General features: G+C 31.3%; 14 protein-coding genes, 3 long non-coding RNA genes and 1 pseudogene across 17 annotated transcripts; 7 read left to right on the top strand and 11 right to left on the bottom strand.

Annotated features, from left to right (window-relative positions):
* The first annotated feature begins 3,600 nt into the window (after positions 1-3,600).
* On the top strand, positions 3,601-4,438 carry LOC148198921 (auxin-responsive protein SAUR72-like). Its single transcript, XM_088114281.1, has one exon. It carries the CDS (start codon positions 3,703-3,705, stop codon positions 4,219-4,221), a length of 519 nt encoding a protein of 172 aa, XP_087970407.1. The 5' UTR covers positions 3,601-3,702; the 3' UTR covers positions 4,222-4,438.
* Positions 4,439-7,359: 2,921 nt separating this feature from the next.
* LOC148198922 (uncharacterized) lies at positions 7,360-9,724 on the bottom strand. The gene is made up of 3 exons (XR_015786306.1): positions 9,533-9,724; positions 9,316-9,453; positions 7,360-7,378 (listed from the first exon to the last, which is right to left on the bottom strand). It is a non-coding gene; the product is annotated as an uncharacterized LOC148198922 (long non-coding RNA).
* A 4,607-nt stretch (positions 9,725-14,331) lies between these two features.
* LOC148198923 (oleosin Ara h 15.0101-like) lies at positions 14,332-15,280 on the top strand. The gene has a single exon (XM_088113842.1). It carries the CDS (start codon positions 14,407-14,409, stop codon positions 14,911-14,913), a length of 507 nt encoding a protein of 168 aa, XP_087969968.1. The 5' UTR covers positions 14,332-14,406; the 3' UTR covers positions 14,914-15,280.
* Positions 15,281-15,846: 566 nt separating this feature from the next.
* Positions 15,847-18,542, bottom strand: LOC148198924 (AIG2-like protein D). The gene is made up of 5 exons (XM_088111829.1): positions 18,310-18,542; positions 18,130-18,202; positions 17,450-17,542; positions 17,213-17,296; positions 15,847-16,162 (listed from the first exon to the last, which is right to left on the bottom strand). Exons 1-5 carry the CDS (start codon positions 18,441-18,443, stop codon positions 16,019-16,021), a joined length of 528 nt encoding a protein of 175 aa, XP_087967955.1. The 5' UTR covers positions 18,444-18,542; the 3' UTR covers positions 15,847-16,018.
* A 2,957-nt stretch (positions 18,543-21,499) lies between these two features.
* Positions 21,500-25,315, bottom strand: LOC148198925 (proteasome subunit beta type-6). The gene is made up of 8 exons (XM_088114711.1): positions 25,082-25,315; positions 24,827-24,903; positions 24,224-24,279; positions 24,023-24,095; positions 22,802-22,913; positions 22,324-22,397; positions 22,029-22,103; positions 21,500-21,810 (listed from the first exon to the last, which is right to left on the bottom strand). Exons 1-8 carry the CDS (start codon positions 25,188-25,190, stop codon positions 21,685-21,687), a joined length of 702 nt encoding a protein of 233 aa, XP_087970837.1. The 5' UTR covers positions 25,191-25,315; the 3' UTR covers positions 21,500-21,684.
* Positions 25,316-37,068: 11,753 nt separating this feature from the next.
* LOC124846568 (gamma-glutamylcyclotransferase 2-1-like) lies at positions 37,069-39,413 on the bottom strand. Its single transcript, XM_088111385.1, has 9 exons — positions 39,151-39,413; positions 38,799-38,912; positions 38,625-38,701; positions 38,487-38,543; positions 38,195-38,251; positions 38,056-38,096; positions 37,755-37,826; positions 37,571-37,650; positions 37,069-37,476 (listed from the first exon to the last, which is right to left on the bottom strand). Exons 2-9 carry the CDS (start codon positions 38,905-38,907, stop codon positions 37,307-37,309), a joined length of 663 nt encoding a protein of 220 aa, XP_087967511.1. The 5' UTR covers positions 38,908-38,912; positions 39,151-39,413; the 3' UTR covers positions 37,069-37,306.
* A 1,878-nt stretch (positions 39,414-41,291) lies between these two features.
* Positions 41,292-42,042, top strand: LOC148198926 (uncharacterized). Its single transcript, XR_015785499.1, has 2 exons — positions 41,292-41,524; positions 41,598-42,042. It is a non-coding gene; the product is annotated as an uncharacterized LOC148198926 (long non-coding RNA).
* Positions 42,043-54,888: 12,846 nt separating this feature from the next.
* LOC148198927 (calmodulin-like protein 2) lies at positions 54,889-55,509 on the top strand (annotated as a pseudogene).
* Positions 55,510-58,215: 2,706 nt separating this feature from the next.
* Positions 58,216-63,052, bottom strand: LOC148198928 (basic leucine zipper 9-like). Its single transcript, XM_088114185.1, has 6 exons — positions 62,806-63,052; positions 59,804-59,930; positions 59,363-59,504; positions 59,083-59,158; positions 58,878-59,003; positions 58,216-58,775 (listed from the first exon to the last, which is right to left on the bottom strand). The coding sequence occupies exons 1-6, from the start codon at positions 62,914-62,916 to the stop codon at positions 58,476-58,478; spliced, it is 882 nt and encodes a 293-aa protein (XP_087970311.1). The 5' UTR covers positions 62,917-63,052; the 3' UTR covers positions 58,216-58,475.
* A 7,448-nt stretch (positions 63,053-70,500) lies between these two features.
* Positions 70,501-73,560, bottom strand: LOC124848917 (26S proteasome non-ATPase regulatory subunit 11 homolog). The gene is made up of 2 exons (XM_047326742.2): positions 73,380-73,560; positions 70,501-71,980 (listed from the first exon to the last, which is right to left on the bottom strand). Exon 2 carries the CDS (start codon positions 71,973-71,975, stop codon positions 70,707-70,709), a length of 1,269 nt encoding a protein of 422 aa, XP_047182698.1. The 5' UTR covers positions 71,976-71,980; positions 73,380-73,560; the 3' UTR covers positions 70,501-70,706.
* A 2,152-nt stretch (positions 73,561-75,712) lies between these two features.
* LOC148198929 (uncharacterized) lies at positions 75,713-77,831 on the bottom strand. The gene is made up of 2 exons (XM_088113917.1): positions 77,502-77,831; positions 75,713-76,372 (listed from the first exon to the last, which is right to left on the bottom strand). Exons 1-2 carry the CDS (start codon positions 77,667-77,669, stop codon positions 75,845-75,847), a joined length of 696 nt encoding a protein of 231 aa, XP_087970043.1. The 5' UTR covers positions 77,670-77,831; the 3' UTR covers positions 75,713-75,844.
* Positions 77,832-89,213: 11,382 nt separating this feature from the next.
* Positions 89,214-90,112, top strand: LOC148198930 (auxin-responsive protein SAUR72-like). Its single transcript, XM_088114311.1, has one exon. It carries the CDS (start codon positions 89,316-89,318, stop codon positions 89,832-89,834), a length of 519 nt encoding a protein of 172 aa, XP_087970437.1. The 5' UTR covers positions 89,214-89,315; the 3' UTR covers positions 89,835-90,112.
* A 4,306-nt stretch (positions 90,113-94,418) lies between these two features.
* On the bottom strand, positions 94,419-95,263 carry LOC148198931 (uncharacterized). Its single transcript, XM_088114422.1, has 3 exons — positions 95,102-95,263; positions 94,885-95,022; positions 94,419-94,781 (listed from the first exon to the last, which is right to left on the bottom strand). Exons 1-3 carry the CDS (start codon positions 95,228-95,230, stop codon positions 94,704-94,706), a joined length of 345 nt encoding a protein of 114 aa, XP_087970548.1. The 5' UTR covers positions 95,231-95,263; the 3' UTR covers positions 94,419-94,703.
* A 4,973-nt stretch (positions 95,264-100,236) lies between these two features.
* LOC148198932 (oleosin Ara h 15.0101-like) lies at positions 100,237-101,094 on the top strand. Its single transcript, XM_088112016.1, has one exon. The coding sequence runs from the start codon at positions 100,311-100,313 to the stop codon at positions 100,815-100,817; it is 507 nt and encodes a 168-aa protein (XP_087968142.1). The 5' UTR covers positions 100,237-100,310; the 3' UTR covers positions 100,818-101,094.
* A 656-nt stretch (positions 101,095-101,750) lies between these two features.
* Positions 101,751-104,446, bottom strand: LOC148198933 (AIG2-like protein D). The gene is made up of 5 exons (XM_088111914.1): positions 104,214-104,446; positions 104,034-104,106; positions 103,354-103,446; positions 103,117-103,200; positions 101,751-102,066 (listed from the first exon to the last, which is right to left on the bottom strand). Exons 1-5 carry the CDS (start codon positions 104,345-104,347, stop codon positions 101,923-101,925), a joined length of 528 nt encoding a protein of 175 aa, XP_087968040.1. The 5' UTR covers positions 104,348-104,446; the 3' UTR covers positions 101,751-101,922.
* Positions 104,447-107,421: 2,975 nt separating this feature from the next.
* On the bottom strand, positions 107,422-111,243 carry LOC148198934 (proteasome subunit beta type-6). The gene is made up of 8 exons (XM_088114704.1): positions 111,010-111,243; positions 110,755-110,831; positions 110,152-110,207; positions 109,951-110,023; positions 108,726-108,837; positions 108,246-108,319; positions 107,951-108,025; positions 107,422-107,732 (listed from the first exon to the last, which is right to left on the bottom strand). The coding sequence occupies exons 1-8, from the start codon at positions 111,116-111,118 to the stop codon at positions 107,607-107,609; spliced, it is 702 nt and encodes a 233-aa protein (XP_087970830.1). The 5' UTR covers positions 111,119-111,243; the 3' UTR covers positions 107,422-107,606.
* Positions 111,244-122,998: 11,755 nt separating this feature from the next.
* LOC148198935 (gamma-glutamylcyclotransferase 2-1-like) lies at positions 122,999-125,355 on the bottom strand. The gene is made up of 9 exons (XM_088111376.1): positions 125,082-125,355; positions 124,729-124,842; positions 124,555-124,631; positions 124,417-124,473; positions 124,125-124,181; positions 123,986-124,026; positions 123,685-123,756; positions 123,501-123,580; positions 122,999-123,406 (listed from the first exon to the last, which is right to left on the bottom strand). The coding sequence occupies exons 2-9, from the start codon at positions 124,835-124,837 to the stop codon at positions 123,237-123,239; spliced, it is 663 nt and encodes a 220-aa protein (XP_087967502.1). The 5' UTR covers positions 124,838-124,842; positions 125,082-125,355; the 3' UTR covers positions 122,999-123,236.
* Positions 125,356-127,224: 1,869 nt separating this feature from the next.
* On the top strand, positions 127,225-127,975 carry LOC148198936 (uncharacterized). The gene is made up of 2 exons (XR_015785498.1): positions 127,225-127,457; positions 127,531-127,975. It is a non-coding gene; the product is annotated as an uncharacterized LOC148198936 (long non-coding RNA).
* The last annotated feature ends 4,908 nt before the right edge of the window (positions 127,976-132,883 follow it).

Here is a 132,883-nt window from a genome sequence, read left to right on the forward strand (position 1 = left end):
TATCACGATAACTCGTGTAGTTTTATATATCATGAAAAAAAAATGGATGGAGGAACTCTGGAAAAGAAGAACAAAGGAATAAAAAGATAGATAAATCAAAGTTTCTTCAATTTTTCTTCTTGAACTTAGGATTTCAGTGGCTACCATGAGTGATTAATCTTTTATCTAAGGATTGAATGTAATCGATTCAAACTTGGATGTAATATGATGATATTTATATATAACTATGATATTTTTACTCAATATTTGTATTCTTGTTCTATTCTTAATGTTTGATTCTATCTAATCAATAGATTCTTCATTGTGATTTTTGGATTTGACAAAGAAATATTTCTGAAATTTGATTTGAATAAAAATACTTGATATATAAGGATTCTAGGAATAGATTTCAGTATATCAGTTCCTTATAACACTTTAACATAAAGCTGAATAATTTTGTTGGATATGTGAGGAATCAATATTCACGAAACTCATATTTTAAATTTTATAGGTGATGAATCAATATAAATGATTATTGTGTGTTGCATCAATATTGATATTTCTAAATAATATATGTCGATATTCATTCAAATCACAAGAGAGATGAATGAAATTCAATTTCAAATTCTCTTATTAAAACTTTCTTTAAGTGTTGTGGTGATATTAATTGTATCAAACTTAGCATAATTTTATAGAAATCAATTATGAACCAACTTTTACTTCTGAACATATATTGATTGAAATAAACTTATTTTAATTGAATTCATTTATCGTGAAACGACACTCTCACTTAAAATTCATTATACTACATTAAGTAATGATAAGCTGGTAAAGAATAAACATGGATAAAAAGTTAACCTCTAAAGTAATATTGATTAGATGAAATATAAGAGTGTTTTTATAAACCTTTTAAGTCTATAAATAGAGAAGATAACTAATAAATAGTTACAATATAATATTTTTATAATATTTCAGGATATATAGGCCGGATATATAGTTTGTTAAAAAAATGTTTTACCTTACTTTAATAAAACGTCCAAGATGAAATATATAGAAACAAAATAAAACTTTGAAAATCAGATTTAATCCAAAGAATAATGAGAGGTTGTTCAGTGATACGTATTTGCTCTTCTCTTCAATATCAGCATGCAAATGCAACGCATTGTTAAGCTATCTCAAATGGCGCATGAGAACGCGGATCAAGGTCGGAGATAACTATACTTAAAAGTCAATCAGCCTTTACATTTTTCTAACAAATCATAATATTTTATAAATTTTCTTCAGAAATACAAATTGTTCACCTCCATTTACGTAACTGTTCGAGTACGTCACGTAATCAACCTTCTTTTCTTTTGCAAATCATTTTCGCCTCTTTTAAATTAGGTTCCTATTATAGGCCAAAGTTTTCCATTAGGGTTAGTGATATATTTTTTTTGCTAATTAATTTTTTAAGTCAGTTTCAAAGGTCTTAATTTTAATTTTAGTTTTGTTATTTATTTTAAACAAACTTGTTCCAAATTCTGTCACCCCTTAACTTTTTCTCCTTTCAAGTTTATTATAATCTATCTTCTAGCCATTATTGAGATACTTCTTGAATAGTTGAACATAGTTAAATGGTAATTTCGTTGTTAGCCACGTAAGATGAAACAAATAAATCCAGCAATAAACCTATATATAACTTTCAGTCTTTGTGGTTCTGGATAGAGATGTTTTTTATTTATTTATTATTCTACTCTTTCTTATAAAAAAACCCAAAGAATATAGTAGTTACCTTTCCTTTTCTTCTGCTTCACCAACAGCTATTTAGTGCATTGAACCTGTAATATGATGAATTTAACCGACAGCTATTTCTAATAATGCCGTATATCATGGGTACTTCATTTTTTACAACATTATATTGTCTTGTTATAATCTTCAATTCAAAAGAAAAATTATTTGCGAAAATTCCTTGACATTTAAAGATATATTCAATTTCTCCTTTAAATTTAAATTTGTGGAAAATGTACTTAAAATATAAAGACATTTCCGTAATTTTTTGTGGAGACTTTTCTGTGGAAGAAGTTGCAACAAATTTCTGCCGAAGTAATCAAGAGAAAACTCAATTTTCTACTATATGCTCTGACTAATATTTAGTGGTGAAGAAAATTAATGATAATATATATATATATATATGAGCATTGTAAACACTTTAGCTACTGTTCATCAGATAATTTAGCAATTACTAATAGAGATTGTAAGTAAATAGCATAATTTTAATTTTTTAAAATAAAATAAAATAAGTAATATATTAACTTTTTCCTTGACTTCCAGTTTGGTCTTGTTCAATCAATTGATGTTAGCCCATCACAAAATCATTATAAATAAAACAAAAGGAAATAAAACGTGATTGGAGAAGTGAACTTGTTTCAGGTTTTGGTTGTTCAAACTGAGCATGCGCAGCAGATAGACATAAACAACGAAAAAAAAATGCAACATAGAACTGCATGCATTTTCAAAATTGACAACACAGGAAATAAAAAAATATTATGAATTAAGCTTTTAATTGTTTGGATAGAATCAACATTCTAGCTGAGTGATTAAAATATATATATTAAAAAATATATTTTAAAATTTTATTTCTGCATATTAATAAATGATCCAATAAAATACGTTGTATCTCTCGTTATCTAATTTTTTGAGATAAATTTTAAACTTAATTCAGTTTTAAAAATAATTTATATAACAAGATTGTATCTATTTAATGGTTTATGGGATCGATGTTAATTCTTCTCTTCAAAAGGATTTTTTAAATTCTAAACTTATATTAAAGTTTTACTTTTAGTTTTCTCTTGTCAAATTACATGGAGAAAATACTTTTGATGCTAAAGTTTGAATACTCTAACTATAAATATGTAATAAAAAAATAATTAATTACTTGAATATCAAACTTGTATTTATTAATTTTGAAATAATTTGTAGTGACCTAACTACAATAATGATTAAGATTTTCAATTATAAGAAGTAACTTATAGTTAGAATAGAAAATATTTCAGCAGAGAAACAAACACAGGAGAGAATGAAAAACACTATAAGGAGATTACTGAAATCCTTATAAACTAAAACTATTATGAGTTTAATGTTGAATAGTAGGTACACATGTACCATTGCATTGTACGAGGCGACCTTTGACTGTTTACATATCGGTTTGCCTTGGAAATCAAATCAGAAAATAACTACCTTTCAAGCTTCCATTAAGTGTAATGGCAGAACATAAATAATAATTTTTATAGTGAATCTCTGAGACCTAGTCATCGGTGATTTAAAATAATGAAAACCACGGTGGATTTAGCTTCCAAAACAAAGAATGGTGAGGTAGAAGGAAAGCTCTGACTTGCACTAATCACTCACATGCAAGCATGGGAAACGCAACTTGACGTTTAACTCATCCTAACCTGGACAAAAGTTTTTGTTCGTTTTCTCATGCATGCATGTGACATAGAAAACCAAACACTCATTACAAATATAATATTCCTTCTTGTCACAATTTAATAACCTTTTAATATTAAGACTTACCAAAGCACGAGTTCTATAAATTGGAGCCATATCATTAGCCAAACTCAACCTATTTCAACCATAGAGAAAACCAGGTTCAGTTCTGTTGTCCCATAATAACCCTAACCCAACCCTTCTCATGATATAGCCAAACTGAAATAACCCAAAACCCTTAACAAGGGTTCAAACAACATGTCCATGGATCCTGCCAAGAAGCCTAACAAGATCAGAGACATAGTGAGGCTTCAACAGATTCTTAAGAAATGGAGAAGGGTTGCAAACTCTTCAAAAACAAGCAGAAGTAACAGTAACAACAGCAACAACACCGGCAGAAGCATCAAATTTCTCAAAAGAACACTTTCTCTGTCTGAACGTGAGGGAGGAGGATCGAGCAGTGTTGTTCCCAAGGGCTACGTTGCTGTTTGTGTTGGCGTGGACCTTAGCAGGTTCGTTATACCAACCGAGTATTTGGGTCACCAAGCCTTTCACATGTTACTCAGAGAAGCTGAGGAAGAGTTTGGGTTTGAACAGACTGGGGTTCTCAGAATCCCTTGTGAAGTGTCTGTGTTCGAGAGTATCTTGAAGATTGTGGAGAGAAAGGACAAGTTTTTCACTCAGAAATGCAGGTTTAGCATTGAGAAAATGATGGGATATTGTTCCTCCAACAACCTTGCTTATTCTCATCACCCTCCAAGTCCAATGTGCAGATAGTTTAGGATTTTGACAATTTTATACATTTTTTCTTTTCTTTTCTTCTTTGTGGAAGCTCATCCATGTAAGAGAGGGTTAGAGTGAATTCCAACAAATTCATCAGTTACAACTGAGATAACCCTCTAAGCAAAGAATACAACTTTCATTGTCCAAATCATGTATCTCAAGAAATTTTGGACTCGTGATGATAAGACAAAAAGCTTTCACAGATGACAAATCTGAGTACTACTTACTAATTTTTTTTATGGAATAGAAAGTTTTGTTATTTTACATTTCAGTTCATGAATTTATTTTACCCTTTTGTGTTCTTTCTTTTATAAATAATATAACATGATAAATTTTAGGCCTTGTATATTGCACCTGTTAGGAATTGGGAAACTTGTGATCACGCACGCACAGAAGTTTCTTATCAGCAACACCTTAGAAGTTATTGACTTTATAAATTTAGTGAATGAAGAAGTATTATTTAATTGGAAAGAATCAATTCAAATCTTTCAGCCAAGCCAAAGGTATAGTCTAATCACACAGAAGAGAAATGGTTATTTTCTTTTTTTTATTTTATTTTATTTTACTTCTTTAATCTTATATATTTGATTCTGTTGACTGTTTATATGCATGATAATAATTTTTATTAATTTATATTATTTGAAAAGTAAATTGCTCTCACCGAATCTGAGGTTCACCACTGCTAAAAGGTTAAGAAAGGAACTGCGCTTTTCATTCTGAAAACACCTCAGTTTACAGACAAACTTTAACTATGAAAAAAAGACATATATGACACAAAATCGAGAGGATGTGTTCAAACAACTTTGAATTTAACCCAATTAGTCTAGTTAAGACTGAAGTTTTTGGATAGTTTTACACGAGGTTCAATCTTTGCTGTCATGTTAAAAAAGTATCAGCTATCAATATGTTAACAGAAAATACTAGGAATACCTACTATGATTAGTGTGTTTAGTTTGATAAGTTGTTTAGATAATGGAAAGTCAAATATGAAAGTTTTCAATAAATCTTTCCCACAACATAAAATGTATAATTAATACCAATTCATTCCTTTAAACATGGTTTTCATAGTGTGTAAACATGGATATGTTTATAAGTATTATGCTTTTGAAGTTAAATCTTTGATATCTGGTATGTTAGATCTTATCGAGATAACCGAAATGGAAATTAATATACGGATAATCTACGGAAATTTCCCATCTTAGAAGCCATGTTACTGTTTCTCTTTATTTGAATTCCCTTCCCATGTGCCTTTAGTAAAATCATTGAGATTACAAGTTGTAATGCCACTGTATATGCATCAACACATGTTTCAATGGTGCATTACGTACGCTCAGAAATATTAAATCCTACTCACTTGCCTTCAAGTATTGCTCATTGAGAATTTATAGATGGCATGATGTGTTTAACTTTGATGTTATTTATGTAGTGTATTTCTTTTTGTATGTTATCATCATTTAATGATATTTTGTTAACAATTCTTAAGTAATAGATTTGACTAATTCAATTTTAATAGATTATAACATAAGATTTTAATGAGTTATATATAAAATTGAGCTTATATGCAAGATTTTAACTACTACTGTCTGAATGAATTTAACAACACGTCTGCAGAAGAAGTCTACTGACAGAAATCAAATCTTCAAACTTGTACTGCATAATTCACATGTCTGCATTCATAATTCAGAAGGGAAAACATGTGTAACGGTGAAAGTTGAGAAATTCACCCTCGTTATCTGTGGTATGTGACAGGACTAGACTTAAATTACAAGCTTCTGCAGCATATGGAATCTTCCACTAAGTTCATGAGGACTTGTGTTAAATACTATATAATGTAGCACATGGCCAAATAATTTAGTGGCCTACATTGATATATGTGCTGCCTTCATCAATTTAACAGAAAAACATATATTGTTTTAAAATCTACGTGTAACATTCTCTTAATAATAATCCTTGTAGCACTAAAGAAAAAGATCAGGATAACTATTTAGATCTTGAGTCAAGAATGCGATATCTTTACTGGTGTCATGTGTGATCAGCTTAAAAAAATGCAGAAGCAACTCTAGTCAGATTTCCCAGGATACCACGTGTTGACTCCTTAACTAAATCTCATGATCATTAGAATATGTCTGCGTAATTGCAACTTGAGAGGAGATTCTGATTCATATACGAGCCTTCACTCACCTTGTTATGATAAGATGTTTCAAAGAAATGTAACTTGTTTCGTTGTCCAATTAACGGAGGAGAGAACATGCACTCAAAATATTTGATAGTACTATCTCTGACACTTTATTTCGGTTTCTTCATTTAGTGATTGAAATTCACATGAATTTCACTACGTAGAAAGATAAAATGATAAATTATATGGTTCTGGACTGCATAATCTCAGCCAAATCTAGCCTAAGTATTATTTTCTGTTAATTGAAAATGTCTGTTATGTAGATATTGACTGAGACCATGAACAGATAGATGACTGAGCATGATCACAGAAGACTGAGACTATGTTCTAGTATTTCTCACTCTTCTAATAAGAGAAATTATTTAAGTGATTTTGATTCATATAGGTATATTAATTTTCACAAGAAACCTTAAGAGTAACCCATCAAACAGACATCCATTGTTTTTCTAAGGTTGCCCTGATAACTTTTCCTAGGATAACTCTTGTTTTTAACAGTCCCTGTTCCTTTTCAAACTATCAATCTTTCAATTTTCATGTGATCAACTAGTATGCTACAGCCTGCAACTCTGACGCCAAAACATTGTTAACCAGCTGCAAAGAATTTCTCAAAAGGAATCTATAAACCGTTAACCAAAGCATCATTTTGAAAAACAAAAAAAGTTACAAAATACAATAGCTTAAACTTGATTAGTTTTTTCCTAAATATGCAATTTATTCGGTTTCTTTTGAAGATGATTCTATTTGAACTGTGTTGGTCGATTAAAATAATTATTATTAGCTTTTCCTGCTTACAGATTTTTCCATACTTCAAAGGATTATCAGATTTTGAACAGTTCCATGCAGACAAACAGTTAGCGTCAACCCCAATTTTCAAATTGGATACATCTTTTTGCCTCACCATAATGTGAAGATTAATGATCTTGACAACCCAGTAAATTTACACAAGTGATTGTTGGTTGTTGAAATATCCTTTTCCTGATGTAAAATATAGACAATGAAAAGTAAAAAAAAAGGTTAGAAAGAATAAACAAACTTATATAATTAGAGCTTTGGGCTGTTAAACGTATTTTGCAACTAAATGTAACTTAACGCAGTGAAATTACATGAATTTCACTGCCAAAAGTGTAATTTATATAAACCTGAAAAATATGTTCAGATGCTGAAGAACAAGTAGGGAAAATGGAAAAGTTCAAAGAATAGTGCAGTAAGATAAAGCTCGGATAACAATTAGAAGTTCGATGAATTAGAAAATAAAAAGGACTGAACTTAAAAGGACAAATCAGTTGCAAAAGGTAAAAGCAATCAGCAGACGTTGTTCATGCAACATTAACTTTGATACAAAGAATATTTATCACCTTCCATCATTAGCTCTGCATTTGGTTTCAAATTTGGTTTCCATTTGTTATTGAATAATGGTATAAAAAACGAGTCAATTGAACAAGAACAAGAACAAGTATACAACCCTTGCTAAGAGTTCCCTCAACTTTCCAACTATGATCAATATATTGTTTCTAAATTTGTGAAACTGTGGAAAAAATATTAGCCACATACTAGAAGTTTGACTGTTACGAAAACTGCAAAACTGTTCAGAATTATTCATCAAACACCACATGTAGAAGGAGTAACATTGTTTTCTTGAAAACATTGAATTAAATATTGAAAACATAATTTGCTACCTTTCTTTTATATTAATCATTAATCAAATGACTGACTTAGCTGTATTGAAACGAATGAAAGACTTGGATGATGTAGAAAAGACTGTTTTCTTGTTGTTTCTTATTGATAGTCGCGTCGTAGCAGAGGCTGAGATTAGTCTGTAATAGTGCAGAATCTTATGTATAATTTATCAGTTTTCGGGTGACTTCATAACAATTACTACTGGTCACCACTTGCAATATAAAACTTAAATTAAGAAAAGATGAAACAAAAATGAAAACTGAAGTTAAAATTGAACACTACAGTATGCATCGAGATGCATGAAAAGCTGTTAGTGTACAACCTTTTTTAATAGCATCATGCATCAGTTGCAGTCTATCCAAAAGAAATACAAAAAAAAAAGATGACAGTGAAACATTGAATCATACAAAAAATATGACAGGGAAACAGTTTTCCAACACTTAATCTCTTAAACCTTTTGACAAGTATAATGGATTTGATTCCTTTAAAAGTAGAAAAATTGTAAACTAATTTATTTCAAATGCAATTGTGTTGGTCACTCATAGTCTTTAGACAAAAACAGCACACAACAACAACATGAATGAGAGCAAATATGATCAAAAGAAAAACTCTAATCACTCCCATTTTTTTTCAAATCATCAGCCTCTAACAATGCAGAATCTTTTCCTTAATTGATTATATCATGCTTAAAAATGAATAGGGTGATTCTGTAACACAATACTCTGGCCCCCACTTCCAATATAAAAATCTAAATCGAGAAAAAAAAATGTAATGAGCATCAAGAACGCATAACATTATCAAGCTTCAAGATTTACAATTCTTTGAATCACATCACTTACAGTAATCCATGAGATACAAAACAGAGATGACAGTGAAACACTGTATCATCTCTTTCTTTAACTTTTTGACCAGTAAATAAAATTGATTCATCTGAAAGAAGTAAAATTGTATAGGAGATCGACAAGAGCAGGTGTGAAGAATGAAAATAAACAAGAGAATCGATCCTTGTTGCTGACTAGCGTAATCACTATGGCAAAAACGAAAGCTGTTGGTCAATTCAGTTCTGAGAATCTTCGAAATTAGGAAAAGTGACGCATTTGAAGACCTTGCAGTTAGAACACACATACCCAACCTGAAGTTTTTTTTTCCAAAAAATACAAAAGCAAAGCACAGAGCTTTAATATCTATAATGACATTGACAGGTGAATAACATTGCAAAATAGTGTATGACTCACGGCTTTGCAAGAGGGACATCTTCGATAGATACGTTTGTTTTCGGCTTTGATGTTGGTCTTTTGGCCTTTACAAAAGTCACAGACTAACCAACCTTTTCCATTGCAGGGCTCACACATGATAGCTGCATCTGCATCAACCTTGATCAAGAACAAACATATGAGGTGGATAGCTTTTGAGCTTAATGAATTCAATAATGGCGAAGAAAAGAAGAAGTACGTGTTGTTGGTGAATGGGAGTGCAGTGGAGGGGCTTGATGTGAAGAACACGGTCATGGAGTTTGGTGAGAGAGGGAGTTGAAGGAAAGGAAAGAGAAGGTGCTGCAACTGTAAGGGACATGGTTGCCATTTCCCTGTCCTGTGTGAGAAGTGGATATTGTTCCACATCGTCTATTCTTGATATCTAATTTTTCAACTTTCCATTTCTAACCTTGTTTCTTTCTTAAAATAACATGTCTGTCATTCAGATTGTTATAAAGCTCTCTTCTTCCTTTAGCCACTTGCATCTAAGTTAAAGAATTTATTTGATAAGGTAAATTCACTACTAATTTATTTCACTTATAAGTCATCTAATGAAAAGTGGTCAATAAATACTCTTAAAATATCTTATTTTTAAAAATTTTAACCCTCAATACTTCATCTAACTTATTTAATTTTTTTTATCATCTATATTATTTCTCATTTCAAATTTATATAAAATAATAATTATTAATACTATTTTTAATATGTGCTTGTTTTATATAATTTAAATTAAAAATTTAACATTACAAATTATATTAAGTAATATATCAATACAAAATATTGTATAAACATTACATGAAGAAAAAATTGAAAAAGAAATTAACGTAGTGCTAATTTCAATTGAAAAAAAAACCTTTTCAAAACTAAATAAAAACTAAATTTGATAAATAATTATTAGATCCACTTATTTAAATAAAATTTTATCTTCAAATACAAAACATATGCAACTTTTAAAAAAATAAGAATGTAAAAAATTATTATTAGAATTTAACTAATAAATAATTAGATAATAGTATATTTTAATCTATAAAACAAATTTCATTCATATAAAAAAATTGTGTAGAATGATGAGTTAAAAAAAATTGTAACAATATTAATGAAAAAACCTTAATTTAAACCAATTAAAAATAGTTTACTCATTATTTTGAAATCTGATTTACATAGATAAAAAATAACTGTCAACTTAAAAAATAAAACAAAAAAACTGAGTACCATTAATTGAAAATTAATCCTAAATTACATTGATAACAAATGATTATCATCCATGATAAAAAGTAATTTATTTAAAAAAAACTATAATGGATATTAACTTAAAAAAGAAAAAACACTTTCAGATTTTTTTTTTCTAACAAAGAAGGGTATCTGAAGGATTGGATTCATGAATATATGATCAAGCACCTTCAAATTATTGTCCGTTCTAGTCAAACTCTCAAGGATTTATTTTTGATACAACTTCAAAGGATTTTTTATCAATGGAGGCATCTTATCTTTAGTACATAAACTCATATTCATGTCTTGTTTCTATTTGATGTGAGACTTTATTTATATCCTAACAATTTTTCTCTCAAACAAAGGACTATGGTTCTTCACCTCTCCTATCGTCGAAGTATTCTTTTTATTCTTGAGTACACCATGAGACTCATGGTCACACCACTGAGCATCTCCTGCTCTCCGCCTCCCATGATTCATCTGACTGTTTGTCACTGTTCGCCTGCTAGGGTTTCACCTTACCTTGGAGGGACGTACTCGTTTGAGCTTGGTCACCAAACTCGAACCATCGACTTTGATACCAATTGTAAAAGAAGAACAATACAAATATATATCTCAATATCCACTTCAAACATTTCTAATGCTCCTTTCTGGGATTTGATAGAAACCTACTCACAACTCTCACTCCATGTGCTATGTCAGGTCTGATGCAAGTCATAACATACATCAAGCTCCCTGCTGTAGAGGCATATGACACTTTAGACATGTAAGATTCTTCTTCATCTGTCTGAGGATATTATCCTTTTAAAAACTTTAAGTGAGTTCCCAAAGGTGTATTCTTGATTTTGGTATTTCCAACATTTAATCTACTAAGCAATTTTTATATATATATTTTTCCTAAATATTCTCGTACCAGGATTCACACTTTTATTAATACTTTATTCGACTTATATTCGAGTTTCTATAAAACATAGGTCGATGTTGTCACTTTGAACTCTCTTATATTTACTCTTGTTTAATTATTTATGCATATTTGATTATTATTTTGAATATATATGACTAATTTGACTTTTGTTATCTAGTTTACTAAAGATAATAAGGATATTATGTTGTCAAAAGGGAAAAAAATAAAAGGTTAGAAGATTACACATATGTTAAACAAGAATGTTATTTATAATTATTTTTAAAACAAATAAGAAAGTTCTTAAAGTTTATTAATATAGTAAGGGAGAGAACAATTTATAATTCAAATTATTTTTTCTATTATTTCTCTCCTTAAGGTCATTGTCTAAAAAAGAGAAAAACGTAAATATCTAAGAAGGTTTTGATGACACCGACAAAAGACAGTAAAGATTGATCAAGCTTAAATAATGAAGGACCAAGAAATTCAATCACTATTGAAAAAGATTCATTATATAAGTAAAAAAATTCATTTAGTATATCTACCAAAAGAATTTATATTTTTGTTTAAGTATTCGATTTAAAAATAAAATTACATGAAATTATTTTTCTAAAAATAATCAATTTTTGAATTAGTAATAAGTTATCAAGAGAATGTAATCAATAAGTTAGGTGAGAAATGATGTTCAAAATTTTGAACTAGTAATCCATTGCTGTTAAGTTGTAATATATTACTATAATTATTTACAAGAAGTTTCTAACACTTAAAATTAAAATTTTGAACCAATATGATGAACGGTATAAATGTAATATATTACTATTAATGTGTAATAATTATCAATGTTCAAATATTTATGAAATCTTACAACTCTTTTGAGAAACTTATGACTCTTCCAAAGAGACATAAAGATTCAAAATTTCATTATAAATGAGTTTTCACTTAAAAAAATATAAGGTTTTCATATTATGAAACTCACAACGGCCAAACACTTACAAAATTATTGAGTATTTTTACCTGTTTTCTTCAACTTGTAATCTACTCTTGAACTTGTGTAATTTATGTGAAAGTTATTTGATTATAATTAAAAGAGATTCTTTCTGTGATAAAAGAAACTCAAACACAAGGAAATGATTCCCAGATATAATTGGATGTTCATTATTTGTAAATGATTTACAAAAGATAGTCAAAATATCAAGTGACTTAGGATTGGGTGTTGAGGACCAAACCAATATAAATTGAATTGACACTTTTTCACTAACTTTTTATATGTTTATTTTTTAAATTACTTGTTAATAATTATATTTCATAATTTATCTTAATACGAAGTTTAACTAAGTTATTTTTTATATATAGAAATTAAATAATAAAATTAGAAAGGTAGAAAATTTTGCTAACTTAATTTATCCCCTCTTAGTTTAACGGAGGCCATTTGTTCATCAGATAAAAATCAATTTTAACTAAAACAACTCTAGTTGATATTAACTTCAAAAAAAGAAAAACAATTTTAACTTCAGTCAATTTGTTTTTCTCTTCTCATCAAATGTGTATCGAAGCATGATAATATTAAATGTCCAGGACGAACAAACCAGCTCTGTTACAAAATAGTTTTTTATAAACAAAATCAGAATTCTAAATAATGGATAAAATTGTATATATAGCATAAAAGTAATTACTGTAATATCTTGTAATACTAGTGATTTACAATTTTAAAATATCTTTTATTGTTAATATAAATGGTTCTGTCTATGAAAAAATAGGCGCAAGAAGGACATAATTTACTACAATCCAACAGAATAAAACACACAAACCCGAAAAAATTAGAATAAAGATGCTTTGGTGTGTCTTATCTAAAGAAAAATTGATAAAGAAAAACATTATTGATTCAGTACAGGTTACTCCTACACTAATGTATATAATGAACAAGAAACTCAAAAAAATAACATGAATAGTTTTCTTTATTTAGTAAAAAAAAGTCAGGTTAATTAAAACAATTAATAATTAAATTAAAATTTGTAATTGTTTTATCAGTGTATCTTTTTCACTTCTCTTATTATTTATTTTTCTTATATTTACTAACTAAATTTTTAGTTTTTCTTATCTAAAGAAATATTCATATAAATTCATAATAGTTTTATTATATAACTGCCATTATGATTTTTTAAATAAAAATTAAAATATTTTATAATTATCTTGATATACTTTATTATAGTTTTTCTTTTAATGAAAATTTACTAATGTTTCTATTATATACTTATACCATTATAAAAATTAATAAAAAAAAATTTAAATAATGTCTGTATATAATTTTTATAACTTTAATAATATTTTTTATTTTAAGAAAAGTGCACAGAAGTATAAGACGTAATATTTTAAGAATTTGAATTTTAATATTCTGATAGGATAAAAATATTGCTTTTATATTTTTAAAAGAAACCTAGGAATTATAGAAAGAACAATCCTGCAATCTCATAGATTTTATATAAAATGTCATTAACTTGCTCTATGCAGTAAAATTTCACATGAGTATGAATGGCAGCATTCCTCTGGATTATATTATTTCCTTTTTACATATTTTAGTATATTTTCCTTTTGAACAAAACAGATAGCAAATTATTAATAACTTTTTTTCTGAATATTAGTAAAAACAATATTATAAAGAGAACGTCAGAGAGTATCTCTGGTATGATTAAGTATTAAAAGGAGGTGCAGAAGTTCCAAGTTTTCCATGATTTCATAATAACTTATTAGGGTTGTTTAAGAGGGGTCAGTGCAGGAGAGGACAGGTGTTACCTCATTTTCATGCAAAGCCGCCACGACATGCAATGCACCCTCCTAACTTGCCGCGTAACCCCTCACCACCTCCTCCTACACTGTTATATACCACTTTCCTTCTCTCAGACTCTACTCTCATCAGCACACTACTATTCTATCTGAATTCAGTTTAATCTTGAAAACACAAAATCATGGCTGACCAACCAAGAACTGCAGGTCCCTACTATGGTTCCTCCCATGGAACCTCCTATGGACCACCCTATGGAAGTACCAATGAGTCCAACACCAGCAGCTACAGCAACTCTATTTCACGTCAAACAGTCAAGTTTATAACTGCTGTTACTATTGGCATCTCACTCTTGCTCTTGGCTGGGTTGATCTTCACAGGTACTGTCATAGGGTTGATAGTTGCAACTCCTCTTCTTGTGATCTTCAGCCCCATCCTTGTCCCAGCAGCTTTTGTGTTGTTTCTAGTTACTTCCGGATTTTTGTTCTCTGGCAGCTGTGGTGTGGCTGCCATTGCTGTTTTGTCTTGGATTTACAACTACGTGTCTGGAAACCAGCCTGCAGGTTCTGACACCCTTGACTATGCAAAAGGGTATCTTGCTGATAAGGCTAGGGATGTGAAGGAGAGGGCAAAAGATTATGGAAGCTATGCTCAGGGTAAAATTCAGGAGGCTACACAGGGAGCTTATTAATCATGCATGCCTATGCATGTTTGTATGAGGCTGAACTGAATGGAGGGAAGGGGTGTCCTTGTGGATGTGCAATGCTTATGTATTATAAGGCTTAATTGAAGGGAGTTATCATCCCCTTGTGAATGTGCATGTTCAAGTTCTACTATATTAATTTGAATTTTGTTTGGAGCGTTCAATGTTGTTCTGCTTTTGTTGTTTTGTTGTTTTGCTGTTTTGCTTTTGTTGTTTTGCTTTTGTATGTCGTATCTTTCCCCTTATTCTAGTTATATTTCCCTTATTTTAGTTCTTCTGCAACTATATAAGTAGTTCCTCCTCTTAAAATGTCGGGGTTGCTTCCTGGTTTAATGTTGTAATTCTTTTTCCTATATTTTGGTTCTTTTTTTAATTTATTGCAAGGCAAACTGTGTTGTAGAAGATATGTAAGATCCAAGTTAGTTTATTCTCAGTTTGAGAAGATGAGAGGGAATAAGGAGATCCAAGTTAGTTTATTCTCAGTTTGAGAAGATGAGAGGGAATAAGGAGATCCAAGTTAGTTTATTCTCAGTTTGAGAAGATGAGATCGAGGCAAAGCTTCTCTTGAATCCATTATTGTTTCCACCACAATGGACTAAATTTAATGGCTCTGAAGACCGATCTTAATGACATATGCAAACTATTAAAAGAGAACAGTTCAGTTAAACTTCTGTAACTTCTATATTTTAAAAGCACTTCAAAATTTAGATTCTTACCGAAATTTATCCTAATTCACCCAACAATACAGTTTATTAGAAAGAAAGGCCTCCCAGCTAACACTCTACTACGAAAATACTAGGGATTAAAAAATCACTTTTTTAACTTAAAAAGTTGAAATATATGTTCTATGTATGTATATATGGACATCTATTTTGGAGAAAGGGTGATAAAATATTTCTATTGAATTCTAGAAGATAATAATGAAACAAAAGATAATAATGAAACAATATAGCATAAACTTGTCATTGTTTGGTTATCAAAATATGATTCGGAAAGGAACTTACAATTATTAAACAGTGAACAGTATGATTCTTAATTGAACCATACAGCTCAGCTCAGTGCACAAAATGCATAATTTTACAAACTGTAAACATCAAGGTTGAAGTGGCTTATCCTTTTCTTCCTTGTAGAAGGCTTCATAAGTCTGCACCCTTGGCTTGGATTCTGGCGATTCCAATTCTTCCATAAAGCTATTGGTCATCTTAACGAAATCATTCATGTGAATTTGTTTCCATTCCTTCCAAATACAAAAATCAGAATTATGAGAGAGGAAAATGGAAAAAATAAAACGAATTTCAGCATAGGGGATGCATGAAAAGGTACTTAATTTGAAATAGAACTGGAAACCAAGAAATTTAACGTTACGACATGTAAAATCTAACGACATTGACACGAACTATGTATATCAGACAAAATGACCATATACTCATTATTCAATGTATATTAAGTTATCATAAAGTGAGTGAGGCCTTTAAGATTTTAAACCTTAAAAGGAATGTTTTTAACTAATATCAAGAAAGCTCTCCCAACAAGTTAATTCCCTCCTTAATCACAAGTCTACAAGATCAAACTTATGCTGCAAACTACAGATGAACCAAAATGCTTGAAGAACTGGACGAACTCCTTTTGTCAATCCTTTAAAACCAATCATAAACATGAGGGAAGCAAGAAGGAAAGCATAAAGAGAGGTGGTCAACTATCTCGCAGTCACCTAACTCTAACTACTATAATGCCATCTGCCTTTAATTTGTATGCACAAAAACAAGTAGCCATAGCTTGATCATCAAGGAAATTGAATTATATGTTGCCAATTACTCATGTTACACAAGGTTTAAGGCATAACATTCTCATATGATCTGGAAATCCTGTCTTCCCCAAGCTACACGGCGGCAAAATTTCTTTTATTTAGTCTTAGAGCGTAATCAAGGTTTTTTAAAAATAAAGTCGCAACTGCAATTGTGGCCACATTGTCAAGATACTTAGGGCCTTCGTGACCATGAAATTGAGGCTACATTGGCTGCATGTGTTTGTACACTCATCAGAGATTGAAACAAAATTGCAACCATGAATATAACTGCAATTTAAAACATTGAATGCAACCACAAGCAGTCAAGGCTCCTCGGTCACAAATAAGCCTCATTAACTAATTTTTCCATAATATAAAGAAAACAGAAGAATAAATTTGTTTGAAATTTAAAGATCATTTCATGCTTTTCTTTTGTCCCCAAAACTTTCTTATATTGATTCTGGGTGGAGGAAATGAGAATAAGAAAGACGGCATGCTCACCTCAAAGTCCCACTCTGAATATAAGTTGGGGTCATTTCTATTGTCCCAAACATATGCGTAAACTTGCATCTTTTCAGACTTGTCCTGTTACAATATATACTATCAATTCTTCTGAGACTAGAAAGCAATCAGTGAGATCATAAGTATATTTTTGAGAAACGTAACGTTTGCATCATTTGTTATAATAATTAGCAATAGGTTAAAGGATTAATAGAAAGTGAAATAAACCAGACTTACCTCCAAGAAAACCTCAACATCAGTTCTAGTATATTCATCATCCTCGAACTCATCTAAAATATGCAGTTCAACTCCCGATAAACCAAGAAGCACCTGATCAAATAAAACAAGAGTAAATTACACCGATAACGAAGTTCCATAAATTAGACGCGATACTTCTTACTTTCTAATTTTTACAATAATTCCTCTTAATTGTATGAAGAAAAAGAAACCATAATGAAATTCTTTAATTATTTGAGAAGCATAACACCGTATACCTGATAAGAGAGACAGCCGTAATCATTTAAAGAAAATGCAGAGGTTATGTACAACCTCAAAAAGACGAAAGATGAAGAAGAAGTAAAAGCAATATAAAAGCAAAGCCAGAATTAAAAAAGTAGTAAATTAGAAACCATCAAACTTAAGTATATACAAAAAAGAAAGAAAGAAGACAAATTCATCTCTTAAATATTCTAATTTGCATTCGGTGTTTGCACACATCATTAACCTACAAATAGAACTTGGGTTTTTTTGGAGGCATAAAAACATTAAACCAAAAAAGGAAAATAAAAAATTGCAGAGACATAAAATAAAAATCACAACAAGAGTCAGGAAAAATGTGAATGGGCATGATTTTGCTTTAGAGAGAGAGAAATAGACGGATGAATAATTAGGAGGGATGTCCAGAAAGAGAGACATACCCTGCCATTAACTTTGTCATTGTGGACGGGGAGAATAGCGGGATAAACGCGACCTTTGATCTTAAATCTGTGACTGCAAATCAAATACCAATTCAAAGAAAGGGGAAAATCATTGGTTATGAAAATGAAAGGTATAAAATGTGATTTGAAGGAGTTGCAGAGAGAGAGAGAGAGAGTAACTGGTCGTGAAGGATGGCAGGTGTGGTCGGAGGAAGGCGCTTCAAGAGCGTATGGACAACCTCATCGGCCAGAAGGCTACCATAGACGAAGACGTTGTGCGTATCGCCACCCACGCAATTCACGTTTACGCTCATTTTTTTTTTCTCTTCTTCCTCTTCACTCTCTTCTCCTCTCTTCTCTACTACTACTCCCTCTATTATTTCAAAACTATCTTCCCATCTGTATGATTGTTGATAACTGTTTTTTATATATATATATATATATATATATATAATATAATATATAATATATATATATATATATATATATATATATATAATATATATATATATATATATATATATATATTTCACAGCTAATTTTATTTTTATTGATATAATTTATTTATTTTTTAATTTTACAGCTGTTTTTATAATTATTTTTAAAATTATACTTTAATAAATTTAATAATGTTTTTATTTTTTATTATAATAACAGTCGGATACGCTAAACCCACGTGTTTCATAATAATACCAATAGTCTACTGAAGAAAAATTCTCAACACCTGTCTCTAATTTAAAAATCCCAGGCGTACAACTTTTTTCCTCCGGGGAGACGATGATAAAGCGCGGTGAAATTTTCACACCATAGGAAGAAATTCCATTTACAATTTAAAATAATAATATTGTAATTATATTTAATTTATTTCTTAATTTAAAATGTTTAAAACATTATTATATTATTAAAACGGATTGTGAAATAAGTGTATTTTCTTTGAAGGAGTAAAAGGATTATTTACTTTAAATAAAATTGAAACTAAATTAATACTATAGTACCATTAAATTGATCCATATTGACCAGGTGCAACAAAATTAGGCAAGGCTGACTGGTTTACTGTAATTAAGTGGGCTGAATACTGTGATTCATCAGCTTACCAAATTTTTTTACAATTTTTTGTTCTATAATATTATTATTTGGTTAACTAACATCTTGAATAAAATAAATTAAAATAATTATTATACTATTTTATCATAATCAATAATTAAAACTAATTTATTATAATTAATAGATAAAATTAGTTTTCAAATAATATAATGAAAGAAGTTAATCATTTTATGTTAATCTGAAAAAATGAACCAATTAATAGGCTAGGAAATCCGATTCACTTTATCCTCCTATTTAAAAAAAGTCGACTAAATGGACAGTTGAAAACCCTTGTCAGAAGCCATTCAATAACTTAGTAAAAGTTTGAAGAGTTATTCAATCTTGTTCTTCATCAAATAAATTCGTATAATTCATCTAAACTTCAAAATAAATCTAATAGATATAAAAAAAAGTTTAATACCTATTTTCCTCCTTGGATTTGTAAGGTGTGTTTAAAATTGTCCTCTTTTTTTTCAAAAGTTCATTAACGTTCTATATTTTGCAAAAACGGTTTATGTTAATCCTTTTTGCTTACGGCGTTAAAAAGGTTAACGGCAGACTTGCTCCGGTGACAAAAACTTGATAACATGTATAATTATTGTTGACGTGGCATTGTGAGGCCATTTGAGGCCAATGAGAAGATGCATGGCAGATCCCTTTCCACCCAAATTTAGGGTTTCACAATTGCATAATGGGCAAGGGCTTTCTCTGCAACTCGAGGTTCTACCACGAATTGTCGTGGAAGCACGATTCAGGTATTCACAACGGCGGTGTGATTATTGTGCAAAGGAGAACGCCATGGCACTACGATTCAGTCATCGCGATGTAAATGAGTTTTTGGTTCTATTTTGTGCAAGAGCGATGAACTCGTGAGGAAGAAGATGCAATTTAGGGTTTCTGTTTCTGGATTTTTGTGTTTAATTTTGCTCACACTTTTTAACAGAGCAAGGAAAGAGAGTCTTATGTTATTAGATAATGCAATTAAAGTATAAAGTCTCTCGGTGAAAATTAAACATGTTTATTTTAGTTGGGGCAGTAGTTCTTTGTAGGAGCTTGGCGATTGGTTGCTGTAGAAGAGTTTCTCCACTATAATTTTGTTCTTTACAAAAACAATACCACCATTTTCTTTATTTCGTTTAATGATTTTCGTGTTATTACCTATAACACTTCTTGATTGCATCAAACTTTTCTCATCTCCTGGATTTGTTGAGAGGGGAAGTTTGGAGGAAAGGGATCAGAATTTTAGGAAAGGAGTAGATGAATGTCGCATTAAAGAATGGATGCTAAGATTGCCATTATGGAGAATGAAATAACAAACCTCAAGACAACTTTAGCAACAATGTTGTTAATGGTGGAAGAACATCAAAAGAAATTGGTGTCAATGCTGGAGAGGAAGAAAATGGATGTTGCAATTGTGAAACCCTAATTTTGGGTGGAAAGGAATCTGTCACGTGACATCTTTTCATTGGCATCAAATGACCTCACAATGCCACGTCAATAATAATTGTACACGTCATCAAGTTTTTGCTAGCAAAACAAGTCTGTCGTTAGCCTTTTTAACGTCGTAAACAAAATTGACTAGCGTGAATCGTTTTTGCAAAGTATAAGACATTAGTGAACTTTTGAAAAAAAAAAGAATAACTTTGAATACACCTACTGAAGGACCAAAATAGGTATTAAACCTAAATAGTTTAATAATTAAGGAATAACAACTCAATTATATGTTTTAAAAATATATGGACAAAATTCATCTCAAACCAATAAAATTTTCGTTAAATTACACAAAATTAAGAACAGTTGATCCTTTTTTACAACTTAAATAACCCAAGTTTTTACTTAATTTAATTATACATACACAAATTAACCAGTAAAAACTATCATTAGAAGCTTTCAAACCAGTAAAAAATTCGTTACGTTCCACAAAATTAACAGTTCATCCTTTTTTACAACTTACATAACCAAAGTTTTTACTTAATTTAATTATACATTCACAAATTAACCAGTAAAAACTATCAGAATAATGAAATCAACCTTTCACATGCTTTGACACGACAATAACACTTGATTTTAAGCTGTGCTACAATAAAAAAAAGTGCCGTTTCACGAACTTCACAGAAAAAAAAATCTAGTCTCAAGGTTAGCCTAATATTCAAGAGTCCATTTTTAATTTGATGCTAGATCTTGAGATCTCTCCCATTTTATACTACTAACTACCAGGACCAAAATCAAAATTTTAAAAACATTGAGTTGATAATTGTTTTGTTTGCAATATCAATTTAAGAAAGTATGCATGTAACTTGGGAGCTATATAATGAAACAAAGGTTAATCATAGTACATAACTCAAGGATAAAACCCGACTAAAAACAATATCCAACCAAAGTAAGCAACTACACAAATCGTTAAGCAGTTCATAAAAGAGAGATGGCAAGATATAATCTATCCGGGATCCATTCAGAAACACAGCAACTTCTTCACATGCTCATCGGCTCTGGGGCACCAAGAATGTCAAGCAAAGAGTTATGGGGCTCCAGTTCCTCATGCCATAATGGAAGTTGGTCGCCAGGGTAGAAATTCCTGGTCACTCCCTCTGAGTTTATCTACAAGGATTGCAAAAGCTAAAATCAGGTGGCTTCAAATCATTGTGCATGTATATAGTATGAACCTTATTTCTAAAATACAAATTATCCTTTCGAGTCAATTCAGTACATAAGGTTCAATTTCCCGCAATGAATTATGCCTCTTGCTCATTCCCCTACCCCTCCTTATAAAGCCTACTATAATTCAAGAAACACAAAACACTGGTCAGATGTCTTACTATGACGGTTCGGACCACCCCACCACTGGCACCATCACGAGCAATAGCCAGTGAAACTGCCTTTTTAACTAAATCCTGCCACACAACATCATGTAGACAGTCAGCAAACATCAACAGGGATAACAATTTCATCCTAATCATTTCTAGTTATTTTCCATTGTTCGTATCTGAAGCATGTTGTTGCAATGACAGGAAAATCAGATTAGGTCTCCAAAAACTAACATCTACAATAGTTCTTGGTCCTGAGTTCACTGTTTAACTTAGAAATAGCAACAGGAGGAATCAAAACGCATACCTCAGCTTCCTCCTTGCTCATTCCCTCTTTCCAGGCTTGATCAAAGAAACCATACAAGTAACTAGAGCCAGATCCTGCAGAAAGACACATCGAGTAAACCATAAGCTTAACAAACAAAAGTCAGCAACCCAAGGAAAAATCTAACAGGCTAGCAGTGAAAAATTTAGAAATAAAAATAAGCTCCACACAAAAACCCATAAACCCATTTGCAGCAAACAATGGTCCAGGCGTATTCCAAATTGACATCTAAAATCATGTATACACCACAGACAGATACAAGAAAAAAATAGGAATGCGAAAAAAAATTATAATTATAGGACATGATAGGGTGGGAAATTGATAATAAGACATCCAATTAATATTATGGGCAATTGATAGAAGCAATATATGTATATAGGGATATTCACATTAATGGCAGGACATGAATACAGAAATCATAACAACAAGATTGTCATAAACACATTTTAAAATTAAATACCTCCAATAGCAAAAGGTTGCTGTACTATTGTTCCACCCAGAGGGACGCCAAAAATTTGTCCACCTTCATATTTATCCCAACCTCCAACAATTAACCCAGTCTCTAAGAAATTCTGCCAGTGAAAGTTAATTTACAATAAAGTTAAATATCAGTTATACCCCACTCTCCAATATTAAATAAATGGAGAGAGAGAGAGAGAGAGAGAGAGAGAGAGAGAGAGAGAGAGAGAGAGACAGAGAGAGAGAGAGAGAGAGTACTAGGAGAATCCATCAGGTTAACACAATAATGGAACATTTGATAATCTTTGGAATAAGAATACTAAATTTCCTTTATGGTTTGAATGTGAAAATTCTTATCTAGAATTGAAAATGGTTAGCATAAATGACAGTTATGTCAGAAAATTGCAGTACATCGTTCCCAGTTGATTCTCGTTCTCCCACTCAACCAATATAAAAGGTCTTTGCAACTTAAAAAATGTCCCCTAAAACCCCTTCCAAAGTTACACTAATACTAACGGAAACTTTTCCACAATCACGATTACCTAAACTTAAAATATTTCACTATTCTGATCTTAACAGTCCAAAGTGATGTTGAGTTGCTCAGTGAGATCTATGATTAAATATTAGAGATGATTCGTTAAATTGGCATTGTGTAATATTCCTTTAATGAGAAAATTCTAATAATCGAATTTGACTCATCCACTTCATTGATCAATTAATCCAGTTCAAAAGTGATGACCAAAATTTCAAGTACAGGAGTAAAGGTGTTGAGTTGGGCAAGTTTTGAAAACTCTTCTTCCAAAGTAATCACTATGATTTTGGTCTATACATTTCTCACAACTCTCATTTTGTAGTATATATTGGTCTCTTCCTCGTTGAAATTGGATATAAATGCTATGATTACAGCTCAACTGCTCTAGAATAAAAATAATACAATGAAACAGCTAGTTTTAATAAACAATGTGAAATTAATTTAACATTTATTTAGCCCAAAGTCTCAACTTTATCAATTTACAGGTGTAACGTAAGGTCTAGATGAACCTGATAATGTATCACCAAGGTGAACAAGAAAACATTGGATAATTCAAGCTTAAGCAGAACAAGCCTTAAAGCCAAATCTTGTGGAAAGAGAGTAATGCATAGAGCTCAGAATTCATACTATCACTAATGGTGAAACTCAACCATGCAAGTGAATTACAAAGAGCAGGGCTTAAGGTCAAACCTTGTTGTTGTATGAGAGAAGCCGGACAAGGTTTGCAGCAACTTTAACTGTTGCAGGTTGTCCAAGTTGTATCCTATAGAAAAAGAAAAGTCTCAATGAGGTATATATCACTGTAAACACACACTGAATCATAGTCCAAAACTTCAGCCTCCAGCGGAGTATATCCAATTAGTATAAAATGAGGGAAATAAAGTCACTTACGTGTGTTGATGGAGGAAGTAACGCACATAGTCAGATACAATCTGAGAATCTGCAGCCTGAAAAATAATGCACATTATAATTTGTTCATAAAACTATAACAGTGGATGAGAGATTCCGTAATCATCTTTCTTCCAGATTAGAATCCAAACATGTTCAGCATCACACGAGGCTAGCACGAAGCAAAATAATTAATTACGTTATTAATTTCAAAAGTCCAAACAGAACTTCCAACTAAACTCCATCCACTCACATTGACAAAATTTTAGCGACAGACAAACAATTGAAAGTGAGCAACATATATAATGTAAGAAATCCAGGGGAACTTTGATAATAACATACCAAACAACTAAAAGCCCCATTCTCCGCCAATACATTCAACTAATAAACTGTGTATGAAATCGCATAATTTTAAACCTTAACAAAAATGTTCAACACAATACATTGTGAGGAGTGAAAAGGCATATATATATAGACACAGCAAGCAAGTGAATATCCATATTAACATAAGCACGAAGCAAATCCAGGGTAATTATAGGCACAGATCACCATGAATAACAACAGTTTGGCATCTGAAAAAGAGTCATAGGATGGAAAGATAAATACCGATCCAGAACGACAGACATAGACATTATCAGTGAGCTGTGTAATTTTGTCTGATGCCCGGTTGGCAACATACACTCCTGCAAGTTGAAAAAGGACCCATTATTACTCCCCAAATTAACAGCAATAATCCAATCTCGATTCTCAAAAATGAAGCAAGGAATTAATCACCCAGAGGAAGAAGCTGTTTAAAACACTGAAAACGAAAAACCCTAAATTAATTTGGGTTTGGATTTGAGCTGGAGAAAGAGAGTGTACCGGTGCTGGTTCGAGAATCGGCTCCTAAGACGACACCGTCTTTGTAAGTAACGCCGATGATAGTGGTTCCCATGGAATGGGGAGCGCTGAAATCGACTTTTTGATCCATGATTCAACAGCGAAGCAGCAAGAACAAGAAGAACGAAAGAGTGAAAATGTTGAGAGTGCCCTAATAAAGCATAAGAAGAAATCAAGAAAACAGGTCCTGCTTTACATATTCTTCTTTAGACTTGTTGCATAAGTTTTTTATTTATCTTTTTTTAAAGAAGACGAAAAGCATTTATTAATTTATTATGTTATTATATAATATAACCAGATATTATATACAGGAGAAAAAAAATACATGACAAGACAAGATAGTATACCCGTATATTATCATCTTTACTGTATACTCATATATAAAAAATGACCTTCTATAATTTTTTATATTAATTTGATAAAAGTAAGGCTTAATTGGTTTTTTTCTTGTATTTGTTGGTATCTTTCAATTTGGTCACATAATTCTTTTGGTTTAATTTAATGTCATGTTGTATTTTTAAAAGTAATTTTTAGGTCATTTTCATTAGATTTTGTGTTTATAAATTTGTAATATTTTCATTTTTTATATTTTTTTTAAAATTTATTTTAAAAAATTTGTCATTAATACGTCATTCACGTATATTAGGTCTTAGTAACAATGTTTTATTTTCAATTTAGTTTTTATATTTAAAAATTTAATTCAATATAATCTTTATTTTTTAAATGATAAAATATCATTTCTTTTCAAAATAATTAACTATAAGTAAAACTTATATATACATGTTAAATTATTTTTTTGAAAAAAAATATTTGTTTTAAACTTATAATTTTTTTAAATATTAAAATGTAAATGTAAAATGACATTGCTATTTTTTAAATTTTAATAATTAAAATAATTTAAAAACGTATTTTCCTTGTTTAGCTTCTTTATAAATTTAATGTCACATATATAAAATTTAAATATTTCAAGTATCACTTAACTTTTTCATTTTAAATATTTATTGAAAAATTAATTTGAATATTTTGGTGGTGTGAAAAATTAATTTGAATATTTTGACGGTGTGATTTAATGTATAAGTTATTGAAAAATATTTTAATTATATATATATATAGTAACTAAGTTTAATTATTTTTATTTCATTTTAGACGGAGAAGGACAATCTTACTCCATTAAAAAATGAGAATTAAATTGAATCAAAATTTTAAATATAAGAATTAAATTGAATGCTAGACATTATCATGTGTCAAGTAGTCGAAAACATCACTAATTTAAGCTTTAACCCAAGTATGATAAGTACTTGGAATCCCGAGTGAATGAGCAAGGACTACTTTGCAAGGTTAAATACTCTCAAGTGACTGGCAATGAAAGAAGGGTGAAAAGAACCCCATCAGAAAGTAAAATAGAACATGAAATTGTAAGCTCCCAAACAGTGAGAGGAAGTTAGACTCAATCCAAGACTCTGACTATGCCCGTCTTGAAGAATAAGTCAGCAACTCATAGGTAGTAGCATTTGACACATTAAAAAATTTAACGTAATTGGGTTAAAAGAACTAGGGTTAAATATGTTTTTAGTCCCTGAACTATCAGACGATTTTGTTTTTAGTCCCTGCTCAGAACTTTGATGGTTTTTAGTCCTTATAGTTTTGAAACTCTGAGTATTAGTCCTTAAAAATGGACGGTGTTAAGTTTTTGTGGATGTGGCAAACGGCGATGCCACGTGATCACTGATCTCTGCCTTCACTCTCTGCCACGTGGGATGTTTAACTGTTGAACTGAGATTAAGTCAGTTAATTACGTTGTTGATTGAAATTAGATATAGGGTTCAGAATTTGTCAAAAGTAAATATTTGAATTGGGGGGAAAACGTAGTTTTAGTGGAAGCATTGTAGTGGAAACCTTTGACAGGAAGCATTGTATCTTGGTTGTCCTTGCGGTGGTGGTTGCGGTGGTCGTTCCGGTGGTCGTCAAAGACAAGCGTAAAGACAAGCGTAAAGGTAAGTTAAGCTATTGTTTTTGTGTTTCGGTTATGGTTGTTCCAATTTGTGCGTAAAGCGTTGATGTGTGAATGTAGGTCTAGAAATGGTTTTCGACATTTGTTTGCATCACATGGGGAAGTTTGTTAGTAACAAGGGGCTACAGTATGTTGGAGGAGAGATACACGTGATCAAAGGAGTTGATCCGGATCGTTGGTCATATTTTGAAGCGGTTGGAATAGTTAAAGAATTTAAGTATGATGCAGACTTCAAACTTTGGTGGAAGGGGTCCAAACAAAGGCTGATGAATAATGTTAGATTATTGAGTGATGACAGTGAAGCACTGTACTTGGCTAATTATGCAGAGGAGAATAACGAAGAGGTAGAAATTTATGTTCAACATGTTCCTAGTGAGGCAGTGGAAGTTCACTTTCTTAGTTGTGGTGAAGTGGCTGAGGAAGTGGAAGAGGGTGATGTTGAAAAAGGAAACATAGACACGGAGGAAGTGGTTTCCAAAGTGGATGAGATTGTACAAGAGGGTGGAATGGGTCTAGAAGAGGGTGAGGAAGACTGTGATGGTGGTCATGAACAACAGGAGGTTGATAAGGGTGAGGAGGAAGAGTGTGATGGTGGTGAGGAACAGCAAGAGGTTCAAATGGGTGAGGAAGAAGAAGAGTTTGGTGGTGGTCATGAACAACAAGAGGTTCAAATGAGTGAGGAAGAAGAGTGTGATGGTGATGATGAGCATGAAGAGGTTGAAATGGGTGAGGAAGAAGAAGAGTGTGATGGTCATGATGAACATGAAGATGTTCAAATGGGTCAGGAAGAACAAGAGTTTGTTGGTGGTGATGAATATGATTATCTTGGGGAAGAAGAGGAAGGGGGGAATGTTGTTGAGGGGGAAGTAGAAGCTTCAGCTGAAGAATGTATGGATGACAGTGAAGAAGACAGAATGGCTAATGAAGATGATGGGTTTGATGTTCAGAATGATAGGGTGGACCAATTTCGAAGAAACATTAATCCAGTTTTGGATAGGTGGAATAGAATGAAAAAGAAGAAGAAATGTGTGCGTAGAAGAGGCAATGTTGGGGAAGGTTCATTTTTACTGAATGAAGAAGTTGGAGATCATGAGATCAATGAAGAATACAACAGTGATGAATTGGATTCAAATGTAGATAGTGATGAGGATGTGAGGTTATCAAAGGGGAAATTTAAAAAGTTTAGAAAAGATGATATGAACAAGAACTTCAGATTTGAATTGGGGATGGAGTTCTGTTCTTTAAAGGAATTCAAAAATGCACTATTGGAGCATAGTGTATTAAATGGAAAAGAGGTTAAGTTTGTGAAGAATGACCTGAACAGAGTAAGGGCAGTTTGTAAAAACAAATGTGGTTTTCTGATTATGGCTAGCAAGGTAGGAGGGAAGCAAACATTTAGGGTGAAAACCTTGGTTGGACGACACAGTTGTGGAAGGACCTTTGGAAACAAAAGTGCAAATGTGAACTGGATTGCACAAGTATTAGTAGATAGGTTTGTAAATGTGGCTAACATGACTGTCAACCAAATAATTGATGACATTAAGAAGTCATTCAGTGTTGGAATCACTGCTTGGAAAGCTGGAAAGGCAAAGCAAATTGCCTTGGATTCTTTGGTTGGTGATGGAGAGCGACAATACGGTCGTGTATATGATTATGTGGGTGAATTGCTAAGAGTGAAGGCTGGAACATTTAAAATTAAAGACAATCAACCCCAACCAAGTTTGCCTCCAAGATTTGGCTCATTCTATATGTGTTTAGAGGGTTGTAAGCAAGGCTTCTTAGGAAGTTGCAGGCCCTTCATAGGGGTAGATGGTTGTCATCTGAAGACAACATATGGGGGTCAGCTGTTGGTGGCAGTGGGCAGAGACCCGAATGACCAATACTTCCCACTAGCTTTTGTTGTGGTTGAAAATGAATGCAAAGAGAGTTGGAGATGGTTTTTGACACTACTACTGGAAGATATTGGAGGAATTGATTGTCAACGTTGGGTTTTCATCTCTGATCAACAAAAGGTATCTTCATTTTAATATTTCCCTATTTTTATACAGTAGCAATTGGAATACTTACTATTGAGCAAGACCTTTTCTGAATTGCAGGGACTAATGACAAACTTTTATGATTTGCAGGGACTAATGACAGTTTTTGATGAGATCTTGGAAGGAGTGGAACATAGATTGTGCTTAAGGCACTTGTATAACAATTACAAGAAGAAGTTTGGTGGAGGAGTGCTTATTAGAGATCTTATGATGGGGGCTGCAAAGGCCACATTCAAACAGGATTGGGAAAAGAAAATGGGTGAGTTGTCCAATGTTAACATTGATGCTTACAATTGGTTGCTATCTATTCCAACTAATCGTTGGTGTAAACATGCATTTAGTAGTTATCCTAGATGCGATGTCTTGTTAAATAATTTGTCTGAGTCATTTAATAGTACAATTTTACTAGCTAGAGACAAACCTATCATAACTATGATGGAATGGATTAGAACTTACATTATGAGGAGGTTTGCAACACTTAGAGAAAAAGCAAAGACATATACAGGAGTTGTGATGCCTAAACCACGAAATAGGCTTGCTGGGGAAGTTGAGAAGAGTGGAAATTGGATTCCAACTTGGGCAGGGGGAGCAAAATTTGAAATCACTCACGGGTTTACTGTGGATAAATTTGTAGTTGACCTTAGTAACCATTCATGTAGTTGTTACTTTTGGGATTTGGTAGGAATTCCTTGTAGGCACGATGTGGCTGCCATCAATTACAAATAAGAAAACCCTGAAGACTATGTACATCCTTATTACAAGAGAGAGGCTTATGACACTTGTTATGGCCCTGAGATTGTTCCAATCAATGGACAACAATTGTGGTCTACTTCTGAATTTGGTTCCCTACTGCCTCCAATTTATAAAACACCCCCTGGGAGGCCTAAAAAACTAAGAAGAAGGGAGGCTGATGAATATGTCACTCATACAAAATTATCAAAGACGAATCTTCTTATGAAGTTGAGCAGCTGCAATGAATTTGGTCATAATGTAAGAACATGTAAAAGGGCAAACAAAAAGGTACAAAATCAATCTTTTACAACTTCACTTATTTACACATTCAAACTTATTTACAATCTTACAATTGCAATGTTGCTTACTTCCATTTACAGAACACAAGGGCCACTTCCAGTTCAAGAGGATTTGGCAGCACAAGGGCCACTTCCAGTGCAGGAGGTTCTCAACCACAAGCACCTCCATCAACGTCAGAAGGAGGACCAACATCAACAAGGGGAAGAACAACTGGCAGTGAAGCAGGAGCTGCATCAAGTCACCAAGGAGGAGGAACATCAAAACGGGGAAGAAGTGCCAGTGGAGCAGGACCTGCATCAAGGCACGAAGGTGGAAGAAGAACATCCTCAAGACTAGCTGCACAACATCTAGGGTCCCAAGCTAGTACCAATTGAAGAATTATTGTAGCCAACCCTTTATTGTATTGAATTTTGTAATTCACAGTGACCCACTAAGGGAACAATTATAGTACTGGCTACAGTGGTTGGTGTGGTTGCTTTTAATATTTTTTGTAGTGGAAAGGGACCACTAAACTTATGTTATTTAATAGTATGTGACCACTTCATTTTCAAAGGGACCACTAAACTTCCAGTTGTATTCCATCTTTGCATAATGGCAAGTTAACTTTATTTATTCCAAGTCCACATTTACAGATACTCTGCCTGTGCTTTCTTATGCTGTGAACTGTTTTCTTTATTAACATAAATGAATATACCAGTAACAGTGGAATGTGTAAGGGAAAACAAACAACAACATAAACAATTTCCAGACAATCCTCATTTTATTCAACCATAATTCTTAGTTACAATTCATCTTTAACAAAAACATAATACAAAAGAAAATTGTTAACGCCCATGACAAGATAAACAACAACAACATCATTTTTCCAACTTTCTTCTCTTCTTCTAATTTCCTTTTCAACTTGTCGTTCTTCTTCCTTAGATCCAATACAAGTTTTTCATTTTCCAAACACATTTGAAGTTCTTCACGTTTTCTTTCAAAGCTTCCTTCAGTTTCAGAAACTCCTTCATCATGCCATTCAAAGTAATTACAACTTGAATTACTCTGCAATCAAAACAACACAGGATTAATTCAAAATTCAGCAAATGAAATGAAATATTTAATCACTTACTGCCCAATTTCTACATCTATAAAACAATCTTCCTTTGTTCTTCACAGTAGTTGCCTTCAAAACCAACAATGTTTCACCACAACCACACAATTTAGAAGGTAACCGTGAAGATGATCCACAGCTTTGCGACTTAGACGAACCAATTGACCTTCGCGTCCAACCATTTCCTCCACTGTCACCTTTCATTTCACTACAAGAAAACAATCCCTTCATCAGCTTTGGTGCCCACAAAAACCCTATATCCCAAATCGTCATATTCACACGAAGAACAGAAGAAGACCAAAACCAAAACATACAAACTTACCTCAACAATACCAACTCCAACCTTCAGATGTACCCAAGTTCTTTCTCTTCAGTTGCAGCCACGAAGAACAACCAAACTTCTTCAAATCTCATTTGTAAAAGATCACGAAGTGCTTAACTGACTTAATCTCAGTTCAACAGTTAAACATCCCACGTGGCAGAGAGTGAAGGCAGAGATCAGTGATCACGTGGCATCGCCGTTTGCCACATCCACAAAAACTTAACACCGTCCATTTTTAAGGACTAATACTCAGAGTTTCAAAACTATAAGGACTAAAAACCATCAAAGTTCTGAGCAGGGACTAAAAACAAAATCGTCTGATAGTTCAGGGACTAAAAATATATTTAACCCAAAGAACTATATTCATTAATTTTTAAAGTTTGTAAACCAAAATGTATTAAAGTGTCATATAAAGACGAATTTTAATTTTTCATCAAAGTTCAAAGACTAAAAACATACTTACATAATGATGATAAGGTTGTGATAATTGTTTAAGATATTGAACTTTGTATAGTAATTGTTTATGTTGTGATTGAACTGTTTTTGGAAGAATCGGGACTTGGTAAAAGACTTAATATGAGTATAGTGTATCAAATTGAATTAGATTGGATATATATGTTTTGTGTGGATGTTGTGAATATAGTGACTCCTAAGGAGGGAGTATTGCATTGAGATGATGATAGGTGGTGTATTGAAAAGGATTTCATATAAAAATTGTCCTGACTCTATTAGTATTGGACTCGAGTAAAGGAAGATGTTGGTTGTGAAAATTGAAGAAGGTTCATACTATAATTTGGAGTTTTTATATGGAAAAAGAAATCAAACGTCATAGACATAAGGAATTTACCTAGTCCTACTCGAGATAGATTATGGTTCCTAATATATGAATCTATAGCTATAGTTTCTAAGAGGTGAAAGTGAATTATGAGAAATGTGGAGTCTCTGTCGTTCAATACATTAATTTTCTAAAAGTAAAATCAAATGCATATGTTATTATATAGCCATGAGGGTTGTGTTATTTGATAGACATTTGATTTTTTATGAATGTTGTTATTTTGAGTTGATGATCAATTGTTATATGTAGTATTGTTTAACTTTTCACTAGCTTGCCCATTTTTCACTACCTTATATATGTAGGTAAAATTAACTAAATTGCACTGAATTGTTAAAACTTGTAATGAACCAAAAACTATTTTATCTAAACTGAACTAAAAATTAATTCAGACGAATTGAATTAACTATTTTTTATTATATCGATTTGCATTCCACTCAACTACACTAAATTGCAATGTGAACTAAAATACTATGTACCTTAACATGTTTCCGAACTATACTAATTTTGAACCGAATTACACTAATTTTGAACATAACTACACAAATTTTGAACCAAACGACACTAATGTTAAACCAAACTACACAAATTTTAAACTGAACTATAATATTTTTGAATTAAAAAACTAGAAAAATAGTATTTATCCATTTCATACATAGTATAGGTTCCTCATAAAAAAATACACAAAACTAAGTAGATAGGAAAGATTTTCCCTTACTCAAGAACATAGGTTCTTCTATAAACAACAAAATTCAAAAAAATCAATACATCTTCAATCATCCAAATTACTAGCACTTGAAGGTCTTACATCATCTTGAGAGGTTATCTCTACAAAAATAAAATAAAATATTTCATCATTTTTTAATACTTAAAATATAAAGTAATATATATATATATATATATATATATATAAATTGTTAGAATTATGCAGCGAAATAATTGCATTTGGAGTGAATTGGTTTCTTTAATAAAACAGTACTTTACAAAAAAACCCTTTTCATAAATTGACTTTACAATTAAAATTGATTTCTTTTAAATAATAATAGGAAAAATAAAGAGTATTGGAAAAAAAGATGTTTGCACAAATAATTTTATACTTATTCAAATAAAAAAACCTTACATCCAGTTGTTAATGCCTCTAAAGAGGGATTAATCAATCACTAAAATATTCTAGAACTTACAATCACAAAGAAGATAGCTTAGGTTTAGAAAACATCTCTCTTGAAGTCACAAGAGATGAAAGACACCTCTCTAGACACCTCTTTTGAAATCTACACAGAATTATCACCTCCTTTTCATCCTATAAAGGATGAAGACATGAAGAAACACATTCCTTAAATCCACAAGGAATGAACATCTCTGAATTACACAAAGGATGCACAATTTCTCTTAGTAACAACAACAACACTCAATCACCTAAGAACCTACTCGGTGAAAGTTATTGTTTTATCTACACTAGCTTTTTCAACACAAACACATAGAGTTTCTTTAGTAATCACGACTCTAAACTTTTAAGTGAAAATTTGTTTTAAAAACTAGGTTTAGCCAAAATATAGAGTATGTGAACCATATTTATAAAAAAGGTTGGTTGAGGATCTTTAGAGTTAGAACCTTGAAAGAAATTTAGTAAAAATGGGAAACAAAATTTTCAAAACGTCAATATCTTGAGCTACAGAACTCTGATTGGGTGATTTCAAAATGGTGTGAAAGATCACATTCTAAGCTACAAATTAGGCTTAAGAAACACTCAATTTGGATGTGTAGAAAGAAAGTTATAAATATGAGATAAAAGTGGACAAAAATTGAGATTCTATAAATCGAGAAGAAAAAAAATATAAAGAGACAAAGATAAACAGAATGAAAGAATCACTTTTTCATAGGAGGCAACACACGAAGATGGAAAGTCCTTTGATACAACAAAAGATTCTTGAATCACTCAAGAACTTAAAAGACTCACTCTCACTAAGATAAAAGGGATACAACCCTAATTTATCTGAATAAAAACTTGACTTGTGCATTTTAATGAAAATAGTTAAGCTTATAAGGAATAATGTCTAAGTTTCCAAATTGGTTCTTATTACAACTTAAAAATAAAGTCAAACTAAAGCCCACTAATTAATTGACCCAAAGACATAATTTGGTTAGCCAATTTTACAAAGATTGGACTATTTTAAAAACAAACTAATAACTTGTAAAATAAAATAGCAGCAAAATGGTGTTTTATTTCTCTTCCATTTGGGCCATAATGCAATTCACCATCTTGGTCTTTTGTCCTTGAAAATTGGGTTTATATTCAATTAATATGGACAACACTTGTTGAACAACTTCATTTGCTTTCCTTGCTAGCCCTTGTCATAGGTCGTCCAGGTCTTTCAAGTGGATCCTTATTGTTACTCATGGTCACGTCCAATCATTGGTTGGATTCACATCATGTCCTCCTTCTTTGAGAAGATTTGTCCCGAATTTTAAGGCTTTATTCTTCTACTATAGGAGTTTGTTATGTCCTTGTAAAGGATTTTATTTTCAACAACATGAAACAACTTCTCGTCCTCCAGGATCATATACAACTTGAATAAATGTATATTTGTTCCTTTCCAATGGTGGCAATATGTGGAGCAACTCTTTTGCCAACACACCCTCGCCTTCATATGTTACAACAAATTACTCTATGTGTTGTGTTTCATTATCTCCAAGACTTTGTTTTTCATCAACAAACTGGATGCATAATAAAGCATTACAAACAAACATCATTTTCAAAAATGGGAGTTAATGTATTTCATTCACATGCCCATCATTTTGTTCCTGTAAAATGAAATCACAAACAGTACAAGAAAAATCATTAACAAATAAATTTTCCATGCTTTATTTCTCTAGTTCTTTCTCTTTATCTTCATTTTCTCATTCGTTTTCTCTCATTCTTTCTTCTCTCTCTATTGCTTTTTTTTCTATTCTTTCTTTTTCTATTTTCTCCTTCAACATAAGTTGATCCTTCATGACTTGTTTTGATGTCATAAACTTCCACTTCATTTCATGTCCCTCATGCCTTAAATGAAGTGAGCATTCATCGAGATTGAATGTTTTAAAATGAAGTCATGATCGTCCTAAAATAAAATGACAAGAGTCCATGGGAGCAATATTACATAATACTTCTTGTACACATTGTTAGTAGTGAATCTGATTCATGCTTGATTCGGATACGAGCTTGTTGGTAAGTGAAGTTTCCCATCAATCTTTGGCTCACAACATTGTTGGTGTTTCCATAATTATATGTAATTAAACAAGGGTGACCTTCGATTAAACACTTTGTATAGAAAATTTCCATCACCAATTGAAGTTTGCATCTAAGTATCATTCATTTCTATCGTGATTAACAAACAAATCAAAGTAAGAAGAACAAAAGTGAATTATAGTGGTTAAAATTCAAAAACCAAATTAGGATAGAGTAGATAAAAAGATTGCCTTTAACCTTCAATAATGATTTCGACAAAAAAAATTCTATCTCTATAACAATAGTGATTGAAAAGAAATGGAACAACAATAAAACATTGAACAAAAAGATAAAAGTAATGACATAATTCAAGCAAGGAATTAATTGAACGACAAATATAAAAGCAATTAATTTTTCTAATATAATAGTTTATCTATAGTTTAATACATTCCATTAATTATGCCCAACATTATATGTGTGGGTGTAAAAAAAATCAATTATTTTTCCCTTACTTTTAAATCTCTCATGATTAAGTAAAAAGACACATGTAATTAAAAAAATTTTAATGTGAAATTAGAATTTATTTATGTCAAACTTTATTGTAAGTTGAAATTTTATAAATAATTAATATAACTTTAAAAATAAATAAATATAGATAGTATTAATGTTCAAACTTTATTATACGTTGAAATTTTAAAAATAAATAAATATAATTAATATTTGTGTCCAATTATTATACATTCAAATTTAAAAATAAATTAATATGATTTTAGTAATAAATACAGGTTAAGAAAATTTACATATTAAACAAAGTTTCAATTTTAACCTTTAAACTTATAATTAAATTATGTAGTTTGTAGCATTAATTGAAAAAGTTTTGTTATTACAAGCAGAAATGATTGAGGACTTGGAATGAAGACTATGAAGGGTTGGAGTTCATGAAGAATCGGAGAAAAATCATCTAGCAAATGTATTTAACTTATGCAACATGAAGTTTGATCAGGAAATTTTTAATCTAATATTTGAATATACGTTAAATGTATTTAATCCACTAAGTAAATTTACTGAAAAGTGACTTCATGATGGAGGAGGTTGGAGAAGAGCTAAAAGAAAAAGGTAAACCCCGTAAAAAAGTTCGACCCACCCGCCCTAAAGATTAAGGCGAGTGCCTTCAAAATCCTGTTCTGCAAGGTGCGGTTGCGTCATTATGGATATAATTGTAACTCAATTGTAGATTGTTATGGTTTAATTAACTACTAGCCAACATACATGATCAAATCTTCAATGTTTTACACATGCAAGATTATACTGCACATGAATCCACAGCCATTCGTTCGATCAAGAAATAGACGAAACACAAAGGTAAAAACTTGCTCAAAACATAAGTATCATTAATTTCGGAATAGCTATTAACTTGGTAATTTTTGGATTGGTGTGAACGAAATAAATATAAAGATTAACCATTCTCAAAATTATAACAGTGTAAATGTCAAAAGTCTCCGAACATTCCAATTCAAAATATTGCCCTCCTGAATTTAAAATGGCCGTAAAAGAGGGGATTAACTATATGATGTTACTTGAAAATTGAATGAGGGTTAGCAGGGTCCGCTAAATCAGTGTAGTTGTCGAACTCATCGTCAGTTTTCTCCGGTCATCTCCAGCCCCCTCAAAACTCACCCATCCAAAACAATAGGTTCTGGCAGTGGCTGCAGTTGACGTGTAGGTATGGATACATGAGGAGGGTGTGGAAGTTGAGCTGTTGCAACATTTGTTAGCATGTTTCCCACTCCAAGTACTTTCCTCACTTCATTCGCAAGCTCTATCACTAAGTTGTCCTCATGGCCTGAACACCGGAACGAGTATAAATAAGAGTGCTGGGTCACACAGACAGAATAGTTTTTACTAACTGCATCTGTATGTGTCAGGAAATAACTCACCAATATCATGCATAGCCTTTTCTAGAAGGAAAAGATAGTCCCTGTTGTTTCCGCAAGGACCATACGCAGTTGCTATTTGCCTGAATGGATTGCCAAAATAATTAGTGAAACCAAAGAACAGGTTACCACTTCACCAAATAAAAGCCAGGAGAAAAATGTATGCAATATACACACACACACATACCTAGCCATGTCTTCCAGTGGGGCAGGTCCCAGGTAGTATTTGTTGTTCACTTTGTCTGGAGTTGATGTAAATCTGTAGATTGACATTATATCTATTAGCAAACTTGACCTAGTCTTCGTGAGCATGAACAAAGCAATTGAAACTCTGCATTTTTTATTACTTATTTTGAAAAAACTTATTGCTTATTATATGCCCTTTCCGATTGACCTTTTGGAAAAACAAATATTTCCCCAGAAGACAGTTACATATACTGATATCTAAAAGCTAAAGAAAATCATAAGGAATGTCAAAAATGACATACACTATTACGTCAGTCAAAGCAGGGTGCTGTGAATCTCCTTCCTGAAGAAAAAGATATTAAATTAGTGTTGATGGCAACCAAATACTACAAATGACGACGATCATTTGGGTGGAAAATATTCCAAGATTGCGTCACTCACCTTGAAGAAGGTTACAATAGTTTTTCTGTCATATTCACATTCCCGTCGCTCCAAATACTACACAACAAAGAAACAAACAATTGAAGCCCGAACGTACATAAATTCGCTAAAAAGGTTTAAAAAGTTTAGGATGGTTATTGACACATTTAATCTGAAATCACTAATGAAATACCACAACCCAGAAGTCCGTTTACTTTTAAAGGGACTCTATTACGACCCTTGAAATTCTTCCAAGTTACATTAAGGTTAAAAAGCTAGTTTGATAACAGCCAAAGGTGAAATTTTCTTTTACCTGCATGGCCAATTTTTCCCTTTCAGGGCCTCCTCGAACACAATAAGCAGTTCCCCACTGCAGAAAGACGGAAGAATTATACGAAAATAAATAGAAAGATAACAATTAAGTACAGAAACGACATAACAAGGAACTTACGCAAATAGCTCCTTCTTTCTCCTCCAACGTGCAAGTTCTTGCTGGGCTTTCTGGGGTTCCCCTGTGATCAATGCACGCTGCAAATGCACAATGACATGTCTAAGCAACTGCGGAAGCTGTTTAAATTCAAAAAGACAGGCACAAAAACTAACGGAGCGTGATAAAGGGCCTCACCTAAATCGAACACGCGTCTGTAATCCTTAATGAAACCAACAATCTTCTCATCGTAATCAAACCCCGGGTTCCACACCAGTGAACCGTAGCCAAACACCCAGAAAACCATGATTTCTGAGGAAAAAAAATCAAACATCAGTGTTTAACATAAATATTTCAAATCTGTTGCCGTGGACTATAGCAACAGATATCTGAGATCGGAGCGTTTTGTTGTGGAATTAAAACATTGCACACACAAATTATACGGTTGATAAACAGTGAACGATAATGTTAATAAAGTAGGGCATTGAAGAGGTGATACGAAAGAGAAAACGAAAATGAAGAAAAATAAAAAGCAGAAAAAGGTACCCACATTTGGATCTGGAAGGTTTGGCGAGGAGAACGAGAGAGGATTAACGAGGGGGAAGAAGAGAGGGAAAAAGAGAGGAAAAGCTAAACGATTAGGGTTTAGTCGTTTAGCTAAATGTTAGGGTTGCAATGGCTCCTCTCTTTCTCTCTTCTCCTTCTTCTTCCCCTTCTCTTCTTTCTTGGATGGACAAGGCTTGAGACATGCCACACACGATAGATTGGTATTTATGGTGTGGGGGTCGCACGCCACGCAACGCGGATTCAACGCCTTCGCTGGCCCCGGAACAACCTCTCTGTCACGTGCTTCTTCTCCAACGCCTTAAAAATTTCTTTACTTTACGTAAAAAAAAAAAAATCAACACACACTGTTCTCAAAAAATATAACCTTTTTTCTTTTCTTTTCTTTTACCTAGATGTTAATAGTACCTGGAAGTATTAAGAAATCGTGTTTCCGATTTAAAGAGGAAGAAGATACATACATTGAACCTAGACGGATATGAAAAAGTGAAAAATTGAATTTTTGTAGTGATTGAATCTGGACGGTTTTTTGATAGAAGGAGGGAATTTAATGGTTGAGAAGTTGTGGTTGGTGATTAGGTTTAAGTTAGGTAACATTAGAATTTAGAAGAATTTTCTAGCACATTTGGAAAATTGAGACGATCTGCGCGAATTTTATAGCTGGCTTTTCCCGTCATTGTAATAACATCACTGCGACTGTAGCAGCGCTCAGTAGATATAGATTCTAATCAGCAATAAATGTACAACTATATCATTAATGTTTATTACTGCTATTTTTGTAGAGAAATTAATTATTAACCGACACTTTTTCCCTTAAAATTTAATTGATGTTAATGTTTTTATGGAAAAAAATAATTATTTTTCTTTTGAATGGACAGGTAACAAGCATAACGAATCAATGAAGTGTTTATTTTTGAATTAAATATAGATTTAGGTAATAAAGTTAAATGTAAAAGTAGAAATTAATTTTATTTCAAATTTAATGAATTTCATGATGAATCAATTTGTACTTTTGAGTTGAATATGCTTTTAATGGTTAAATTTTTTATATAGAAAGAGAGACAAATGGGACGGTGGATTGAGAGCCACTATTCCAGACAGCCAATGGTGATAAAGGAATGACAGAAAGATGAGAAACAGACAAGAAAATCAAAAGGAGGACAAATGAAGAAAGCACGAGGAGCATCACAATCTTAGCCACTTGCTTCGATTTTTTTTTAATTTAATTTTTATTCAGACAAATTATACTCAATTTACTTCGGTGGTGTATGATTTATTTATTTATATCTATCAATCTAAGGTTGGATAATTTTAAGATAATAATATTCATTATTAAAATAAGTATTTTATATGTTTTTTATTAATCATAACTATAATAAGTTAGCAATCGAGTAAACTAATATATGGAGTTGGTTTTGTTTTTCCTCGTGCTATTGAGTCAAAAACATGTTTAACAAAAACAAATGATTTTACTCCATAAAACCCATTAAAACAACATGGTCTGCAATCAACTTGGATGGATAAAATAGATAAGATTCATAAACGAATCACATTTCAAGTTGATAAAACGCATTTTTTTAGTTTTTAAAGATTTTGTACAAAATAATATTTATCCCTTCACGAAAGATAAAATTAATTTATAATTTATAAATAAGAACAATTTTTACTTTTTTATTTCCATACACTTAGAATTATTCTTATATTAATATTTAACACTCGAAATTTGAAACTATTTTATATTTTTTATTAAAAAAGTGGAATAGAAAATAAGACCTTGTTTTACTGGAGTCGTGCTGTAACCCCACCAAGTCAAGTAAGAGGAAGCGAATCAGTTGGAATCCACATGTAGAAATTATATTTTTTTCATACACAAATTTTTTATATTTATTTAATATTATCTTTTATTTTTTAAATACAAAGATTTACCTTTTTATAATCATTTTATTTTTATAATATGTATTAAATAAACATAAATGTGTGTGACTTACCATTATTTTTCATTTAAACTTTCGTCATATAGTCAAAGAAAGAAATGTGTGTCACTTATGGTTATTTTTTATTTTAACTTTCGTCAGTATAGTCAAAGAAAGAAAAGTAGTCAATAAGTTTATAGTGGTGACGTGATTCTGGAAATGGGTATGCAACGTGTTCTTAAATTATAATTTTATAATATATCTTTTCAAGGTCTCGATTCCATGGTCTTGCTATACTGTATTTTGGCTGATCTCCAAATAACAAACATTTTTCAATAAGCAGAAAGTCAAGGATGGAACGTAATTAGGTCAAAAGTGTCAGGTACAGCCAAAAACTGTGTTTTTCTCCCGGTCGTGGTGTGCAGCTAAGTGTCTACTCATCGAAAAGTAAAATTTCAATTTTGTGTTATTTACAGTAACTTTGAGGAATCTTATTGACTAATTGAATGATGTGGTACAGAAAACGATCGCCGCCGGCGAGTCTGGTGGATGACGAGTCTGATCGAATGGAGAAGGGGTCATGGTCGATGATGGTTTGGTTTGAAGGTGGATATGAGTTAGGGTTAGTTGTTTTGAAGAAAGGAAAAACACAGAGTGACCGTTGAAGAGGACGCCGAAGATGACCGCCGCCGGCACCGGTGATTGAAGCTGTAGCCGTCGTGGTTTGGGCGAGGCAGCGCCATGGTGTGATTGTGGATGTTGCTGATGCGGTGTACGTTATGCAGCAAGGAGGAGAAGCTTATCTGTTAGTAATTAAAAAAGAAAAAATATAATAATTAAAAACATAATAATAATTAAAAAACCTGAGTATGGCCTCTACCCAGTTTATTCTTCTTTTTTAGACTCCTCTGTTTGCTGTTTTTATCCTTTTGTTTTATTTTAAGGTCGGATTTGCTGTTTATACCCTTGTATTCAAAAATTACATTTTTAACCTTTTAACATCTCGTCATTCATTTTTTACTTTTTTTAAACTTTCAATTTAATTTTAATAAATATTTTTCCATTTTTCTCTTTCTTATTAAAAACACTATTCACCACCTTAATAATAATTTAATTTAATTTAAAATTTAAATATTATTAATATAATTTTATATTTTAATAATTATTAAAATATGATTTATATTATAATAATAATTATATTAAAAACATAAAAATAAAATAATAAAAACAAAATTAATGATAATAATAATAATAAATAAAAATAATAATAATAAATTTGATTTAATATATTTAAAATATATTAAATTATATTAAAATAAATTAAAGGGTTAAATATGTTTTTAGTCCCTAAACTATTGACCGTTTCTGGTTTTCGTCCCTCTTCCAAAGTAAGGTACAATTTAGTCCTCAATCTTTAAAAAACGTTCGTTTTAGTCGAAAAAACGAACGTTTTGAGGACTAAAACGAGGACTAAAAACAAAATTTTGAGGACTAAAACGAACGTTTTTCTAAAGAATGAGGACCAAATTGTACCTTACTTTGGAAGAGGGACGAAAACCAGAAACGGCCAATAGTTTAGGGACTAAAAACATATTTAACCCTAAATTAAATAATTATTAAATTTTAAATAAAAACCAAATTTTAAAAACTTGTTTAAAATACGTAAAATATATTAACTGTAACATCCCAAATTATATATAAATATATAATATAGCAGTCCACATTTTTAATATAAGAGAACATTTAGAATAAGACTGTAAATAAAGTATTAAAGTTACAGTTATCCCAAAACAGAAGTCATACTTTAAAACTTAAACACATTAGAGTATTTCAAAATGATAGTACTTAATCTAGAAACTCCTAAACAAATTAAGCTGCAGCATCACCACCATCCAGGGCCTTCTCCAGGGGTACCTCATCCACCTTTGCTCACATCCAAGTGGATGATCATTGCAACAGAAACACAACACAAACAACAGATAAACACAAGCAGAAGGGTGAGCTAGATATACAAAAATCATGTTATAACAATCACACACAACTTGCAAGTTTAATTCAAAGTTAATGAACCATACAACACCAATTGTTACACTTTACACTTGACTCGTCTGGACTTAGAATGATTGTCGAGCTATGGCGGGTCATGCACTCGTGGTGGCCTCTACTTCTTTGCAAAGCCATTGCTTGCCAACGGGTATCACCCTCCACACTCACGAGATTAGTCCATTATCACTCACCTTGGGCCATACTGGAAGCACCCAAGACTAAGACCTCCTGCTACTACTCACGACATGATTCAATCCTCTCTACTTGAGAATGATTGACCATTGTAGTTTCAGGATAACCCCCAAGACTAGCTACCATGCAAATCATTCTAAAACATACCAAGGGCACCACCATGAATCCTCTCCTTGAGGAGCATGGAATCACGTCCAATAACCACACTTTGTTACATTCAACCACCAAACATGTCTCATACATTCACATACTTTCAGTATAATAATATTACCACCAACATACTATGCATTCTAATCATTCCACACACTTAATTCAACCAAAGCAAGAGCAAAAGAGAAATCTGGACTCAAAGGATTCGCAGAGCGCATCCTACTCGCAAGGCGGGACAAGAGAGTCTCGCACAGCGCACCCCTTAATTCGCTATGCGAATTGACTCGTAGCATACACCAGAATTCAAACCTCTCGCATAGCGCACCCAGGTTGATATGCGAGAGCCTAGACAGAGACTACCCCTCCCAAAGACTCGTTATGCGCCCAAACTCGCCCTTCAAATTAAAATCTTAGTAGTTCCAGACCATCACCAGTTACATAGCGACAGGATTCGCTATGCGAATCACCAGACAGAGAGCAGCACCTTCCAGTCATTCGCACAACGCATCAGCTTGCACAACGAATGACTCAAACAGAGAGCACCCTCTGCATGGACTCGCTATGCGGGATCATTCGCATAGCGAGTCTGCATAATTTGCAGAACGCAAATGCTGCAGAATTGTGCAATCCCCACACCCCTTACAATTTATAGTCTTTGCCCCTAACTTCTAACACCCCTACTTCATGTTTTATGCTTAGTTAAACTTGTCTAGATGTTCATAAACGTTCCTACTACAATTCTAAAGTGGTTTAGGCTCAAATTCTACTATAGAACACCAAACTCAACAACCTAAGGACCCAAATCCAATTCTACTACTTGTAACTCGTTTTAGACCAGTTTGAGGTTCCTAACAAGTCAAAATTAACCTATCTGAGCTATCCAAACAGCACAAGAACACACAAGACCTCCAGTGCCCAAAATCACTACCTCACTTCCTGTCAAGATGACCTAAAACCCTATTAATTCACTCAACACCGTGTATAATTCCCTTACCTTCCATCTGAACACTCATTTAACTGAACCCATACCTTAAACATCTCAAATTTCAAATATCACCTCAGCCCAACCAAATCCACAGTCACAAATTTCCAGCATACAATTCAGTTCATACGAAAAATCTCAAAAACATAATTTCAACCCAAACAACATGGTCACACAAAGATCAACATATTTACACATTTCATAAAAATAAATTTTAAGAAAACCTAGCTCCTCTTACCTTGGAGTTGAACATCATAGCTCACTAGAATGCCCTAACAATACCTCGAGTTGTGAGAACTCAACAAAATCCTACAAAACACCACATTGGTGATAGAAACGGCTCTTAGAACTAGAATGGTGTGGAAAAATGAAAAAGATGAAAGCACAAGACACATGCAACCAACAAAGATTTCACGTGCTAGGTTCAAGAACAGATAAGAGGCTGCATGCAGGAACTTACCAGCCTAAGACCCGAAATGAATTGGTCAGTTTCGAAGCCCTCTACGTTGCGGACGTTTTGGTGCCACCTGATCGAAANCCTCAATAAGCTTTTTGGTGTTTTGCTTCATCTCTCTTTAACCTTAATGTATGAAACATTTTCTTATATTTAAGTTAACCAAATGAACGACCAATGAACTATTTTATTATGTGTGAATTTTCTTTATCAACAAAAAATATTATAAAAATATATATATAGTAGAGTAGCATGTGAATCACCAGTTGATATAAATATTTTTATTAATTATACCTTAATAGGAGCAATGGTGGTGATAATAACTGATGGAAATATTGTTTGTGGTTGGCGAAATGATGGAAGTAGCTGAGTTACTTAAATGCCAACGCTAACCTCAATTTTTGTTTCTAATTTGGTTGGTTCACAAATTCATTACGGAGAGGCCAATACATTTATGCCTCTTATTGCTTCTATACTTTTATTTTTTATTTTTTTTACTTTTTAGTATTATGAAGAATTACTCGAAAACACTTTTGATATGTTTCTGTTATTTTAACTTTATTAGAAACTATCATTTTTTGTATTTTACACAGTACATGCAACAGATGAAATATTAATTAGTATTCCCGTACAACAACTTTAACCTTTAACCTATGGTTCATATAAATGACAACTTTAATATTTTATTAATGATAATTTTATACTGGGTATACCTTTTTTTGTTAGTCCAGTAATTAAATCATACAATTTAACATTCATGTATCCTTTAAATTTAAAATAATGGTGTAAAAGTGAATTTTTGTAAATTTAAATTTGAGTTTTAGGATACGTACAGTTTCAGCCTGTAGAGCACGGGCCCCATATTTTAGTAATTAAAAAAATATCATGGAGAAGTTAATTTCACCAAACATAGCTGATAAAAACATTGAATTCTCGGTTGAACAAGTCATTAACCGAAACATAATTAAATATTTAAAGTTTCATTAAATATTTGTTTTAAAGAATATTTAAATATTACAGAATTTTTCAAGGAATTCATATAACTTATCAATTATTTTTTAGAACTAAATCAATTGGGCAAAATTAATTAAATATCCTAAAACATGTGAATAATATGTCTTAAATTTGATTTTTAAATACTTTTTTACTATAATGTGTTATAACATAGCATTAATGATAAAAAAAATTAAAAATAATTACAAACGAAAAATATTAAGTCTAAAATACTTAATATCTTTTTTTTTCAAATTATAAAATAGTGAATTAGGGGCAGAACACGATTTAACCTACTAGGTTGATAGCTTGGGTAAGTGGATTAAGTCACCAAAATTTGTCTAAATAATTATTATATTTAATCATTTCACCTATACAGTCCAACTCATAATAATGATAATCTCAAGATAGTCCCATGATTAACTAAATATTATTTTCTTCAAACATTTCAACATATCATCTTTATTATTTTTTTAATCTTTACACTTGATTTTCTTAATAGTCTATGCTTTTCTATTTACGAGTAACTTTGTTAGAAACACGATTTAATTATTAAAAGAGTTTATTATAAATCTAAAATAAATATTTATAAAGTATAGAGTATAAACCAAAACCATTAGTCATGTTACCGAAACAAGTTGTTATCTTAATGTATTGGAAATAAAAACGGTTAGACTTAACTCGTTCAGTTAAATTTAAAGGGTGGTACTCTCTTCACCACCACACTATCTCCTTATTCCTTTATCTCCTTATTCCTTTTTTATCCTTGAATAACTCTTCATTCCCTTTTTATCCTTGAGTAACGGATGTCAATATTTATAAACGAATATCCGTTAAAAGACAAATGAATCTCGATATTCGTGTTCAAATGTTTGACCTTTGTTTAAGAATCAAGACGTGACTGATGTTGACGTACGTTTAAGAAGAGGGAGGTGGAAGAGTTGTTTTGTTGTGTTAAGAAAAAACAAAGTAGCTATATGTTTTCTGTCAGCACTTGTACTCTTCCCTCCCATTTCCCTCCACCCTACCCATGTCGTCGCCTCTGCCGACTCACCGTCGTCTATTCCTCCTTCCGCTGCCACAGCCGCAGACGCCATTTCCTCCCCGCCACCACCTCCACCTCTTCCTCATCCGAACACAAGTTCGAAGCTGTCATCGACCTCACTCCTCTGACCGCTTTCCAATCTAACATTCGCTGATTCATACTTTCCGGAAGAGACGCTTACCTCGATTTGCAAACCCTCCTTACTCTCGACCACAACCGCAGACTCGTAGTTTCTGTTTAAATTCCAGATGAAGAAGATCACAAAAATCTTGATGACAGAATAGAGAGAGAGTTTAACTGTCTTCTTATTTTTCTAAATGCTAAACAATACAATATTTAAATATAAATGAAACTTGACTAACACTCTCCACTAACCACGTCTAACAATCCTACGTTAGTGGTGTTAAACATAACTTAAAAACAGAAACTAAAATTGCTCCTAACAACTAGCCGAAAAACCAGCAACAGTAACGAAGTCTTCCAACACAGTAAGCTAATTTTCTCTGATATTTATTCAGCTACTTACGTGCACAAATGAGCTTGAATTATGTTGCAACACCTCCCCTTAATTCAAACTCATACATACCAATTTTCTCCATAAAGAACTGATGTTTGGCTTGAGCTAAAGCCTTGGTAAACAGATCTGCATTTTGGACGTTCGTGCTGCAGAATCTTAGAGCAATTGTTTCCTCTGACGTAAGCTTCCTTATGAAGTGATGTTGTACTTCAATATGCTTGGTTCTTGCGTGAAACGCTGGGTTTCTTGTCATAGCAATTGCAGACCTGTTATCACACCATATCTCAGTTGCTCCTTCCTGCTCACAACATAAATCTTTTAACAACTTTCTAAGCCAAACAGCTTGTCTTGCTGCTGCACCAGCAGCTACATATTCTGCTTCAGATGATGACAAAGCCACAGTATCCTGCTTCTTTGAGCTCCAAGTAATAGCTCCTGAGCCAAAACTGAAAACTGACCCAGATGTACTTTTCCTGTCATCCAAACTGCCTGCCCAGTCACTATCTGTGTAGCCAACTAACTTGAACTCACTGACATGTTCATACAAGATTCCATAACAAGTTGATCCTGCAACATACTTCAGAATCCTTTTTGCTGCACCTAATTGTTGCTTTGTTGGAGAATGCATGTATCTTGATACCACACTTACACTTTGAGCAATGTCAGGACGTGTGTGAGTGAGATAATTCAGACCTCCTACAAGACTTCTGAACAGCTTTTCATCGGCTTTTCCTGTGCCATCCTCTTTTTGCAGCTTCTCATTAGAATTCATAGGAGTTTTGACAGTTTCACATTTTTCCATTGAAAATTTCTTTAGCAAATCCTCTGCATACTTCCTCTGACATAGAAATATTCCATCTTCTCCTTGCTTTACTTCTAGTCCCAAGAAATACTGAAGTAGTCCCAAGTCTGTCATCTCAAATTGCTTCATCATTGATGCTTTAAACTCATTTAGCAGCTTCTGAGAGGAGCTAAAGTAGATGATGTCGTCCACATAAAGACAGACAACAATGAATCCATTCAAGCCTTCCTTTTTTACATATAGAGTTGGCTCATTCTCACTTCTCTCAAACTGATTTTGACGAAAGAATGAGTCAATCTTGGTGTACCAGGCTCTTGGAGCCTGTTTCAGTCCATAAAGTGCCTTTTGCAGCTTGTAAACCTTGCCTTCTTCACCATCTTTGACAAAGCCGAGTGGTTGCTCAACAAAAACTTCTTCTTGTAAGTCTCCATTGAGAAATGCAGATTTTACATCCAGTTGAAACACATCTAATTTCCATTGGGCAGCCAAAGCTAACATCACTCTTATAGTTTCAAATCTTGCCACTGGTGAAAATGTCTCCTCAAAATCAATTCCTTCTTGTTGTGCATATCCTTTTGCCACCAACCTGGCTTTGTGCTTCTGAATACTCCCATCTGAATTTAACTTAGTTCTGAATACCCATTTAAGTCCAATAACATTCTTCTCTTCAGGAAGATAAACCAATTTCCAAGTCTCATTCTTTTGAATGGACTTGATTTCCTCCTTCATTGCATCTTGCCATTCAACATCATCTTTAGCTTCATCAAAACTGGTTGGATCTGCTGCCATCAGTGCAAAGTCGCAGTTTTCATACAAGTCAACAAGAGTCCTGTATCTTCTTGGTGTAGAATTATTCGATGAACTTGATGATGAAGAACGTGAAGAAGATGATGAGTTGTGATTTGAAGATGATGGTGTTGTAGGAGGACTTGGAGACTGCTGATCATTTGTTGGCACAATTAAGTCCACCCCTGAACCATCAGTCCCTACTGTTTTCTGCTGAGTACTGTCACAACTTTCTCTTTGCTCCCAATTCCAGCCTGCATTCTCATTAAACACAACGTTCCTACTGACCATAACCTTGCTAGTAAGAGGGTTATACAGTCTATATGCTTTGGATTGAGTAGAATAGCCAATGAATACACATTTCAAAGATTTATCATCTAGTTTAGATCTCAAATCAACCAAAGCATAAGCTGTACAACCGAAAACTTTTAAATGACTTACAGATGGTTTTTTTCCTCTCCATGCTTCAAATGGTGTCATATTCATGACTGCCTTTGTAGGAGAGATATTGAGGATGTACACTGCAGTAGCTACAGCTTCACACCACAAGTTGTTTGGTACACCTTTAGCTTTGAGCATGCTTCTTGCCATCTCTACTACTGTCCTGTTCTTTCTCTCAACTACTCCGTTTTGCTCTGAAGTATATGGTGCAGTCAATTCTCTTCTTATTCCTTGCTCCTCACAAAATGTGATGAATTCATTTGACAAAAATTCACCTCCACGATCTGTTCTTAAGGCTTTCACACATAAACCAGATTGTTTCTCAACCATAGCCTTAAAAATTTTAAATTTTTCAAAGGCTTCAGACTTAGCCTTTAGAAAGTAGACCCAACTCATTCTACTGTAGTCATCAGTTATAAGCAAGAAATACTTACTTCCACCAAGAGAAACTGTCTGCATTGGTCCACAGAGATCAGCATGCAGTAGCTCCAAATTTTCACTTGCTCTCCAAGCTCTGCCACTAGGAAATGGTCCTTTTGACTGCTTTCCATATAAGCATCCTTCACACAACTCAAGCTCACCAATTTTAGGCAGTCCATGCACCATGTCTTTGGAACTCAGAAGCTTCAGTCCTTGCACATTCAAATGACCATACCTCAAATGCCACAGCTTGGCATCATTATCTTCTTTAACTGTCAATGCTTTGCTCACATTTCTAGATAAATCAAGAGGAAACATTCTATTTCTCCCCATAATAATTTTTACTACAACTTCTTTGGATTTCTTATCACAGATCAAACAGAAATCATTATCAAACAGTACTGAATGTCCAGAATTGAGTAATTGACCCACACTCAGCAAATTGTGAGCCAAATTTGGCACATACTGCACATCATATAAGAGCTTAGTGTTTCCTTGCTCAGTTTTGATTTTAATCGTGCCTCTTCCTTCCACTTCAAGTTGTTTTCCATCTCCAAGCCTCACCTTGCTCTTTAAAGATTCATTCAGCTCTCTGAACATAGACTTGGCACTTGACATATGGTTGGAGCACCCACTGTCAACATACCACACGCCACCTCCTGCATCATTTCCAGCTGCACTTTGTGCTAAGAACAACTTTTGCTCATTCTCCACAAAATTGGATTTTTGATCACCCTTTTGTTCCTTTTGTTCATCCTCCTCCTTCTTCCAACAGCTAGCTTCTTTGTGGCCTGGCTTCTTGCAATAGTAACATTTAAGTGGACCCTTATATGATTGTTCTTTTCCTTCCTTATTCTGTCCTCTTCCACGGCCCCTTCCTCTTGAGCCAGCTCTTCCTCTACCTCTTCCACTGAATTGCCCTGTTTTTTCCTTGTTTAAGGATTCTCCTTTCACATGGAATGCCTTCTCTTCCTTCTTCTCACCATTTCTATTGAGCCTCTCCTCATGAGCTTGCAAGGATCCCATGAGTTCATCAAAGGTGTAATCAGCCATGTCCTTTGACTCTTCAATAGCCGCTACAACATGATCATATTTGCTTGTAAGACTTCTTAGAACTTTTCCAACCACATGCTCATTGGTCATTGTTTCTCCATATGACCGCATTTGTTGTACCACAGTGGATACACGTGACAAGTATTCTTGGACAGATTCTTTGTCCGTCATTAGAGCTGTTTCAAACTCTCTCCTTAGTGATTGCAGCCTCACTGTAATCACCTTCTTATCACCTAGATACTCTTGCTTTAGAGTATCCCACGCCATCTTAGATGTGGTTGCTGAGGCAATTCTGGGAAAGATTTCATCATCCAAGGCCTGTTGTATCATAAACAATGCCTTGGAATCTTTCTTTCTCTTCTCTCTCAACTGCTGATCAGGTTCTGGAGGTTGAGCATCTTCAAATCCTTCTTCAACTAAACCCCACAGTTCTTGAGACTTGAATAATGTTTTCATTTTCAAGCTCCAGAACTGATAATTTATGCCTTTAAAAATAGGCAATTGTGAACTGGCGATTCCTGATCCGTTGTTCTGCATTATGAACAACCTTTTCACGCTCTAACCCGTGTTTACCCTCACCCAACAATTCCCTGGATATGAACCCGGATATAGTAGCTCTGAAACCAAATGTTTAAATTCCAGATGAAGAAGATCACAAAAATCTTGATGACAGAATAGAGAGAGAGTTTAACTGTCTTCTTATTTTTCTAAATGCTAAACAATACAATATTTAAATATAAATGAAACTTGACTAACACTCTCCACTAACCACGTCTAACAATCCTACGTTAGTGGTGTTAAACATAACTTAAAAACAGAAACTAAAATTGCTCCTAACAACTAGCCGAAAAACCAGCAACAGTAACGAAGTCTTCCAACACAGTAAGCTAATTTTCTCTGATATTTATTCAGCTACTTACGTGCACAAATGAGCTTGAATTATGTTGCAACAGTTTCCTGCCGCCGTTCCACCTTGCATTTCCTTGAAACTTCGGCGGCTTTGACCTTGCTCACGTTTTCCGTTTTCAGCGTTTTGGCTCGATTGATTTCTAGGTTTTCGTCGTGGTGTCATAACGTGTCTAACAACAGGCCTCTTTCGTGTTTGGCTATGGCGTTCGACTCAATTCTTTGCAAGTCAAGTTCTTTTGTGAGGGCCCTTGCGGTGGCGGGTCAATTGACGAAGAATAACCACCTGGGTTACCGCACCTTAATTTTCTCTGCCATCAACCACCACAAGGATTCGTTTGTTCCAAAGTTTCACTTTTCTTCTACAGCTGCCCGGAAGAAACCAACCTCCGATGAGAACCTTCTCCGAGTCATCGAATCTGAAATCGAATGCGGCCAGGAAACTGACGATCACAACGCAAAGGAAGGGGTTCCGAGTAATTTTCCCTTTAAAATAATTGATAGTCCCGGACATCAAACTATAGCGCTCGAGAGAACGTACCAAGATGAGGAAATAAAGATAGAATTGGAATTAAAAAAATTTGGGGAGGTGGAGGAAGCATGGTGTGTGGTGGTGGAAGGAATAAAACCCAAATTTAAAACATAGTATATGTTCACATTGGCCCATTCTACTTTGGATATGCTGCCAAAAATACTATATACACCATCTGTTTAATTTTTGGACCTCATCTTATTCTTTTAATTCTGTTTTTACAAAAATTACATTGAAAGAAACTAGTTCTGGTAACCTGAATGTTTTTCTTTTCAGGAAAGCTTTCATAAGATTGGTCAAAATTAATCTAATTATATTAAACCATAGTTAACTATATTATATAATATTATAAAAAATTTAACTATTATAATAAAAATTGAATTGTATTATCTTATAGTATAATTTTTAAAAAACGGAACTTTTATAAGTTAATTACAACCGTAACTTTTATGTTTTTTCTTTCTCTTCAATAGCATCATATCCTAAATAAGTTAACTCATGGATCTAGTTTCTTTGTAGCTTTTAGATTGATTGGTAGATGTGATTTCATGAAAGCTTTTAGCACTAATAGTATTTTCATTAAAGAATTTATTATACCTATTTGCATTTTTTTATATTTTACTATTCATTTCACATTTTCATTCCTTTTGTTATAAAACTTGTTGTATTGATTTTAGGTAGTACTCCTTATAGCAATTTTAGCTATACAACACCCAATGATAGAAAATTAAGCTTCTTATAAAATAATTGAAAAAAAAATTTGATAAAACAAAAAATAGTTGAGTGTAATTTAATGTAGTTTTATCAAATAAAAAATAGTTTTTGTCTGAATTAATTTTTAATTCAGTTTACTTTAGTCTAACTATTTTTTATTAGTTTTTAACATTGTAATTCAGTTAATTTAGTTTACCATTAATAAGAAGCATACAAAGGATAGTAAAAAAAAATCAAAATGACTTGAGATGATTTAAGGTTATATTTGGCAATATATTATTTATTTATTTTTTTAACAGTTAAAAACCTTGTTCGAACTTATAAATAATACCTAAAGAAGTTATAACGTTTATTTGAGACATTATTTGAAATGTTAGTTTGTAATTTGTTTTTATCTTCATTCCTCTTTTGTTTTTATAATACTAATTAAATTATAATTTTACGACTTTTAAATAAGTTAGGTTTCGTTATAGTTTATCTTTGGCACAACAGTAGTTAATTATGCCTAATGCATTTCGGAACCGAACATCACATTATTAAGCTAACAAGCATTTTTTTAAGTACCAAATATTGAAACAAGAATGGTGAACAAAATAAAAATAGTCCACGTGACAGGGTTACACAATTCATGAAGGAAGAGGGCAACATACATATATTGAAAATTAAATTTAAAATTAATCTGTACAGCAACAAAACGCGGTTTCGGCACATAATTACATTAAGTATACCAAAGTATCTTTTTCAAAAGTTTGGTTCGATCTTGACTTAATATTATAAATTATATTACGGAGAATTGCAAAACATTAATTAATCCGAGTGTTTCTTCAAGGAAGGTACTGTCTAACGGGACGGAAGCTTAACCAATCAAGTGGATTTTGTATTAAGATTTATTTTTTCTACTACTGTTTCACATGACAACAAGAACTACTCATTTTTCGAGAAAAAAAAATATAATATTTAATTAGCCACTGTAAAAAATAATTAATTTGATTTGTGGCAATATATATATTTTAAATTTACACTTTTTTTTCTTCTAAATTATCGTTGTGGTTAACATTTTTCTACCTCTTTTAATTGTTTATCATTATTACATCTCTCTTTTTAATCATGCATATTAGTCTAAAACTAGTTATAACTCCATGCATTAAAAAAGTAGGTCAATTAATTAATAAACTCAAGTGAACGTGAAGCAAATGGTATATATTAAAGGAAAATGCGTTATCTTTATCAATTAGGTAGAAGAAAATCACACCAATTAACTTATAGCTTTGTGGAAAGTGTGTCTCCAAGAAGCTTACCTATATATAAGTGGAGTAAGAAATATAACAACACTATAAAACTAAGTTAACTTAAGACGCATACAAAATATATCTTAGTTTCAACTACTGTTTTCATATATTCTAAATTTTGGTTCACTGTATCGAAGACATGAAAAGTTTACTGATGATATATATATATAATATATATATATATATATATATATATATATATATATATATATATATATATATATATATATATATTATCCCCTTGGTGCAATCAATTTGCATGCCAGCTGCATCGGAACTCTATAATGGCATTGAATGATTAGTGTTATAATATAATAGATGATTTGCAGCATACAATGGCATTTGAGTGATTTGGTATTGAAAGAAGGGTGTAATGTGATGGGTGTAACTATAAAAGAGGGTGATAAGAAAAGGTTAAGGTATGTGGCAAACTTGAAAAATCATAACGTAGTGTAAAATAGTGTGTTGGTGGTAAGTGTATTGAGTGAAATGGGGATAGCAGAAGTGTGCTCCAGGTTCATTGGGGACTTTTTACAAACATTTAAAAGCTCCCAGAGAGGTCGGTGAGTGAGCATGCATGCAAAGGTGAGAGGATGGTGAAGCTTGATGAGAAGATGGTGGGTGCCCTTGTAACAGTTTTTGGCATGGAAAGCAATGGAAGGATAAAGAAGGAGAGTGCAAGGGAAGTTGTGGAGAAGCTTGGTTTGGGTTCGACGACAGGGTTTGAGCTGGGTGAGTTGATGGACGATGAAGTGCCTGTGGAAGAGGTTCTTGGTGAGTTGGAAGACATGTCAAAGCGCAGTGAGTTGCTGCATGAAGCTTTCAAAATCTTTGATGAAGACGGAGATGGGTACATAGATGCAATGGAGTTGAAGAGGGTGCTTCATTGCTTGGGTTTGGATAAGGGTTGGGATATGAATGCCATTGAAAAGATGGTCAAGGTTGCAGATTTGAACTTCGATGGCAAGGTTGATTTTGCTGAGTTTGAATTCATGATGATGGGGTAGCAGTTAATCACAAAAAAAAAAAAAATCATTAATTTTTGGAATAATTATTCAGCACCCAATTGTATATTAATTAATTGATTTATTTCAGCTTTTGTTTAATCTATCTTTCGATTCTATAATACATTCACTTCTGTTTCTTCTATTTTACTATATATATGCATACAACATTAACATTTTCGTTTGCTTAATCCCATGATGCCAGGTGTTTTGCACATGAATCACTGCTACATTGGATTGGATCTAACACAATAATAAAAATGAGAAAAATAATAGTATATACTTCATTGAATATTGTTGTATATGTTCCATTTTGTTTCGATTACTATTAGTGATCTAAATGTTATAATATTAGGCCGATTCAAAACTGCCAAGAAACAAATTTTAAATATAATTTAGACTTATTGGTGCTTTCATAGCTATTTTATTTAGAATTAATTTTTCCCGATTTGTCTAATACAAATTTTAATATACATGTTAGGAAGTTGAAACTCTGATGTTCTAACATCAAGTATGGTATTTTTGTATGGTACAATTTATTTGGCTTGGTATCGTCAATGACCTATTCACCAGTCATAACGCGTTCATAACACCATTTCCTACACGCTTAGTTATGAGTAATAGCTTTCTAATTGTTATTATAAAGTGCTCATATATACATCACATAGTTATTTTTATCTCTTTTTTTTTAACTTTAAAATATTTTTGCGGCTTTATATCGAGGCTTATATATATAAAAGTAAATATAAAAGTAATATTTTTCTCACAAATGAGGTGTCGGATAAAAACTCTTCGTTACTTTCTTCGTGATATAAGGGATGAGGTGCGTTAAAACTTTTTGTTTAAGTCTTATTCGACATTGGTTGCCAACAACGGATTGAATTAGACAGGTTTGTCAATTAGAAACAAGTTGAATTTTATAACCCGATTTAGTATGTTGTTGTCCACCTATTTTTTTCTATCATCGAAAGTCTAATATCATATGAAAACAAGTTAAATTTTTTGATAGTTTACATGGGCTGATGACAAATTGTCATGCGGGCTATTTCAGATCTTAGTCGAGTTGTATTAAGCCTTGGTTGAACTATTAAACTGTGTTAATATGAAGTTTTGTGACATGAGTTTTATTTTTTTTTTAATGAAGCCGGACTAACAAGCTTACCAACTAACCCCTAGGACTAGCCTCTCAAACTATCAGGTTTGGTGGGCCAGATTGATTTGAGCTCTTATGTTGAAAATGTTGTCCCCGTTCACTTTTTTGGCCGAGCTAAGAGGTTGGTCCACCGAACATGATCCTATTTGTCATCCCAAATCTAAACACTAATATAATATAGAGGTATTTTATATAAGATATTTAAAACTATTTATGTTTAGTAAAAGTAGAAATTAAGACACAAATTTACCTCAAATTTGATAAAATATGCTACACAAGCTTTTGGTGTTTTTTTTTAAATTTAATAAATTTTAAAATAGCCAAAAATATATATTAAGATGATGTTGTTTTTCCATGTAGATGATAACATTATACAAAATGACAATCATAAAGTGAAATTTTTTTATCTAGAAAATATGAAATATCTAGTATATAAAGGTTTTAATAAATTATATAAAAAATATTACAAAATATTTTAAAATTTTGTAAAAAGTATAGCTATGTAAACCAAATGCATAAAATTACAAATACAGAAAAAAAATTATACTAATTATAAAAGACTTTTTATAACAATTATAATTAGAATAAATATAAAAAGTTTTTTTATTTATTATAAAATTTTCAGTGTCTCCACTTTTTATATTAATTATAATTAAAACTGATATGAATAATTTTCTTACCTATTACAAAAATATTATCGCATTAACTTTTAAAAAAATGTTATTTTATTTACAGTTAAGTTGTTGTATTACTTTTTATACATCATGAAATATAACCCGTATAAATAACTGTTATAAAAAATATTTTTTCACTAGTGAATATAAAATATGCCTACAAAATACAAAAACAAATAAAAAAACCTTCTAAATAGACGAATTTTTGATATTTTGGTTCTCTAATCCTCTTCACCTATTGGCCAAATTATTCCTCTCCTCATTCCAATCAACTTCATTTCTACTGTATTTAGATCTAAGCTCTTCAATCAACTTTCATTATAGAAGTTACGAGTGTTCAAATTTTTTCTTTATCATGAATTGTTATATCAAAATCTATCACTATTTTTGTCAAATATAATGTCTCTACTATCAAATAAACACTAAAAAAAGTTACCAAGAAAAAAATTGGATAAAAAATCAACTTCTAACAATTTTTAATATTTTTTACAGAATTGGATGAATAGTAAAATATAAAAACACATTAAAATAGATACAAGAAAATCAAGATATGTAGAGTGAATATGAAAAGCAAAATGTAACCACGTTTTCAATTTCAATAATACAGCGGATATATAAAACACTTATTCAATGATATATATAGACTCACTTGGACGTACTAAAACTTTAATCTGGTTGAGGAAAAACATCACGCATCACGAAACAATCAGCCCCCAACTTAGACTACAAAAACGGCCTCCAAAATGTCCAAAAACACCACCCAGTTGCAGAAAAATAAAGAAAATAAGAAAGAAAAATCATGATCAAGAAAAAAGGTAAAATTATAATTTAAACAGTTTTACAGAAAATTCCAAAACCATTTGAATAGAATGACCAAGCCCATTGAAAAGATCATTGCGGTTGTCTTTTACATTTAGAGGTTAGAGATAGAAAGGAATTTTCCATCATGTGGTGTTGCCAAGGAACATATTCCTTCCTTATCAGATGGGATTAATATGTGGTCTATTGGATGACAGCAAAGTGAGATATTTGTTTTTATACAATTACAACAAGAGAAAATGGATAAAGCAACCAAATCCTTTTATACAAAACTAGATACAACAACAGGAAAAAGAAAGAAAGACACCATTTTAAACAGGCATCATTGGACAGAAACAAAGCAAAGACACAATAACATACCCTACTAATCTAACAAGACAAGACGCAAATCATAGAGGTGAATCTACTCGGAGGATACTAAAGAGTCTAAAAAGGTGGCCAAATACTCCCACAACTCATGCCATCGCTCATAACTCCGTTCACATTGTTCATGTCGTTGAAATTCATGTCCAAGTTTCCAAGGTCTGAATTCTGTACACAAACTGTGGCATCGTTGTATGAGCCATCATTTCCATGCACAGTGATGGTTGGCGAAACATGCGCCATGCGGCGGAGATTGGTCGTATTCAGTGGCGGGGGTGTGTTCACTTGACACTGTGTGGGAAGAAGCTGATTGTTTAACGTAGTGAAAGAGCCTCTAGTCACCATGTCCTCTGCTAACTTCACCTACAAGTGTACAAAGATGTCAGATTCTATTAGCATATTTTCCTTCAACCTTGAATGAAAAAACTATAGGTTATTATTAAGCTTTCGTCAACCTAATAATACCTTAGCTCTCAAAGCTTCTACGTCTGATTTCAGCACCCGGTTATCCGTGTCAGCCTCATGAAAATGTTGACTGGCATCATTGAACTGCTTGTATAGGGTTGCGTTTTCCACTTTCAGTTTTTCAACCTGTCAAAACAAAATTAATATTGATATGGGAATTTTCACATCATTACTACTTTTCCCTTGTTAAAGACTTATCAAATACCTGCAACTCTAGGTCAGCCAACTGCGCCTGTTTTCTTCTTCTTGACCTTCTGGCAGAATTGCGATTAGAAACCTTCCTAAAATTACAACGAAATTTAGAATCTCAGTGAGGCTTAAAATCATCGAAGATACTATTTAAGATGATTTTTTCCATTGACACTTAGAATGGAGGGGAAAAAGTATGATCGGTTATACTTTTTAAATAAAATTCCATTTATTTATTTTCTTCTCTGGTGAGGACTTTCATCTAAATAAAGTGTAGTTTTCATAATTTGACTTACCTTCTAAGACGTTTCAATTCAACTGAATTTGTGCTCTGTTCACAAGGACCATCTTCATCAGATGGCTCAGAAGAACCACTTGTGGCTCCTTTCGTATGATTCTTCCAGCCCTCTGGTTTATTAGCTGACACTGGACTACCAACTGCCCAGTTTTTAATTCAATCCAAAATGTTAAATTCCATAATTAAATGATAATTTGGTGAGGAATAAGAGACATAGAATAATGAATGCAATAATTTATACAACATTTTTTTTGTGTGCAGTTCTGCCTATAATTATGATATCTGATGAATGATATACAATAGAGATAAACAACAAAATGTTGTAAACATAATATTACTATAATATTGAGTTAAGGATTAACAATATATATATATATATATATATATATATATATATATATATATATATATATATATATATATATTATAGTGCTCATACCATTAGCAGTGCCACAAATGGAAGACCGAGAATCGATTGTAGCAGTGATGGTGGAATGCTTGGGAGTGAGGTTTTGGGAAGAAAAAGGATCTGTCAGTCCACAAGTTGAAAATGAAGTCATGGCATCCTGCAATATTACAGACGAGTATGGTTAAGCTAGCTGAATTTTCGTACATCATTTTAGCCACTAAAACTATCTTTTTCCCTTTTTTATCACAATGTCCTTGCAGACTCTTTTTTTTTTATTCTTTTTCTTCTTTACATGCAAAACAGCAATGGAGCACATGCACCAAAAATAAGCCACAGGGAAATAACAAAGCAATATTCCAATAATTCACAAGCTTCAAACCGGGTCCACTGAGATAGAGGCAATAATATCAAAGCTTTATAAAAAAAATCATTGTACTCGTGTTTTTGAAGAAAATAGTGACGCCATTCTATTAATAAAAAGGAGAAAGTGTTTCATTTAATTATTAGTGATTTTTTTAGTTTAATGCTTTTGGAATTTGTAAACAGGTTTAATTGATTAAATTTAAATTAATTTTCTTTCCTCAGGATAAATTTCATAAGAATTGAAAAAAATAATTCAAACATAATTTTTTCAATGCATTTATTTAAAATTGACAATTTCCACTATATAAGAACAGCAATTAAATATTCAACCTTGAAATTCTGTTCCTAACCTTTAGATCTAATATAGACTCTAAAATATAGGGTTAGTTTTTCAAATTAGGTCGACACAACACTTTAACTTTTGTACTTGCTACTCAACTTAGTTGGGTTTTAATCGAACAAAACTTGACGAATTCCTCCAATTGCTCCATGAACCAAGGATCATTATAGACTTAATTGAGTTTTACTCCGACAAATCTGAAAATTTTGTTAAAACTTAAAATAATTAAATTTAGCTGAATTAGGTTAATGGGTCGTTGACTAAACCCAACTTCCTAAACATTTTTTAATTAATTTTTATGCAAAGTTACGGTAACTGTTTATTTTTATGTATAGCATATTTTTGTATATATTAATTTCTTGTTTAATGGTTCTATTTATGTTATCAATTTAAAATCATTACATAATAAAATAATGTATTCATACCAGGGTCAAACATTTTTACTTAACATATTTCTTTAAGTACATATATTGAAATGTAGAATTTTTTTTTTTGCAAGTATATATCCATCAAAATAGAAACATATGAAGGCTTATACACCAACCAAACATAGAGTAATTGATCGTGTTATTCCTATTTGCTACTTTCACAAAAAATAACTATTTACCACTGACTCGTAACCCGAGGATTTAAATTCTTTAGAATTTAGTGATTGTGAAATACTTCATGGCGCGATGCGCAAATTTAGGCCAATGGTAGAAGCTTTTAATCATAGAATAAGTTGATATCATCGTATTGATATTAAATAATGAAAAAAAGTTTCCAGAAAAAAAGAGAGTTGAGAAGCTATTGCAAACATCTAAAAGGTTTAGCATATAATTTTAATGTAATATTTGTACATATATACGCAACGCATAATGAAGAAACAAAAAGTTAAGAAAGAAAAGCAAGGGTTTTTCTTTACGTAATTGTAAAACATTATTCATCAACCGAACAATTTTCCTGACAGTCCACTTGAATAGACAACAAATATTTAAAAAACTAGGCATATATTAATTTTAAACCATGAAAACTACCTACCGCATTTGGATTAAAAACAGTTTCGTGTTATTGCTGTTGTTTGCTTTCTCACTTTTATGGTACATTTGTTTTTGGTAATTGCCTCGTCACTTTATAGAAAGCTTTTCCACAGTGTTTTTTGTTAATCTGCTGGCGGAGGTAAAACTACTAGAAAAAACAACAGAACTACATTATCTTATAATAAATAATACTTTCAATAATTTTCATACAGTAATTGTTTATTCTTAGTTACACTCTCTTAAGTAAAAACTATTATACAAATACAATCACGCACGAAACAATATTACCCAATAATAATAGAATTTTTTTATTGATGCATTGAGGAAAGTCGTGGCCGCTATTGTAACACTAATCATTGAAGTGAGCTACAACTCTATATAATAGGTTACAACATACAACTTTTCAATCATTTCTGCTATTTTTTTAAAATGTTCATGAAAATATAATTGACAAGCAAAAGAAGATACATAATTATTTTTCAAAATTCTAATTACTCAATTAAAATTTGCCTCATATGATACACGATTAGACAGGTGAAATTATTGTACAAAATAAATTTATAATGACCAGTGGCAAAGACACACGATTGGCTTGCGAAACTGTGGACGCACACAGCGCAGTTGCAAATAGAAAGAACACCATGGGATGGGACCCATTCCATAGGAAGAAAGACAAAAAACAATATTAAAAAAGGAAGCGCACTATCGTAGATTTCTCAAAGTCCTGCGTTCACACAAGTTCTCAACAAAACCCAAGAACGAAGCAGTCCACATCACCATGTCTTCTCCACGAACACCTTCACTCCTCCACCTTCACTCACGCACTCATACCTCTCACGGTTTTTTTTTTCTTTTCTTTTTTGGAGAAAGTAACTTTCCTTTCACCTTCAAAAATCACTTCACAATAATTAGTGCCAGCCACAACAGTATTTCTCTAAACATCTTTAGAAATATTTCTCTTATTATATATCTTCTTTCTATAAGTATAGCATTTTGTTCATACTAAATCACTCTTCTCCTCAAGATTTCTACGCTGACAAACTATAATGAATTGAACTACAAGACAAATTTAATTAAACAAATCTCGATCACAATACAAGTCTTGCCTAAAACAGAAACGCATAATTATTATTATTTTGTTTTTATGGAATCGTTTACTCTTTCTGTTATTACTGTTAAGGAAGCGTTAGGCGCACGCGGATTACGTTCTAGGGAGAACCGTAATAGGTTTTCAGTTTGCCACGGCAAAAGATGGCTCGAAGGCGTTTTCAGTTTCAGAATTGAGTGTGAAAGAGAAAGAGAAGACTGACCGGTAATAGATTTTGGAAAGCGGCGAAGACATCGGTTCCGGCGAGGTTCAGATACCGGAGCTCGTCGAGATTAGAAAAGTCGTTATCGAGATCGGACTCCGTGGTCGTCATCCGCTTGAAGCAGCCGTGGCCGGAGAAAACCGACGACGGCGTGAGAGATTGTTGAGACGCAGCCAGAACGTGGCCGGAGAGAGAGCGTTAACAGTAGGAGAGAGAATTAGGAGGGAAAAGGGAATGAGAGTAGCAGCTTCAGGGGTATAAATAGAAAACCAATGCGCATAAACAAATAAACTTTTATTAAAAAAATAAGAAAGAAAGAAAGATCGGGCGGCACTTGACATTGAAACAAACCAGAAAGTTTTTTTGGTCATTGAAATCACGAAAGTGACCTGATCCGTCACGTATAATTACGTGTTCCGACCGTGACTGGGATTTTTCTAGAATCAAATCTGAACCGACTATCTTGAATCAAGAAGCCCTCATATTGACACGTGGCAAAGTGAAAATTACACGTGGGACTAACTTCTATTTCTCCTTTGTACAATGCATTTAGAATTGGGTCCCCCTTCAGGATTATAATATTATGTTATAAAACAATTAAAATATGATTGATAAATTCATTAATTTTGTCGTCGTATACTTTTCTCTTGCAATATTAATATTATAAATATTATTTTCAACTGTTTAAAGAAATCATGGTATTTATAAAACTATTATATATTCCATTTTTATAAAATTAATTAAAATACATGCTGAAAATAGTTTTGAACAGAGGTGGAATAAAGGGCATAGGGTAGAGTAGGGTAGGGGAGGAATAGTTTTGTAAAGAATAATAATGGCACGCTTTGGATGTTGTTCTGTTTCACATTATATATAAGTAAGAAATTCTTAAATAAATTAATGGTTACGTCATATCTTTTGATAAAGTATTTTCATAATAATATATAGAAATAAGTGTAGTTTTTTATTTTATTTTAAAAATAAATAATATAAAATAAGAATAATTTATTTTGGATGTTTGATTAAGTAATAATGAAAAGTTTGTAGTTTTGTAGAATTATGGATAACTTGTTGAGGGCGGTTTGACTTTGATGAGCAACAAGTGGCGAGGGAATTTCATTCTGTGAAAATGGCGAAAGGAGAAATGTTATGTTATTTGCACCTACTCTTGTCCAAAACAGAGAGTAGAAAGGGAAATGCACACACACCCAATATTCTTTATATATATATATATATATATATATATATATATATATATATATATATATATATATATATATATATATATATATATATATATATATATATATATGAAGTATGAAAAGTTAAATATGTGGTAAACCAACTTTTCTAAAGTTAATATGCATATTGTAAAACCTTATTTTCAATTGTTATGAAATAATAATTTTGTTTACGTTAGGATGAAATAGTAAAGTCAATACGAAAACTTTCATATATATATATATATATATATATATATATATATATATAATAAAGATGAAATCGCAATCTGTAAAAGCACGCGCATCATAAGTTTTGTTTTTTTGTTTCTTGAATGTGAAAATAATTTATAAAACGGGTCTATTCATAAAGCACATAATAATGAAGGAGTTGGTGTGATCTATTACGGAATGAGAACATCTAAACAATATTTACCACAGTTGGCAGTCACAATCTTAACCAAAAAAAGTTCACATTCTCGTGTGCAAAAGTACAAATCAAACCAAAGCAGAAACCCAAAATATCCTTTCAAAATTCTAACATTTTTGTATGGTTAATTTTTATATACACAATTGGATTTAGAGAAGAGAAGGTTAATTCGAAAGATACAACACCATTAGACATGAATTAATATTTAAATTTTTAACCAATTAGACATAAATTTATATACATATAAAATACTTTCTTCCTAAAAGGTTTTTTTGAGATAGTATTAATAATAAATTCGTAAACCTTAATCTAGAATAAATAATATCTCATGTGCAAGCAAATTCATGTGTTTTGAACTTTAAGACATAGATAAAATGTGAGTGGGAGTAAAAGAATTGAAGGAGGCAATGGAATTGCGGTGGAAAACGAAGAAGAAAAGGCAGTGCGACTTTACTTTTGGAAAAGCATTAAAGACAGTTGTGTTGTGTGGGTTGACGTGACTCAGGCAATAAGTAGAAAGGAAAATGGCATTGGCAAATAGAAAGTAGTAAAAAAAGGAAGGGGGTGCGTTAAGTAATTTAAAAAGTGGGTTTCTTAAGTGTGAAGGTGTTGTTAAAGTAATGGAGTTTGATTGGGACAAGCACCGACCCAAAGCAAAAAGTTAGGAAGATAGTAACATAGATGCTTTATGGATGGTGTTAGAAAAGTAGGTTAAGTTAACCCTCACTTCAAAGGAAACCTTACAGCTACCTATTTATTTTTTTTATTTCTTACTTACTTTTTTATGCATTATTATTTAATTCAAAAAATGGATCACCCACTCACCTTGTTCACACGTTAAAACCAAATCATCTCCGAATACTTTGTTTGTGCAATGTTGTTGTTGTATGTGATGGAGACAAATGAGAGAGTAATGAGATTGCATTTTGCACTTGTTGCTTTTTCCTTGTCATGTTCATATTTTTACGTTTATAACAATTATTCTTAGCATCTTCGACCATGCTTCTTTGTTCTGTCTCTTCTTCAGATATGGCACCTCATACCTCTGCTGTGTAACTTCTGCTTTCCATTGGCCCAGCTTTAATCACACCACCATTGCATTCGTTTTCTTTTTTGTTCCAGATCATGGATACTTTTCTAACAATATATTTATAGACTTTATTAATTACTAATATTTGTTAAATTATTCTAAAACATATTATTTTTTATAGATATTAAAGTTAATATATTTTAAAAACTAAAAACATAAAAATTTCAATAGAGAAGTGTAAGTTAAATATATTTTTAATCTTAAATTTTTATATAAAATCAAAGTTTATATATGTCTTAAATTTTAACATGATTTCAAACTTTAATGAATAAATATACTTTTTATAATTTAATTGAATTAATTTTTTTATGTATTTATAATTTAATCGAGTTAAATTATTTTTTACATATCAGGTGTTTTAAATTTACGTTTGAATTCTGTATATCTATTATTAAATTTTAACTTAAATATCATGGTGTAACACATTTAACAAATAAAAATAATTAACAGTTAAATTAAAATATTATATTTATTTATTTTAAATGTTTGAAAACTAAAATATATTAAAGTTTAAAATATAAACAAATTTTAATTTTTGAATTAACTACGATTAATAAAAAAGAATATTAACTCAGTACTTTTTCATATCTATTTGTCGAAAAAGTTTATATGTTTTACGGATTTTTGGTGCCAAGAAAGAAACTCATCTTTCTTGTGCGCTTATTGGTATTGTTAATCTATTATTTATCTCTCAACAACAGTTATTTCAATGGATACAATGTGCAAAAGAAATTATGATGCAAAAAATTATTTATATAAATATTAATTAAATATTTATTAGCACATTCATCTTTCAAGGAATGTTTAAAATTATATTTGATAAATACCATTAAGTTAATCCAGCTACTTATTCTAACTAGTACTCATAATTGGAACACATAACCTTACCTAATGACAATAAAAAAATATAATTAAAAATAATTAAATATTATAATGTTTGTTAAAATAAAAATATTAGTAAAATCTACATTAAATAAAAAAAAAACTAAGTGATTAAAAACGTGCATGTGGAAAAAGTCGTCAATTTTTTTATTGTTAATAGCTATATTTTTTTTATAAATAAAAAGTAAATAAAATGAATCATATTGATAAGAATAAAACGGTATATATATATATATATATATATATATATATATATATATTAAAAAAGCAGCTGCACGAAGAAAGGTCTGCAAAATCATTATTTAACAATTGTTGAATCAGTAATAGGAAAAAGTATAAAACAATGAATTTAATGAGAAATTTATGTGAAATGTTTAAAAAAGATTAATTACTTTTAGTTATTATTTTTTTATGTAAGTTGGTGAGAGAAAATGACTGATAAAGCTGAAATATCTTAGAAGCTTCTGGACCTTCGTATGTGCACGTTATGGGTTTGGTGGAACACATACTTGTTCCACTCACAAAGATTTAAAAGCCCGATTATTTTATTCTCTTTTTTTTTCATAAAAATATCGCCTTTTGTAAAATTGTTTTAAAACTTTATGGGCTTTTTCAACTTTTAAGAAAAAAAATAAATATTTCAAATAATTTTTTAAATTTTCTTCAAAATAAATTTTAAGGTACCAGAACAATCTGTGTATCTTTTAAAATGCAATCTATATTTTTATAATTATAATAATTGTGTTTTCTTAAGAGCTTAAGATAACTGTTTTTTTAATGGTGCTGGTTCACTGTGTTTTGGACTTTATAGTTCATGAAATAATGATTCAAGTCAATGGAAGTTGTTGAAACCAAATCTTTTTACTTCTAAAATTAATGATATTTAGTTCAACACTTAATTTACTATTAAATTTTTAACAGCTTTGAAGAGACATGAGTTTTATTGATGTATCAATTATAAATTTCTCTATCTACCAAATTGTTATTATTAATTTTGTATGTTAGCTGGTTCAATAAATAAGATTCAAATATGAGATTTGGATGATACTTTAACCACCTTGAAATAAGAAAATATAAGATTTGAACCAATATATAATTTATAAATAGAAACATAATCTATTAACGTTTATATGTTGATATGTACTTGATATTTATAAGCTTGAAAGGGTTATAAATATATATCTACATAATAGGAAGTATAATATATCCTATTATTACTTTTATTCACAATTTACTAGAACGTGGGAGACTCTTTACATATGGACTTTATTTTTATATGATTTGAAGTTTCTTCTTTCAAATCAAACCTAGAGACTCACAATAGATAAACTCTTAAATCATTTGAAATATGTATAATAAGTTTATTTATAGAGACACAAGCTAACAAAATCTTAATATTGTAATTATAAGATAATCTAAAGATAAAATATTATAAATTGTATACCTATTAAAAAATATAATGTATAGTGCATTTTTATCTTTGATTTTTCAGAGGCTATAATATTATCGCTCAACCATAACATTATCTTTCGCATGAAAAAAAGACCTTATCCTCAATTGTTGTCTTAGTATAAAGGTTAAATAAAAGATTTCTTAACTCCTAATTAACCTCTACGTCTAGGTTGTCAGTCAACTCAATCAAATTTTATATGAATTTTTATATAGATTTTAAGATAATGATACTTTAACAACATTTTTTCTATAACATTTTAATATCATTTACGTGTCATTGTGTGATTGGTCCAAAATTACTCCACAATCAATAATAATAATCATAAACACCAACATGGACCAATCACAGAATGACACGTAGATTATGTTAAAATGTTGTCAAAAAAATATTGTCAAAGTATCATTATCCTAAATTTTAGTCACCAAAATTAATTTCTTGTTTTTTTGAAAGCGTGAGTCTAACTTGTAGTGGTTTGAAATTTTCCTCCAAAGTAATTGGATGTGATTTATACCAAGAAGGTGGCAAACCCTTAAGCTCTTAAAAATCCATAATATACTCTCTCAACAAGTCTTAGACCACTGGTGTGCTTGTTGTCTGGTTTGCAGCAAGAAGCTGTGGGATTACCATGGAGGACTCACTGCGGCTCTTATTGAAAGAAGAAGTGCGAAATGTACTGGATGCAAAATGATGTAAGAGAGACATGAGGGTGTTGCTCCCTCCACCACCATACCTTTCTCTCTCCACCTCCCATTTACTATTTTGCCCCTAAGTAAAATTTTATTTTTAGGGTTATTTTTTAATTTTACCCATTCACAACCTATTCTACTATAAGTAAAATATTTTTCTTTCATTTTAACATTATATTTCTTCCTCTCTTTCTTTTACAAGTTGCAAAGGTTGGTGGTGGTGGAAAAAATTATCAAGCAGTCTCCCTCTTGTGGTGCAGTGTCGCTCTCGTAGTGCAGTGTGTGGAGTGGTGCAGTGTGTGTTGCTTCCTCAAGGTGTGTATTCAAATAAACCTTCAAATAAAACCCTAAAATAAAAAACGTAACCTTTAAGACATCCTTCAACGGATGTCAAAATCCTTCAACGGATGTCACCTCCGTTTAAAAGTTACGTTTTTTATTTTAGGGTTTCTTTTATTAGTTTATTCTTTATTTTGGAAATATTTTAATAATTTAATTTAAACGTTTTGATTTATTATTTTTGAATATATTTTTAATGTATTTTAATAATGTAAGGAAAATGAAGAAGAAAGAAATGGAGGAGGAGAAGTGAAACGAAGAAGACAAATTGGATTGCAGAGTAAAATGAAAGACAAATTATTAAACGAAAATGAGAGATGGAAAAATTGGGTGCAGGAGTAAAGTAGGAGAACTAGGTTTGAAATAAATTAAAATAGTAAAAATAAAAAATTTTAATCTAAGGATATAATTGGAATTAAAATAAATTGGGGAGGTGGAGGGAGAAAGGTGTGGTGGTGGAGGAAGCAACACCCGAGACATGATTCATTTGGATTTTCACGGGCTTTGAAAACTGGAGATTTGTCCTTCAATATGAGACAATGCACTCTTAATTTTGTTAAGTCTTGTTTTGTCATGGAATGAAACAATAAAAGCATTATTTTGAATCAAACCTACAAATTTAACAAGAGATTATAGCATAAATCAATTTCTACTTTATATTTTGAAATTACATAATAAGTTTATTTATAAGGACACAAACTAAAAAAATTCTTAATCATATAACTCTAAAATAATATAAAAATAAAATATTTAAAAGATTGATTTTAAGTTAATGTAAAGATAAAATATTTAAATAGTTGATTCTAAAATAATCTAAAGACAAAATATCATAACTAAATAAACTGCATATCTATTAAATAATATAGTTATTTTTCTGATTTGTAGATTTTTGTTACCACTACCCCACTTTTATTGGATGTATTATATTCTGAGTTATGTTAGATTGAAAATTTGAGTTGATATGCACTCATTTTGTGATTTGAAAAATTTATTGGTAAATTATTTTTTATATTTCTACTCATTATAGGACGATAATGCAATGGAAAATATTAAAGAAAACATACGAAATGTTTTGAAATTGTTCTGTAAAATTTAATCGGTAGTTTAGAAAAAGTTTGATTGGGAAATTGGGGGCTAGAAACATAATTGGATAATTTTAAAAATTTTGGAAGGTAAAAGACAAATAATTTGACAAAGAGCTGAATTATACATTTTACTTACAAAAAACTTGACTATTTCTTGTAATTTCACCTTAGAAATAAAATATAATAGAGAAGAAGATAAAGAAAGCATAAGGAGATAAAGGTGGTCCGAGTCCTAAAAAATATTGAAACCCACTTTATAGAATAGCTTTAGAAGTTAAAAAATGTAACAAATAATAGAAATTTTATAGCAAACTATAATTTTATAATGGTATAGGAGCATATAGACAACAATCGATAATTTCCTCTTTTCTTTCATGCTGTCGAACCCACCACGGAAATTGCTCGTATTGTATATGCATGAAACTAACACAAGTCATGTGAGCATAGCATACCAATACCTAATGATTCTAACAATCATCCCAGTTCATGCTGGTTAAAGACTCAATAATCTAGCAGCACACATGTATTTTTATGATGACAAAGGTTAGGCAAGTGGCAATGACCACCAAAGCCCTTTAAACGTTCGGAGCCACCGGGAGGGGTTTCCCACAATTGAGTTTAATAACAAAATAAAACGAAACAAATGATAAGTTAGTCACCACTAATAAGAAGAAAACGGCAACAAAATGTGACAAGGGAATAAAATACCAGATAGCTCATGCCATTATCTTGGCAGACCTAACATAAAGACTGTCGACAACTTTCCCAATATTGGAAATGGTCTCTAGAGTTGCAGGGTATATAGCATCAGTCTTGGGATCGTCAAATATGACAAGGCATCCCGCACCTTGATCCAATGTTCCAGCAAACTTCTTGTCCAAAATCATCTGAGACAACTTTCGCTCCACATGATCAACGGGAAGTTCAATAAGTTCAGCAATATGTGCAATCTCAACCCTTGAGAAAGGTTCAATCAATCTGCAAAGATTCTGCTCCAGTAGGGTATCGTACAAGGATGAAAGGTGCCTGTGGACAATTGGGTCTTCCTCCAACTGTGCCTTGTAGTCCCGCAGAGCAATTTCAAACAACCTAAGGGACCGCTTAGAGTGTGCATCAGCAACAGCTTTCATAGCATCCAAGTCAGGCCCAAGATATTGCAGTCCTGCTTTAGAGGAAATAATTCCTCCCACGTCATCAGCTTGATTCACCATGATCTTACACAGCAACATATATTTCAGGCTAAATACAGCCTTGGGGTCATCAAGAGCATTGAATGATTCGAAAGCTTCAAAGAAATAGCTATAAGCAGTTTTATAATCCTTCTCCTCAGCATGAAGAATTCCACTCTGCAGATCTATGGCCCCTTGTTGAGCTGGAGGCACATAAATAGCATTTGCAGCTGTTCTTGCAGCCGTGAGAGCAGCTTTTGCCTTAGGAAGGTTTCTTAAGGAGAAATGCAGCTTGCTCTCCAGCAAGTCTATGTCAACCAGAAGAAGTTTGTCATCTAATCTCCTAACCTCTTTGACCAAGCCAGAGAGAAGAGTCAAAGCTTCAGAATACTCCTTATTTTCCATCAGAAGTGCTGCAAGTCTTGCCTCAACGCGTTGTCTCAGAAAGGTACGCTTCTCAGCACGAGTCCATTGCACCATTTCTTTACAGAGTGCAATTTGGAGATCAGACGTCCCAGGTATTTTAGCAACTGAGTCAATAATTCCCCTAACAATCTTTGCAGTTTTTGCCTTGGGTATCAAGGAGAAGAATGGCCTCAACTGAGTGAGAAGGCTGCGCAGATCCTCTCCCCTATTCTCTTCCGTGAGATGCTTAGTGAGGAGTGTGATTGCTTGCTCTTTCATACGCAGAGCATCTGGTGAAGAAGAAGGATCATCAAGTACCCGATAAAGAATGGAGATGGCCTCAGTTGGGCTTGCAGCCTCGTTTGCCAGAACAAGTGACTCAGTAGTGGCAGGAAGATAAGAGGAAGACATTGCTCCTGTTTTGAGAAACCCTTGCAAGAAAACATTAGTAAATGCAGAGGACCATTTAAAACTAGAAACGTTGCATTACTATCAATTAATTGGAGAGTGGAAATTATTATCTCATTATGTCGCCAGTCACTAAAAATTGGACAACAGTAAATAAATAAGAGACTACTTTCCTAAAGAAAAAAACTGATCACGTGAAGGGCAAGAGATGGCAAACTGATCAGGTTTTAATAATTTTACATTATTATATACTACTGAGTTTGGATCGATTGAATGTTTAGGTCCCATACACCTACGAGTTGGGTAAAAAAATTACCACCCTTCACTGTTGTTAAAATTGTTCACAGTAATTAAATAGATGTTTATTAGTGTTTGTTTTTTAGCACCTTAAGAAGAGAATACGGGAAAGGAATGAAAAGATTGATGCTGGATGAAGAACCTTGGATAACTGGATTACCTAAAAGACGCCATGGCATCAATATCAACATAAACCTTAATACTTCCAGATTGAAGCTCTAACCAATTCTTCCATAAAGAAAGACACTATTAACAACCATAATCAATAAAAGCTTAACTGAGGCTAAAAGCGCACTCTGTTAAGCGACGTATCTGACAAAGACGTTTCACCATTTATTTGTAACAAAAAGTATGAACAAAATAATCTACTCAATCACAAGATCATCTCCCCTTACTACCGCTAAGATTGATTCTCGGATCCCGCCGGTGTCTGCAACCAACTCTCCTGACTCACCACAAAAAGACTACGAAGATATTGATTATCAAAAGGGGGCCTTCGTAGCCCGCATGCAATAACTGATGCACAGAGTTCATGGCTACAATGACAACACTATCAATTCCATCCTATATCCTCTCTTTTCTATTATGTTTTATTCTCTTACTAAAGTGAAGGCAGAAGTAGTCAAATATCCTAAGGACGACACATCCTAACACCATGCCCCGAAAACTTCACCCTACAAAGTTTTCTGGGCCATCTCCCTCCTCACGAGTGTATACAATTTAAGAAAAAACAGTCACACGAAAGATCCAAAACCTATCAACTGGAAAATACAAGAAGTTTGAACAAATATTAACAGTGGCCAAACACAGACAATGAGTCCATGGTAGACAACAAAATTAATTGCAAAACCTCCAAGCAAAATTTACTAAACAGAATGTTAACCTACGGAGTGAAAAGGTAATTGAACAGTGTTGTTTGTCACAACCACAAACGAATGGGGGAGCTAACTCGTACACAGAGAAGCAGAAAATCAAATTTTTAGGCTTACATAAAATCGTGTTAAAAAATCGGCAAACAGAAGACGAATAAGCTATAATTGAAAGCAGTCAGATTTGAAAATCAAATCTCCAAAGGAAAAAGAGGGCATCAAGGAACAGAAACACGGTTACCTTATCGGGCAGCACTGTAGAATTCCTTCGCTGCAGAGGCGCAGTATGACAGAATTAGGGGGTTGCGAGGTTTGGTTAGGGAAAAAATTGAAGCGTGCAAACCCTAAGAGAGGGTAGAGGAGGAAAACACGAAGACGCAGGGAGGAAGCAATGTCGGTCACTGTACAAACTTTAAAACTTTAAATTCACCGTTGCGTAAGTGAGCAATTGGGCTTTACTAATACTAAGCCCGGAATATTGAAAGAAAAAAACAATAAACGACTCAGGTTAGATTTTTTTGCCGTTTTCATTTATTTAAAGTTTCAATTTGATTTTTGTTTCTAAAATTTACAATTAATAAAAAAGTATATAAATTCATCTAATCGTGAATTATTATTTTTCTTACCAGGATCTTGAAGATCTAAATTTTATACGTGAGAGTGAATCTTTATTATGAAGTCAGTATTTTTTGAAAAATATTGATTCTATTAACGTGGATCATGAATTTATATTTTTATTAGAATAATATTATTTAGAATATAATAAATAGTAATAAAATGATAAATAATATCATATTAAATTATGAAGATTTATTTATAAGATGAGAATATGATTGAAATAGATATAAGTTAGATTATTTTATAATAAATAGATTTAAAGAGTCTTATTAGACTGTATTATTTTATTGGGCCACATAAAAAAAATTATATATGATAAAACCATTAATTTTTATTTTTTTTTATAAAAAATTAGATAGGGATTGATGTTAGTTCTCATGAAATATCAAATTGTATGGGCTCTATTAACCTTGTTTGTTAAATATTAATACTTTCTCTTTCTGCACCCCTATAATTATTTTCAGTACTCCCCAGTCCATTGTTTTACTCTGCGGTGGTGATGATTTTGGCTTCTGGTCGTTCAAGGTTTTCAAGTTACTTGTGTGGTAAGTCTTACGTAATATTTTTCAAATTATTTTTTATTTATCATTACACAATTTAGAATTAATTTGAATTGGAAAATATAAAATATTAATTTGAGAATGTATGATATTTTAAATTGAAAGTCCACCTAGATTATACAATTTAGATTAATTTTTTTTTAAAATTTGGGATTGGATGATTCAGAAAATTTCAGATCATTTAATTTGAAAATAAATAAATGAATTTTAGATTTCACATTCCATAATATATTTTGACCGATCAAATCGAAAATCTATAGTTTATCTTATGAAATTTTCAATTTAACAGATTATCTTTACGCTTTCAAATTATTGTTTCGAATTTTTTTTAAAAAAAATGTATATTTAACTATTTTTTTAAAATTTAAATTAAAAATAATTACTAGTGAAACAAATATTAACTATTAAAAAGGTTATTTAGAACTTAATTTATATTTATAATTACGTAATTAAAAAGAATTTTAGAGAGATTATTCTTTTACGACTTGCTACAACTTATTTGAATTTTTTTTAGAAAAACTACATTCATTTATATTAATATTATATTATGTAATTTTATTTGCATTATTCGTAAAGATATCAATGTGCCTATTATTACTATTATGCAAGTCAAAATTGAAAAAGATTGGAATCATATTATTTATCATGTCAAACCAGTAAATCACTATATTTATAGACTTATAAAGTTAATTACTATATATTAAACCTAATGAAAATATAATAAATATACTGTATCAAAATATTTTTAAAAAATCTATATTAACCTATCATTGTGTATTATTTCATGAATACAAAACTATTAAAGTATCTCCATGCATAATATTCTGTTAGTATTTATAATAGCTTTTACACTTCGTAATTTGCTAATTTAGAATATCTTTTGAGTTATAAATGTGTTTTAGTGACGAACGACATTGGTTATGCTCAAGTCATTATTTTATAAATTGACTAGAAAGTGGCCCTATACGAATTATCGAATAAGAATCATGAGTTAATGTAAGTCTGAGATAGTCATGAAAATAAACTAATATTATAAAAAAAAATACACGATGACAATTATTACTATAATTATTCGAACTGTAGTATCTACGTTAATTAGATTTTAAATCATCATTAAAAATTATATAATAATGATTGTAACTCTTGCTTTAAGGATGATCTCAAGATTTTTAGTTTCTTGAATTAATATTACAACATGGATAGGCTTAAATATACGTCTCTTAACAGACTTTAAATTTAATTTAATCTCTAATAAGTTTGATTATCATTTATATTTTTTAAATTGGTCTAATCTTATATGGAACTTCCAACAAAAATGCATTAGTGCTTGATTTTGCATAAAGCTGAAAGTAAATGAAAATCCACGTTATTGAACACAGCAATTATAGATGATTTTCATTTTCTAAACCCAGGTTATTGAACACAGTAAGATCCTTTCTGATACCATCTCGAACTCTTACATTATAATATAAAGACAAAGTTGAAATCTGACTTAACTGATCAGTGATGATTTTTACATTAGATTAGGTCATACAAAATGTGTATTTTGATTTACGTGCAACTTATCCTTGGCAGTAACGACAAAGTCAAGATTGTAAAGCACAGGAACCATAGTGAGAGAGCACAAGAAGACCAAGACAGGACCAAAGATCCAAAGCAGAAGAGGAAGAGCAGCGTAGAAGAGTCTGTTTCCAACAGTGTTAAGAAGGAAGCCTTTCTCCAAGATCTGATGAACATATTCAGGGCTGACCAAGGACAAGGGGTCCTGTGGGGTGTTGATAAGGATGTTGACTTGGTTGATGAACCTTATGGACAAGGAGTGGCAGAAGAATGAGAAGAGGAAAATGGAGAGCAAAGTGACATATTTGAGTGATACCATGAACTCTCCATGACCCCCATAAACTGTGTCCTCAAGTGGCTTTTTCACACTGTAGGTGCTGCTTATGATTGCTGCTAAGCCCGAGCATAGCAGAATAGAGGTTGTGGCCATTAGGGTCGCACCCATGATTGTGTTCCTCAGTGATTGAACAGCTAGGATGTTTTTTTTGTCGTTGTCCTGCAAAAAGTTCATCATTCTTGAATTATTGTCATGCGTCTGCTCATTCTTTTTCCAATCTATTGCCTCACCATTGAATTCAGTGTACCATAAAACTAGTGGAACAAAACATTGAGTAATGAAAAGTGCAACGCTAGACATGCACTTCTTCATGCAGTACAATGAGTTGTCCACATTCGATTAATCGTAGGATACTTGACAAAACTTTCATAGAGATAATCTTCTTTATTTGCTGCACTTGTAATATTATTAGGGGATAATGATTAGTTAACACAGATATTTTTATAATATTTTAATACAATGTGTTATTTTCTTATTTAGAATTCATAATAACAAATAAATAATAAATCTATAAAAAATATGTCAAAATATTATAAAAAAAGTTTATATTAAAATACTTTTTTATATTAAGGGACATAATCCTATCGGTGATAACCATTAAAGTTGCCACAACACGTTAAAACTGGAATATACTGAAGAAACTAGAACTCAAGTGAATATACACATAGGATTCCTACAAAGTTACACAAGAAACCATTTTTAAATAGATACCTCTGAAATTTTTTGAGTAGATTGATACAAACAAACACAAGACGAAATAGTTTATAAAACTCCAAATAAGGGTAAATTTGAATACAAAAGCTAAAATGAAGAAGTGTGACAGATTTGAACTGTCATAAGTCTCGTTTTCTTTTTCAATATATTATTAACATGTAGATTTGCATGCACATTATCTACGTCTCGTTCCAACCATTTTGCATTGCGTGAATAAGAACAATCCTTTTGTTTTCTAGTATAAAAAACTATAAAGTTAAGAAAAATCTAAGGGTGAGGAAGGAAAATGGTGTTTAGGAAAACAAAATACTTTCAGTTTTTCATCGCTCCATTGGAAGGGAAGATGCTAATATATATATATATATATATACCAGTTTGGTAACCTGCTAAAAAGAACGTTCATCAAGTGCTATAAGAAGTACATATGATTTTAGATAATGTTTCACATATTTAGTTTTACATTGAAGAAGATGATGCTAGATCCATATTGGTTCTGGTTTAAAACAAGTTGAGATGATTTTTGTTTTACATATCTTTATCCAAATTTTGGAGAGGTGGAAGTAAATTAAGATACCTTCATTATGGTAGCAACCCAATTGCGTCTGCCAGTAGCATTGATGCCAATGATAGTTGTGTGTGGCTGAGTTCGAACAGTGTGCCAGAGCCAGAAATGGTAACCAATGCTCATAAGAAATCCTAAGGGCACCAATATCACATCCAAATAACACTTCTTCCATTCCATGTCACTTGGCTTCTAAAAACTTAGCTATCTTGAAGAGAAATCGCTCTCAACTCAACTTTCGTATATTAATTTCCTTCTTCTCTGACAGTGGCAAACATGGTTTATATACAGATAAAGCAAGGATGAATGTGGACTTATTTGAAACTCAATTCAATCTGTACCTGAGTTCAAAAAGAAGAACCCTACTTTTCTCATTAATTTACAAGCATTAGCCTAATATATATATATATTACATGTGGGGTTCTTTTGAACAGCTTTTAGCACCCATTACATGTGTTTTTCTTTGCTTTTTCTATCTTCCAATTAGCTACTCCCATTTTCTACTTGCCTACTTGTTATATATATATATATATGGAAATGTCTAAAAAACTTCTTTTAACATTGTGTTTGATTTTGATGTATTCATGAACTTTCAATTTGCACATCAATTATAGCTTTTAGGATTAGTGATATATAAACTTGATTGATAACAATGTATTTAAGAAATTCTAAACAGTCAGAATTTACTTTTTTTTATGAAAGACTAGATTGATTTTTTTTTTCAATCAAGTGACGTGGTTTGAAAATAAAAAAATCGAGACAAACTAAAATTTATTTTATTGAAATATAATATTATATATTTAAAGTTAATCATATATATAGAACAGATTTTGAAAGTTTTTTATGATTTAATAATATATATATATATATATATACACACACATATAAAGAGAATTTTTTTTCGGTTTCCAAATTTATTTTTTAATTTTATTCTTTAAATAAAAGTTGTTTTAAATTAAAGAAATTATTTCACTTATTATATCTTTTAATTAAGTAACCGTATCCTTAAATTTAATATTATTTTATTTGATTGTTTTTAATATTTTTAATTAAAACATTATTTAAAAAATAAATAAAAATTATTTACAATAAATTATACAAATTATTTATATTTAATTTTATAATGTAATAATAATAATTATTATTTTATTATTTTTATTATCATAAAATAATAACACACTTGCGCGGATGCGTTTCGCTAATATTTATAATTTATTTATATCCACCATCATAACAATTTATATTATAGTTTTATTTGTATGTGATTTATTTATGAATATACGAAAAGAATAATTATTATACCAATAATCATGTAATAAAAATTATAACAAATATTTTAAAACAAATTTATATGATAAATTTAAAAGAAAATAATAATTACCATAAAAATATTTCTAGATAAAAAAATTTACAAAATCACTTCAAAGAAAATTGTAAAACATTATATTAAATAAGAAATCGAACCAAATCAAAACTGTATTTGATTTTACGTTAGCTTTAAGCCACTTTTTTAATATATTTAACTAAATTGAGATGCAAATACCTATGAAAAATTGAAAAGAAAAATACACCACAAAATATTAAATAATGATGTAAATCTAAATTTAAGGGTGCTTTTTGCTGACATTTGCTAAAGTTACAAAAAAAAATCTTATTGGCACATAATTTTCGAGATATTTTCAACCTTAAAGCTGACAAATTAAACCAAGGTATTTTTATGCATGCATTACCAATGAAAAATTGCAATGACTGTATAAGTAATTGTTAAATACCAATATTTAAAAATATAATAATTGGATGTATATTTGTGTGAGAAGTAATTTTAATACGGTTAGTTGTATTTATTATTTGCATTTAAGTAAACAAAAATAATAATAACGAAAAACGTTGATTATATACATAACTGTAACATGAATTAAAATGTTCATTTATCAAACTTTTTCAACCTTGTGTCATGTTGCTTATCAAATGTTATTCCACCGTTTATATTAGTGTCAAACTTTCACAACTTATATCTTGATTCTTATAAAATAATATTTTATTATATATGATAATCATAAATTTTTTAAAAGTATGAAACTTTCACAACCTTATATGTCTTGTTTGCCTATCAAATAATATTTTAGTATCGCACGCATATTTTGAAGTGTCAAATTCTCAACCTTGTATATGTTTAAATAAATAATAATTTATTATCACACTGTTCTGAAAAAGTGTAAGACAATCACATATTAAATAACAATTTTCACCACTAAGAAAAATTAAATTTATAATAGAGTTTATATTCTCAAGAAAGAAAAAATTGTGTTATATTCCAATATAATTGTAGTTTTCTTTACCTTAGTTAATATAATTGTGTTAATATAATTTTTGGTTTAATAGTTATTTAAATAAAAATATAAATTTTTATTTTTTATATTTAATGCATAATCTCTAATTTGAATGAAAAATAATTCTAGATGAGGAATATAGAGTACGGATTTACATTAAAAAAAGAGAGTTGGAAAAAAGGAATGAGAAGTTTGTTAAAATATAAGAGAAGTGATAAGGTTTGATAGAAAGAAGGAAAGTGAAATTGTGACAAAGCGCATTTGATTATTGAGGAGAGAAATAGGAGATAAGGAAAGGGCCACTGTCAAGTGAAGTGGGCCCAAATTGGGCCCAATGTCCAACACCATTATTCACTCATCTCATGCGAGACTGGCTAATCATAAGTGCGTTCTCTATAATATACGCAATCCACTCAAACAAACGCTCTTTCGCGGTTAAGTTCAAGACAACCGTTTCCTTCACTAATTCCTTTCTTTCTATCACTAATCTAATTTTAGAACAAACTACTTTTTCTATTTAGATTAAATTAAATGCTATTATATTACGATACATGACATGCTCAATAATTTATAGCTTTCCGTAGCTAGTTAGCTAGTAAATCATTTCAGACTTTGAAAAAGGTAGTCAAAAGAGAAACAAAAGCAAGTTAAAGGGTAAGGACATATGAAAAAAAAGAGTACGTATATGTTGTTACACGATGAAGGCTCAGTTTCCAAACATTCAATGACTAAATCAAATTATAGTTTTGCTGTTATTCATAAATCAAACTAATTAATCATTTCCAACATATTTTTTAAATTTGTCACACTACTTAGTTAAGAAACAATGACAAGTTTGTTTGGTTTTTCCTGAATTAAGTATTGAGTTAAAATGTATTGTGAACAGAGAGAGAAACTATATTTGAAGAGAGCTTTACTTCTCTTATGTTAGTTTATAAGAAGAATCCTTCTTTTTCTTTTTTGGTAAGCAAAAAATGAAAGTTTGCATATGGAGAATCTAAACAGAAAAAAGTAAAATTTGACAAGAGGACAGTGTGATGTGAATGATTTTTAAAGACATTGTTGTCTATGGGAAGCTATGTTAGAGGGAAATGAAACCCTTATAAGAGAAAAAAGAAGTTGGGTACGTAGTATTATTTTGTCACCCAACAAATTTATATCTATTATTTTACCTTTCAATAATTCTGTGTCTTTATAATTACAAAAGTTATTTTTTTTTAATAATCAAAATAGATTTTCAAGTGGTATAATATAATGTAAAAAAAATGTTTTTCAAAGATTTATTTATGAAAAGTTTTAAGTTTTTTTTTTTGTATATTATTCACCAATTTGAAAAAAAAAAAAAAGATAACACTACATACCTAATGGGTGCTATGGGCATGGGAAGTGGGTGGACAACAAACCTTTGCAATTAGTGGAGACTTGATGTCCACTTTTGACACCACTGTTCCAAAACCAAGAGACAAAACAAAGCTACCCTAAAATCCTTTTCTTACTTACCTCAATCACAAATTCTAGTATGGAATATTTAAGAAACAACTCGTTTTGATTTGAAACATAATGTAATATCCTTGATATCTTTTTATCAATCTCTTTTTATATTTAATAATAACGAAATTCAAGATTTTCCAGTACTAAAATAGTATGTATTTAGTAATTATAAATTATTAAAATATGTTATACTATTTTAAAACAATTTGGGCATTAATTTGATTAAGGTTGTCCAACATGGTAACAGTTGGAGGCAATTGGATTGAATAGAATAAGCCCATTAATAAGAATATGCTTTGGAAGATGCCTGGGCACAATTATAGTTTGTGTGAACTGAACAATTAACTAGGGTGACGTATGAATTCATGGAAAACATGTGTTCATTAATGGTCCAATGTTTTCGAAACCCAAGATTTCATTGTTAATGTCAGCGAACAGATGCTAAAGTTTTAGGACAAACAGTTATCAATATATATTCACCTTATCAGTTTCACGATCATCACACACGAATTATAATTTTTTTAATATGTTTTTAATTTTTAAAGCGCACAATTTATTTATTTTTTCTAATTTTTTTTATACTTTTTTGATAGTCAAACTTTTAATATTAATGGATATAAATTTCTTAATATAATAGGGTATTGTTAATTTTTACTATTATCTTAATAATATTTTATTAACAAAATCAAATATTTTCTAACTTTTAATTTTTTAATTCTCAATTATTTTATTTTTTAAATAATTATATTTTGGGTTATATTAATTCAATTATACATTAATTTTTATTTTTATTTTCAATTTAGTGACAATAAATTTTTACTTCAAATCAAATAATTTAACAATCCAAAGAAGAAAAAAGAGCAACAAAAATAGAGATGATGAAGTTTATATTACATTGAGCGTCACTTCCTTATCGTTGAGTGCTAGTATTACACAAGTAAGACCTATTAGTCTTGTATCTACCACTGAGTGCCAAGAAAACTGTGTTGAGTGTCATTCTATTTGCAAAAGTCAGCATTGAGTGTTAGGTACCCAATATTGAGTGTCATTCGTTTTGAAAAATGTAATGCTAAGTGGTACAAAGGTTGTGTTGAGCGGTACTTATGTTGATATGAAAAGTTGTGTCCTATTGCTTCCAGATGCTTAAGGGAAGTTCATATTTAGTTATTTGAGACACAATTTTTCACTTTTTCAAGAGTTTGGTGGTCTATTGGGGCTTGTAAGAACCATCCCTTATATATTTCTTCTTGTATCTCTATCTTCTTCCATCTATTGTAGTCTTGGGCTCTCCATGACAAAGAAAAACTAAACCCATTTTGTTAAGGGTATATGTAATAACTAAACTCTCTTTTATTTTGCAAATGCTTTGAATATATATATATATATATATATATATATATATATATATATATATATATATATATATATATATGACTATTTCATTAAATGTTAATATTGTTGTTTATGTACTTAATACTCGCTTTGATGTGACCATTCATATCTTGATGTTTGGCTCATTAGGTATTGGAAGATATCTTTTGAAACCTAAACTTGGAACATATACAATAAAGCTTGTTTCTAAGATAGTGTCTTAAACCCAAGTTCATAAAGCAAGTTTGTTTATTATTAGAGGTTTAAGAGATTGACTCTTAATAAGAAAATGTAGGCTCATTTTAAAAAGATATTAAGGTTTTAGTAGATTTGTGGGTTGACATTAGTATATTAACGGAAAGGATATAAGTTTTTATATGCATTAAAGTGAGATAAATGAAATCTAGCTCCAACAATATCAATCCATACTATTTCTAACATTTTCCATTTTTTTAAGTTCATCTTTATTATTTATGCATCAATTTACTTTATTGCACATGATATCAAGGTATGAAACTATTATTTAGTTTATATTATTTATTAAATGTACGATTACTTAGTATTTTAATAGTCGGTCTTACCAATTTGATACGTTTGTCAAAAAAATTAACATAATTTAACTGTGTTAATTTATTTTAACTCACTAGGTTCTCCATGAAGCTTTCCACACTGTGTTGAAAGGCTTCTCCCTCCGCACCGCATGACAAAACCCTCATTATAAGTCTCTTTCCACCAATGATTGGTACTTTATATTTATTCAATATTTTTTTTTATTTATAATTTATCTTTACAACTTTACAAGCAAACAAATGATTAACCCATAGAAAAATTGTGTATTTTTATTAATCTCGTCATGATATGTAACACATTATTATTTTTTAATAAATTTTAGCATCACTTAAAGAACAACCATCCTTGTTTGATATTTTTTATAACTATTATTTTAATCATTGTCATTTTTGTCATAATTTTAACGACGTCGACATGTACAACGAAAACAATAGTTGAAGAGCAAATTGTTGAAATCAAAAAATGAAAAAAAGGGATGAAAAAATGTTGAAACCTTTAAAATATATGTCGGACAAAAAGTTATTTAGTTGTTAATTTTCTGATTAAGTTTGAAAGCACTGAAAATATATTGAAAGTGGCTTAATTGGGCCTAACACTTCTTGAAGTTTTGAGTCAATAAATATGGCAGACAATTGATAAGTATTAGTCAAAAGTTGACAACCGATGAAGATGACAACTTTGAAAGAGGGACTTTGGAGAGTGATGAATGGGCCTTTGAAAGTATTATGGGATTCGATTGTTGTAGAGAATGGAAGTCCTTCTAGTGAAACTTAATCGTCAAATAAACCCCTCACGTGATGTTACAGAGCTTAATTAACTCGTTAATGATTTTGGTTTATGTATTACGTATTATGAAAGAATTTTCATGACTATCTATTTGAACGAATCTACAATTTTGATTATTCACTCATAATTGTATGAATATCTCTTACATATATGTGGAATGCACCTATACATGCATGCATTTTCCTAATCAATGTACACTATATGCAAATTATATAATATACTGACGCTGATCAATAATGAAATTATTTTTGCAAGAATCTAAAAATAATATAATTCTAAGATACCATTGAAAATTTTCTTTTATGAATTGAGTCATGATTTATTAAAATTGAATTATTTCAATTAATTTCATTACAAAATCCAACATTTAAGTCATACCAAGGATGTAGATAAAACAAGTATCTTTTGCTTGTTCTAATTAGTCATTCATAAATGCTTTAGAAAAAAAATTAAATATGTTTCAAAAATATTTTTAAAAATTATGTTTTATTCTTAAATAAAAATATATTTATTTTGTTCCTACACTTTATGAAAAAGTATCATTTCCAAAAAAACAAAACATAAAGTGTTTTTTATATGACAAGTAGAATTTTATAATAGATTATAAATTATTCTTAATGAAAATTTGGCAAAGTAGCCTATGAGTGGATGAAAGATCTCCCACGTCTGAATTTTGGAAGCACAATAATGGTAATATGGTCAGGAAAGGATTTAGAAGAGCAAGAAGAAACAAAAAAAAAACAAGAAAAAAGAGTTAGCTTCTGTCATACTCTCGCTTAAGCGAGAGTAACCTTGCTTTAGAATTATTGTCACTCTCACCTAAGCAACAAAGACCTCGTCTAAGCGAGATTCATCAAGTTATTAAATTTTTGTATCATTCTCGTTTAAGCGAGAATAATTTAGCTCAAGAAAGAAAAATTTCTTCACTCTAAAGTACCTTCTAGGGGCACAATAAAAATAAATCAGAGAAGAATGTATAATAAGACAAATATGGGAACGCCACAATCTAGCAAATTAATCAAGGAAGATTCGTCACAAGATGTTAATGTTTCATAAGAATCAGAGTTTTAAAACAAAAACCAAGAGAATCCTCTCTCAAAAATGCAAATGCATATATTATGACTCAAAAATGTCTATATATAGGTACAAATGTTTAAGGCACTTAACAAGCCCTAAAAGAAAGCCCAATGACATTGGGTTCAAAAATAATTTAAAAAATAGAAACAAATTGTTTGCAATTAAAATAAAAATACAATTTATTTAATTTCCTAATTTATTCTTCAATTGTGCTGATGATCTTCATGTTCTTTAAATTCCATTCTTTATGGAAGATTATAAGAATCAAGATTCAAGGAGACATGTTTTGATCTTTGACCTTGTCATAGATCCTTTGAATTGCAAATGTTCTTCTTTAAGTTTTTCTCATATATGTTTCAGGAAATAGTCATCTATCATACCTTCCTTGAAGAGGATTTGTCCTCAAATTCGTACCTCTTGGAGATTCTTTATCACGATAACTCGTGTAGTTTTATATATCATGAAAAAAAAATGGATGGAGGAACTCTGGAAAAGAAGAACAAAGGAATAAAAAGATAGATAAATCAAAGTTTCTTCAATTTTTCTTCTTGAACTTAGGATTTCAGTGGCTACCATGAGTGATTAATCTTTTATCTAAGGATTGAATGTAATCGATTCAAACTTGGATGTAATATGATGATATTTATATATAACTATGATATTTTTACTCAATATTTGTATTCTTGTTCTATTCTTAATGTTTGATTCTATCTAATCAATAGATACTTCATTGTGATTTTTGGATTTGACAAGGAAATATTTTTGAAATTTGATTTGAATAAAAATACTTGATATATAAGGATTCTAGGAATAGATTTCAGTATATCAGTTCCTTATAACACTTTAACATAAAGCTGAATAATTTTGTTGGATATGTGAGGAATCAATATTCACGAAACTCATATTTTAAATTTTATAGGTGAGGAATCAATATAAATGATTATTGTGTTGTATCAATATTGATATTTCTAAATAATATATGTTGATATTTATTCAAATCACAAGTGAGATGAATGAAATTCAATTTCAAATTCTCTTAATAAAACTTTCTTTAAGTGTTGTGCGGATATTAATTTTATGCAAACTTAGCATAATTTTATTGAAATCAATTATGAACCAACTTTTACTTCTAAACATATATTGATTGAAATAAACTTATTTTAATTGAATCCATTTATCGTGAAACGACACTCTCACTTAAAATTCATTATACTACATTAAGTATTGATAAGCTTGTGAAGAATAAACATGGATAAAAAGTTAACCTTATATTGATTAGATGAAATATGAGAGTGTTTTTATAAACCTTTTAAGTCTATAAACAGAGAAGATAACTAATAAATAGTTACAATATAATATTTTTATAATATTTCAGGATATATAGGCCGGATTGTTAAAAAAATGTTTTACCTTACTTTAATAAAACGTCCAAGATGAAATATATAGAAACAAAATAAAACTTTGAAAATCAGATTTAATCCAAAGAATAATGAGAGGTTGTTCAGTGATACGTATTTGCTCTTCTCTTCAATATCAGCATGCAAATGCAACGCATTGTTAAGCTATCTCAAATGGCGCATGAGAACGCGGATCAAGGTCGGAGATAACTATACTTAAAAGTCAATCAGCCTTTACATTTTTCTAACAAATCATAATATTTTATAAATTTTCTTCAGAAATACAAATTGTTCACCTCCATTTACGTAACTGTTCGAGTACGTCACGTAATCAACCTTCTTTTCTTTTGCAAATCATTTTCGCCTCTTTTAAATTAGGTTCCTATTATAGGCCAAAGTTTTCCATTAGGGTTAGTGATATTTTTTTTTTGCTAATTAATTTTTTAAGTCAGTTTCAAAGGTCTTAATTTTAATTTTAGTTTTGTTATTTATTTTAAATAAACTTGTTCCAAATTCTGTCACCCCTTAACTTTTTCTCCTTTGAAGTTTATTATAATCTATCTTCTAGCCATTATTGAGATACTTCTTGAATAGTTGAACATAGTTAAATGGTAATTTCGTTGTTAGCCACGTAAGATGAAACAAATAAATTCAGCAATAAACCTATATATAACTTTCAGTCTTTGTGGTTCTGGATAGAGATGTTTTTTATTTATTTATTATTCTACTCTTTCTTATAAAAAAACCCAAAGAATATAGTAGTTACCTTTCCTTTTCTTCTGCTTCACCAACAGCTATTTAGTGCATTGAACCTGTAATATGATGAATTTAACCGACAGCTATTTCTAATAATGCCGTATATCATGGGTACTTCATTTTTTACAACATTATATTGTCTTGTTATAATCTTCAATTCAAAAGAAAAATTATTTGCGAAAAGTCCTTGACATTTAAAGATATATTCAATTTCTCCTTTAAATTTAAATTTGTGGAAAATGTACTTAAAATATAAAGACATTTCCGTAATTTTTTCTGGAGACTTTTCTGTGGAAGAAGTTGCAACAAATTTCTGCCGAAGTAATCAAGAGAAAACTCAATTTTCTATTATATGCTCTGACTAATATTTAGTGATGAAGAAAATTAATGATAATATATATATATATATATATATATATATATATATATATATATATATATATATATATATATATATATATATATATATATATGAGCATTGTAAACACTTTAGCTACTGTTCATCAGATAATTTAGCAAGTACTAATAGAGATTGTAAGTAAATAGCATAATTTTAATTTTTTAAAATCAAATAAAATAAGTAATATATTAACTTTTTCCTTGACTTCCAGTTTGGTCTTGTTCAATCAATTGATGTTAGCCCATCACAAAATCATTATAAATAAAACAAAAGGAAATAAAACGTGATTGGAGAAGTGAACTTGTTTCAGGTTTTGGTTGTTCAAACTGAGCATGCGCAGCAGATAGACATAAACAACGAAAAAAACAAAATGCAACATAGAACTGCATGCATTTTCAAAATTGACAACACAGGAAATAAAAAAATATTATGAATTAAGCTTTTAATTGTTTGGATAGAATCAACATTCTAGCTGAGTGATTAAAATATATATATTAAAAAATATATTTTAAAATTTTATTTCTTCATATTAATAAATGATCCAATAAAATACGTTGTATCTCTCGTTATCTAATTTTTTGAGATAAATTTTAAACTTAATTCAGTTTTAAAAATAATTTATATAACGAGATTGTATCTATTTATTGGTTTATGGGACCGACGTTAATTCTTCTCTTCTAAAGGGTTTTTTAAATTCTAAATTTATGTTAAAGTTTTATTTTTAGTTTTCTCTTGTCAAATTACATGGAGAAAATACTTTTGATGCTAAAGTTTGAATACTCTAACTATAAATATGTAATAAAAAAATAATCAATTATCTGAATATCAAATTTGTATTTATTAATTTTAAAATCAACTTTTAATTTGTAGTGACCTAACTACAGTAGAAATAATAATGATTAAGATTTTCAATTATAAGAAGTAACTTATAGTTAGAATAGAAAATATTTCAGCAGAGAAACAAACACAGGAGAGAATGAAAAACACTATAAGGAGATTACTGAAATCCTTATAAACTAAAACTATTATGAGTTTAATGTTGAATAGTAGGTACACATGTACCATTGCATTGTACGAGGCGACCTTTGACTGTTTACATATCGGTTTGCCTTGGAAATCAAATCAGAAAATAACTACCTTTCAAGCTTCCATTAAGTGTAATGGCAGAACATAAATAAACTAATAATTTTATAGTGAATCTCTGAGACCTAGTCATCGGTGATTTAAAATAATGAAAACCACGGTGGATTTAGCTTCCAAAACAAAGAATGGTGAGGTAGAAGGAAAGCTCTGACTTGCACTAATCACTCACATGCAAGCATGGGAAACGCAACTTGACGTTTAACTCATCCTAACCTGGACAAAAGTTTTTGTTCGTTTTCTCATGCATGCATGTGACATAGAAAACCAAACACTCATTACAAATATAATATTCCTTCTTGTCACAATTTAATAACCTTTTAATATTAAGACTTACCAAAGCACGAGTTCTATAAATTGGAGCCATATCATTAGCCAAACTCAACCTATTTCAACCATAGAGAAAACCAGGTTCAGTTCTGTTGTCCCATAATAACCCTAACCCAACCCTTCTCATGATATAGCCAAACTGAAATAACCCAAAACCCTTAACAAGGGTTCAAACAACATGTCCATGGATCCTGCCAAGAAGCCTAACAAGATCAGAGACATAGTGAGGCTTCAACAGATTCTTAAGAAATGGAGAAGGGTTGCAAACTCTTCAAAAACAAGCAGAAGTAACAGTAACAACAGCAACAACACCGGCAGAAGCATCAAATTTCTCAAAAGAACACTTTCTCTGTCTGAACGTGAGGGAGGAGGATCGAGCAGTGTTGTTCCCAAGGGCTACGTTGCTGTTTGTGTTGGCGTGGACCTTAGCAGGTTCGTTATACCAACCGAGTATTTGGGTCACCAAGCCTTTCACATGTTACTCAGAGAAGCTGAGGAAGAGTTTGGGTTTGAACAGACTGGGGTTCTCAGAATCCCTTGTGAAGTGTCTGTGTTCGAGAGTATCTTGAAGATTGTGGAGAGAAAGGACAAGTTTTTCACTCAGAAATGCAGGTTTAGCATTGAGAAAATGATGGGATATTGTTCCTCCAACAACCTTGCTTATTCTCATCACCCTCCAAGTCCAATGTGCAGATAGTTTAGGATTTTGACAATTTTATACATTTTTTCTTTTCTTTTCTTCTTTGTGGAAGCTCATCCATGTAAGAGAGGGTTAGAGTGAATTCCAACAAATTCATCAGTTACAACTGAGATAACCCTCTAAGCAAAGAATACAACTTTCATTGTCCAAATCATGTATCTCAAGAAATTTTGGACTCGTGATGATAAGACAAAAAGCTTTCACAGATGACAAATCTGAGTACTACTTACTAATTTTTTATTATGGAATAGAAAGTTTTGTTATTTTACATTTCAGTTCATGAATTTATTTTACCCTTTTGTGTTCTTTCTTTTATAAATAATATAACATGATAAATTTTAGGCCTTGTATATTGCACCTGTTAGGAATTGGGAAACTTGTGATCACGCACGCACAGAAGTTTCTTATCAGCAACACCTTAGAAGTTATTGACTTTATAAATTTAGTGAATGAAGAAGTATTATTTAATTGGAAAGAATCAATTCAAATCTTTCAGCCAAGCCAAAGGTATAGTCTAATCACACAGAAGAGAAATGGTTATTTTCTTTTTTACTTTTATTTTTTATTTTATTTTACTTCTTTAATCTTATATATTTGATTCTGTTGACTGTTTATATGCATGATAATAATTTTTATTAATTTATATTATTTGAAAAGTAAATTGCTCTCACCGAATCTGAGGTTCACCACTGCTAAAAGGTTAAGAAAGGAACTGCGCTTTTCATTCTGAAAACACCTCAGTTTACAGACAAACTTTAACTATGAAAAAAAGACATATATGACACAAAATCGAGAGGATGTGTTCAAACAACTTTGAATTTAACCCAATTAGTCTAGTTAAGACTGAAGTTTTTGGATAGTTTTACACGAGGTTCAATCTTTGCTGTCATGTTAAAAAAGTATCAGCTATCAATATGTTAACAGAAAATACTAGGAATACCTACTATGATTAGTGTGTTTAGTTTGATAAGTTGTTTAGATAATGGAAAGTCAAATATGAAAGTTTTCAATAAATCTTTCCCACAACATAAAATGTATAATTAATACCAATTCATTCCTTTAAACATGGTTTTCATAGTATGTAAACATGGATATGTTTATAAGTATTATGCTTTTGAAGTTAAATCTTTGATATCTGGTATGTTAGATCTTATCGAGATAACCGAAATGGAAATTAATATACGGATAATCTACGGAAATTTCCCATCTTAGAAGCCATGTTACTGTTTCTCTTTATTTGAATTCCCTTCCCATGTGCCTTTAGTAAAATCATTGAGATTACAAGTTGTAATGCCACTGTATATGCATCAACACATGTTTCAATGGTGCATTACGTACGCTCAGAAATATTAAATCCTACTCACTTGCCTTCAAGTATTGCTCATTGAGAATTTATAGATGGCATGATGTGTTTAACTTTGATGTTATTTATGTAGTGTATTTCTTTTTGTATGTTATCATCATTTAATGATATTTTGTTAACAATTCTTAAGTAATAGATTTGACTAATTCAATTTTAATAGATTATAACATAAGATTTTAATGAAGTTATATATTATAAATTGAGCTTATATGCAAGATTTTCAACTACTACTGTCTGAATGAATTTAACAACACGTCTGCAGAAGAAGTCTACTGACAGAAATCAAATCTTCAAACTTGTACTGCATAATTCACATGTCTGCATTCATAATTCAGAAGGGAAAACATGTGTAACGGTGAAAGTTGAGAAATTCACCCTCGTTATCTGTGGTATGTGACAGGACTAGACTTAAATTACAAGCTTCTGCAGCATATGGAATCTTCCACTAAGTTCATGAGGACTTGTGTTAAATACTATATAATGTAGCACATGGCCAAATAATTTAGTGGCCTACATTGATATATGTGCTGCCTTCATCAATTTAACAGAAAAACATATATTGTTTTAAAATCTACGTGTAACATTCTCTTAATAATAATCCTTGTAGCACTAAAGAAAAAGATCAGGATAACTATTTAGATCTTGAGTCAAGAATGCGATATCTTTACTGGTGTCATGTGTGATCAGCTTAAAAAAATGCAGAAGCAACTCTAGTCAGATTTCCCAGGATACCACGTGTTGACTCCTTAACTAAATCTCATGATCATTAGAATATGTCTGCGTAATTGCAACTTGAGAGGAGATTCTGATTCATATACGAGCCTTCACTCACCTTGTTATGATAAGATGTTTCAAAGAAATGTAACTTGTTTCGTTGTCCAATTAACGGAGGAGAGAACATGCACTCAAAATATTTGATAGTACTATCTCTGACACTTTATTTCGGTTTCTTCATTTAGTGATTGAAATTCACATGAATTTCACTACGTAGAAAGATAAAATGATAAATTATATGGTTCTGGACTGCATAATCTCAGCCAAATCTAGCCTAAGTATTATTTTCTGTTAATTGAAAATGTCTGTTATGTAGATATTGACTGAGACCATGAACAGATAGATGACTGAGCATGACCACAGAAGACTGAGACTATGTTCTAGCATTTCTCACTCTTCTAATAAGAGAAATTATTTAAGTGATTTTGATTCATATAGGTATATTAATTTTCACAAGAAACCTTAAGAGTAACCCATCAAACAGACATCCATTGTTTTTATAAGTTTGCCCCGATAACTTTTCCTAGGATAACTCTTGTTTTTAACAGTCCCTGTTCCTTTTCAAACTATCAATCTTTCAATTTTCATGTGATCAACTAGTATGCTACAGCCTGCAACTTTGACGCCAAAACATTGTTAACAACCTGAGCTAAGAATTTCTCAAATGGAATTACAATAGCTTAGTTTTTTCCTAAATATGCAATTTATTCGGTTTCTTTTGAAGATGATTCTATTTGAACTGTGTTGGTCGATTAAAATAATTATTATTAGCTTTTCCTGCTTACAGATTTTTCCATACTTCAAAGGATTATCAGATTTTGAACAGTTCCCTGCAGACAAACAGTTAGCGTCAACCCCAGTTTTCAAATTGGATACATCTTTTTGCCTCACCATAATGTGAAGATTAATGATCTTGACAACCCAGTAAATTTACACAAGTGATTGTTGGTTGTTGAAATATCCTTTTCTGATGTAAAATATAGACAATGAAAAGTAAAAAAAAAAGGTTAGAAAGAATAAACAAACTTATACAATTAGAGCTTTGGGCTGTTAAACGTATTTTGCAACTAAATGTAACTTAACGCAGTGAAATTACATGAATTTCACTGCCAAAAGTGTAATTTATATAAACCTGAAAAATATGTTCAGATGCTGAAGAACAAGGAGGGAAAATGGAAAAGTTCAAAGACTTGTGCAGTAGGATAAAGCTCGGATGACAATTAGAAGTTAGATCAATTGGAAAATAAAAAAGGACTGAACTTAAAAGGACAAATCAATTGCAAAAGGTAAAAGCAATCAGTAGAAGTTGTTCATGCAACATTAACTTTGATACAAAGAATATTTATCACCTTCCATCGTTAGCTCTGCATTTGGTTTCAAATTTGGTTTCCATTTGTTATTGAATAATGGTATAAAAAACGAGTCAATTGAACAAGAACAAGAACAAGTATACAACCCTTGCTAAGAGTTCCCTCAACTTTCCAACTATGATCAATATATTGTTTCTAAATTTGTGAAACTGTGGAAAAAATATTAGCCACATACTAGAAGTTTGACTGTTACGAAAACTGCAAAACTGTTCAGAATTATTCATCAAACACCACATGTAGAAGGAGTAGCATTGTTTTCTTGAAAACATTGAATTAAATATTGAAAACATAATTTACTACCTTTCTTTTATATTAATCATTAATCAAATGACTGACTTAGCTGTATTGAAACGAATGAAAGACTTGGATGAAGTAGAAAAGACTGTTTTCTTGTTGTTTCTTATTGATAGTCTCGTCGTAGCAGAGGCTGAGATTAGTCTGTAATAGTGCAGAATCTTATGTATAATTTATCAGTTTTCGGGTGACTTCATAACAATTACTACTGGTCACCACTTGCAATATAAAACTTAAATTAAGAAAAGATGAAACAAAAATGAAAACTGAAGTTAAAATTGAACACTACAGTATGCATCGAGATGCATGAAAAGCTGTTAGTGTACAACCTTTTTTAATAGCATCATGCATCAGTTGCAGTCTATCCAAAAGAAATACAAAAAAAAAATATGACAGTGAAACATTGAATCATACAAAAAATATGACAGGGAAACAGTTTTCCAACACTTAATCTCTTAAACCTTTTGACAAGTATAATGGATTTGATTCCTTTAAAAGTAGAAAAATTGTAAACTAATTTATTTCAAATGCAATTGTGTTGGTCACTCATAGTCTTTAGACAAAAACAGCACACAACAACAACATGAATGAGAGCAAATATGATCAAAAGAAAAACTCTAATCACTCCCATTTTTTTTCAAATCATCAGCCTCTAACAATGCAGAATCTTTTCCTTAATTGATTATATCATGCTTAAAAATGAATAGGGTGATTCTGTAACACAATACTCTGGCCCCCACTTCCAATATAAAAATCTAAATCGAGAAAAAAAAAATGTAATGAGCATCAAGAACGCATAACATTATCAAGCTTCAAGATTTACAATTCTTTGAATCACATCACTTACAGTAATCCATGAGATACAAAACAGAGATGACAGTGAAACACTGTATCATCTCTTTCTTTAACTTTTTGACCAGTGAATAAAATTGATTCATCTGAAAGAAGTAAAATTGTATAGGAGATCGACAAGAGCAGGTGTGAAGAATGAAAATAAACAAGAGAATCGATCCTTGTTGCTGACTAGCGTAATCACTATGGCAAAAACGAAAGCTGTTGGTCAATTCAGTTCTGAGAATCTTCGAAATTAGGAAAAGTGACGCATTTGAAGACCTTGCAGTTAGAACACAAGACATACCCAACCTGAAGTTTTTTTTTTCAAAAAATACAAAAGCAAAGCACAGAGCTTTAATATCTATAATGACATTGACAGGTGAATAACATTGCAAAATAGTGTATGACTCACGGCTTTGCAAGAGGGACATCTTCGATAGATACGTTTGTTTTCGGCTTTGATGTTGGTCTTTTGGCCTTTACAAAAGTCACAGACTAACCAACCTTTTCCATTGCAGGGCTCACACATGATAGCTGCATCTGCATCAACCTTGATCAAGAACAAACATATGAGGTGGATAGCTTTTGAGCTTAATGAATTCAACAATGGCGAAGAAAAGAAGAAGTACGTGTTGTTGGTGAATGGGAGTGCAGTGGAGGGGCTTGATGTGAAGAACACGGTCATGGAGTTTGGTGAGAGAGGGAGTTGAAGGAAAGGAAAGAGAAGGTGCTGCAACTGTAAGGGACATGGTTGCCATTTCCCTGTCCTGTGTGAGAAGTGGATATTGTTCCACATCGTCTATTCTTGATATCTAATTTTTCAACTTTCCATTTCTAACCTTGTTTCTTTCTTAAAATAACATGTCTGTCGTTCAGATTGTTATAAAGCTCTCTTCTTCCTTTAGCCACTTGCATCTAAGTTAAAGAATTTATTTGATAAGGTAAATTCACTACTAATTTATTTCACTTATAAGTCATCTAATGAAAAGTAGTCAATAAATACTCTTAAAATATCTTATTTTTTAAAATTTTAACCCTCAATACTTCATCTAACTTATTTAATTTTTTTTTATCATCTATATTATTTCTCATTCAAATTTATAAAAAATAATAATTATTAATACTATTTTTAATATGTGCTTGTTTTATATAATTTAAATTAAAAATTTAACATTACAAATTATATTAAGTAATATATCAATACAAAATATTGTATAAACATTACATGAAGAAAAAATTGAAAAAGAAATTAACGTAGTGCTAATTTCAATTGAAAAAAAAACCTTTTCAAAAGTAAATAAAAACTAAATTTGATAAATAATTATTGGATCCACTTATTTAAATAAAATTTTATCTTCAAATACAAAACATATGCAACTTTTAAAAAAATAAGAATGTAAAAAATTATTATTAGAATTTAACTAATAAATAATTAGATAATAGTATATTTTAATCTATAAAACAAATTTCATTCATATAAAAAAAATTGTGTAGAATGATGAGTTAAAAAAAATTGTAACAATATTAATGAAAAAACCTTAATTTAAACCAATTAAAAATAGTTTACTCATTATTTTGAAATCTGATTTACATACATAAAAATAACTGTCAACTTAAAAAATAAAACAAAAAAACTGAGTACCATTAATTGATAATTAATCCTAAATTACATTGATAACAAATGATTATCATCCATGATAAAAAGTAATTTTAATTAAAAAAAACTATAATGCATATTAACTTAAAAAAGAAAAAACACTTTCAGATTTTTTTTTCTAACAAAGAAGGGTCTCTGAAGGATAAGAGATCTTTCAAAAATAAGGTTGATGATGTAACATCTTTTGGTTATGTTTAATGATTGGATTCATGAATATATGATCAATCACTTTTAGATTATTGTCCGTTCTAGCCAAACTTTCAAGGATTTACTTTTGATACAACTTCAAAGGATCTTTTATCAATGGAGACATCTTATGTTTAGTACATAAACTCATATTCATGTCTTGTTTCTATTTGATGTGAGACTTTATTTATATCCTAACAATTTTCCTCTCACACAAAGGACTATGGTTCTCCACCTCCCCTATCGTCGAAGTATTTTTTTTACTCTTGAGTACACCATGAGACTCATGGTCACACCACTGAGCATCTCCTGCTCTCCACCTCCCATGATTCATCTGACTGTTTGTCACTGTTCGTCACTGTTCGCTTGCTAGGGTTTTACGGTACTCAAGTAAATAGTTGTAAATGGATCTATTGCAGTGTAACTGCACTGTTGCAGTTTCAAAAATGCATTATAGTTCTAAAAATAGTTAACTGAACTATTGCAGTTTAACTGAACCAAAAAATAGTTCAGTTCAGTTTTTTTGAACTATTTTTTAGTTCAGATCAGTTTATTTGAATTGTTTTATAGTTAATTATAATTATTTATAGTTCAGTTCAGTTTAGTACACTTTGCCCAGCCCTAGTTTTACCTTACCTTGGAGGGACGTACTCGTTTGAGCTTGGTCACCAAACTCGAACCATCGACTTTGATACCAATTGTAAAAGAAGAACAATACAAATATATATCTCAATATCCACTTCAAACATTCCCAATGCTTCTTCCTGGGATTTGATAGAAACCTACTCACAACTCTCACTGTATGTGCTATGTCAGGTCTGGTGCAAGTCATAACATACATCAAGCTCCCTGCTGTAGAGGCATATGACACTTTAGACATGTAAGATTCTTCTTCATCTGTCTGAGGATATTGTCCTTTTGAAAACTTTAAATGAATTTCCAAAGGTGTATTCCTAGTTTTGGTATTTCCAACATTTAATCTACTAAGCAATTTTTCTATATATATTTTTCCTAAATATTCTCATGGATTCACACTTTTATTAATACTTTATTCAACTTATGTTCGGGTTTCTATAAAACATAGGTCATGTTATCACTTTGAACTCTCTTATATTTATTCTTGTTTAATTATTTATGCATATTTGATTATTATTTTGAATATATATGACTAATTTGACTTTTGTTATCTAGTTTACTAAAGATAATAAGGATATTATGTTGTCAAAGGGGAAAAAATAAAAAGGTTAGAAGATTACACATATGTTAAACAAGAATGTTATTTATAATTATTTTTGAAACAAATAAGAAAGTTCTTAAAGTTTATTAATATAGTAAGGGGAGAGAACAATTTATAATTCAAACTATTTTTTCTATTATTTCTCTCCTTAACATTGTCTTCATAACAAAAAAGAGAAAAACGTAAATATCTAAGAAGGTTTTGATGACACCGACAAAAGACAGAACATAAAAAAATTGAGAAAAGATTGATCAAGCTTAAATAATGAAGGACCAAGAAATTCAATCACTATTGAAAAGATTCATTATATAAGTAAAAAAATTCATTTAGTATATCTACCAAAAGAATTTATATTTTTGTTTAAGTATTCGATTTAAAAATAAAATTACATGAAATTATTTTTCTAAAAATAATCAATTTTTGAATTAGTAATAAGTTATCAAGAGAATGTAATCAATAAGTTACCTGAGAAATGATGTTCAAAATTTTGAACCAGTAATCCATTGCTGTTAAGTTGTAATATATTACTATAATTATTTACAAGAAGTTTCAAACGCTTAAAATTAAAATTTTGAACCAATATGATGAACGGTATAAATGTAATATATTACTATTAATGTGTAATCAATTATCAATGTTCAAATATTTATGAAATCTTACAACTCTTTTGAGAAACTTATGACTCTTCCAAAGAGACATAAAGATTCAAAATTTCATTATAAATGAGTTTTCACTTAAAAAAATATAAGGTTTTCATATTATGAAACTCACAACGGCCAAACACTTACAAAATTATTGAGTATTTTTACCTGTTTTCTTCAACTTGTAATCTACTCTTGAACTTGTGTAATTTATGTGAAAGTTATTTGATTATAATTAAAAGAGATTCTTTCTGTGATAAAAGAAACTCAAACACAAGGAAATGATTCCCAGATATAATTGGATGTTCATTATTTGTAAATGATTTACAAAAGATAGTCAAAATATCAAGTGACTTAGGATTGGGTGTTGAGGACCAAACCAATATAAATTGAATTGACACTTTTTCACTAACTTTTTATATGTTTATTTTTTAAATTACTTGTTAATAATTATATTTCATAATTTATCTTAATACGAAGTTTAACTAAGTTATTTTTTATATATAGAAATTAAATAATAAAATTAGAAAGGTAGAAAATTTTGCTAACTTAATTTATCCCCTCTTAGTTTAACGGAGGCCATTTGTTCATCAGATAAAAATCAATTTTAACTAAAACAACTCTAGTTGATATTAACTTCAAAAAAAGAAAAACAATTTTAACTTCAGTCAATTTGTTTTTCTCTTCTCATCAAATGTGTATCGAAGCATGATAATATTAAATGTCCAGGACGAACAAACCAGCTCTGTTACAAAATAGTTTTTTATAAACAAAATCAGAATTCTAAATAATGGATAAAATTGTATATATAGCATAAAAGTAATTACTGTAATATCTTGTAATACTAGTGATTTACAATTTTAAAATATCTTTTATTGTTAATATAAATGGTTCTGTCTATGAAAAAATAGGCGCAAGAAGGACATAATTTACTACAATCCAACAGAATAAAACACACAAACCCGAAAAAATTAGAATAAAGATGCTTTGGTGTGTCTTATCTAAAGAAAAATTGATAAAGAAAAACATTATTGATTCAGTACAGGTTACTCCTACACTAATGTATATAATGAACAAGAAACTCAAAAAAATAACATGAATAGTTTTCTTTATTTAGTAAAAAAAAGTCAGGTTAATTAAAACAATTAATAATTAAATTAAAATTTGTAATTGTTTTATCAGTGTATCTTTTTCACTTCTCTTATTATTTATTTTTCTTATATTTACTAACTAAATTTTTAGTTTTTCTTATCTAAAGAAATATTCATATAAATTCATAATAGTTTTATTATATAACTGCCATTATGATTTTTTAAATAAAAATTAAAATATTTTATAATTATCTTGATATACTTTATTATAGTTTTTCTTTTAATGAAAATTTACTAATGTTTCTATTATATACTTATACCATTATAAAAATTAATAAAAAAAAATTTAAATAATGTCTGTATATAATTTTTATAACTTTAATAATATTTTTTATTTTAAGAAAAGTGCACAGAAGTATAAGACGTAATATTTTAAGAATTTGAATTTTAATATTCTGATAGGATAAAAATATTGCTTTTATATTTTTAAAAGAAACCTAGGAATTATAGAAAGAACAATCCTGCAATCTCATAGATTTTATATAAAATGTCATTAACTTGCTCTATGCAGTAAAATTTCACATGAGTATGAATGGCAGCATTCCTCTGGATTATATTATTTCCTTTTTACATATTTTAGTATATTTTCCTTTTGAACAAAACAGATAGCAAATTATTAATAACTTTTTTTCTGAATATTAGTAAAAACAATATTATAAAGAGAACGTCAGAGAGTATCTCTGGTATGATTAAGTATTAAAAGGAGGTGCAGAAGTTCCAAGTTTTCCATGATTTCATAATAACTTATTAGGGTTGTTTAAGAGGGGTCAGTGCAGGAGAGGACAGGTGTTACCTCATTTTCATGCAAAGCCGCCACGACATGCAATGCACCCTCCTAACTTGCCGCGTAACCCCTCACCACCTCCTCCTACACTGTTATATACCACTTTCCTTCTCTCAGACTCTACTCTCATCAGCACACTACTATTCTATCTGAATTCAGTTTAATCTTGAAAACACAAAATCATGGCTGACCAACCAAGAACTGCAGGTCCCTACTATGGTTCCTCCCATGGAACCTCCTATGGACCACCCTATGGAAGTACCAATGAGTCCAACACCAGCAGCTACAGCAACTCTATTTCACGTCAAACAGTCAAGTTTATAACTGCTGTTACTATTGGCATCTCACTCTTGCTCTTGGCTGGGTTGATCTTCACAGGTACTGTCATAGGGTTGATAGTTGCAACTCCTCTTCTTGTGATCTTCAGCCCCATCCTTGTCCCAGCAGCTTTTGTGTTGTTTCTAGTTACTTCCGGATTTTTGTTCTCTGGCAGCTGTGGTGTGGCTGCCATTGCTGTTTTGTCTTGGATTTACAACTACGTGTCTGGGAACCAGCCTGCAGGTTCTGACACCCTTGACTATGCAAAAGGGTATCTTGTTGATAAGGCTAGGGATGTGAAGGAGAGGGCAAAAGATTATGGAAGCTATGCTCAGGGTAAAATTCAGGAGGCTACACAGGGAGCTTATTAATCATGCATGCCTATGCATGTTTGTATGAGGCTGAACTGAATGGAGGGAAGGGGTGTCCTTGTGGATGTGCAATGCTTATGTATTATAAGGCTTAATTGAAGGGAGTTATCATCCCCTTGTGAATGTGCATGTTCAAGTTCTACTATATTAATTTGAATTTTGTTTGGAGCGTTCAATGTTGTTCTGCTTTTGTTGTTTTGTTGTTTTGCTGTTTTGCTTTTGTTGTTTTGCTTTTGTATGTCGTATCTTTCCCCTTATTCTAGTTATATTTCCCTTATTTTAGTTCTTCTGCAACTATATAAGTAGTTCCTCCTCTTAAAATGTCGGGGTTGCTTCCTGGTTTAATGTTGTAATTCTTTTTCCTATATTTTGGTTCTTTTTTTAATTTATTGCAAGGCAAACTGTGTTGTAGAAGATATGTAAGATCCAAGTTAGTTTATTCTCAGTTTGAGAAGATGAGAGGGAATAAGGAGATCCAAGTTAGTTTATTCTCAGTTTGAGAAGATGAGAGGGAATAAGGAGATCCAAGTTAGTTTATTCTCAGTTTGAGAAGATGAGATCGAGGCAAAGCTTCTCTTGAATCCATTATTGTTTCCACCACAATGGACTAAATTTAATGGCTCTGAAGACCGATCTTAATGACATATGCAAACTATTAAAAGAGAACAGTTCAGTTAAACTTCTGTAACTTCTATATTTTAAAAGCACTTCAAAATTTAGATTCTTACCGAAATTTATCCTAATTCACCCAACAATACAGTTTATTAGAAAGAAAGGCCTCCCAGCTAACACTCTACTACGAAAATACTAGGGATTAAAAAATCACTTTTTTAACTTAAAAAGTTGAAATATATGTTCTATGTATGTATATATGGACATCTATTTTGGAGAAAGGGTGATAAAATATTTCTATTGAATTCTAGAAGATAATAATGAAACAAAAGATAATAATGAAACAATATAGCATAAACTTGTCATTGTTTGGTTATCAAAATATGATTCGGAAAGGAACTTACAATTATTAAACAGTGAACAGTATGATTCTTAATTGAACCATACAGCTCAGCTCAGTGCACAAAATGCATAATTTTACAAACTGTAAACATCAAGGTTGAAGTGGCTTATCCTTTTCTTCCTTGTAGAAGGCTTCATAAGTCTGCACCCTTGGCTTGGATTCTGGCGATTCCAATTCTTCCATAAAGCTATTGGTCATCTTAACGAAATCATTCATGTGAATTTGTTTCCATTCCTTCCAAATACAAAAATCAGAATTATGAGAGAGGAAAATGGAAAAAATAAAACGAATTTCAGCATAGGGGATGCATGAAAAGGTACTTAATTTGAAATAGAACTGGAAACCAAGAAATTTAACGTTACGACATGTAAAATCTAACGACATTGACACGAACTATGTATATCAGACAAAATGACCATATACTCATTATTCAATGTATATTAAGTTATCATAAAGTGAGTGAGGCCTTTAAGATTTTAAACCTTAAAAGGAATGTTTTTAACTAATATCAAGAAAGCTCTCCCAACAAGTTAATTCCCTCCTTAATCACAAGTCTACAAGATCAAACTTATGCTGCAAACTACAGATGAACCAAAATGCTTGAAGAACTGGACGAACTCCTTTTGTCAATCCTTTAAAACCAATCATAAACATGAGGGAAGCAAGAAGGAAAGCATAAAGAGAGGTGGTCAACTATCTCGCAGTCACCTAACTCTAACTACTATAATGCCATCTGCCTTTAATTTGTATGCACAAAAACAAGTAGCCATAGCTTGATCATCAAGGAAATTGAATTATATGTTGCCAATTACTCATGTTACACAAGGTTTAAGGCATAACATTCTCATATGATCTGGAAATCCTGTCTTCCCCAAGCTACACGGCGGCAAAATTTCTTTTATTTAGTCTTAGAGCGTAATCAAGGTTTTTTAAAAATAAAGTCGCAACTGCAATTGTGGCCACATTGTCAAGATACTTAGGGCCTTCGTGACCATGAAATTGAGGCTACATTGGCTGCATGTGTTTGTACACTCATCAGAGATTGAAACAAAATTGCAACCATGAATATAACTGCAATTTAAAACATTGAATGCAACCACAAGCAGTCAAGGCTCCTCGGTCACAAATAAGCCTCATTAACTAATTTTTCCATAATATAAAGAAAACAGAAGAATAAATTTGTTTGAAATTTAAAGATCATTTCATGCTTTTCTTTTGTCCCCAAAACTTTCTTATATTGATTCTGGGTGGAGGAAATGAGAATAAGAAAGACGGCATGCTCACCTCAAAGTCCCACTCTGAATATAAGTTGGGGTCATTTCTATTGTCCCAAACATATGCGTAAACTTGCATCTTTTCAGACTTGTCCTGTTACAATATATACTATCAATTCTTCTGAGACTAGAAAGCAATCAGTGAGATCATAAGTATATTTTTGAGAAACGTAACGTTTGCATCATTTGTTATAATAATTAGCAATAGGTTAAAGGATTAATAGAAAGTGAAATAAACCAGACTTACCTCCAAGAAAACCTCAACATCAGTTCTAGTATATTCATCATCCTCGAACTCATCTAAAATATGCAGTTCAACTCCCGATAAACCAAGAAGCACCTGATCAAATAAAACAAGAGTAAATTACACCGATAACGAAGTTCCATAAATTAGACGCGATACTTCTTACTTTCTAATTTTTACAATAATTCCTCTTAATTGTATGAAGAAAAAGAAACCATAATGAAATTCTTTAATTATTTGAGAAGCATAACACCGTATACCTGATAAGAGAGACAGCCGTAATCATTTAAAGAAAATGCAGAGGTTATGTACAACCTCAAAAAGACGAAAGATGAAGAAGAAGTAAAAGCAATATAAAAGCAAAGCCAGAATTAAAAAAGTAGTAAATTAGAAACCATCAAACTTAAGTATATACAAAAAAGAAAGAAAGAAGACAAATTCATCTCTTAAATATTCTAATTTGCATTCGGTGTTTGCACACATCATTAACCTACAAATAGAACTTGGGTTTTTTTGGAGGCATAAAAACATTAAACCAAAAAAGGAAAATAAAAAATTGCAGAGACATAAAATAAAAATCACAACAAGAGTCAGGAAAAATGTGAATGGGCATGATTTTGCTTTAGAGAGAGAGAAATAGACGGATGAATAATTAGGAGGGATGTCCAGAAAGAGAGACATACCCTGCCATTAACTTTGTCATTGTGGACGGGGAGAATAGCGGGATAAACGCGACCTTTGATCTTAAATCTGTGACTGCAAATCAAATACCAATTCAAAGAAAGGGGAAAATCATTGGTTATGAAAATGAAAGGTATAAAATGTGATTTGAAGGAGTTGCAGAGAGAGAGAGAGAGAGTAACTGGTCGTGAAGGATGGCAGGTGTGGTCGGAGGAAGGCGCTTCAAGAGCGTATGGACAACCTCATCGGCCAGAAGGCTACCATAGACGAAGACGTTGTGCGTATCGCCACCCACGCAATTCACGTTTACGCTCATTTTTTTTTTCTCTTCTTCCTCTTCACTCTCTTCTCCTCTCTTCTCTACTACTACTCCCTCTATTATTTCAAAACTATCTTCCCATCTGTATGATTGTTGATAACTGTTTTTTAATATATATATATATATATATATATATATATATATATATATATATATATATATATATATATATATATATATATATATATATATATATATATATATATATATATATATATATATATATATTTCACAGCTAATTTTATTTTTATTGATATAATTTATTTATTTTTTAATTTTACAGCTGTTTTTATAATTATTTTTAAAATTATACTTTAATAAATTTAATAATGTTTTTATTTTTTATTATAATAACAGTCGGATACGCTAAACCCACGTGTTTCATAATAATACCAATAGTCTACTGAAGAAAAATTCTCAACACCTGTCTCTAATTTAAAAATCCCAGGCGTACAACTTTTTTCCTCCGGGGAGACGATGATAAAGCGCGGTGAAATTTTCACACCATAGGAAGAAATTCCATTTACAATTTAAAATAATAATATTGTAATTATATTTAATTTATTTCTTAATTTAAAATGTTTAAAACATTATTATATTATTAAAACGGATTGTGAAATAAGTGTATTTTCTTTGAAGGAGTAAAAGGATTATTTACTTTAAATAAAATTGAAACTAAATTAATACTATAGTACCATTAAATTGATCCATATTGACCAGGTGCAACAAAATTAGGCAAGGCTGACTGGTTTACTGTAATTAAGTGGGCTGAATACTGTGATTCATCAGCTTACCAAATTTTTTTACAATTTTTTGTTCTATAATATTATTATTTGGTTAACTAACATCTTGAATAAAATAAATTAAAATAATTATTATACTATTTTATCATAATCAATAATTAAAACTAATTTATTATAATTAATAGATAAAATTAGTTTTCAAATAATATAATGAAAGAAGTTAATCATTTTATGTTAATCTGAAAAAATGAACCAATTAATAGGCTAGGAAATCCGATTCACTTTATCCTCCTATTTAAAAAAAGTCGACTAAATGGACAGTTGAAAACCCTTGTCAGAAGCCATTCAATAACTTAGTAAAAGTTTGAAGAGTTATTCAATCTTGTTCTTCATCAAATAAATTCGTATAATTCATCTAAACTTCAAAATAAATCTAATAGATATAAAAAAAAAGTTTAATACCTATTTTCCTCCTTGGATTTGTAAGGTGTGTTTAAAATTGTCCTCTTTTTTTTCAAAAGTTCATTAACGTTCTATATTTTGCAAAAACGGTTTATGTTAATCCTTTTTGCTTACGGCGTTAAAAAGGTTAACGGCAGACTTGCTCCGGTGACAAAAACTTGATAACATGTATAATTATTGTTGACGTGGCATTGTGAGGCCATTTGAGGCCAATGAGAAGATGCATGGCAGATCCCTTTCCACCCAAATTTAGGGTTTCACAATTGCATAATGGGCAAGGGCTTTCTCTGCAACTCGAGGTTCTACCACGAATTGTCGTGGAAGCACGATTCAGGTATTCACAACGGCGGTGTGATTATTGTGCAAAGGAGAACGCCATGGCACTACGATTCAGTCATCGCGATGTAAATGAGTTTTTGGTTCTATTTTGTGCAAGAGCGATGAACTCGTGAGGAAGAAGATGCAATTTAGGGTTTCTGTTTCTGGATTTTTGTGTTTAATTTTGCTCACACTTTTTAACAGAGCAAGGAAAGAGAGTCTTATGTTATTAGATAATGCAATTAAAGTATAAAGTCTCTCGGTGAAAATTAAACATGTTTATTTTAGTTGGGGCAGTAGTTCTTTGTAGGAGCTTGGCGATTGGTTGCTGTAGAAGAGTTTCTCCACTATAATTTTGTTCTTTACAAAAACAATACCACCATTTTCTTTATTTCGTTTAATGATTTTCGTGTTATTACCTATAACACTTCTTGATTGCATCAAACTTTTCTCATCTCCTGGATTTGTTGAGAGGGGAAGTTTGGAGGAAAGGGATCAGAATTTTAGGAAAGGAGTAGATGAATGTCGCATTAAAGAATGGATGCTAAGATTGCCATTATGGAGAATGAAATAACAAACCTCAAGACAACTTTAGCAACAATGTTGTTAATGGTGGAAGAACATCAAAAGAAATTGGTGTCAATGCTGGAGAGGAAGAAAATGGATGTTGCAATTGTGAAACCCTAATTTTGGGTGGAAAGGAATCTGTCACGTGACATCTTTTCATTGGCATCAAATGACCTCACAATGCCACGTCAATAATAATTGTACACGTCATCAAGTTTTTGCTAGCAAAACAAGTCTGTCGTTAGCCTTTTTAACGTCGTAAACAAAATTGACTAGCGTGAATCGTTTTTGCAAAGTATAAGACATTAGTGAACTTTTGAAAAAAAAAAGAATAACTTTGAATACACCTACTGAAGGACCAAAATAGGTATTAAACCTAAATAGTTTAATAATTAAGGAATAACAACTCAATTATATGTTTTAAAAATATATGGACAAAATTCATCTCAAACCAATAAAATTTTCGTTAAATTACACAAAATTAAGAACAGTTGATCCTTTTTTACAACTTAAATAACCCAAGTTTTTACTTAATTTAATTATACATACACAAATTAACCAGTAAAAACTATCATTAGAAGCTTTCAAACCAGTAAAAAATTCGTTACGTTCCACAAAATTAACAGTTCATCCTTTTTTACAACTTACATAACCAAAGTTTTTACTTAATTTAATTATACATTCACAAATTAACCAGTAAAAACTATCAGAATAATGAAATCAACCTTTCACATGCTTTGACACGACAATAACACTTGATTTTAAGCTGTGCTACAATAAAAAAAAGTGCCGTTTCACGAACTTCACAGAAAAAAAAATCTAGTCTCAAGGTTAGCCTAATATTCAAGAGTCCATTTTTAATTTGATGCTAGATCTTGAGATCTCTCCCATTTTATACTACTAACTACCAGGACCAAAATCAAAATTTTAAAAACATTGAGTTGATAATTGTTTTGTTTGCAATATCAATTTAAGAAAGTATGCATGTAACTTGGGAGCTATATAATGAAACAAAGGTTAATCATAGTACATAACTCAAGGATAAAACCCGACTAAAAACAATATCCAACCAAAGTAAGCAACTACACAAATCGTTAAGCAGTTCATAAAAGAGAGATGGCAAGATATAATCTATCCGGGATCCATTCAGAAACACAGCAACTTCTTCACATGCTCATCGGCTCTGGGGCACCAAGAATGTCAAGCAAAGAGTTATGGGGCTCCAGTTCCTCATGCCATAATGGAAGTTGGTCGCCAGGGTAGAAATTCCTGGTCACTCCCTCTGAGTTTATCTACAAGGATTGCAAAAGCTAAAATCAGGTGGCTTCAAATCATTGTGCATGTATATAGTATGAACCTTATTTCTAAAATACAAATTATCCTTTCGAGTCAATTCAGTACATAAGGTTCAATTTCCCGCAATGAATTATGCCTCTTGCTCATTCCCCTACCCCTCCTTATAAAGCCTACTATAATTCAAGAAACACAAAACACTGGTCAGATGTCTTACTATGACGGTTCGGACCACCCCACCACTGGCACCATCACGAGCAATAGCCAGTGAAACTGCCTTTTTAACTAAATCCTGCCACACAACATCATGTAGACAGTCAGCAAACATCAACAGGGATAACAATTTCATCCTAATCATTTCTAGTTATTTTCCATTGTTCGTATCTGAAGCATGTTGTTGCAATGACAGGAAAATCAGATTAGGTCTCCAAAAACTAACATCTACAATAGTTCTTGGTCCTGAGTTCACTGTTTAACTTAGAAATAGCAACAGGAGGAATCAAAACGCATACCTCAGCTTCCTCCTTGCTCATTCCCTCTTTCCAGGCTTGATCAAAGAAACCATACAAGTAACTAGAGCCAGATCCTGCAGAAAGACACATCGAGTAAACCATAAGCTTAACAAACAAAAGTCAGCAACCCAAGGAAAAATCTAACAGGCTAGCAGTGAAAAATTTAGAAATAAAAATAAGCTCCACACAAAAACCCATAAACCCATTTGCAGCAAACAATGGTCCAGGCGTATTCCAAATTGACATCTAAAATCATGTATACACCACAGACAGATACAAGACAAAAAAATAGGAATGCGAAAAAAAATTATAATTATAGGACATGATAGGGTGGGAAATTGATAATAAGACATCCAATTAATATTATGGGCAATTGATAGAAGCAATATATGTATATAGGGATATTCACATTAATGGCAGGACATGAATACAGAAATCATAACAACAAGATTGTCATAAACACATTTTAAAATTAAATACCTCCAATAGCAAAAGGTTGCTGTACTATTGTTCCACCCAGAGGGACGCCAAAAATTTGTCCACCTTCATATTTATCCCAACCTCCAACAATTAACCCAGTCTCTAAGAAATTCTGCCAGTGAAAGTTAATTTACAATAAAGTTAAATATCAGTTATACCCCACTCTCCAATATTAAATAAATGGAGAGAGAGAGAGAGAGAGAGAGAGAGAGAGAGAGAGAGAGAGAGAGAGAGAGACAGAGAGAGAGAGAGAGAGAGTACTAGGAGAATCCATCAGGTTAACACAATAATGGAACATTTGATAATCTTTGGAATAAGAATACTAAATTTCCTTTATGGTTTGAATGTGAAAATTCTTATCTAGAATTGAAAATGGTTAGCATAAATGACAGTTATGTCAGAAAATTGCAGTACATCGTTCCCAGTTGATTCTCGTTCTCCCACTCAACCAATATAAAAGGTCTTTGCAACTTAAAAAATGTCCCCTAAAACCCCTTCCAAAGTTACACTAATACTAACGGAAACTTTTCCACAATCACGATTACCTAAACTTAAAATATTTCACTATTCTGATCTTAACAGTCCAAAGTGATGTTGAGTTGCTCAGTGAGATCTATGATTAAATATTAGAGATGATTCGTTAAATTGGCATTGTGTAATATTCCTTTAATGAGAAAATTCTAATAATCGAATTTGACTCATCCACTTCATTGATCAATTAATCCAGTTCAAAAGTGATGACCAAAATTTCAAGTACAGGAGTAAAGGTGTTGAGTTGGGCAAGTTTTGAAAACTCTTCTTCCAAAGTAATCACTATGATTTTGGTCTATACATTTCTCACAACTCTCATTTTGTAGTATATATTGGTCTCTTCCTCGTTGAAATTGGATATAAATGCTATGATTACAGCTCAACTGCTCTAGAATAAAAATAATACAATGAAACAGCTAGTTTTAATAAACAATGTGAAATTAATTTAACATTTATTTAGCCCAAAGTCTCAACTTTATCAATTTACAGGTGTAACGTAAGGTCTAGATGAACCTGATAATGTATCACCAAGGTGAACAAGAAAACATTGGATAATTCAAGCTTAAGCAGAACAAGCCTTAAAGCCAAATCTTGTGGAAAGAGAGTAATGCATAGAGCTCAGAATTCATACTATCACTAATGGTGAAACTCAACCATGCAAGTGAATTACAAAGAGCAGGGCTTAAGGTCAAACCTTGTTGTTGTATGAGAGAAGCCGGACAAGGTTTGCAGCAACTTTAACTGTTGCAGGTTGTCCAAGTTGTATCCTATAGAAAAAGAAAAGTCTCAATGAGGTATATATCACTGTAAACACACACTGAATCATAGTCCAAAACTTCAGCCTCCAGCGGAGTATATCCAATTAGTATAAAATGAGGGAAATAAAGTCACTTACGTGTGTTGATGGAGGAAGTAACGCACATAGTCAGATACAATCTGAGAATCTGCAGCCTGAAAAATAATGCACATTATAATTTGTTCATAAAACTATAACAGTGGATGAGAGATTCCGTAATCATCTTTCTTCCAGATTAGAATCCAAACATGTTCAGCATCACACGAGGCTAGCACGAAGCAAAATAATTAATTACGTTATTAATTTCAAAAGTCCAAACAGAACTTCCAACTAAACTCCATCCACTCACATTGACAAAATTTTAGCGACAGACAAACAATTGAAAGTGAGCAACATATATAATGTAAGAAATCCAGGGGAACTTTGATAATAACATACCAAACAACTAAAAGCCCCATTCTCCGCCAATACATTCAACTAATAAACTGTGTATGAAATCGCATAATTTTAAACCTTAACAAAAATGTTCAACACAATACATTGTGAGGAGTGAAAAGGCATATATATATAGACACAGCAAGCAAGTGAATATCCATATTAACATAAGCACGAAGCAAATCCAGGGTAATTATAGGCACAGATCACCATGAATAACAACAGTTTGGCATCTGAAAAAGAGTCATAGGATGGAAAGATAAATACCGATCCAGAACGACAGACATAGACATTATCAGTGAGCTGTGTAATTTTGTCTGATGCCCGGTTGGCAACATACACTCCTGCAAGTTGAAAAAGGACCCATTATTACTCCCCAAATTAACAGCAATAATCCAATCTCGATTCTCAAAAATGAAGCAAGGAATTAATCACCCAGAGGAAGAAGCTGTTTAAAACACTGAAAACGAAAAACCCTAAATTAATTTGGGTTTGGATTTGAGCTGGAGAAAGAGAGTGTACCGGTGCTGGTTCGAGAATCGGCTCCTAAGACGACACCGTCTTTGTAAGTAACGCCGATGATAGTGGTTCCCATGGAATGGGGAGCGCTGAAATCGACTTTTTGATCCATGATTCAACAGCGAAGCAGCAAGAACAAGAAGAACGAAAGAGTGAAAATGTTGAGAGTGCCCTAATAAAGCATAAGAAGAAATCAAGAAAACAGGTCCTGCTTTACATATTCTTCTTTAGACTTGTTGCATAAGTTTTTTATTTATCTTTTTTTAAAGAAGACGAAAAGCATTTATTAATTTATTATGTTATTATATAATATAACCAGATATTATATACAGGAGAAAAAAAATACATGACAAGACAAGATAGTATACCCGTATATTATCATCTTTACTGTATACTCATATATAAAAAATGACCTTCTATAATTTTTTATATTAATTTGATAAAAGTAAGGCTTAATTGGTTTTTTTCTTGTATTTGTTGGTATCTTTCAATTTGGTCACATAATTCTTTTGGTTTAATTTAATGTCATGTTGTATTTTTAAAAGTAATTTTTAGGTCATTTTCATTAGATTTTGTGTTTATAAATTTGTAATATTTTCATTTTTTATATTTTTTTTTAAAATTTATTTTAAAAAATTTGTCATTAATACGTCATTCACGTATATTAGGTCTTAGTAACAATGTTTTATTTTCAATTTAGTTTTTATATTTAAAAATTTAATTCAATATAATCTTTATTTTTTAAATGATAAAATATCATTTCTTTTCAAAATAATTAACTATAAGTAAAACTTATATATACATGTTAAATTATTTTTTTGAAAAAAAATATTTGTTTTAAACTTATAATTTTTTTAAATATTAAAATGTAAATGTAAAATGACATTGCTATTTTTTAAATTTTAATAATTAAAATAATTTAAAAACGTATTTTCCTTGTTTAGCTTCTTTATAAATTTAATGTCACATATATAAAATTTAAATATTTCAAGTATCACTTAACTTTTTCATTTTAAATATTTATTGAAAAATTAATTTGAATATTTTGGTGGTGTGAAAAATTAATTTGAATATTTTGACGGTGTGATTTAATGTATAAGTTATTGAAAAATATTTTAATTATATATATATATAGTAACTAAGTTTAATTATTTTTATTTCATTTTAGACGGAGAAGGACAATCTTACTCCATTAAAAAATGAGAATTAAATTGAATCAAAATTTTAAATATAAGAATTAAATTGAATGCTAGACATTATCATGTGTCAAGTAGTCGAAAACATCACTAATTTAAGCTTTAACCCAAGTATGATAAGTACTTGGAATCCCGAGTGAATGAGCAAGGACTACTTTGCAAGGTTAAATACTCTCAAGTGACTGGCAATGAAAGAAGGGTGAAAAGAACCCCATCAGAAAGTAAAATAGAACATGAAATTGTAAGCTCCCAAACAGTGAGAGGAAGTTAGACTCAATCCAAGACTCTGACTATGCCCGTCTTGAAGAATAAGTCAGCAACTCATAGGTAGTAGCATTTGACACATTAAAAAATTTAACGTAATTGGGTTAAAAGAACTAGGGTTAAATATGTTTTTAGTCCCTGAACTATCAGACGATTTTGTTTTTAGTCCCTGCTCAGAACTTTGATGGTTTTTAGTCCTTATAGTTTTGAAACTCTGAGTATTAGTCCTTAAAAATGGACGGTGTTAAGTTTTTGTGGATGTGGCAAACGGCGATGCCACGTGATCACTGATCTCTGCCTTCACTCTCTGCCACGTGGGATGTTTAACTGTTGAACTGAGATTAAGTCAGTTAATTACGTTGTTGATTGAAATTAGATATAGGGTTCAGAATTTGTCAAAAGTAAATATTTGAATTGGGGGGAAAACGTAGTTTTAGTGGAAGCATTGTAGTGGAAACCTTTGACAGGAAGCATTGTATCTTGGTTGTCCTTGCGGTGGTGGTTGCGGTGGTCGTTCCGGTGGTCGTCAAAGACAAGCGTAAAGACAAGCGTAAAGGTAAGTTAAGCTATTGTTTTTGTGTTTCGGTTATGGTTGTTCCAATTTGTGCGTAAAGCGTTGATGTGTGAATGTAGGTCTAGAAATGGTTTTCGACATTTGTTTGCATCACATGGGGAAGTTTGTTAGTAACAAGGGGCTACAGTATGTTGGAGGAGAGATACACGTGATCAAAGGAGTTGATCCGGATCGTTGGTCATATTTTGAAGCGGTTGGAATAGTTAAAGAATTTAAGTATGATGCAGACTTCAAACTTTGGTGGAAGGGGTCCAAACAAAGGCTGATGAATAATGTTAGATTATTGAGTGATGACAGTGAAGCACTGTACTTGGCTAATTATGCAGAGGAGAATAACGAAGAGGTAGAAATTTATGTTCAACATGTTCCTAGTGAGGCAGTGGAAGTTCACTTTCTTAGTTGTGGTGAAGTGGCTGAGGAAGTGGAAGAGGGTGATGTTGAAAAAGGAAACATAGACACGGAGGAAGTGGTTTCCAAAGTGGATGAGATTGTACAAGAGGGTGGAATGGGTCTAGAAGAGGGTGAGGAAGACTGTGATGGTGGTCATGAACAACAGGAGGTTGATAAGGGTGAGGAGGAAGAGTGTGATGGTGGTGAGGAACAGCAAGAGGTTCAAATGGGTGAGGAAGAAGAAGAGTTTGGTGGTGGTCATGAACAACAAGAGGTTCAAATGAGTGAGGAAGAAGAGTGTGATGGTGATGATGAGCATGAAGAGGTTGAAATGGGTGAGGAAGAAGAAGAGTGTGATGGTCATGATGAACATGAAGATGTTCAAATGGGTCAGGAAGAACAAGAGTTTGTTGGTGGTGATGAATATGATTATCTTGGGGAAGAAGAGGAAGGGGGGAATGTTGTTGAGGGGGAAGTAGAAGCTTCAGCTGAAGAATGTATGGATGACAGTGAAGAAGACAGAATGGCTAATGAAGATGATGGGTTTGATGTTCAGAATGATAGGGTGGACCAATTTCGAAGAAACATTAATCCAGTTTTGGATAGGTGGAATAGAATGAAAAAGAAGAAGAAATGTGTGCGTAGAAGAGGCAATGTTGGGGAAGGTTCATTTTTACTGAATGAAGAAGTTGGAGATCATGAGATCAATGAAGAATACAACAGTGATGAATTGGATTCAAATGTAGATAGTGATGAGGATGTGAGGTTATCAAAGGGGAAATTTAAAAAGTTTAGAAAAGATGATATGAACAAGAACTTCAGATTTGAATTGGGGATGGAGTTCTGTTCTTTAAAGGAATTCAAAAATGCACTATTGGAGCATAGTGTATTAAATGGAAAAGAGGTTAAGTTTGTGAAGAATGACCTGAACAGAGTAAGGGCAGTTTGTAAAAACAAATGTGGTTTTCTGATTATGGCTAGCAAGGTAGGAGGGAAGCAAACATTTAGGGTGAAAACCTTGGTTGGACGACACAGTTGTGGAAGGACCTTTGGAAACAAAAGTGCAAATGTGAACTGGATTGCACAAGTATTAGTAGATAGGTTTGTAAATGTGGCTAACATGACTGTCAACCAAATAATTGATGACATTAAGAAGTCATTCAGTGTTGGAATCACTGCTTGGAAAGCTGGAAAGGCAAAGCAAATTGCCTTGGATTCTTTGGTTGGTGATGGAGAGCGACAATACGGTCGTGTATATGATTATGTGGGTGAATTGCTAAGAGTGAAGGCTGGAACATTTAAAATTAAAGACAATCAACCCCAACCAAGTTTGCCTCCAAGATTTGGCTCATTCTATATGTGTTTAGAGGGTTGTAAGCAAGGCTTCTTAGGAAGTTGCAGGCCCTTCATAGGGGTAGATGGTTGTCATCTGAAGACAACATATGGGGGTCAGCTGTTGGTGGCAGTGGGCAGAGACCCGAATGACCAATACTTCCCACTAGCTTTTGTTGTGGTTGAAAATGAATGCAAAGAGAGTTGGAGATGGTTTTTGACACTACTACTGGAAGATATTGGAGGAATTGATTGTCAACGTTGGGTTTTCATCTCTGATCAACAAAAGGTATCTTCATTTTAATATTTCCCTATTTTTATACAGTAGCAATTGGAATACTTACTATTGAGCAAGACCTTTTCTGAATTGCAGGGACTAATGACAAACTTTTATGATTTGCAGGGACTAATGACAGTTTTTGATGAGATCTTGGAAGGAGTGGAACATAGATTGTGCTTAAGGCACTTGTATAACAATTACAAGAAGAAGTTTGGTGGAGGAGTGCTTATTAGAGATCTTATGATGGGGGCTGCAAAGGCCACATTCAAACAGGATTGGGAAAAGAAAATGGGTGAGTTGTCCAATGTTAACATTGATGCTTACAATTGGTTGCTATCTATTCCAACTAATCGTTGGTGTAAACATGCATTTAGTAGTTATCCTAGATGCGATGTCTTGTTAAATAATTTGTCTGAGTCATTTAATAGTACAATTTTACTAGCTAGAGACAAACCTATCATAACTATGATGGAATGGATTAGAACTTACATTATGAGGAGGTTTGCAACACTTAGAGAAAAAGCAAAGACATATACAGGAGTTGTGATGCCTAAACCACGAAATAGGCTTGCTGGGGAAGTTGAGAAGAGTGGAAATTGGATTCCAACTTGGGCAGGGGGAGCAAAATTTGAAATCACTCACGGGTTTACTGTGGATAAATTTGTAGTTGACCTTAGTAACCATTCATGTAGTTGTTACTTTTGGGATTTGGTAGGAATTCCTTGTAGGCACGATGTGGCTGCCATCAATTACAAATAAGAAAACCCTGAAGACTATGTACATCCTTATTACAAGAGAGAGGCTTATGACACTTGTTATGGCCCTGAGATTGTTCCAATCAATGGACAACAATTGTGGTCTACTTCTGAATTTGGTTCCCTACTGCCTCCAATTTATAAAACACCCCCTGGGAGGCCTAAAAAACTAAGAAGAAGGGAGGCTGATGAATATGTCACTCATACAAAATTATCAAAGACGAATCTTCTTATGAAGTTGAGCAGCTGCAATGAATTTGGTCATAATGTAAGAACATGTAAAAGGGCAAACAAAAAGGTACAAAATCAATCTTTTACAACTTCACTTATTTACACATTCAAACTTATTTACAATCTTACAATTGCAATGTTGCTTACTTCCATTTACAGAACACAAGGGCCACTTCCAGTTCAAGAGGATTTGGCAGCACAAGGGCCACTTCCAGTGCAGGAGGTTCTCAACCACAAGCACCTCCATCAACGTCAGAAGGAGGACCAACATCAACAAGGGGAAGAACAACTGGCAGTGAAGCAGGAGCTGCATCAAGTCACCAAGGAGGAGGAACATCAAAACGGGGAAGAAGTGCCAGTGGAGCAGGACCTGCATCAAGGCACGAAGGTGGAAGAAGAACATCCTCAAGACTAGCTGCACAACATCTAGGGTCCCAAGCTAGTACCAATTGAAGAATTATTGTAGCCAACCCTTTATTGTATTGAATTTTGTAATTCACAGTGACCCACTAAGGGAACAATTATAGTACTGGCTACAGTGGTTGGTGTGGTTGCTTTTAATATTTTTTGTAGTGGAAAGGGACCACTAAACTTATGTTATTTAATAGTATGTGACCACTTCATTTTCAAAGGGACCACTAAACTTCCAGTTGTATTCCATCTTTGCATAATGGCAAGTTAACTTTATTTATTCCAAGTCCACATTTACAGATACTCTGCCTGTGCTTTCTTATGCTGTGAACTGTTTTCTTTATTAACATAAATGAATATACCAGTAACAGTGGAATGTGTAAGGGAAAACAAACAACAACATAAACAATTTCCAGACAATCCTCATTTTATTCAACCATAATTCTTAGTTACAATTCATCTTTAACAAAAACATAATACAAAAGAAAATTGTTAACGCCCATGACAAGATAAACAACAACAACATCATTTTTCCAACTTTCTTCTCTTCTTCTAATTTCCTTTTCAACTTGTCGTTCTTCTTCCTTAGATCCAATACAAGTTTTTCATTTTCCAAACACATTTGAAGTTCTTCACGTTTTCTTTCAAAGCTTCCTTCAGTTTCAGAAACTCCTTCATCATGCCATTCAAAGTAATTACAACTTGAATTACTCTGCAATCAAAACAACACAGGATTAATTCAAAATTCAGCAAATGAAATGAAATATTTAATCACTTACTGCCCAATTTCTACATCTATAAAACAATCTTCCTTTGTTCTTCACAGTAGTTGCCTTCAAAACCAACAATGTTTCACCACAACCACACAATTTAGAAGGTAACCGTGAAGATGATCCACAGCTTTGCGACTTAGACGAACCAATTGACCTTCGCGTCCAACCATTTCCTCCACTGTCACCTTTCATTTCACTACAAGAAAACAATCCCTTCATCAGCTTTGGTGCCCACAAAAACCCTATATCCCAAATCGTCATATTCACACGAAGAACAGAAGAAGACCAAAACCAAAACATACAAACTTACCTCAACAATACCAACTCCAACCTTCAGATGTACCCAAGTTCTTTCTCTTCAGTTGCAGCCACGAAGAACAACCAAACTTCTTCAAATCTCATTTGTAAAAGATCACGAAGTGCTTAACTGACTTAATCTCAGTTCAACAGTTAAACATCCCACGTGGCAGAGAGTGAAGGCAGAGATCAGTGATCACGTGGCATCGCCGTTTGCCACATCCACAAAAACTTAACACCGTCCATTTTTAAGGACTAATACTCAGAGTTTCAAAACTATAAGGACTAAAAACCATCAAAGTTCTGAGCAGGGACTAAAAACAAAATCGTCTGATAGTTCAGGGACTAAAAATATATTTAACCCAAAGAACTATATTCATTAATTTTTAAAGTTTGTAAACCAAAATGTATTAAAGTGTCATATAAAGACGAATTTTAATTTTTCATCAAAGTTCAAAGACTAAAAACATACTTACATAATGATGATAAGGTTGTGATAATTGTTTAAGATATTGAACTTTGTATAGTAATTGTTTATGTTGTGATTGAACTGTTTTTGGAAGAATCGGGACTTGGTAAAAGACTTAATATGAGTATAGTGTATCAAATTGAATTAGATTGGATATATATGTTTTGTGTGGATGTTGTGAATATAGTGACTCCTAAGGAGGGAGTATTGCATTGAGATGATGATAGGTGGTGTATTGAAAAGGATTTCATATAAAAATTGTCCTGACTCTATTAGTATTGGACTCGAGTAAAGGAAGATGTTGGTTGTGAAAATTGAAGAAGGTTCATACTATAATTTGGAGTTTTTATATGGAAAAAGAAATCAAACGTCATAGACATAAGGAATTTACCTAGTCCTACTCGAGATAGATTATGGTTCCTAATATATGAATCTATAGCTATAGTTTCTAAGAGGTGAAAGTGAATTATGAGAAATGTGGAGTCTCTGTCGTTCAATACATTAATTTTCTAAAAGTAAAATCAAATGCATATGTTATTATATAGCCATGAGGGTTGTGTTATTTGATAGACATTTGATTTTTTATGAATGTTGTTATTTTGAGTTGATGATCAATTGTTATATGTAGTATTGTTTAACTTTTCACTAGCTTGCCCATTTTTCACTACCTTATATATGTAGGTAAAATTAACTAAATTGCACTGAATTGTTAAAACTTGTAATGAACCAAAAACTATTTTATCTAAACTGAACTAAAAATTAATTCAGACGAATTGAATTAACTATTTTTTATTATATCGATTTGCATTCCACTCAACTACACTAAATTGCAATGTGAACTAAAATACTATGTACCTTAACATGTTTCCGAACTATACTAATTTTGAACCGAATTACACTAATTTTGAACATAACTACACAAATTTTGAACCAAACGACACTAATGTTAAACCAAACTACACAAATTTTAAACTGAACTATAATATTTTTGAATTAAAAAACTAGAAAAATAGTATTTATCCATTTCATACATAGTATAGGTTCCTCATAAAAAAATACACAAAACTAAGTAGATAGGAAAGATTTTCCCTTACTCAAGAACATAGGTTCTTCTATAAACAACAAAATTCAAAAAAATCAATACATCTTCAATCATCCAAATTACTAGCACTTGAAGGTCTTACATCATCTTGAGAGGTTATCTCTACAAAAATAAAATAAAATATTTCATCATTTTTTAATACTTAAAATATAAAGTAATATATATATATATATATATATATATATAAATTGTTAGAATTATGCAGCGAAATAATTGCATTTGGAGTGAATTGGTTTCTTTAATAAAACAGTACTTTACAAAAAAACCCTTTTCATAAATTGACTTTACAATTAAAATTGATTTCTTTTAAATAATAATAGGAAAAATAAAGAGTATTGGAAAAAAAGATGTTTGCACAAATAATTTTATACTTATTCAAATAAAAAAACCTTACATCCAGTTGTTAATGCCTCTAAAGAGGGATTAATCAATCACTAAAATATTCTAGAACTTACAATCACAAAGAAGATAGCTTAGGTTTAGAAAACATCTCTCTTGAAGTCACAAGAGATGAAAGACACCTCTCTAGACACCTCTTTTGAAATCTACACAGAATTATCACCTCCTTTTCATCCTATAAAGGATGAAGACATGAAGAAACACATTCCTTAAATCCACAAGGAATGAACATCTCTGAATTACACAAAGGATGCACAATTTCTCTTAGTAACAACAACAACACTCAATCACCTAAGAACCTACTCGGTGAAAGTTATTGTTTTATCTACACTAGCTTTTTCAACACAAACACATAGAGTTTCTTTAGTAATCACGACTCTAAACTTTTAAGTGAAAATTTGTTTTAAAAACTAGGTTTAGCCAAAATATAGAGTATGTGAACCATATTTATAAAAAAGGTTGGTTGAGGATCTTTAGAGTTAGAACCTTGAAAGAAATTTAGTAAAAATGGGAAACAAAATTTTCAAAACGTCAATATCTTGAGCTACAGAACTCTGATTGGGTGATTTCAAAATGGTGTGAAAGATCACATTCTAAGCTACAAATTAGGCTTAAGAAACACTCAATTTGGATGTGTAGAAAGAAAGTTATAAATATGAGATAAAAGTGGACAAAAATTGAGATTCTATAAATCGAGAAGAAAAAAAATATAAAGAGACAAAGATAAACAGAATGAAAGAATCACTTTTTCATAGGAGGCAACACACGAAGATGGAAAGTCCTTTGATACAACAAAAGATTCTTGAATCACTCAAGAACTTAAAAGACTCACTCTCACTAAGATAAAAGGGATACAACCCTAATTTATCTGAATAAAAACTTGACTTGTGCATTTTAATGAAAATAGTTAAGCTTATAAGGAATAATGTCTAAGTTTCCAAATTGGTTCTTATTACAACTTAAAAATAAAGTCAAACTAAAGCCCACTAATTAATTGACCCAAAGACATAATTTGGTTAGCCAATTTTACAAAGATTGGACTATTTTAAAAACAAACTAATAACTTGTAAAATAAAATAGCAGCAAAATGGTGTTTTATTTCTCTTCCATTTGGGCCATAATGCAATTCACCATCTTGGTCTTTTGTCCTTGAAAATTGGGTTTATATTCAATTAATATGGACAACACTTGTTGAACAACTTCATTTGCTTTCCTTGCTAGCCCTTGTCATAGGTCGTCCAGGTCTTTCAAGTGGATCCTTATTGTTACTCATGGTCACGTCCAATCATTGGTTGGATTCACATCATGTCCTCCTTCTTTGAGAAGATTTGTCCCGAATTTTAAGGCTTTATTCTTCTACTATAGGAGTTTGTTATGTCCTTGTAAAGGATTTTATTTTCAACAACATGAAACAACTTCTCGTCCTCCAGGATCATATACAACTTGAATAAATGTATATTTGTTCCTTTCCAATGGTGGCAATATGTGGAGCAACTCTTTTGCCAACACACCCTCGCCTTCATATGTTACAACAAATTACTCTATGTGTTGTGTTTCATTATCTCCAAGACTTTGTTTTTCATCAACAAACTGGATGCATAATAAAGCATTACAAACAAACATCATTTTCAAAAATGGGAGTTAATGTATTTCATTCACATGCCCATCATTTTGTTCCTGTAAAATGAAATCACAAACAGTACAAGAAAAATCATTAACAAATAAATTTTCCATGCTTTATTTCTCTAGTTCTTTCTCTTTATCTTCATTTTCTCATTCGTTTTCTCTCATTCTTTCTTCTCTCTCTATTGCTTTTTTTTCTATTCTTTCTTTTTCTATTTTCTCCTTCAACATAAGTTGATCCTTCATGACTTGTTTTGATGTCATAAACTTCCACTTCATTTCATGTCCCTCATGCCTTAAATGAAGTGAGCATTCATCGAGATTGAATGTTTTAAAATGAAGTCATGATCGTCCTAAAATAAAATGACAAGAGTCCATGGGAGCAATATTACATAATACTTCTTGTACACATTGTTAGTAGTGAATCTGATTCATGCTTGATTCGGATACGAGCTTGTTGGTAAGTGAAGTTTCCCATCAATCTTTGGCTCACAACATTGTTGGTGTTTCCATAATTATATGTAATTAAACAAGGGTGACCTTCGATTAAACACTTTGTATAGAAAATTTCCATCACCAATTGAAGTTTGCATCTAAGTATCATTCATTTCTATCGTGATTAACAAACAAATCAAAGTAAGAAGAACAAAAGTGAATTATAGTGGTTAAAATTCAAAAACCAAATTAGGATAGAGTAGATAAAAAGATTGCCTTTAACCTTCAATAATGATTTCGACAAAAAAAATTCTATCTCTATAACAATAGTGATTGAAAAAGAAATGGAACAACAATAAAACATTGAACAAAAAGATAAAAGTAATGACATAATTCAAGCAAGGAATTAATTGAACGACAAATATAAAAGCAATTAATTTTTCTAATATAATAGTTTATCTATAGTTTAATACATTCCATTAATTATGCCCAACATTATATGTGTGGGTGTAAAAAAAATCAATTATTTTTCCCTTACTTTTAAATCTCTCATGATTAAGTAAAAAGACACATGTAATTAAAAAAATTTTAATGTGAAATTAGAATTTATTTATGTCAAACTTTATTGTAAGTTGAAATTTTATAAATAATTAATATAACTTTAAAAATAAATAAATATAGATAGTATTAATGTTCAAACTTTATTATACGTTGAAATTTTAAAAATAAATAAATATAATTAATATTTGTGTCCAATTATTATACATTCAAATTTAAAAATAAATTAATATGATTTTAGTAATAAATACAGGTTAAGAAAATTTACATATTAAACAAAGTTTCAATTTTAACCTTTAAACTTATAATTAAATTATGTAGTTTGTAGCATTAATTGAAAAAGTTTTGTTATTACAAGCAGAAATGATTGAGGACTTGGAATGAAGACTATGAAGGGTTGGAGTTCATGAAGAATCGGAGAAAAATCATCTAGCAAATGTATTTAACTTATGCAACATGAAGTTTGATCAGGAAATTTTTAATCTAATATTTGAATATACGTTAAATGTATTTAATCCACTAAGTAAATTTACTGAAAAGTGACTTCATGATGGAGGAGGTTGGAGAAGAGCTAAAAGAAAAAGGTAAACCCCGTAAAAAAGTTCGACCCACCCGCCCTAAAGATTAAGGCGAGTGCCTTCAAAATCCTGTTCTGCAAGGTGCGGTTGCGTCATTATGGATATAATTGTAACTCAATTGTAGATTGTTATGGTTTAATTAACTACTAGCCAACATACATGATCAAATCTTCAATGTTTTACACATGCAAGATTATACTGCACATGAATCCACAGCCATTCGTTCGATCAAGAAATAGACGAAACACAAAGGTAAAAACTTGCTCAAAACATAAGTATCATTAATTTCGGAATAGCTATTAACTTGGTAATTTTTGGATTGGTGTGAACGAAATAAATATAAAGATTAACCATTCTCAAAATTATAACAGTGTAAATGTCAAAAGTCTCCGAACATTCCAATTCAAAATATTGCCCTCCTGAATTTAAAATGGCCGTAAAAGAGGGGATTAACTATATGATGTTACTTGAAAATTGAATGAGGGTTAGCAGGGTCCGCTAAATCAGTGTAGTTGTCGAACTCATCGTCAGTTTTCTCCGGTCATCTCCAGCCCCCTCAAAACTCACCCATCCAAAACAATAGGTTCTGGCAGTGGCTGCAGTTGACGTGTAGGTATGGATACATGAGGAGGGTGTGGAAGTTGAGCTGTTGCAACATTTGTTAGCATGTTTCCCACTCCAAGTACTTTCCTCACTTCATTCGCAAGCTCTATCACTAAGTTGTCCTCATGGCCTGAACACCGGAACGAGTATAAATAAGAGTGCTGGGTCACACAGACAGAATAGTTTTTACTAACTGCATCTGTATGTGTCAGGAAATAACTCACCAATATCATGCATAGCCTTTTCTAGAAGGAAAAGATAGTCCCTGTTGTTTCCGCAAGGACCATACGCAGTTGCTATTTGCCTGAATGGATTGCCAAAATAATTAGTGAAACCAAAGAACAGGTTACCACTTCACCAAATAAAAGCCAGGAGAAAAATGTATGCAATATACACACACACACATACCTAGCCATGTCTTCCAGTGGGGCAGGTCCCAGGTAGTATTTGTTGTTCACTTTGTCTGGAGTTGATGTAAATCTGTAGATTGACATTATATCTATTAGCAAACTTGACCTAGTCTTCGTGAGCATGAACAAAGCAATTGAAACTCTGCATTTTTTATTACTTATTTTGAAAAAACTTATTGCTTATTATATGCCCTTTCCGATTGACCTTTTGGAAAAACAAATATTTCCCCAGAAGACAGTTACATATACTGATATCTAAAAGCTAAAGAAAATCATAAGGAATGTCAAAAATGACATACACTATTACGTCAGTCAAAGCAGGGTGCTGTGAATCTCCTTCCTGAAGAAAAAGATATTAAATTAGTGTTGATGGCAACCAAATACTACAAATGACGACGATCATTTGGGTGGAAAATATTCCAAGATTGCGTCACTCACCTTGAAGAAGGTTACAATAGTTTTTCTGTCATATTCACATTCCCGTCGCTCCAAATACTACACAACAAAGAAACAAACAATTGAAGCCCGAACGTACATAAATTCGCTAAAAAGGTTTAAAAAGTTTAGGATGGTTATTGACACATTTAATCTGAAATCACTAATGAAATACCACAACCCAGAAGTCCGTTTACTTTTAAAGGGACTCTATTACGACCCTTGAAATTCTTCCAAGTTACATTAAGGTTAAAAAGCTAGTTTGATAACAGCCAAAGGTGAAATTTTCTTTTACCTGCATGGCCAATTTTTCCCTTTCAGGGCCTCCTCGAACACAATAAGCAGTTCCCCACTGCAGAAAGACGGAAGAATTATACGAAAATAAATAGAAAGATAACAATTAAGTACAGAAACGACATAACAAGGAACTTACGCAAATAGCTCCTTCTTTCTCCTCCAACGTGCAAGTTCTTGCTGGGCTTTCTGGGGTTCCCCTGTGATCAATGCACGCTGCAAATGCACAATGACATGTCTAAGCAACTGCGGAAGCTGTTTAAATTCAAAAAGACAGGCACAAAAACTAACGGAGCGTGATAAAGGGCCTCACCTAAATCGAACACGCGTCTGTAATCCTTAATGAAACCAACAATCTTCTCATCGTAATCAAACCCCGGGTTCCACACCAGTGAACCGTAGCCAAACACCCAGAAAACCATGATTTCTGAGGAAAAAAAAATCAAACATCAGTGTTTAACATAAATATTTCAAATCTGTCGCCGTGGACTATAGCAGCAGATAACTGAGATCGGAGCGTTTTGTTGTGGAATTAAAACATTGCACACACAAATTATACGGTTGATAAACAGTGAACGATAATGTTAATAAAGTAGGGCATTGAAGAGGTGATACGAAAGAGAAAACGAAAATGAAGAAAAATAAAAAGCAGAAAAAGGTACCCACATTTGGATCTGGAAGGTTTGGCGAGGAGAACGAGAGAGGATTAACGAGGGGGAAGAAGAGAGGGAAAAAGAGAGGAAAAGCTAAACGATTAGGGTTTAGTCGTTTAGCTAAATGTTAGGGTTGCAATGGCTCCTCTCTTTCTCTCTTCTCCTTCTTCTTCCCCTTCTCTTCTTTCTTGGATGGACAAGGCTTGAGACATGCCACACACGATAGATTGGTATTTATGGTGTGGGGGTCGCACGCCACGCAACGCGGATTCAACGCCTTCGCTGGCCCCGGAACAACCTCTCTGTCACGTGCTTCTTCTCCAACGCCTTAAAAATTTCTTTACTTTACGTAAAAAAAAAAAAAATCAACACACACTGTTCTCAAAAAATATAACCTTTTTTCTTTTCTTTTCTTTTACCTAGATGTTAATAGTACCTGGAAGTATTAAGAAATCGTGTTTCCGATTTAAAGAGGAAGAAGATACATACATTGAACCTAGACGGATATGAAAAAGTGAAAAATTGAATTTTTGTAGTGATTGAATCTGGACGGTTTTTTGATAGAAGGAGGGAATTTAATGGTTGAGAAGTTGTGGTTGGTGATTAGGTTTAAGTTAGGTAACATTAGAATTTAGAAGAATTTTCTAGCACATTTGGAAAATTGAGACGATCTGCGCGAATTTTATAGCTGGCTTTTCCCGTCATTGTAATAACATCACTGCGACTGTAGCAGCGCTCAGTAGATATAGATTCTAATCAGCAATAAATGTACAACTATATCATTAATGTTTATTACTGCTATTTTTGTAGAGAAATTAATTATTAACCGACACTTTTTCCCTTAAAATTTAATTGATGTTAATGTTTTTATGGAAAAAAATAATTATTTTTCTTTTGAATGGACAGGTAACAAGCATAACGAATCAATGAAGTGTTTATTTTTGAATTAAATATAGATTTAGGTAATAAAGTTAAATGTAAAAGTAGAAATTAATTTTATTTCAAATTTAATGAATTTCATGATGAATCAATTTGTACTTTTGAGTTGAATATGCTTTTAATGGTTAAATTTTTTATATAGAAAGAGAGACAAATGGGACGGTGGATTGAGAGCCACTATTCCAGACAGCCAATGGTGATAAAGGAATGACAGAAAGATGAGAAACAGACAAGAAAATCAAAAGGAGGACAAATGAAGAAAGCACGAGGAGCATCACAATCTTAGCCACTTGCTTCGATTTTTTTTTTAATTTAATTTTTATTCAGACAAATTATACTCAATTTACTTCGGTGGTGTATGATTTATTTATTTATATCTATCAATCTAAGGTTGGATAATTTTAAGATAATAATATTCATTATTAAAATAAGTATTTTATATGTTTTTTATTAATCATAACTATAATAAGTTAGCAATCGAGTAAACTAATATATGGAGTTGGTTTTGTTTTTCCTCGTGCTATTGAGTCAAAAACATGTTTAACAAAAACAAATGATTTTACTCCATAAAACCCATTAAAACAACATGGTCTGCAATCAACTTGGATGGATAAAATAGATAAGATTCATAAACGAATCACATTTCAAGTTGATAAAACGCATTTTTTTAGTTTTTAAAGATTTTGTACAAAATAATATTTATCCCTTCACGAAAGATAAAATTAATTTATAATTTATAAATAAGAACAATTTTTACTTTTTTATTTCCATACACTTAGAATTATTCTTATATTAATATTTAACACTCGAAATTTGAAACTATTTTATATTTTTTATTAAAAAAGTGGAATAGAAAATAAGACCTTGTTTTACTGGAGTCGTGCTGTAACCCCACCAAGTCAAGTAAGAGGAAGCGAATCAGTTGGAATCCACATGTAGAAATTATATTTTTTTCATACACAAATTTTTTATATTTATTTAATATTATCTTTTATTTTTTAAATACAAAGATTTACCTTTTTATAATCATTTTATTTTTATAATATGTATTAAATAAACATAAATGTGTGTGACTTACCATTATTTTTCATTTAAACTTTCGTCATATAGTCAAAGAAAGAAATGTGTGTCACTTATGGTTATTTTTTATTTTAACTTTCGTCAGTATAGTCAAAGAAAGAAAAGTAGTCAATAAGTTTATAGTGGTGACGTGATTCTGGAAATGGGTATGCAACGTGTTCTTAAATTATAATTTTATAATATATCTTTTCAAGGTCTCGATTCCATGGTCTTGCTATACTGTATTTTGGCTGATCTCCAAATAACAAACATTTTTCAATAAGCAGAAAGTCAAGGATGGAACGTAATTAGGTCAAAAGTGTCAGGTACAGCCAAAAACTGTGTTTTTCTCCCGGTCGTGGTGTGCAGCTAAGTGTCTACTCATCGAAAAGTAAAATTTCAATTTTGTGTTATTTACAGTAACTTTGAGGAATCTTATTGACTAATTGAATGATGTGGTACAGAAAACGATCGCCGCCGGCGAGTCTGGTGGATGACGAGTCTGATCGAATGGAGAAGGGGTCATGGTCGATGATGGTTTGGTTTGAAGGTGGATATGAGTTAGGGTTAGTTGTTTTGAAGAAAGGAAAAACACAGAGTGACCGTTGAAGAGGACGCCGAAGATGACCGCCGCCGGCACCGGTGATTGAAGCTGTAGCCGTCGTGGTTTGGGCGAGGCAGCGCCATGGTGTGATTGTGGATGTTGCTGATGCGGTGTACGTTATGCAGCAAGGAGGAGAAGCTTATCTGTTAGTAATTAAAAAAGAAAAAATATAATAATTAAAAACATAATAATAATTAAAAAACCTGAGTATGGCCTCTACCCAGTTTATTCTTCTTTTTTAGACTCCTCTGTTTGCTGTTTTTATCCTTTTGTTTTATTTTAAGGTCGGATTTGCTGTTTATACCCTTGTATTCAAAAATTACATTTTTAACCTTTTAACATCTCGTCATTCATTTTTTACTTTTTTTAAACTTTCAATTTAATTTTAATAAATATTTTTCCATTTTTCTCTTTCTTATTAAAAACACTATTCACCACCTTAATAATAATTTAATTTAATTTAAAATTTAAATATTATTAATATAATTTTATATTTTAATAATTATTAAAATATGATTTATATTATAATAATAATTATATTAAAAACATAAAAATAAAATAATAAAAACAAAATTAATGATAATAATAATAATAAATAAAAAATAATAATAATAAATTTGATTTAATATATTTAAAATATATTAAATTATATTAAAATAAATTAAAGGGTTAAATATGTTTTTAGTCCCTAAACTATTGACCGTTTCTGGTTTTCGTCCCTCTTCCAAAGTAAGGTACAATTTAGTCCTCAATCTTTAAAAAACGTTCGTTTTAGTCGAAAAAACGAACGTTTTGAGGACTAAAACGAGGACTAAAAACAAAATTTTGAGGACTAAAACGAACGTTTTTCTAAAGAATGAGGACCAAATTGTACCTTACTTTGGAAGAGGGACGAAAACCAGAAACGGCCAATAGTTTAGGGACTAAAAACATATTTAACCCTAAATTAAATAATTATTAAATTTTAAATAAAAACCAAATTTTAAAAACTTGTTTAAAATACGTAAAATATATTAACTGTAACATCCCAAATTATATATAAATATATAATATAGCAGTCCACATTTTTAATATAAGAGAACATTTAGAATAAGACTGTAAATAAAGTATTAAAGTTACAGTTATCCCAAAACAGAAGTCATACTTTAAAACTTAAACACATTAGAGTATTTCAAAATGATAGTACTTAATCTAGAAACTCCTAAACAAATTAAGCTGCAGCATCACCACCATCCAGGGCCTTCTCCAGGGGTACCTCATCCACCTTTGCTCACATCCAAGTGGATGATCATTGCAACAGAAACACAACACAAACAACAGATAAACACAAGCAGAAGGGTGAGCTAGATATACAAAAATCATGTTATAACAATCACACACAACTTGCAAGTTTAATTCAAAGTTAATGAACCATACAACACCAATTGTTACACTTTACACTTGACTCGTCTGGACTTAGAATGATTGTCGAGCTATGGCGGGTCATGCACTCGTGGTGGCCTCTACTTCTTTGCAAAGCCATTGCTTGCCAACGGGTATCACCCTCCACACTCACGAGATTAGTCCATTATCACTCACCTTGGGCCATACTGGAAGCACCCAAGACTAAGACCTCCTGCTACTACTCACGACATGATTCAATCCTCTCTACTTGAGAATGATTGACCATTGTAGTTTCAGGATAACCCCCAAGACTAGCTACCATGCAAATCATTCTAAAACATACCAAGGGCACCACCATGAATCCTCTCCTTGAGGAGCATGGAATCACGTCCAATAACCACACTTTGTTACATTCAACCACCAAACATGTCTCATACATTCACATACTTTCAGTATAATAATATTACCACCAACATACTATGCATTCTAATCATTCCACACACTTAATTCAACCAAAGCAAGAGCAAAAGAGAAATCTGGACTCAAAGGATTCGCAGAGCGCATCCTACTCGCAAGGCGGGACAAGAGAGTCTCGCACAGCGCACCCCTTAATTCGCTATGCGAATTGACTCGTAGCATACACCAGAATTCAAACCTCTCGCATAGCGCACCCAGGTTGATATGCGAGAGCCTAGACAGAGACTACCCCTCCCAAAGACTCGTTATGCGCCCAAACTCGCCCTTCAAATTAAAATCTTAGTAGTTCCAGACCATCACCAGTTACATAGCGACAGGATTCGCTATGCGAATCACCAGACAGAGAGCAGCACCTTCCAGTCATTCGCACAACGCATCAGCTTGCACAACGAATGACTCAAACAGAGAGCACCCTCTGCATGGACTCGCTATGCGGGATCATTCGCATAGCGAGTCTGCATAATTTGCAGAACGCAAATGCTGCAGAATTGTGCAATCCCCACACCCCTTACAATTTATAGTCTTTGCCCCTAACTTCTAACACCCCTACTTCATGTTTTATGCTTAGTTAAACTTGTCTAGATGTTCATAAACGTTCCTACTACAATTCTAAAGTGGTTTAGGCTCAAATTCTACTATAGAACACCAAACTCAACAACCTAAGGACCCAAATCCAATTCTACTACTTGTAACTCGTTTTAGACCAGTTTGAGGTTCCTAACAAGTCAAAATTAACCTATCTGAGCTATCCAAACAGCACAAGAACACACAAGACCTCCAGTGCCCAAAATCACTACCTCACTTCCTGTCAAGATGACCTAAAACCCTATTAATTCACTCAACACCGTGTATAATTCCCTTACCTTCCATCTGAACACTCATTTAACTGAACCCATACCTTAAACATCTCAAATTTCAAATATCACCTCAGCCCAACCAAATCCACAGTCACAAATTTCCAGCATACAATTCAGTTCATACGAAAAATCTCAAAAACATAATTTCAACCCAAACAACATGGTCACACAAAGATCAACATATTTACACATTTCATAAAAATAAATTTTAAGAAAACCTAGCTCCTCTTACCTTGGAGTTGAACATCATAGCTCACTAGAATGCCCTAACAATACCTCGAGTTGTGAGAACTCAACAAAATCCTACAAAACACCACATTGGTGATAGAAACGGCTCTTAGAACTAGAATGGTGTGGAAAAATGAAAAAGATGAAAGCACAAGACACATGCAACCAACAAAGATTTCACGTGCTAGGTTCAAGAACAGATAAGAGGCTGCATGCAGGAACTTACCAGCCTAAGACCCGAAATGAATTGGTCAGTTTCGAAGCCCTCTACGTTGCGGACGTTTTGGTGCCACCTGATCGAAAATCCACTAGCTCAGTGAAGAGGAATGGAAGAGAGAAGGCATAGATGTGGTAGAGAGAAGGCAGAGAAAAATCTGAAAAATGAGTTTTTAGAGAGAGATAGTGGAAGTAGACTAATGAATAAGGGTGTTCAAAAATTCATCTTTATAATAAAATAATAACTCTGGTTCTATTAGTCTAATGCACTAATCCACTCTTTTAATCCGGATTTTAGATTCTCACATTAACACTTTTGTTTTTTATTTAAAATTTAATAAATATTGAATTTAAATAAAAATTATAATATTATTTATTATATTTATATTTTAATAATTATTAAAATATGATTTATATTTTTATAATAGTTTTATTAAAAAAATTAAAATAATAATAATTAAAATATGAATAATAATAATGAAAATAAAAATAATATTTAAAATCACATTAAATATATTTAAATATATTAAATTAAATTAAAATATTAAATTAAAATTAATAATTATTAAAGTTTAAACAAAAACCAAATTAAAATTTGTTAATCGGATATAAACATCCGATAAGTTATCTTACGGATATCCATATCGGATGAATAATTTTTTAAAAATTTTATTTTTTATTTAAATTTTAATAATTATTTAGTTTAATTCAATGTTTTAATATAACTTAAATGTATTTAAATATTTTATTTAATATAATTTTATTTGATATTCGATTGTTTTTTAAATTTTGTTTTTATTTAAATTTAATAATTATTTAATTTAATTTAATATTTTAATATAATTTAATATATTTAAATATATTATTTAATATAATTTTTTTTATATTTTTAATATAACTATTATTATAATATAAATTATGTTTTAATAATTATTAAAATATGTAATTATATTAAATAATATTTGAATTTTAAATTTAATTATTATTAAGATGGTGCATAATGTTTTTAATAAGAAAAGAGAAAAAAATGAAGAGATATTTATTAAAGTTAAAAGTTAAATTTTTAAAAAAGTTAGAGGTGTAAAATAAGGATAAGAATGAAATGTTAGAAGGTTAAAAATAGAATTTTCAAAAGTATATGATGAAATGTTGGAGATGTAGGATGAAACACTCACCCTTGTATTTTACCCAATCTTGTTTGTTTTTGTTTTAAATTTCTTTTGGGCTGGGCTTCTTTCATTTTAATTCTTATTTCAATTTTTAAAAGTTTTGCTATTTTTCATTCTATATTTCACCTATAGACCTCTTTTTATTTTTAAATTAAAATTGCAAAATACAAATTTTTATAATATTGAAAATTATTAATTATCATGTTAGGTATTCTTTTTACTTGATAATTAAAATTTTCATATAATTTTTAAAATTACTAGTTATTTTTTCTCAAGTATTAGACTTTCTTTGATAATTAAAATTTTCATTTATCTAAAATTTTTAAATAAAAAATTGGTTGTAATGTTGAATTTTGGACTTACTTAATAGTTAAAATTTTCACCGTATTTAATTTTTTCTTTGTTAATTATCATATCAAATCTAGTATTTGTTTAATAATTAAATTTTTATCTTGTTAAATTTTGGATCTGCTTGATAATTTAAAAAATATATTAAAATTTCGAATTTAAAAGAATAATTTTTTTAAATACAAAAATTATTTGCAAATAAGACGAGGGTTTGAGATTGGTATCTCGATCACAAAAATGAGAATTGAAGGCCAAAATCTTCATAAACATGACAAATCTCAACATCTTACTTCAGTGAAAAGTTTATGCACAACATATAACATGTTAAAGTATGAGGACTAATGTATTATGCATGTTCAAATACATATCGACCATAACGACACATGACCTGGTTGAGTGCATGTTGGCCTAAGTCGACATGTACATGACTTACACATGTTTGATTATGATGAAATCATGTGAGTCAAACTGATTAGTCGTGATAATTCTCAATTAAACTAAGGATAGAAGGATTAATGTAACATTAACAGGTAAG

Source organism: Vigna umbellata, chromosome 4 (assembly GCF_029865625.1).
Source record: "Vigna umbellata cultivar VRB3 chromosome 4, Vumbellata_1.0, whole genome shotgun sequence".
NCBI lineage: Eukaryota > Viridiplantae > Streptophyta > Magnoliopsida > Fabales > Fabaceae > Vigna > Vigna umbellata.

Bases quoted from the DNA above. Each gene is read 5' to 3' on its own strand.
- LOC148198923 (XM_088113842.1), top strand. From the start codon at position 14,407: ATGGCTGACCAACCAAGAACTGCAGGTCCCTACTATGGTTCCTCCCAT.
- LOC124848917 (XM_047326742.2), bottom strand. From the start codon at position 71,975: ATGTCTTCCTCTTATCTTCCTGCCACTACTGAGTCACTTGTTCTGGCA.
- LOC148198929 (XM_088113917.1), bottom strand. From the start codon at position 77,669: ATGGAATGGAAGAAGTGTTATTTGGATGTGATATTGGTGCCCTTAGGA. The intron at 76,373-77,501 runs GTATCTTAATTT...AACTTTTTGCAG, and splicing joins GGGTTGCTACCATAATGAAG to GACAACGACAAAAAAAACAT.
- LOC148198934 (XM_088114704.1), bottom strand. From the start codon at position 111,118: ATGGATCAAAAAGTCGATTTCAGCGCTCCCCATTCCATGGGAACCACT. The intron at 110,024-110,151 runs GTAAGTGACTTT...CTTTTTCTATAG, and splicing joins TACTTCCTCCATCAACACAC to GATACAACTTGGACAACCTG. The intron at 108,320-108,725 runs GTATTTAATTTT...GTCTTTCTGCAG, and splicing joins GCAACCTTTTGCTATTGGAG to GATCTGGCTCTAGTTACTTG.
- LOC148198930 (XM_088114311.1), top strand. From the start codon at position 89,316: ATGTCCATGGATCCTGCCAAGAAGCCTAACAAGATCAGAGACATAGTG.
- LOC148198935 (XM_088111376.1), bottom strand. From the start codon at position 124,837: ATGGTTTTCTGGGTGTTTGGCTACGGTTCACTGGTGTGGAACCCGGGG. The intron at 124,027-124,124 runs GTGAGTGACGCA...CTTTTTCTTCAG, and splicing joins CTATTGTAACCTTCTTCAAG to GAAGGAGATTCACAGCACCC. The intron at 123,581-123,684 runs GTATGTGTGTGT...CAATCCATTCAG, and splicing joins CCACTGGAAGACATGGCTAG to GCAAATAGCAACTGCGTATG.
- LOC148198925 (XM_088114711.1), bottom strand. From the start codon at position 25,190: ATGGATCAAAAAGTCGATTTCAGCGCTCCCCATTCCATGGGAACCACT. The intron at 22,398-22,801 runs GTATTTAATTTT...GTCTTTCTGCAG, and splicing joins GCAACCTTTTGCTATTGGAG to GATCTGGCTCTAGTTACTTG. The intron at 21,811-22,028 runs GTAAGACATCTG...CAATCCTTGTAG, and splicing joins GGGTGGTCCGAACCGTCATA to ATAAACTCAGAGGGAGTGAC.
- LOC148198931 (XM_088114422.1), bottom strand. From the start codon at position 95,230: ATGGCAACCATGTCCCTTACAGTTGCAGCACCTTCTCTTTCCTTTCCT. The intron at 95,023-95,101 runs GTACTTCTTCTT...TTCTTGATCAAG, and splicing joins CTCCCATTCACCAACAACAC to GTTGATGCAGATGCAGCTAT. The intron at 94,782-94,884 runs GTGAGTCATACA...AAAAAACTTCAG, and splicing joins GATGTCCCTCTTGCAAAGCC to GTTGGGTATGTCTTGTGTTC.
- LOC124846568 (XM_088111385.1), bottom strand. From the start codon at position 38,907: ATGGTTTTCTGGGTGTTTGGCTACGGTTCACTGGTGTGGAACCCGGGG. The intron at 38,702-38,798 runs GTGAGGCCCTTT...GTGCATTTGCAG, and splicing joins CAGACGCGTGTTCGATTTAG to CGTGCATTGATCACAGGGGA. The intron at 37,827-38,055 runs GTATGTCATTTT...GTCAATCTACAG, and splicing joins GCTTTGACTGACGTAATAGT to ATTTACATCAACTCCAGACA.
- LOC148198924 (XM_088111829.1), bottom strand. From the start codon at position 18,443: ATGAGCGTAAACGTGAATTGCGTGGGTGGCGATACGCACAACGTCTTC. The intron at 18,203-18,309 runs GTTACTCTCTCT...TTTGATTTGCAG, and splicing joins CCTGCCATCCTTCACGACCA to TCACAGATTTAAGATCAAAG. The intron at 17,297-17,449 runs GTAAGTCTGGTT...ATATTGTAACAG, and splicing joins ATGTTGAGGTTTTCTTGGAG to GACAAGTCTGAAAAGATGCA.
- LOC148198921 (XM_088114281.1), top strand. From the start codon at position 3,703: ATGTCCATGGATCCTGCCAAGAAGCCTAACAAGATCAGAGACATAGTG.
- LOC148198928 (XM_088114185.1), bottom strand. From the start codon at position 62,916: ATGACGACCACGGAGTCCGATCTCGATAACGACTTTTCTAATCTCGAC. The intron at 59,505-59,803 runs GTATGAGCACTA...AAAACTGGGCAG, and splicing joins CATTTGTGGCACTGCTAATG to TTGGTAGTCCAGTGTCAGCT. The intron at 59,159-59,362 runs GTAAGTCAAATT...TTGTAATTTTAG, and splicing joins GAATTGAAACGTCTTAGAAG to GAAGGTTTCTAATCGCAATT.
- LOC148198932 (XM_088112016.1), top strand. From the start codon at position 100,311: ATGGCTGACCAACCAAGAACTGCAGGTCCCTACTATGGTTCCTCCCAT.
- LOC148198933 (XM_088111914.1), bottom strand. From the start codon at position 104,347: ATGAGCGTAAACGTGAATTGCGTGGGTGGCGATACGCACAACGTCTTC. The intron at 103,447-104,033 runs GTATGTCTCTCT...TTATTTGATCAG, and splicing joins ATGACAAAGTTAATGGCAGG to GTGCTTCTTGGTTTATCGGG. The intron at 103,201-103,353 runs GTAAGTCTGGTT...ATATTGTAACAG, and splicing joins ATGTTGAGGTTTTCTTGGAG to GACAAGTCTGAAAAGATGCA.